Genomic DNA, 138,819 nt, shown 5'->3' on the forward strand with positions numbered 1-138,819 from the left:
GGAGATCTGATTGTTGTGTGAAAACCATCTGTAATGTGGAATGCCTGGGTACCACTGCTTGCTGATTGTCACTGTCACTGTTCGTACATAGCTGTATATATGTATATGTATATGTATATGTATATGTATATGTATATGTATATGTATATGTATTGATGTGTGTGTGTAGAGTTAGAATATCTTAGTTTGGGCATTGAGCCAGTGATATGGGATAAGGGGTGGAATGTCTTGGGGTGACTTTGTGATGTGTATCCCATATCACTGCCCTATGCCCAGAAATTAACTTTGTGCCTTTCTGTGCCTCTAAACTGAGCCTGAGAGGGGGAAGGAAAAACTGAGCAAAACTTTTTCAAAGCAGTTTGCAGCTTGTTCAAGGTCACACAGAGATAGGGACTTTCTTTTTCCCAGCTGCAGCAGGGGAGGGAGGAGGCACCCAGCTTGCTGCTTCCCTGGTCAGCTTTTGGCCAGTTCTTCAGCTTCTTTTTCTCCAAAGGGAGACTGAGAGCTGATTTTTTTTTCATTCCCTGGAATTTTGGATTTTCTCCCTTTTCTGATGGACTGCTTCAATATCAGAGCACATTGGGAGGACTTGCCACCGAGCACAGAGGGCCTGGCCCTGGCCCAAGCCCCAGCTCCGAGGAGACCAAAGGAAGGACTCTAACACTTTCTCAGGTTTTTCCTCCACACTGAAAGATTTTATTATTTAGCATTATTTTCCTTTTCCCGTGTGTTCGTTAAAGAAATAGTTTTTATCTCCTTCACTTTCCTTTGAGGAAAACTTATTTTTTCCTGAACCAGGTTCAGGGGAGGGGTGGTTGTGCCTTCTCTCAGAGGATATATTTCTAAATTTGGCCAAACTGGCACATATGCAAATGAACCAAACTTACAAAACTGTGAAGAACTCGTGACCTGTTGTCCATCTTGGGGTCCCTCTTGGCAGTAGCCTCTGGCTACCCTGGATGTACCTTTGAAGGCCTTTCAAATAAATACCTACCTTTATTCCCTTATTCTGGTCTAGCCTCCTGTTTTTAGGTGGCCTCTCAAGGCATCAGCAGGGGCTGCAATTCCACACTTGTGGAGACCAGAACCGCCCCCAGGATCCCAACACTGCCTGACAGCGCTCTGGACACCGGGATGGTCGCGCGTCCGAGTCTCGGCCACTGTGCTGCTGCTTCGTTTGCTCGTAGGCAAACACCCAGAGGCCACTGTTAAGCCCGGATGGTCTCTGGTTCTGCCCTCTCCCTGATCCCGTGCAGGGATGGAGCACTGCTGTGCTTTCAGGAAGCTGCTCTTGAAAGCTTCCAGCATTCCAAGCTCCTTTGCCCTCTGTGGAGGCTTGCCACGGAATCCCTCACAGCTGCCTCCGGAGCATACTCCTGTTGGCTGTTCTAAAATCCAGGGCCTTTGGGGTGCTCAGCAAGACCTCTGACTCCACAGTGTTGTGGAACTGGACCTTCAGGACAGGGACCTTTCCAGCCTGAGCTGCCCTCGTTCCTCTGTGTCTCTGCATAAAATATGGCATGGTGTGGATACAAAAATGCTGCTAGCAAGGATTTTCTTGCTATTTTCTAAGCCCGTGAGAGACTTTTCTCTCTCACAGAAGAGGCAGCAGAGTTATGTAAACAACCAAACACCTGCAGCCTTGAAAAGTCTTGTTTATAGTACAGTAGAAAAATATTTTGACAATGGATGCTTTAGGATTTTAGCCAATCACCCCAAGGGGTGGCTGATCCTTTGTCCAATTAGACTATGAAGAAAAAAGTTTATGAAAGAGTTTGTAAAATAATTAAATAAATCAATCTTGCTGCACAATTCCTGCCTGCTGGATCTTCTCTCCTCCTCCCTACGGCTGAGGGACATTGTGATATACCCTAGGGTTGCAGTAATAGCACGGAAGAGAGCGGCAGGAGAGGCCTGTGTGTCCCAGGGCTCAGGTTTTGCGCCGCTTCAGCACCACAGAGATGCAGATCAAGTGAAGAAGCCAAACTGTTTATTAATAGGAGGCGAAGCGAAGGGGATGAGCTGGGAGGAAAAAAGGGGATGGGCAGGGTCTGAGGGCTGGAGGGATGGAGCTGTCAAAAGGGAGGGAGGGCAGGAGCTATGGGAGCTTTCCACAGGCTCAGCTGTGACCAGCATCAGCTGTGCCTGGAGGTCCAGCTGCTCTACTCTGTCTCCAGATGGTCTCATCTTGCAGGATATCTGGAGGTCTTAAAGGGACTCTGGTTCTGAGCCAGCAGATGAACGTAGTTCTGCAGCTCTTTTGTTGAATATTTCCTGAACTACGATGTTTGTCTGGGAAGGGCTGTCATCTCTCCTCAGGGCTTGAAGGGCTGGAAGAGACAGGAACAGAGCCACGGTCAGAGCCTGGATCTGCGGGAATCCAAGCAGACCTTCCTGCCAGGGCCATCTCACCCAGCTCCTGCCATGGCCAGAAGACAGCAGGGGCCAAGGAGATCAGCCCGAAGGTGCTGGCCATGAAGCTCCCCACCGTGTCCCTGAAACCTCTCTGTGCTCTGCCCACTTCACCCCGAGTCCACACATGGAGCAAAGCCCCCACAGCCAGGGCAGGGATTGCAGCTCCCGAGCCAGGCATTGCAGCTCGCCCCCGCCAGCCCCTGCTGACAGCCCGCTGCCCTCACTCACCCTCACTGAGGACCTGGAGCTCTTCCTTCTGCCCCCTCAAGAGCACCCTGGCAGTCCCTGGGAGCACAGAGGCGGTCACGGCCCCGCAGCACAGCTCCCTCGCAGCGGCGCTGCCAGCCCCGTGGCCACTCGCTCTCCTGCCCCGGCAGGGCTCAGCCCGGGCCCGTGCCGCATCCTGACGCCCGAGGGCACGGCTGCGAGAGGGCGGCAGCGGCCCCGAGGGCAGGCGGGGCTGCACGGCCCCGGGCCCGGATCCCGCTGCCGGGGCAGCAGCCGGGGCTGGGGCCGAGCTGCGGCGGGGCGGGGAGGGGCCCCGGGCTCGTGGCTCACCCATGAACCTGGCGGCCGCCTCCCGCAGGGACTCCTGTGGGCTGCCCACGAACGGCAGGGCCTGGAGCAGGAGCTCGGCCGCTCGGCTCCTGTCCACTGCCAGCTGCAGAGAGCGCCAGGAGGGAAGGGTTGGCGCGGGCTCAGCCCTTGGCCGGGCTCTCTGCGCCCAGCCCTGGCCTCCCCTGCCCGCACGGCCCCGAGGCCCGGCCAGCAGCCGCTGGCGCCGGGCTCTGGAGGGGGCCGAGGGCCGGCTGCTGCCCGGGGAGCCGCGGTGCCGCCCCGCGCCACAGCCCAGCGGGGCCGGGGCTCCATCGGCAGCCGGCTCGGGGCCACAGGAGCCTGGAGAAGAGCCCAGGCAAGGGAGCGGCGTGTGGGGCGCAGGCTGGCGCTCCTGGTGCAGCACCGCAGCCAACCCCACACTGGGCACCAGGGGCAGGGGGCTTCTCCAGGCTCAGCTTGGGCTTCCAGGCAGTCCTTACCAGGCACTCGGCAAACTTCAACCTCTGGTCCTTCTTCAGCAGCTGCTCGAGATCTGTCCTCTTCAGGAACTTGGCTGCACAAATCAGCGTTTCGCGAGAAGCCTGGAGAGCAGCAGAGACCCAGAGATGGCACCACGGCCCAGGGCACAGGACTCGTGTCCCTGTGCCAAGGCTGGGAGGAGGCTGCAGCCCGGGAGGCGCCAGGGCTGGAGGCAGCCGAGCCCCCTCGCAGGGATGCAGCAGCATCCCACAAAACCTTACCTTTGCCACACGCCAGTTCTCATCATCCCCATAGATTAAAAGTGGGTAAAGGCTCTGGTTCACAATCGTCTTCAGGGGCTTTTTTCCCTCCTCCACTACCAACTCCATCACCTTGGAGAAGAGGTGAATGGAGAGCAGCTGCACATGGCTGTTGTCCTGGAGGAAAGGAAACCAACTTGATGCCATGATGAGTTTTTTGCCTTTTCTTTCATACCCTGTTTATATACCTTTTTATAGCTTTTTGTATTCTTAGTGTTTTTTAGCCTACATTCTTAGACTTATTTTGTTAAGCTAGGAGACTAAACATCTTAGAAACACCAGACACCAAGGTCCTCTCCAGAACACATTTTGTCAACTAAGATAGGACCATCGAGGGGGAAGGTTCCTTGGGAAGGGGGGCTCAATTGAGCCTCTCACTGGGGAATCTTTGATAGATATGCTAATTAGTAAGATCTATAATGTTATACCCAATCTATCGTGTGTGTGCATTGCGGGGCGCATTTCGGCCCATTCCACGTGGGCGTGGTGCACCTAAGGATCCTTATAATAAATACAGAGGTAAAAGCCCTTTCTCCCTTCTAAGCGTGTTTGACTCTTGATTTTAAGACCAGGAAAAGGCATCAAACTACTCCAGGCCCACCTAGGCAAAAGCCTGAAAATGCAAAAGGCACAGCATTTCTGGGCAGCACCCAGTGCCTATGGCTGGGGCACAGAGCCTTACATTTGCAAAGAGTGGCAGGAGCGCCTCAGCCAGTTTCGGGGCGGTGGTGCTGGATACCAGGATGTCTTTGTTCTCCAGCACATTCATGAACACAGAGAGGGACATCCTGACCACCTCTCCGTCTGCATCATCCAGCAGCTCCACCAGCCGTTGGGACAGGCTGCCCATCCTTCTGGCCTGTGTGGAACACAAGGCTGTGCTGTGAAGCCATGAACGGCTGCACTGCCTACACCACCCTGGCCCTGCAAGCCCACCCTGCTGCCGCAGGGCCCGGAGGCCAAAGGCCTGTCCCGAAGCACTGGGGCAGCTGAGCCGGGAGGCAGCAGAGCTGGGAGCAGCTGCCTCAGCTCCTGAAGCCCAGCCAAGCCCATGTGACTGCTTTCCCCAGCGCAGCTTCAGCCGCTGCCGCCTTCTCACCATCGCGGGATCCTTGCTGAGCACCACGAGGCCTCTGAGTGCCAGGCGACATCTCTGCCTGCACTCGCTCAGCAGGTACCTGGACATCATCTCCAGGACACTGTCACCGCATTCCCTCAAGTCCAGGCACTCGAGGACCTGAAAGGCACAGGGCAGTGACAGGGGAGCCGGCCGGCAGGAGCCCGGAACCGCCCAGGGCTGGGCCCAGGCAGCAGCGCAGGGCGTGGGCACCGTCCCAGGCAGCTGCGGCTACGAGAGGGCAGAGAGGCGGGAGGCAGCTCAGCGAGGAAGCGCTGGCCGTCAGGCTCACCTCCACAAGGAATGCCAGGAAGGGCAGATCCCAGCGTGGCTCCTCCCTGCTGAGCAGCCTGAGCAGGTGGAGTGTGATGCGGGAACACAAAGGCATCAAGACCTGGCGCATCTCTCTGGCAGAGGAAAAAACGCACCAAGACCCTGATGTGAGGGGCAAACATCTCCCAGGACTGACTCACAGAGGTCTGGTCTTTCCCCAGCATCCCTGCAGGGGATGTGGGTGCTCTGGGAGGTGGCTGCTCCTGAGCACCCTTCTCCAGCCTTTTCCAGTGCCCTTGGCCATCCCTCATTGACCAGGCCCTCTGGCCCATGGCCACAAGGACGATGTGGGGCACCTCGGGCACAGGGCACAAGTGCCGGGGGCAGTGGGGAGAAGGGGGTCTCACCTGGCCAGCAGACCCACTGCATAGTGCTGGGTGTCAGCACACAGCAGCGTGTCCCAGCCACGCTTGCGCTCCACAGCCACCACCTCATTGTCACAGCGCAGTTGACAGAGCAGAGCCTTCATGGCCTGCACTGCAAACCTGTGTGCAGAGCAAAGCCCAGGTCACACTGGGAGCACTGGTGCTGGCCACAAGGGCATGGGAAGGACAGGAGGACTGGGACCTGTTGGGGTTGGTGGGAAGGCCGTGTTCCTCCCGGCACGCTCTCCAGAAGTGATCAACTTCCTCTGGCGTCTGCTGTGTGGTGATGACAACATGGGAGAGCAGAGCCACAAAGATGCGGGAGGAGTAAAGGTTCATTGCCTCGTGGCACCGAGGCACCTGGACAATCACCCACAGCGCCAGAGTTGCCTGCAAAAGAAGCAGCCCGAGACAGCGCTCAGTGCCGAGCTGTCCATGTGGCAGGGCCCGAGGGGAGACGCAGGGGGAGTACCAGGACTGATGCCCCCCTGAGCCTGCCCCTAGCCCAGGTTTCACCCAGCGCCTGAGGCAGGGAGAGGATGGAGAGCTGCTGGAGCGGCAGCTTGGGGGTGAACAAAGGCCAGTTCCAGAAACTCACAGCCAGGGCAAGGACAGGTGTGTCGTCCCCATCAGAGGTGGACATGCTGTGCAGAGGCCAGTCCTCCATCACACAGAGCAGTGTTGGCAGCACCTTCTCCAGTGTGCTGGCTGACAAGCCTATGAGTCTCCACATCATTGTGGCAGCTCTGTGGGATCGGAGCTCTGAGTCAGGGGCGTCTCAGTCACAGTACCATGCCCTATGCAGCTGTGGGGGCCCAGGTGACAGAGCCCCAGTGCCCTGAGGGGCAGGGAGGGAGCATGGCAGCAGGCTCAGGAAACAGAGGGGCCCGAGGGTCCTGGAGCTCTCCGCCTGTCTGGCAGACCCCATAGGACAGGCGGCACAGGGCAATGGGCCCTAAGGGCTGGTGAGCCCTGAGCTCTCAAGGCAGCTGGGCCCCGTACCTGTCGCACGATGGGGCACAGCGCAGGAGGGTCAGCACCACATCAGCGGGGTGCTCTTCAGCCAGCCTCAGAAGGTTAATGGGCAGCCTGGCATCCACAGTGACATGGAACCCGAGTCTCTGGTGAATGTTCCTCACCATGGCTGGCACCTGGAGGAGGCATGGGGAAGACTCGGAGCACTGTCCAAGGGAGCAACTTCCCCAGCCGCCCCCAAGAAATGCTTCCCTTCTCGACTCACTGCTCTGGTCTCAAAAGCTGAGGGGGCCCAGAAGCCGTGGCTTGAGGGGGCACACGATCCTTGGAGTGTCCAGCCCTGGCCCCAGGCTGCTTACCTGCTGCTGAGGAGAAACAGCACTCTCTTCAAAAAAATCCAGTTCGGGAGCATGAATCCCAGTGGGAGTGGGCGTGGTGTCAGGATTTGCGATGCCCTGAGTCTCTCTGGTGTCGGTGTTTGTGATGGCCATGTCCTCAGTCCCTGCCACGTCCTCAGTCCCTGCCATGTCCTTTGTCACTGCCATATCCTCAGTCCCTCCCATGTCCTCAGTCCCTGCCATGTCCTTTGTCACTGCCATATCCTCAGTCCCTCCCATGTCCTCAGTCCCTGCCATGTCCTTTGTCACTGCCATATCCTCAGTCCCTGCCATATCCTCAGTCACTGCCATGTCCTCAGTCACTGCCATATCCTCAGTCCCTCCCATGTCCTCAGTCCCTGCCGTGTCCTTTGTCACTGCCATATCCTCAGTCCCTCCCATGTCCTCAGTCCCTGCCATGAGAGTCTTCGCCGTGTGATCATTCATGGGACTGTCAGAGTCTTCTGAGCACTCAGGTGAATCTGTGCTGACACCAGGCTCTGCCTGGAGCTCGGTCAGCCCAGAGTCAGGCTCAGCTGTGCCCTCAGTTGCTGTGGTGCTGGTCTTTCCACGCCGAATGCGGATGAACTTCCGGAACATCTGCAGGAGAACAGAGGACAGGGAAGAGAGGGATGTTCCAAGGGGTGCTCCAGGCGCGGTGCTCGGCTGAGCAGCGACAGCAGGCCCAGCCCAGGTGGGGATGGCTGCAGGTACCTGCACTGTTCTTCTCCGGAAGTGGCCGTGGGCACGGTCCTGCTCTTGTGTCCGGTCCAGGGCTGCATCTGGCAAAGAGGGAGCGCAGCCAGAGCTGAGGGGCTGCGGGAGAGGCCGGAGAACGCAGCCCAGCCCTGCGCTCCCCAGGCAGGGACAGCCCTGGGATGCCCAGGGGATGGAGCACGGCTGCTGCGGGGGGTCTGGCCTGGCCCCTCTTCCGTCCTATCCATGGGCCTGTTCTCCAGGGATGGGATGGGATGGGATGGGATGGGATGGGATGGGATGGGATGGGATGGGATGGGAGGCACCAAGCTGGCTGCTGCCATCAGCCCTGTGGCCCAGCTCTGTCACTCACCATCCTGCTGTGGCTGGAACTGCTCCAGCTCTTCGGGCTGTTGTGCTGGGGCAGCTGCAGGGCCTTTTTTCCCCCTGAACACTTTGAACAGGCCACGGAATCTGCCCGCCATGCCACAGTCTGGCCTCGAGGGCACCTTCAAGAGAGATGCCTGGGGAAAGCTCTGAGTGAACAAGTCCTGCACTTGTGCCTTGAAGGCACCAGCAGCAGAGAAGCCTCAGGAAGGCTACAGGACAGCAAGTCCTGCACTCTGGTCTCAGAGGGCTCTTGCCACAAGGACAGGAGACTCCTCGTCAAGGATTGTGGTCAGCAAAGCCAACGGTCTGGCCTTGAGGGCACCGGCCACAGGGATGGGAGATGCCTCGGAAAAGCTCCGGGGCACCAAGTCCCACGGTCTGCCCTCGAGGTCACCTGCAAAAGAGAAGCCTCGAGAAGGCCACAGGTCACCAAGTCCTGTGGTCTGGCCTCGAGGTCACCTGCAGGAATAACGCCTCGGAAAAGCTCCGGGTCAGCGAGGAACGAGTGCGCTGTGTGGGGGCTCCTCACGGCACCGCTCTGTCCCGTCCTGTCCCGTCGCGTGCTCCGAGCACTGTGGCGTGGCCGCTTCGCCGCCAGCCCCAATGTCAGCACGTGTCACAAAGGGCCCTGGGACATCCTGTCCCGTTCCATCCCACGGTGACCGTGCTGCGCCGCGTCACAAAGGGCCCTTGCACACACCCCACCTGCCCTGGGGCCGCCCCCAGCCCACCCCAAGTGGCCCAGGTTGGAAGGAATGCCTTGCCCCAAGTGTCTAAGGCAGCCCAACAGGAACTTTAGCATCGGCTCCAGCCATAAGCAAACGCTCCCCTGCTCTGCGGGCTCAGGGCAGCACCAGGAGCCCCCACGGCTGCCGCCGCAGCCGCCGCGGGAAGGGCTCGGGGTCTTCCACAGAAGCTGGCACGGCCTCCTTGGGACACGTCCCGGCCGGTGGCCATCCTAAAGCCGGGGCTGTGACACAGACAAGGAACGTGTGGGCCAGGGTGCGAATGCTGCTCTGACCCCTGGGGCCCGGGGAGCGCTGAAATCAGCAGGGGTGGCAGAGTCCCCTCCGAAGCAGACCTGCCGCCCCCGAGCCCTGGCAGCGCTGGTGCCCATCTCCTGCCCCAGAGACCTGTGCCCCCGGGGGCTTCTCTGCCAGAGGGCAGCCAAAGCCAAGGTGCATTGGGGTCTGTGCTCCTTCCTACAGGGGGCTGTTGGCAGGAGCACCTGGAGTGACTGGGGGCAGCACTTGGTATCCGACAGGAGATGTTGCTCCTTCCTGGAGTGAATTTTTTCATGGAAGGGATTAGCAGTAGCACCAGAACAGCATCAGCTGCTGAGTTTCACAGGGCAAAGAGATTCTACAGAGACACTGTGACATTTCCTTGTGCTTTTCTGTCTTTCTTGCGTTCTGGAAATGAAAGAATTGTCCCAGCCTCTGATATTCAACATTCCTGTTGCTGTGTGTCTGGCTGTGGCAGCTCACGTCCAAACACAACTGCGTCCCTGCTGAGCAGGGCAATGGACGGCCACAAACAGGGAGGTTCCCCAGGGAACATCAAGGGAGACACCTGGGGAAGTGCAGAGGATAGGGATAGCTGTGGGAGGAGAAGCTGTTCTGTGTCTCTGATGATGGTGCCAGCACCCTGAAGGAGCAGCCAAGACAGGCGCTGGAAGCACACAGGTCCCACCCTTTTCTGCTGTCACATGGACTCGGGACACACAGGTCCAGCAGTCGTGATGCAGGAACAATGGAGGGCCATGCACTGGTAGGGAATGGCCTCCAGCAAGAGCAAAGCAGGATCCTCTGGCAGCAAAGCCTGAGCTTGTGAACCGGGCCATCTCCTCTGCACACAGCAAAGTGCTTCCCTCCGCCCCCGAACGTCTGCCAGCACTCCCTGCTTTTCTTTAGTGCCAGCTGCATCTTCCTTTGTTCCAAACAAGTCCAGGATTTCATTTGGAAGCTCATGTACGTGTCTTTAAGGGGCCTGCATGCAGGAGAGGGATGGCACCTGCAGTGCAGGGCTTGTGTCCCATCAGAGTCTCTCTCTCACGATGGCACCAATGCCGCTGCCTTGGGACGCCTGACTGTGGAAGGCGAGTCTGCCCTCAAGCACGGCCACTGGTCAGTCAGGGGCACAGGCTGCAGCTGAAGCTGCCAAGCGTCGCTGTGAGGCTGGCAAGGCAAGAGGAAGCCATTGTGGCCAATTCTGCTGGAGCCTTTTGCCAAGCCACGTGCAGCTGTGCCCACAGTATGGCCCCGTTTGGCGTCCCGGCTGGTGCGGATGCCTTGTTGGGCTGGTGCCGGCACTGGGGCTCCTGCTGTTCCTGTGCACGCTCTGGTGCTGTTTCTGTGGCGTCCAGAGCTGTTTCGGCAGCAGCGACTCGGCAGCCCTGCTCGAGGAGACATCGCCGCCCTCCCCATGGTGGCAGCAGCTGTGCGGGCCCAGAGCTCTGTGCCAGGGGGGCCTCGGTCACAGCCCCGTGGCCTGGGCAGCCGCGGGGGCCCGGGCTGGCCGCCAGCCCTGCCTCTGCCCACCGCCCCTTCTTGGCAGCAGCCAGGGGCCGTGCCCCAGCAGGGCCCCCCCGCCCTCCTTGTCCCCAGCCAGCCCAGCCTCGGCACCTCAGGGTGCTCCCCACCCTCCTGCTGAGGCCCGGCCTTGAGGGCTTCTGCCGCAGGCCTGGGAGATGCTTCGGGGAAGCGCCAGAGCAGCCGGGCGGCAGGAACGAGGCGGCTGCCTGGAGGCTGCTTATGGCCTCTGACAGCCACTTCCTCGGGCCTTCCCACCACCCCAGCCCCTCAGGGGCCTCCTGTTGTTCTGCCAAGGGGCAGAGGCGATTTAAAGGACACAGACAGCACTGGAAAGAATGCTCTTATTTTACTGTGAAATTAAGGAACCTCAAATGTAAAACGATACATTCAGTAAAACTAGGGGCTTGGATTTAGCAACAAGCAAAAATAAGCAAGGTAATGCACCTAATTATTACTATCCAAGAGAAAGGAGAGTGATTTAGAAAGATGCATCACCAACTGCCTAAATACCTTACCATCATCCAGATCTGCAGTCGTTGGGGAGCCCCGTTTCGCAGCAAGGATCTGGAGAACCCTTCCCGTCAATTGGGAGAATCCTATGGGTGCATCTACCTGTATGTGAGGCCTCCAAATTTGCCCCTAACATGGCTCCAGCTTTTATAGGCCCAAATCAGGAAGTCCAAGTAACTTGATTGAGTTTTTAGTCCGGAAACACCTGGGTCTGATGGCACACTTTGCAACCAGCAGGGGCCACAGCTTGGCCAGTGCCCAGGCCTTGCCTGGGAGGGTTTCCCCTCAAACACCCTGCAAACAAACCTTTATTCATGTCAGCTGGGGAAAGTTTCCTATATTATCCATTTCTTGCAGATAACTGTACACGGTTATGGGAAAGTTTCTAAAGCAGCCCATTTGGCGTTAAATGGCTAGCAGAAGCATCTTTGTCATCTGTTTTTAGCTAAATAATACTGAGGGTGTTAGTCACAGATTGGCCAGGGTTCATCTTGTAGGTCAGCTCCGGCTGAGGCCTGCTGCTCAGGCCTCAGCACATCAGTCGCTCCTCTGACTTACAGGATGAATCACGGCTGTCAGACGGCCTCTGCAGTTGTTGCACATAGGGTTGGTTGATCTTGAGGTGTAGCTGCGAGCTGCCTTCCCTGTACTCTGTGCTGGATGAGTGGTACAATACAAGGAATGAAACAAGGAATAAACAAGAAGGTAGCAGCTGCACAAAGGGAAAGGAGAAAGGGCCCCTTTGAGCCACAGACTCCCTGGCAGCCACAAGAATATATCTGGTTCCCAACATTCCCATGTCTGGGTTGGTACATGGGCTAATTTTCTCATCTCCCGAGTTGTCTGTTTTCCTACTTTTCCATTGTCATCAATTTGTAAGCGACAGTTGGATTCATTTTCTTTCCTGCAAACTCCTCCTTCTTCTGCCGGTAGTCTAAAACCCCGCGATGCTGGAAAATCGCATTCCGCGTTTGCGTGGATTGGTCGGCCATAAGGTCAGGGGCGGCAGCCCTCTGGTTAGTTATTATCTCTGAGACAGCTTGCAGTCTTCTTATCCAATTCAGATGATAGGCAGGTTCTCTGGCCCCTGGCACCAATTGGCGAGGGCTCCATGGAGCCGGTCCATAATGTTGTAGAACTCTCTCAGGTGGCCGTTCATCATGTCCCCATCTTTGGGAGCTTCCCTTACTTAGGGAGGTGTCAAGAGACCATGTTTCTCTGACCAAATCATGATATACTTTGACTCTGAGCGCCATCCCCTGACTTTGTGTCCATGTCCCTGATGGGCCTATTGTTAAGGATGTGCAGTGCATCAGTGAGATGGGTTCTCCACCAGGACAGGTGTCCATCTCCCAGGTTTCTCCACTGCTCTTTCAATAGCCCATTCATTTGCTCAGATAATCCCACAGCTTGGGGATAATATGGTGTGTGAAAACCCCACTGAATGTTTTTCTGCTCAGCGTACTGCTGAATGAATTTGTTCTGGAAATGAGACCCATTATCTGTTTGACTCGGTAATGGCATTCCGTAATACAGAATTATTGTGCCTATAGTACAGATGGTGCTATGCTGAGTGGCCTTCTCACAAGGATGGGCAATCAAATACCCAGGATATGTGTCTATGGCAGATATATTTACACCCTCGGTCCTGGGGTAAAGGTCCAATGTAATCCATTTGCCAAGTTGGTCCGGGCAATTTTCCTCTCCCCAGCTGTCCTTTTACAATGTTTGGCACCGGGCATTTGTACATATGTTGGCACACGGGGCAGTGAGCAATTCTAGTTCTACTCATATCGAGTGACATGGCAATGCCACGCTCTTGAGCCCACCTGTAAGGGGCTTTTTGTCCAAGGTGCACACATTTTTGGTGTGCACATTTTGCCAGGCCTTCGTGACCCGCCTTTGGAGGGAACTCCGGTCTTGCTTGGAAATCTTTGCCCGGTTGCCTGCAACAGAGTTATAAAGTAGCTCTAAAGTGTCTGTGTTACTATGGGCATCAACATGAATCACAGTCACATCAGTTCTTTGTACCATTTCCCAAAGGTCACTCCACAGTTCCTTTCCCCAGACCTCTTTGGAGTAGATTTTCCAGGCTCTGCCTACCCATGTCGGTAGCCACGGAGCGAACCCATTTAGCTACCGACCAAGAAGCAGTATAGGAAAGGCATTCTCCTAGATCTTCTTGTTTTAAAGCCATATCAATTGCATAGAATTCAGCATACTGACTGCTTTTCCCTTCTCTGGTCATTTCTAAAAACTTTTCTGAATGAGGATGGTCAGCTACTGCTTTCCAAAACCTTTTCCCTCCTATATATTCAGCTGACCCATCCGTAAACCAAGCATGTTCTTTTTCCTGTGGCATTAGTTGATCTGAAGGCTTTTCCCACTTCCCTGGAGATTCCCTCTCAGCTGTGAAGTTGGCACTCACCTCTTGGTCCCTCCCGGGGGCAGCTGCTACTGGCTCATGAAGAGTGGCTATCCGCCCCATTCCCACCTTGGCCCTATCCCGAATATACCACTTCCACTTTACAGTACCACACTCCGGAGCGTGCCCAATCCAATGGGCTTTTGGGGACCTTCTGACCCACTGCACTGTAGGAATTTCCGGATGAAGAGCCACTTCATACCCTATGGTAAGTTGTTCTGTTTCCATCAGTGCCCAATAACCTGCCAATAACTGTTTCTCAAAAGGTGTGTAGTTGTTTCCTGCTTCTGGCAACTTCCTCCCCCAAAACCCCGGGGGAACCTTTTTCTTTCCCTGTTTCTGCCAGAGGCTCCCATCAGCATGTGACCCATTTACAGGTACATTTAACTCAACTTCTCCCTTTTGCATAGGCCATAGATCTAAAGGCCTTTTTGGCTAATAGCCTCTTTGGCTAATTCAAAGGCAGCCTGCTGCTCACTCCCCCATTCCAATTCCCTATTTCCCCTGGTTACTTTATGCAGAGGGGTTGAGATTTGTCTCAGATGCAGAATATGTTGTCTCCAAAAGACGAATAATCCAATAAATCTTGGTGCCTCCTTTTTATTTTGTGGCACGGCAAACTCTAACATTTTCTGCTGGGCTTTGGGGAAGATTTCCTGATGCTCACATTGCCACTGAATTCCCAAAAATTTCACTTGAATTTTGGTAGGGTTAATTTCCCAGTCTTTCTGTTTCCTATGATCCACAACTAATTCAAGGACTTGTTGCACTTCCTCCTCATTGCTGCCCTGGCCCAAGATGTCATCTCTATAATGAATGAGTTGCGTATGAGGAGTCAGTTTGATTTCATCCAAGTGCTCACCGCTGTTCGATGACAAATTGTTGGGCCGTGCACACATGCCTGGGGCAATGTGCTGAGTGCGTAGTGTCGTCCCTGCCACCTAAAGGCAAAGTGACACCCCTGGCTTGCAGTCCCTAACAATTGCTGGTTCCACCTCCTGGTTTCTTAGGTTACAACAGCCACAATGAAAACCTCACCGATGGCACAAGTGCCCAGCCCACAGGGAAAAGAAAGGACAACTTGTAAAGTTGTCCCAGCATTTGTCCTGCTTTGCTGCAGCAGTCGTGCTGCACTCACAGTGTGGGAAGCCAAGAGAAGCTGCAGTTGGGGGCACATCTTGTGACAGGAGCTGCACCTCGTTCCCCAGGAAAGGTTCTTGAAAAGAGCAGACAGGACTGTGGAGAAGATTCCCAGAAAACTGAAACAGCTTTCCAGAAGTGAAATGAAAATGGAAAGAAACAATCCAAGGTGTTTCCCTCTCTATTTCTGTGCTCCCCTTTTCCATGTTGCACTGCTTCTCCATGCCATGAATTCCAAATGGATCTCACCTCTAAGATCTGTGCCTTAGCGAGTTTTAGACACTCTGAAATACCGTGAGCTGCACACAGTTTGCCTTCCCCTGTTTTTATTGGAAAGCAATGCTGGAGACAAAAGTGCAGAGCTTGGGTGGGGCACGAATTCTACAGGCAGGGAATGTGGCCCGGCAGTGTCTGACCCTCAGCAGGGCCAAGGCACAGCAGCAGCCGAGGGGATTCCTCTGCCACCGTGCAGGAGCCAGGACTCTGGATCCGGGCTGGACACGGCAAAGTTGCCGTGTTTGCACAGACTCAGGGGCTGCCCCCGGGGCGAGCGGGGCTCGGCCGTGGGGAGCGTGGGGCGAGCGCGGAACGGACACGCGGACACTCGGACACGCGGACACGCGGACACGCGGGCACTCGGACACTCGGACACGCGGACATTCGGACATGCGGACAAACGGCCCCGGCGCTTCAGTTGCAGCGGCAGCAGCGATCACAAGCGACTCTACAGACTCTCTCCTCTTCGTGCTCTTGCTCCTCCTCTCCCTCTCCCTGTGTTCCGCACCTTCCCCCCGCCTCCCCTTCCCGGTGTCCCCCTCGTCTCTCGGTGTCCCCTTCCCGGTGTCCCCCTCCTCTCCCGGTCTCTCCCCCTCCCCCTGCCGGGCCGGGCCATGCCCCAGGCCCGCCCCCGGCCCCGGGCGGGGCCGCCCCCTCCCCGGCCCCGGGCGTCCCGCCGCGGTCTCGCCTCCGCCCGGCTCTCGCCGTCCTGGCTGTGGCGCTGCCGGGCGGGCATCGGTGCCCGGGGCTGGGGCGGCATCGCCACCCTTTGGCTCCGCCTGTGCCGAGCCCGGTCCCGGCCCCGACGCGGGCTCCGGCTCCGGCCCCGGCTCCGGCCTCGGCTCCGGGCCCGGCTCCTCCCGGGGCCCGCGGAGGACACCCGGGGCGCGGCCGCTCCCGCCGCCTCCGCTGCGGCTTCCCCGGCCCGAGCTCCGCCGCTCGGCAGCGCGGCCGCCGGCCCCGAGCCGCCGGTGTCCCGTTCGGATGGGGATGCCCGGGCCGGGGCGGTCGGGGGGCGGTCGGGGGCCGTGTCTGGCCCCGGGCCGAGCGCTGACGGCCGCGTGTCGCCCGCAGGGAAGGCGCAGGAGGCCCTGCAGGAGCGGTACCGGCTGGGTTCGCTGCTGGGCAGCGGCGGCTTCGGCAGCGTCTTCTCGGGCACGCGGCTCGCGGACGGCGCCCTGGTGAGTGGCGGGGCCGGCGGGGAGGAGGAGGAGGAGGAGGAGGAGGAGGAGGAGGAGGAGGAGGAGAAGGAGAAGGAGAAGGAGAAGGAGAAGGAGAAGGAGAAGGAGAAGGAGAAGGAGAAGGAGAAGGAGAAGGAGGATGCAGGAGGAGGATGCAGGAGGAGGGTGCAGGAGGAGGAGGAGGAGGAGGAGGAGGGCGGAGGAGGCGGCGGAGGAGGAGGAGGAGGAGGAGGAGGGTGCAGGAGGAGGGCGGAGGGCGGAGGAGGAGGAGGAGGGGGAGGAGGCCGGGGCGCGGCGGGGCGGGCGGCGAGCTCAGCCCGCTGCTGCCCCTTGCTCGCAGGTGGCCATCAAATGCGTGCCGCGGGACCGCGTCCGGCACTGGGGCGAGCTGGTGAGTGAGCGGGGCCAGCGGCAGAGGCGGGGCGTGCCGGGCGGCGAGGAGCCGGGGCCCGGCGGGGTGGGAGCCGCCGGGAGCCCCGGAGGGAGAGCGGGCGGGGGGTGAGCGGGGGGCGCAGAGCGTCCCGGGCTGGGTGAGGGGTCCCAGAGCCCTGGCACGGCCTCAGCCCCACCGACGGCACCGTGCTCCTCCCGCAGCCCGACGGCGCCCGTGCGCCCCTGGAGATCGTGCTGCTGGACAAGGTGTCCACTGGGTTCCGTGGTGTCATCCAGCTCCTGGAGTGGGTTGAGCTGCCCAGCAGCTTCTTGCTGGTGCTGGAGCGTCCGGAGCGGTGCCAGGACCTGTCGGGTTTGCTGGCGCAGCGGAGGTTCCTGCCCGAGGAGGAGGCGCGGGGGCTGTTCGGCCAGGTGCTGGAGGCCGTGCGGCACTGCACCAGCTGCGGGGTCCTGCACCGGGACATCAAGCCCGAGAACATCCTGCTCGACCTGGCCACCGGGCAGCTGAAACTGATCGACTTTGGCTGCGGCGCCTTCCTCCAGGACACAGCCTACACTCAGTTTGCAGGTGAGCCCTCCCAGGGGATGCTCCTGGGCATCTCATGGCCCAGCCTGGGTGTGGCACCGGGGCTTCCCCTCATTGCTGCCAGGATGGGATTAATTCTTGAGCCAAGTTGCTTTTGGGTGGGGCTGGGAGGGGGCAGTTCCCGGCGCTGCCGGCAGCCTTCAGCACCCACTCTGCCCTGGGCTGGGGCTGGAGCGGGGGCAGCCAGCCCAACAAAATCCCCTGTGGGGGTAGCAGAGAGGGGGGTCAGACCCCGTGCACCGGCCGGTTTGGTGTGCAGGCGAGGAAGGGCCTGGACTGCTCCGCTGCCCTGGTTTGCCTTGGCTTATTGCTGTATTTTGGGGCACTGCAGGCAGGGAGGAGAGTGGGTTTTCCCCACCACTGGGTGGGTTTTTCATTTGCATGTCATGGTTGGGCCTCCCCAGGGCTTCTGCTGCCCTTTCCCAACACCAGTGGCCTCTTTTCCAACACCAGTTTGTACACAAGTCACAGGTGCAGGCGAGAGGGCAGCGGGTCACCCCGTGTGCCACTGGTGCAGCCCCTGCATGCCCAGGGATGCTGGGGCGAGGCTCTGGGAGCAGCAGCATCCCCTGATGGACTCGGTCTGTGTTCCACAGGAACCCTGTTGTACAGCCCACCCGAGTGGATCCACCACCAACGCTACCACGGCGAGGCAGCGACGATCTGGTCCCTGGGCATCCTGCTGTACCAGCTGGTGGTGGGGAAGCACCCGTTAAAGAGGGGCCAGGAGATCATCTGGGGGCGGATCCTGTTCCCACGACGGCTCTCTCCAGGTGGATCCTCATCTCTGTGGCACGGGGGGAATAGCAGGGCTGGGAGCCAGCAGCGGGCTCAGGAGCATCCCGCTCTGGCAGCTCTGAGGAGGTGGCACATGTCCTGCTGTCCTGCTGCCCTCCAAAGCACAGAATGCATGGGCAAGTTTAGGCCCAGCTCTGGGCACAGCCAGCATGGCCTGGGCACGGGAACGGGGGGCAAAGCAGGCGGGATCCTTCTACAGCTGACTGGTGGTTTCTGGTTTCTGTGCCCAGAGTGCCAGGATATTCTTAAGAGATGCTTGTCCATGCAGCCCTTGGACAGGCCATCCTTGGAAGAGCTCTTCAGTGCCCCTTGGCTGCAGGGTGTTCGTGTGCCCTAGAGGATGGCAGAGAGCCACGGGCACAGTGTGATCCAGGGGCCTGGCAGGTAACAGCCCCACACATCTCTTGGCAATCAGTGGCAAAGCAAAGCAGACGATTTTGTCCTGCCTGTAGCTCTGAGCAGGGAGCATCAGAAGGGAACATGCAGCTCTTGGGCTGCAGCTGAGCTGGAGGCCTGCTCTGGCAAGCACTGGTGGCCACCATCCCCCCTGGTTTTGCTTGCCTGGTTCACTGATGGCTGGGGCCCTGGGCAGAACCCTGAGAGCCTGGTGTGGCCCCAGGGAAGGAGAAGGAGCCCCTGGAGAAGCTGTAGCAGGTGGGGCTGCTGCTGCTGGAGCCACCAAGGATGAGCTCAAGGCCGACAACCTCTTCCTGGAGCTGGCCAGCGGCAGCTGAAGATGATGGCCTTTGATTCTGGCACCTTCTCCAAAGACACGCTCCACGGCCAGTGTGCAGGTGAGTCCAGAGCCAGGGGGATGCTGCCAGAGCTGGGCATGGCACGGCCTGGCCGGGCACCAAAGGTTCCCCCTTTGCTGGGGCGGCTGCAGGGAATTCTTCAGTGGCTGCCAAGCTGCTTTTGGGCTCTGGGCAGCTGCTGAGGAGGTGGCTGTGCCATGGCTGGCTGCAGGCTGGGCACATGTCCTGCCCTCCTGCTCTGCTCCCAAAGGCAGCAATGCTGGGCAGCTTTGGGCCCAGCTCTGAGCACGGCCAGCACGGCCTGGGCACTGCGGGCGGCTGGGACAAGGGGACAGGAGGCTTCAGCTGACGGGCGGGTTCTGCTTTCTCTCCTTGCAGCCGGGCTCTGCCGATGCTGAGGCTGCTCCGGGCTCTGCCAGGGCTCTGCTGGGGCTCAGCCCCGGGCACGGCTGGGCCCGCTCTCCCCTCACAGGGCTCTGACAGCTTTGCATCAGACGAGCCCCTTGCGAGCACAGCGACGGAGCTTTCTGCTTTTGCAGGTGAGTGAGACTCTGGTGCAGGCCAAGAGATTGCAGTCAGGGACACACATCCCACTGGCAGGAACCCAAACTCCACAGTCCCAGCTGAACACCTGGATCTGCACAGGGTGTTCTGTCTGTCCCACTCTTCCTTCCTTTTGGGCTGGAATTGTGCCATTGCACTTTCTTCCTCCTCTGGAAGTGCCACGAGTGGGCCCAACCTGGCGAGTGGGCCGTGTTCCTGAGGCAGTGCAGCCTGGAGCTGATGGATGAAGAATTGCCCTTCTCCAGTGCCAAACCAGAGCAAAAAGCCCTAAGTGGGACTTGGTGTCTTTTAGAACCCCTGACAATTTCCAAGGGAATGTGCAGCTCATTGGCAGGGTGAGAAGGAAGGGCATCTTGTCAGTGAGTTGGGGTGGGACAGAGTTTAGATTGCCAGTCCTGCTCGGAGCTGGCAGGGCACAATCAATTTCCTATTGCTTCAACCACAATTTAAAATAACAATGTTGGAAACAAAGCCCAAAATCTTTAAAAAAGGGCTGCTGAGGTCAGTAAGATGGATCAATGCCATCAGCATATTTACAAATACCTGAGTTGTCTTTTGAAAAGATCAGTTACCTCTTAATCCAGAGTTACAAAAGACTTTTCACTCCACATTTGGGTTTTGGTTTTATGTTTCATAATATTTTCTGGGTTTTTTCTTTTGTTTTTTCTATTAATTAAACAGAAAACATGTCCTAAATGATGGAGCAGCACTGCTGAACACGGGGACACGCAGAGGGACCAGAAGCAGCTGCCTTTGTCCCCCTGCAGCTCCAAGGCCCAATCTCAGAGCAGACAGGGCTGGCAGAGACTGGCAGGCTCCCTGTTTGCTGTGCTGCCCCACTTGTGAGCGGCCCAGCTTTGCGTGAGGCACAGGGAGAACAAGGGGCAGCTCCCTGCCAGCCCCGCAGCCCAGGCACCCCTCGGGCCCCGGGGCTTGGGGCACTGTCAGCACCCGCTGCTCCAGCGCCCGCTCCTGCTGGCACTGACAGCAACACCCAAACTGTGGCTGATCCCGAGGGAGCAGCAGCAGGGCCTGGATCTGATCCCTGACTCTGGGGCAGGGCTGGACAAATGACCCCCACAGCAGCAGCAGCAGCAGCAGCAGCAAATGGAGCTGACTTTCAGCACAGCCCCTGCCGCTGTTCCCTCCCGTTGGCAGCGGTGTCACAGCAGCCTGGGGCACCTGGGAACCCTCAGTGCCAGCAGGGACTGGAGATGGCAGCCCTGGGCTCCTGGAGGGTGTGCAAGGAGCAGAGGTGGGCACTCCCTGTCCATGTGGAGCTTGCAGGTGGCAAAGGCTGCTGTGAGCAGGCAGCTCCAAGGGCAGAGAAAGGAGGGTCTCGAGCACTGGATCTGTGCCAGTGCCACAGCCCTGGGCAGCAGCCACCGAGCCCCAGGGCCACAGAGGGCACAGCAAGAGGGACAAAAGCAGTCAAGGGCAGAGACTGGGCAGGGCGAGAGCTGGGAGCAGGAACAGCTGCTTCATTGCACTCTTGGAGAAAGCTCTTGGCTGTTTCAAAGCGCTGAAAGGCGTCAAGGGCACAGAGGAGGCCACAGCAAACAATGCTCCTGTTTTCACAGCCTCCCCTCTCCGTGTGCCAGAAGGAATGGGATGAACTGTATTCTTCTCTCCGAGGCGTCTCGTTCAGCATGAGCAGCTCAGCAGCAGGAGCTGAAGGAGCTGAAGCCTTAGGCCACAAGAGCTGAGTAAGAGGAGCCTTTTTGACCAAAGTAATGCTGCTAACATGGACCTGGCTGAATGCAGCAGACAGAATCCTGGAATTACAGACTCCTTTCTGTTAGAAAAGACCTCTGAGCTCATCGAGTCCAGCCATTAACCCAGCACAGTCAAGCCCAGCACTAAACCACGTCCCTGAAGTGCCAAGGCCTGGACAAGAGGCCTGACTGAGGCCTGAACAACAGGCCCTGAGCCAAAGGGGACCTCTGGATGAACCTTCCAACCAAAGGTTATCTTTGTATCTGCTCATTACCGAAATTTGCATGATCATTAGCGCTGTGATTGATGCATCCTCTCATTAGTGAAACACGTATTGACCTTTCTGTGTTTAGGCGCCAGACAAGGCCATGAAATCTGACATCTGGCCTTGTTTGGGGCTGTATGGTCAAAGTCAGCTCCCTTGGCTCCTCCTTGAGCCCTGGCCAGGCTTAGGAGGGAGCCAAGAGGAGGATGAAAGCAGATGTTCCCGCACTGGAAGTGCTGTCAGTTTGTTTCTCCAGCACTGTCAAAGCTGGGCCCTCTCGCAGCGGGGTTGGAGCCTCAGCTGTGGCTGGAGGCAGCTGCAGGAATTCCCAGTGTCCGGGAGTGGCTCTGCAGTCCTTGGCTGGGACAGCTTCCCGCAGCTGATGGGTGGCTCTGGGTGATGGTAAAGTCTGAGGGTCCCTGGGGCTGGATCTTGGTTAATCACTGCAGGCAATCTTTGGCACTGATGATTGGGGGCATTGCTGAGCTGCTCCTGCTGTGATTCTTTGCTGCTTTGAGCTGTAGCAAATGACACAGTTCCTTCAGTTGGTGTCTGTGTCTTTGGTGCTGGCCCTGCCCACCGGTACAACAAAATTGGTGTAGTCTGGCCAGATCACAGCAAAATGTCACTTTTTAAATGTAAATGTAAGGAATCAGTCCTGTCTGAAATCCTGGATGGGAAGAGCTTCCCTGGAGTTCCCTGGCTCTGGAGTGGGCTGAGGTCAGAGCACCGTGCGAGCAGTGGGGCAGTCGGTTAAAAGGAGCTGAAGCGCTGGATGTCTTAAAATGCATCCCAAAATTGGATATGGAAAAAGGAAAAGAGCTTGTGGGTTTGGGAAGAGGAGGATGGATTTTGTTAACAGCGTATTGGAAACAGCACCAACAGAAGGAACAACTGTTGTTGGAACGCTCCCACGTGGAGCAATAGAAGAAGTTTTTAATCTTGAGCTTGAATTTCTTGTGCAAGTGAACTAGTAATAATATCCTAGTTTATATATCTATAAAATGATATTTATATTGTATAGATAATAAATAATAATGTGAAATAGTGCTGACAATACGAATTCTTTAGCCATGGCTGCTCAGGGATGTAACACTAAATACCCTCCAGAAAAGGATTGGCCAGGACCCAAAGGTCACTGGTAAATTTTGTGAGATTGCACACAATGAATAAAGGAGGGAAGGATGGAATTGGCTGTTTTTATAGGGTTTGCTGATACTGTGATCTGGAATGCTTTGTCTGTTCCTGTGAAAAAGACAGTAATGAAGACTGCTGGGTTTTTCATATCCCAGCCTATCCACAAGCTGCAGGAATTGGTTGAGCAGATGAAGGGGTTGTTAAAAGAGCAGCTGAAGAAAGGAGATGGGAACCCGTCCTGATGGAGAACCCATCTCCCAGATGTGCTCCATACCCTTAACAATGGCCCCGCTGGGGAAATGGAAACCCCTGGGTGTGCCCGGCTGCACCCAGTCTGCAAATCCACCCATGGACAGGGAGACTTGGACTTCCTGGGAAATCCTTCTGGGTGCGATGGGCCCTGACAGGGCCACCCCAGAGGCTGCAGGGCTGGGCCTTCCTGCATCAGGATTAATTGGGATAAATCAGAAGCAAGTGGGAGTCTGCAAATCCACCCATGGACAGGGAGACTTGGACTTCCTGGGAAATCCTTCTGGGTGCGATGGGCCCTGACAGGGCCACCCCAGAGGCTGCAGGGCTGGGCCTTCCTGCATCAGGATTAATTGGGATAAATCAGAAGCAAGTGGGAGTTATCAATGCAGGAATAGGAATTCAGATTCCTCCGGGACACTTTGGTTTGATAACTGCTCGCTGGAGCTTGGCCCTGCAAAGTGTTCATGTCCTGGGAGGAGGAATTGATGCAGATTATCAAGGAGAGATCAAAGTAATTCTGTTAAATGATAATGAACAAGATTGGATTATTTAACTCCATGACAGGCCAGCACAATTATTGATATTGCAGTTTTATAAACAATTGTGAAAAAAGGAGATCCACCTCAAATGACCACTGTTGGTGGAGATAAAGGGGTTGGATCCAGCAGTCCTTTTCCTAATAAGAAAAAGAGTGATGCCTCCCTTTAGGGTGCTTCAGCAACAACTGCAAGGAAGAGCTTCATGTTAAGAGAACATTTTCCACCCAAAGAGTGCCTTGGATTTCAGAAAGCCAAAGATTCTGGTTCACCCTGTGCCCCACATGCGCTGCCTCGTCCTGTGGAGTTCACATTAACGAGCTGAATCGATTATTAGAAGAAGCAGCAAATGATACTGTTAAAATATCCAACAGCACATCCTGTGAGCTCCAACAAACACGAACGGGGGCTCTGCAGACCCGCATGGCCTTGGATTATCTGCCTGCTGGCCAAGGAGGAGCCTGGGCTATTCTAGGACAGGAATGCTGCACTGTTATCAGTGATGGGTTTGAAGTCCAACAGTCAGGAATCACCTCGATGGAAAGAGCAGTGGAAGAGTGGCAGAAAGAAGCAAATTCTCCTTGCTGGGATTGGCTTTGGGGCTGCCAAACTGGAGGCTGCTGCCAAATGCATTTGTGGCAGTCACTGTCATCACTGCAGTGTGAGCACTTGGTGTGTTATGATTCCATGTCAGAGCTGTTGTGACACTTTGTGCTGGGAAATGGAGCACTGAGACTTGTCTAAAAAGAGACACAGTCTCTAGAAAAAGGGGGATTTGATAAATAACAGAGAATAGCAACTAATGAGGCTTGTTTTAAAAGGAATGTGAATTATAGCTGTGAGTGATGACCTTGAGCAGCACTTAAAGACATCACCTCTTGTTCTCCAATTTTGCCTAATACCTAAATCTAAGACCCTGTTACTGAAAGAATTGTTATGAAGGTTGTAGTTCATCTCTAGGTCAAAGGAGCAATTGAAGTTCCAAGGCCTGAACACCAGGCCCTGAGTAAGGCCTGAACAAGAGGCCCTGGGCCAAAGCTGACCTCCTGATGAACCTTCCAACCAAATGTTATCTTTGTATCCCACTCATTAACTCATTAACAAAGTACTATTAACAATATGTTCTATGTACCTGTGCATTGGTGAAACACAGATTTACCTTTCTGTATTTAGAAACCGGACAAGGCCACATCTGGCCTTGTTTGGGGCTGTATGGTCAAAGTCAGCTCCCTTGGCTCCTCCTTGAGCCCTGGCCAGGCTTAGGAGGAAGCCAAGAGGAGGATGAAAGCAGCTGTTCCCGCACTAGAAGTGCTGTCAGTTTGTTTCTCCAGCACTGTCAAAGCTGGGCCCTCTCGCAGCGGGGTTGGAGCCTCAGCTGTGGCTGGAGGCAGCTGCAGGAATTCCCAGTGTCCGGGAGTGGCTCTGCAGTCCTTGGCTGGGACAGCTTCCCGCAGCTGATGGGTGGCTCTGGGTGATGGTAAAGTCTGAGGGTCCCTGGGGCTGGATCTTGGTTAATCACTGCAGGCAATCTTTGGCACTGATGATTGGGGGCATTGCTGAGCTGCTCCTGCTGTGATTCTTTGCTAATGATTATGTGCTTTGCTGAGCTTATGCTTTTGTGACTTTTTGCAGATTTGCATTCTATAAATTGCACAATCCCTTCAGTTGGTGTCTGTGTCTTTGGTGCTGACCCTGCCCACTGGCAAAACAGGGCCCCATCCTGCCTGAGTGTTACCTGGGAAGACAAAAACCCTGACTCCAAATGTCCCCCCTTCCTCCTTGTTCCCCCACTTTATACACTGGCCATGATGTCCTGTGGTCTGGGATATGCCTGGGGTCAGTTGGGGTCACCTGTCCTGGCTGTGACCCCTGCCGAGCTCCCCCACACCCCCAGCCCCTCCCCAGCGTGGCCGGACGAGGGGCAGGAAAGGCCTTGGCTCTGTGCAAGCTCAGCAAGAACAAAACCATCTCTGTGTGAGCAACGCTGTGCTCAGCACAGAGCCAAACACAGCCCCAGAGAAAGGCCTGGCAAGGAAATTCCCTCTGCCCCAGCCCACAGCAGCACCCCATGGCCACCCACCATCACCACGGCTCCACGGGTTCCTTTCCATGGCCCCGGCCCTGGCCACGGGACCTTGGGCTGGTGGCCACGGCAGCCGACTGTGGCCCAGGGCTCCGTGCCCGTGTCCATGGCAGCAGTGCCCGGCCACGGGCCCTGAGTGCAGGTGAGCGTGCCAATCCCCATGGCAGCGGGGCCAAGCGTTGGTGTCCGTGGCACCAAAGTGAGGAACGGGTCCCTGTGGCCGCTGCCGTGGCACCTGAGGGCATCAGCGAGTGTCAGTGCAATTGTAGCTGGCACCAGCCCCGGCACCGCTCTGTCCTGAGGGCTGCCATGGCAGCCGAGGGCAGCCACAGGTCTGCGGGCAAGTGGCCACGGACCCTGAGTGCAGCAATGGCTCCTGGGGGGGTTTCCAAGGGAACTGGAACTGATGAGGGTTGCCATGGCATCCAACCCCTGGGATGTCACACAGCCACCCTGGGATGTCACACAGCCACTCTGGGATGTCACAACCACTCAGTGATGTCATAGTCTGCTATAGGATGTCAGACCTCTGCCCAGTGATATCATAGCCATATCTGTGATGTCACAGCTCACTCTGAGATGTCACATAGCAACCCTGTGATGTCATAGCCACTCTGTGATGTCACACCACCTGTGATGTCACAGTCATCTCTGTGATATCACACAGCTGCTTTGTGATGTCACAGCTGACTCTATGATGTCACACAGCCACCCTGTGGTGTCACAACCCACTCTGTGATGTCACAGTCTGTTCTGGGATGTCACTCGACCACTCTGTGATGTCACAGCCCTGTCTGTGATGTAACAACTCTGCGCTGTGATGTCACACCAGCACCCTGTGATGTCACCATTGCTCTGTGATGTCATAGTCTGCACGATGATGTCTGACCTCTGCCCTGTGATGTCATAGCCCAAGCTGTGATGTCACAGCCCTACTCTATGATGTCACAGCACCACTCTGTGAGGTCACAGAGCTCTGTGATGTCACAGTAGACTCTATGATGTCATACAGCCACCTTGTGATGTCACAACCCACTCTGTGATGTCACAGCCTCTTCTGGGATGGCCCAGGCCTCTCTGTGATGTCACACCCATACCCTGTGATGTCACAGCCCGCTCTGTGATGTCACACAGCCACCCTGTGATGTCACAACCCACTCTGGGATGTCACCGCCTGTTCTGGGATGGCCCAGCCCTCTCTGGGATGTCACACCCATACCCTGTGATGTCACAGCCCACTCTGTGATGTCACACAGCCCCTTTCTGACATCACAGCTGCTCTGTGGGTCTGTGACACAGGCACAGAGGTGGTACCAAAACTTCAGTGAAACAAAACCTCCTCAGCACCAGCGCAGCACGAAGCAGCAGCATTCTTTATTGGGCCGGATGCACGAGGGGAGAGCCCCTCCCAAAGTCATGTGTGCCGAGGTCAGGAATGTTCCTGTTTGCAGACTGGGTTTCACAGACTCATTCCCAGATTGTCCCACAATAAACACACACACGACAATCATTGCCCCAAAATCATTGCATATTTCCCCCACCCCTTTGCACATCCCTTCTTCTGCCCTGGGGGTCTCTTTGAGGGTCCCTGGTGGTCGGTGACCCCAAAGCCAGCCCTGACTGCCCGGTGAACTGGTGAAAGTTGGCACACCTGGGCTGGTTGCTGCCCACAGAATCAGCCTTGTGCGGTTCCATGGCCAGTGGCTTTTGGAGAAGAAGCATTGTATGAACCCACCAGGTGCAAACGGTTTTTCATCTGGCAAATTTCCCCCCCTTGGAGGGTTGGGAAGCTTCTCTTCCCTTCAAGCCTTCGGAAGCCTCACTCTGCTCCTTTACTCACATCCCACGAGTTCCTCAGCTGCTTTCACAACCATGTTCTTTACACAGCTGAAAGCAAGTGTCAGAAGCACAAGTATTGCTGGGATCCCAGTTAGACTTTGCAAAAGTGAGGCCAACCATCAGTCAGGGGAAATCTATGTCCTTTAAATATTTTATCCAAACAGTTACTGTCTAACCCTCCCCTTAATTCCCTGCTGGATGCAGCAACCGATTTTATCCTCTCTACCCGATCATCCAATCCAGCATCACATTTGGAATGTGCACACAACAAGTGTTGCTGTTCCAGTTCAAGAATCCACATACTCCCTGTCCATGTAACAGCAATAGGGCTAAAGCCAATCTGCTCTGTAAGGTCATTTTAGCTGTGGCTGGCAATTGTTCCTTTGTTTCAGCAAACCCCAAAGGAGCTGCATTCCCTAAAGTTTCCATTTGCAGAGCCCAGTGGTGTGTGGCTGGTCTGTTCCGAAAGGCAGATCTGTGCGGAGCAGGGATGGATTCTAAAATCCATCCCGCTGTAGTTCCCGCACTGGGATGTTTCCAAGTTCCATCCCCTTTAACCTTTCCCCACAGTCGGGTTCCCGGTGGTGACTCCTTGCACGAGGGACGGAACGTTAATACCCCCAGTGTCCACGGTGCTCCTGATTCTCCCAGGGCCAAATGTGTGCTCCAAATTCCATCACTTCCCACCCATCCTGGGGCTCCTAAGGATCTGACCGTGTCCTGCTGACACTCTGTGCCTCTCCAAGGCTCGCTGTTTGTTGGCTGAGCCCAGGTGTCACTGAGAAAGGCAGAATCATTTCTACAAACACAGCCCAGCCTCAGAGCCTGGGCCACAGCCAGGAGCCGCTGGACCTCAGGATTCCAAACAGCTCAAGTGTCTGTCCCAGGGCAATCCCACTTTTCCTTTGTCCTGGGATCCTATGGCCTTGACCTTGTTCAATCAGGATATTTTATACCCACCTGTAAGGGGTCCTGTGGGAGGCCTGGGCTCCCTTCCCAGCCCAAACACCCCTGAACTGGCTGGAAACATTCCCATTGTCCTGTCTGAGGGTGATTCCATACTTCTGGAATTTGACAGCCCCAGGGGGTATCAGTGCAATCTGTCAGCTGATCAATATTTCCTGAGGTAATTTCCAGATCCGGTTTGGAAATGTTACAATTCTCAGCACTATTGTTCTGATGTGCCCATGGTAAGGAATATTCTCCTTCCATCCCTGTCCAGGTGCCCTGGGTGCTATTTCCTTCCCACACGTGTTCCCAGATTTTTGTCAAATTGCTGACTGAAGCTCCCCACAGAACTGGATTTTCTGCAGAGGTTGGTGTTGGCAAACAAGCTGTTACAGGGGTTACATTCTGTCATCTGCCAACATCTGGCACTGACTTTGAAAACCGCATTTCCCTTCCCAGAAGTCAGGAACATCGTTTCTATTATTATTATAAATACACAATTATTGATCATCTTCATCCAGATCCAATAAATAGTATCCCCTTAGAAAATCCTATTCAATACCTAAAACAATAGGATTGATGTAAAACCCCAAACTCCACGGTGTCAGTCAGTCTTGTTTCTGCTGTGTTTAATGTGTGCTCACTGGTTTTACCCACATGTGATGAACCCCGAGTTTGATTCCTTCTACCTTGAGTGCAGGGTAGGTTACCAGGAGGACTTGAGATGGTCCCTTCCACTTTGGCTGGATTGTTCCAAAATTCCAGGTTCTGATGCACACCGCATCTCCTGGTTGGAAAGGATGTACAGGCGAGTCCAGCCCCAATGATCTGTTGAGAACCATGCACCTTTTAAGGCTTACAAGAGTTAGTCCCAGTGCTATTAAATATTCATTTCAGCAAAACTTCTGAGCCTTCCCTTGTCTTGTTGGTGCCACATGGGAAAGCTTCTGGCCATCCAGAAAAAGGATCCACCAATGCCAAAATGTGCCAGTCCCCCTTCTGCCTGGGCAGTTCTGCAAAATCAGTTGGCCAAAATCACCTGGTGATTCCCACTTAACGAGCCCTGGTGGCAGCCTTCTTCCTTCAAAACCAATCCCAACTTTCTCAACAACTGATCTATTGTTTTTTGCCATTTTTGTGCTTACTGGATGCCTTTGTAAACTGGCCACCATATTCTCCATTTCCTCATGTGTTTCCTGATGTTTGAGTTCCGTTTTACATTAATTGTGGAGCTACAATTACCTGCCCACACGGGGTTACCAATCACCTGCTGGGATTTTCCGTAGCTGCTGCTGCTGGGGCTGACTGCCTGTCCTGATCACTGGAATCTGGTTTCTGTTGCAGAACATTCCAGTTTTTGCCAGGTATTAGTGCAAGGAGAGCTTTTTCAGCACCCTCTTGAGCTGTTTGGTCAGCCAATGGATTCCCTGGATTAACTGGGGAGTCTCCAAACCCATGGGCTTTACAAGGGCATCAGGGCCACTTCTTTTGGCTTTGGCACACTCTGCAGTAGGTGACTGATTTCTTGTTGTACTCACTGGAGACCTCTGTGCCCTTTCCTTCCATGTGGCTCCCGGGGCGTGTATTATTCCAAACCCATAGTTCAAATCAGTCCATATGTTCACCCTTTGTCCTTCAGTGATTTCTAGGAAAGGTCATTCATTCTGCTTTTTGTGCTGCTGTGTTCAAAGCTAAAGCCTGGGCTTCTATGACCTGGGTCGAGGTTGCCACTGCACACCCAGCTGCCCGTTTCCCATCCGTACCACGCTGCTCCCACCAGGGTGCAGGTCCAGTGCTGGCTCCTGCATGGGATTGCTGTGGAGGTCCCAGAGTCTGCCAGAACACACTTGTTCCATGGATCCCAGGCAGTCATGGAACAAAGACTCCAACCCTCCTCTTAGAAGGGACTCGAACACTTCCCTGTTCCAACCTTGGGTACCTTGAACCAAACCCTGCAAAGCTTTTGCTGCACCTTACAGGCAGGTCAACAGTTTACACCAGGAAAGGGAAAAGGAAAGGGAAAGGGAAAGGGAAAGGGAAAGGGAAAGGGAAAGGGAAAGGGAAAGGGAAAGGGAAAGGAAAAGGAAAAGGAAAAAGGGAAATGGAAAGGGAAAGGGAAAGGAAAAAGGAGAAGGCGAAGGAGAAGGAGAAGGAGAAGGAGAAGGAGAAGGAGAAGGAGAAGGAGAAGGAAAAAGGGAAAAGGGAAAAGGAAAAGGAAAAGGAAAAGGAAAAGGAAAAGGTGCCTTTATCTTACCAGGGATCTTTCTCTGATTTCCTTTGGAGCAGGGATCAAAGTTCTCCCCAGAATCCTTCAGTGCTGCCTGCAGGTGCTGCCATCCCTCAGATCTGTTGAAATTCAAGAGGATGAGGCCACGGGGTGTCCCAATGGTGCCTTGGTTCCATGGGCCCCGCAGTGTAACCATGGTGTCCTTGGTTCTGCAGTGTCACAATGGACCCTTCATTCCATGAGGCCCCACAGTGTGGCAATGGTCCCTTGAGTCCATGAGGCCCCACAAGGTCACAATGGTCCCTTGGTTCCATGGCCCCGCACTCTCACAATGCTCTCCTTGGCTGCACAAGGTCCCGGAGTGGCACAAGGGTCTCCTTGGTGCAGAGACCAGGGCAGAAGGGTTCCACAAGGCCCCAGCGTGTCACAAGGATCTCTTTGGATCTGCAGTGGCAGAACTGACCCTGGGTTACACGAGATCCTCCTGTGTCCCAAGGGCTCCTTGGTTCCACAGGGCCTGATTCTCTGACACTTCAGAGATGGTGTTGGACAGTTTCTATTTTCCCGCAGTTTGGTGGCGAAAGGAGCACGCTGGGCAGAGCACGGAGATGCTGCTGCTGTCTGCTCAGGGGAAAGGGCCCAACAAGGCTGAGGGGCTGGGAGGCTGCTGGAAGGGCCGTGCCCCACATGGTGCAGCTTTCCTGGGAGGGAGGGAGGGAACAGCAGGAGAGACACGCAGTGCCCCACAGAGCAGCTGGGCAGGGGGACACTGGGCATGAGGAGGAGGAAATGTCCCTCCCAGGGCAGCGCTGGGGCAGGAGAAGCACCCAGAGGGAGGATGAGCTCAGGGCATGTGTGTGTGCCCAAGGCACAGAGGGTGAGGCTGGGCAGAGGTCAGGCCAGGGCTGGCAGTGGCAGGGCAGAGCTGGCGGGGCAGCGAGATGGGAGTGTGCAGCCTGCAGGGACACAGCAGCAGCGGTGGGACAGCGCAGGACAAGCTGTGCTGGACATGGCCAAGGGCCCTGGCAGGGCTGGCAGTGCCCAGGAGAAGCCAAGCCTTGGTGCCCTGGGGCACAGCAGCGTCTGTGCCACCAAGGGCTGGGAGGAGACACCTTGTCCTGAGGCCCTGGGGCCTCCTGGCACAGCCCCAGCAAGGCTGGGCACTGTCAGCCCCTTGTCCTGCCCTCAGCATCCCCCCACATCCCAGTGGCCTCAGGGATCTGCTGCAAGGAGTCCCTGGGGAGCCTTGGTCAGGAATGGCCCTGGGGGCTCCTGAATGCTCCCAGGGACTGCAGGGTTTTCAAAGGACTTTGGCTTTGGCTTTTGCCTGGGAGTCTCTGAGAGCTTTGTGCAATCCTGGCCCCCAATTCTGTGCTCTAATGAGTCCCTGGAGATTCTTTGTCAGTAAGAACACTCAGTGGGGCTCATTAATGCTTTGAGATACTCCAGGGTAATTAAAGTACCTCTTTTTGACACTGAGTCTCTGAGAGGTTTCTGCAGGCATGGTCCCCAATTATCTGCTTTACTCAGTCCCTTGAGAGCCTTGGTCATTAACAAGAGTTCATTAATGCTTCAAGGTACTTCTGGTTTTTCTAAGGTACTTTCCTTTTTCCACACTTGAGTCTCTGAGAGCTTTGTGCAGTCATGGTCTCCAGTCCTCTGCTTTAATCAGTCCCTTGAGAGCTTTGTACTGACACACATGTATTGGCAGCCACTGAAGAATTGGCTGCAGCCGCCCCAGCAAAGGGGGAACCTTTGGTGCCCGGCCAGGCCGTGCCATGCCCAGCTCTGGCAGCATCCCCCTGGCTCTGGACTCACCTGCACACTGGCCGTGGAGCGTGTCTTTGGAGAAGGTGCCAGAATCAAAGGCCATCATCTTCAGCTGCCGCTGGCCAGCTCCAGGAAGAGGTTGTCGGCCTTGAGCTCGTCCTTGGTGGCTCCAGCAGCAGCAGCCCCACCTGCTACAGCTTCTCCAGGGGCTCCTTCTCCTTCCCTGGGGCCACACCAGGCTCTCAGGGTTCTGCCCAGGGCCCCAGCCATCAGTGAACCAGACAAGCAAAACCAGGGGGGATGGTGGCCACCAGTGCTTGCCAGAGCAGGCCTCCAGCTCAGCTGCAGCCCAAGAGCTGCGTGTTCCCTTCTGATGCTCCCTGCCCAGGGCTACAGGCAGGACAAAATAGTCTGCTTTGCTTTGCCACTGATTGCCAAGAGATGTGTGGGGCTGTTACCTGCCAGGCCCCTGGATCACACTGTGCCCGTGGGTCCCTGCCATCCTCTAGGGCACATGAACACCCTGCAGCCAAGGGGCACTGAAGAGCTCTTCCAAGGATGGCCTGTCCAAGGGCTGCATGGACAAGCACCTCTTAAGAACATCCTGGCACTCTGGGCACAGAAACCAGAAACCACCAGTCAGCTGCAGAAGGATCCCGCCCGCTTTGCCCCCCGTTCCCGTGCCCAGGCCATGCTGGCTGTGCCCAGAGCTGGGCCTAAACTTGCCCATGGATTCTGTGCTTTGGAGGGCAGCAGGAGAGCAGGACATGTGCCACCTGCTCAGAGCTGCCAGAGCGGGATGCTCCTGAGCCCGCTGCTGGCTCCCAGCACTGCTATTCCCCCCGTGCCACAGAGATGAGGGATCCACACAAAAGGAACCAGACCAGGAGCCCACACTTTCATTGCCTGCCAGAAATGGGTCTCATTTTGCTCTGCATTCCTTTCCTAGCGGGGGTTATCTATTAAAAACAAGAGGAAAAAGAAAAGAACCAGAAAAAGTATGAGAAATGAAAACAAAACCCAAATGTGGAGTGAAAAGTCTTCTGCAACTTTGGATTCAGAGGGAATTGATATTTTTTAAAAGAGAACTCAGTTATTTACCTTTTATTTTTGTTTCATGCAGTACTTACATTGTTTTCACTCCTTCCTTCCTTCCTTCCTTCCTTCCTTCCTTCCTTCCTTCCTTCCTTCCTTCCTTCCTTCCTTCCTTCCTTCCTTCCTTCCTTCCTTCCTTCCTTCCTTCCTTCCTTCCTTCCTTCCTTCCGAATTCCTTCCTTCCGAATTCCTTCCTTCCGAATTCCTTCCTTCCGAATTCCTTCCTTCCGAATTCCTTCCTTCCTTCCGAATTCCTTCCTTCCTTCCGAATTCCTTCCTTCCGAATTCCTTCCTTCCTTCCTTCCTTCCGAATTCCTTCCGAATTCCTTCCTTCCTTCCGAATTCCTTCCGAATTCCTTTCTTCCTTCCTTCCTTCCTTCCTTCCTTCCTTCCTTCCTTCCTTCCTTCCTTCCTTCCTTCCTTCCTTCCTTCCTTCCTTCCTTCCTTCCGAATTCCTTCCGAATTCCTTCCGAATTCCTTCCTTCCGAATTCCTTCCTTCCTTCCGAATTCCTTCCTTCCGAATTCCTTCCTTCCGAATTCCTTCCTTCCTTCCTTCCGAATTCCTTCCTTCCGAATTCCTTCCTTCCGAATTCCTTCCTTCCGAATTCCTTCCGAATTCCTTCCGAATTCCTTTCTTCCGAATTCCTTCCTTCCTTCCGAATTCCTTCCTTCCTTCCTTCCGAATTCCTTCCTTCCGAATTCCTTCCTTCCGAATTCCTTCCTTCCTTCCTTCCCTGCTTTCTTGCTTTCATTTTTATATCTTTTTGCTTTCTCTTTCTGTTTCTTGTTGCTTGCTTTTTCTTTCTTCTGTTTTTTTTCCTTCTCTTTTTTCATTTTCTTTGTTGATTTCTGTCTTTTGCTCTTTCCTTTCTTTCTTTCGTTCTTTCATTTTTGTTTCATTTTTTTATACCTTTGCTATCTTTCTTTTCCTGTTTCTTGTTACTTGCTGTCTTCTCTTATTCTACTTTTCTTCCTTTTATCTCTTTCTTGTTTCTTTCTGTCTTGTTTTTTCTTTCATTCATGATTTTATCTTCTTGCATTCTTTTTTTCTTTCCTTCTTCACTTTTTATATTTTTTCTTTCTTTTTTTTTCCATTTTGTGTTTCTTGTTGCTTTCTTCTTTCGTTTTTTCATTTTTGTCCTTGGTTTCACGTTATTGAGTTGCTTTTTCATCTTTTATTTTTCTTCACTTTTTTCATTTTCTTGTTGATTTCTTTTAGCTTTCTTTCTTTCTTTATTCTTTTATCTTCTTTCTTCCTCTTCCTTTTTTTTTCGCTTTCTCCCTTTCTTCTTTCTTTTGTTGCTTTCTTCCTTTTTAAACCTTTTCCTTGTGCCGTTCTTTCTGTACTTTTTTCTTTCTTTTTCCTTTTTCTTGTTCGCTTCACGTTATGAATCCTTTTTTCTTTCCTTCTTCATTTTCAAATCCTTTTTCTCCCATTTTTCTGTTTTTTATTGCTTTCTATCTTCTTTCTTTTTCTCTTTTATTCTTTCTTGTGTCTCTCTGTTCTTTTTTTTTTTCCTTCCTTGTTTCTTTCTTCCCTCCTTTTTCTTTCCCTTTTCTTTTTGTGAGGAATGAGACAACTCTTTGTAGAAATTAAAACAATTTATTAAAACAGAAAAAAAATTGAAAAATTGCAAAAAAAACCTAACAAAATATAAAAATTTGGGATCCAGATGGCTCGAGAGATATGCCCCAGGAGCGCAGGGATTCAGGAACTTTAGGCTTAAGACAGCTCTGAACCTCAGGTAGAGAAAAAAATAAACTTGCAGTTTAGGCTGGTCAAAAAGAAATCTATTTCTAAAAGCCCCTAGAAAGGGGTAGGCTTCTCCAGCACTGCCTTAGCAAGCTGGAGAGGAAGGGAGAAGAGAGTGGGCGTGTCTTCTCTTACACTTTTATAGCTTTTGCTCCGCCCACAGTCCGCCCACAGTCCACCCCCCTGGTTCAAGGCGGTTGGTGTTTTCCCCTTGACAGACCACCTCTGTCCACCAATGGCTCTTCCTGGTCAGAGGGGTGATATTAGTTGAGATAAGGGTCATGTGCTTAAGGGGCTGAGCTGTTTGTTGCAACCGGGGTTTTTAAAATCTGCCTTGAAACCAAGATACAAGTAAAACATAAAAAAATACATCCAACACATCTTAAAACACTTGTAAAAGTATACAGTAAACACAGGAAGACCATAAAAACTTGATTAGTGTACCTGGACTGATGGATTGATTTTAACATTCAATTTAAAAATATTAAGCTCAAATTAATTAAGGCACTTAATATGCAAAGACCAAGCACAAATAGGGATTTCATGTATGACAAGTCCCCCCTTTTTCTCTTATGCTCACATCTTTGGTCTTTGCATTTAAGTGGAGGTGGATAACTCTTCAGGGATAGATTCAAGCTCTTTAAAACTGTCCCACACTTGCTGGGCAATTTTTCTCTCCTTTCTAGTTTTCTTATTGTTACTATTATTGATATGCATAATCTTTTGAGCGAATGGTGGACGCTGCTGTTGTCCTTGAAGATCCTGGATCAGTGGCATGCCTTGGACGACAGTGGTGATTAGACGGATGAAACAAGGGATTAAACAAGGGAGAAAAATAAGTCCTGTAAGGGAAAGTCCAACAATAATTAAAGCTTTCTTCCACCATTGTCCTTGGAAAATATTTTCCCACCATTCAGAAGTGATCAAGGGCTGCCATTTCTGCACTGGAACATGGGCTAGTTTCCTGATGTTTTGGGTAATCTTGGTGATGGCTTCGCCGTGATCATCAATATGGATGCAGCAGTCTGAGGTGTTAAACTTGCCGCATACTCCACCTTCTTCAGCTAGTAAATAGTCCAATGCCAGCCTATTTTGGTACACGGCTGCTCGAGTTTGCCCTTGCTGTGTGTTAAGTAGTTCAAGAGCAAGAGAGGTCTCATTAGTGATTACCTCAATTAGTGCTTGCAGTCTGATGATCCGGTTTAGCATGTAGATGGGAGTTCGGTACCCCCAGCTCCCATCCTGTGCCCATGTTGCAGGTCCATAAGTCTCTAGGATCCTCTCAGGTGGCCACTCTTCTTCTCCCCATCTCTGGGTCCCTCCTATTACATGTCTCTTAGTACGGAAAAGTTCATCATAAAGGGAGATTCCAAGGTGGGCTCCAGCGTTTTCAGCAAGTAGGAAGAAGTTTGGTTGAATGGCTCCAAGAGTGCAGCTCCCTTTCCAGCGAGGTGGTAAGTTGGAATAAGCTCGGTTACCACAGATCCAGTAGAGGTCTTGTGGTGCTTCCCAGAAGTGGGGTTGTATACTTGCTGCTGTAATCCAGTACTTGGAAATTTGTGGCAGGACAGAATATGGATTTCCTTGATCCCAGCACTGCCAGAGTTTTTTAACAGGATTCAAAATGCAATTTTTGTTTTTAACCTTTTCTGCAGACCAGAATACATCTGGTTCTTGAGGTATCCACCAATGTTTTTGCCCATCAGTTACCAGGTACCTTTTGCATATTGTCTCACCAACTTCTTTTAAAAATTTTCTTCCTTTCCTCCAGATGCATTCTTCTCCAATAACAGTATTGCTTAGCAGCCAGGTTTCATTGTCATGTCGGGTTGTGGGGGAGAGATTACTCAGTCGGAGTAAATCGGGGGGTCCAAGACTGACTCCCCGCCAAGGCCAACTCTCCGATTCTAAAGTTCCTCCGCACACCCAGCAATTTGTTAAATTTAGCTGTTGTCCAATCCTTTCTGCCAGGTCAATAAACAAGTTTTTCCTTGACATCAAAGGATTGTTTTCTTTTTGTTTTTCCTTTTCTTCTATGACCACCTCTTGGATCAGGTCAGTGTCATAGGTCTTTCTTTTTAACAAATCTTCTGTCTTGGTTATGTATCTAAAATTGAAACAGAGCCAATCATCTTGGGAGGGGCACTCTCCCTTCTGCTTATGTATTTGGGTGCCAATGTTTTTGCCAATCCAGTACTTGTGACCTTTTTCTGAGCAGATACTCAACCTTGTTATGTTGTAACAAGATGGATTAACATAAGTATGTGCTCGGAAAAAGTGTCGAATTTGAAATGAGCCTCCTTCTGCCTGGTACACAGTCTTGTAACATCTGTTACAGCGGCTGTCGGCTGCTTGTGTAAAGGGAGGCCAGAGGACCCAGAGACAGATGACACTCAGTAGCAGGATGTTGCTCACTTTCCCCTTTAGGCATACCCGAGAGGAGCTGTCAGCATTTGGGTTGCCTCTGCTGGTGGGGGTTGTCATCTTTGCTTCTTTCGTCCTTTCTTTAGGCATCTCACCTTCAGATGGTTCTTCAGTGACCTCAGGCTTCTGGAAACTCATGGTTATTTTAGGGTTGGCCTTGTCAAAGATTAGAGTTATCGTGCCCATAATTTTGGAGTCTGATTGGACTGTTATTGGAAGAGAATGCTGGCTTCAAATGGAGCCTTACTATACAGTTGATGTGACAATATGGTTGTGTGAAGGCAGAATCTGTAAAAGGGAATAACAAAGAACAGAATTAACAGCAAAATATTTTCAACTTAGTTTAACAACTTGTAGCTAGCACTTATTACTGAGGTATAACTGGGGAAGAACTGGGAGTACAGGATCTTATTAACTTGGAGTGAGGGATGCTGAGTGGAGCTTTCAAACAGGGTGTTTAGTTTGATGGTTTGTCTGGAGGTTTCTTCTCTTCAATTGGTGGTGCCACCGGACCCTTCACCCTCTTGACATGCGTCCAGCCCTTTTCAAATGTCCGGACAGCTGTTTCAGTGGTTAGCTGGACCTGAAATGGACCTTCCCAGGATGGGGTTAATGACTTTTCTTTCCAGGATTTTATTAACACCCAGTCACCTGGATTGATGTGATGTAAATTAAAATCAAGTGGGGGAGTTTGTGGTAGAAAACCTCTTTCCCTTAGCAACTCTAGATTTTTGGCAATTATCTGTACATATTGTTGTACATTGGTGTTTCCACACTCTTTCACATTCAACTCTTGTGGCGTAGCAAGGTAGGGTAATCCATACAACATCTCATATGGTGAACAACCCAAATCAGATCTTGGCTGTGTCCTAATTCTAAGAAGAGCAAGTGGAAGGCATTTTACCCAGGTCCATTTTGTTTCCAGCATTAATTTTGTGAGGGTGTTCTTGATTGTCTGGTTCATCCGTTCCACTCTCCCAGAGCTCTGTGGATGCCACGGGGTGTGTAATCTCCAATTTGTTCCTAATTGCTGAGCCAATTGTTGTACAATTTGGGAGGTAAAATGAGTACCTCGATCTGAATCTATGCGGTGGACTATCCCATAACGGGGGATAATTTGCTCGAGGATCACCTTACTCACTGTCTGGGCTGTTGCATTGACAGTTGGAATAGCTTCCACCCAGTGGGTAAGGTGATCAACGATTACCAACAGGTATTTCCACCTCTGGACAGGAGGCATTTCTGTAAAGTCAATTTGAATGTTTTGGAAAGGCCTGATTGCTAATTCAATTCCTCCGCCCGTGTTCTTTTTCATTACCTTTTTGTTAACTTTTTGACAGATTACACAGTCCCGGGTTATTTGGTTGGCTATTTCATAAACACCAGTGCATCCAAAGGTTCTGAGATAGTGATCCGCCAGAGCTTTTGAACCCCAATGATTGCTTTGGTGGATATTTTGTAGAATTTCTCGGGTTAAATTTTTGTTTAAAATTTGGCGTTTATCTGGTAAATACCAGCGGCCTTGAGAATCCTCATTAGCTCCAATTAAAACTAATTTCTGTTTTTCCTGATCAGTAAAAATGGGCGTGGGTAAAATGTTAGTTTGTGGAATAGTGTCAGATGTGGTGGTGTTAGTTGGAAGTTGGTTTACTTCCATCACTTTTACCTCTTCTTCCACTGCTGCTTCTTTTGCTGCCAAGTCTGCTAGGTTGTTCCCCCGAGCTTCTTTTGTGGTTCCCGATTGATGACCTGGAATATGCACCACTGAGATCACCTGAGGCAGTTGCAGTGCTTTTAGAATTTTTAGGATCAATTCCTTATGTAGGATATCTTTCCCTTTGGTGTTTAGGAACCCCCTTTCGGACCAGATTTTTCCAAAGGTGTGGACTACGCCATAAGCGTATCTGGAGTCAGTGTAAATGGTCCCGATGCTTCCTGCTAGTCGGTGGAGTGCTTTTTCTAGGGCATAGAGCTCACAGACCTGAGCTGACCAGGTTGGTGGCAATCTGCCCTTTTCTAGCACACACATTTGGTGTCCATCGACCACTGAATAGCCAGAGCATCGCTTTCCATCCACCACTCGAGATGACCCGTCAATGAAGAGGATTTCCCCTTCATTGAGGGGACAGTCCACCAGGTCCTCTCTGACTTTTGTTTGGATATCAATTATCTCAATGCAATTGTGTTCAATTTCTTTTTCTGATGGGGTCCCATAAAGAAATTGAGCTGGATTTTGGTGTGTACACACAACTAACCTCAGGTGGTCTGAGTGCATGAGAATGGCTTCATATTTGACTATTCTTGGGTCAGTTAACCACTCTGCAGCCCTGTGAGCTAAAATGGTTTTGATTGAGTGTGGTGTATGCACTGTCAAGTCTCCACCAAAAATGAGTTTTTGACTCTCCGAGACCAGAACAGCTGCTGCGGCGATGGACTGGATGCAGACGGGCCATCCTCTGGACACTGGATCCAGTAATTTGGAAAGAAAAGCCACTGGCTTCCTGACTCCTCCCCACTCCTGGGTCAAGACGCCATAGGCAATTCCCTTCTCCACATTAACAAATAGATCGAAGGGTTTTTCTAGTGAAGGAAGGCTTAAAACAGGTGCTTTTGTTAATTTCTCTTTCAGATTTTGTAATTTTTGTGTGTCTGAATTAGTCCAATTAAAAGGTTCTTCTTCTATTAGTTTTTCATATAAAAATTTGGCAGATTGTGAATACTGATCAATCCACAGTCTGCAGTATCCAAATAGGCCTAATAATTGCCGGATTTCTCGTTTTGAAGTTGGAGGTGGTAGATTTAGGATTCCTTCTACTCTTTCAGCACTGAGTTTTTTTGTGCCATGGCCAATTAGATGTCCCAAATACTTCACCTCCTGTAGCACAAATTGTAATTTAGGTTTTGACACCCTCAGCCCGTTCCTCCCTAGAAAATTCAGTAACTGAATTGTAGCAGTTCTTACCGTAGACTCCTGTTCCCCAGAGAGGAGCAGGTCGTCTACGTACTGAGTTACCTGAATCCCTTCGGGTGGAGAAAAGGAACTTAGCAAATCTTCTAGCGCTTGGCCAAAGAGTGTGGGTGACTCGGTGTACCCTTGAGGCAGGCGAGTCCAGCGCAGCTGCTGCCTCCGTCCAGTGTCTGGATCCTCCCAGGTAAATGCAAAGATGTCTCTGCAATGAGAATCTAGAGGACATGACCAGAAAGCATCTTTAAGGTCAATAACAGAGAACCAGGCATGTGCTGGGGGTACCCGACTCAGGAGTGTATAGGGGTCCTGCACCAGTGGGTACCTGGTTTGGACTCTCTTATTGACCTCACGCAGATCTTGTACAAGCCGGAATGACTTATCTGGTTTCTGGACAGCCAAAATTGGAGTGTTGTAACTGGATTTGCAGGTCTCAAGAATTCCATCTTGTAATAAGTCCATGATAACAGGCTTCAGGCCCTTTCTTTTGTCCTTGGAGAGGGGATATTGTGGTACACGTACTGGCTGGCTATTTGGGAGCAACTCAATTGTTAGAGGTGTGATGTCCATTTTTCCCCGGTTGCCAGGTTTGGCCCACACTACCGGGTCAATGTGTTGCTCATCTACTAAAGATAAAACAAACAATTTAGTGGTCATTTTTCCACCCTGCGGTACCACCCCAACCCTCAGAGGTATTTGGAAGTCACGTCCTAAAAGATTGATCCCAGCTTGAGGTAGGTATAGCACATCCCCTGTATGGGTACGTCCTTGTATGGAAAGGATTACATTTTTAATTACAGGAACAGCAAAGCTTTCACCATTAGCACCATATATATCTAATGTATCTTGAGAAATAAAACATCCTGGAGGTGTTTTAGTGACACAGGTTCTTTCAGCACCTGTGTCCACTAAAAACTCCACTTGTTGTCTCTGGGGTCCAGCTTCTAATTTTATCAAGGGCTCTTTAAGATGTTTTTGCCCCAGAGAATAAAGCCCCTGACCCCTTCAGTTGTTCAAAATTTGTCCCTCCATTTGAAGGACTCCTTGATCTCTCTGCTTTTTAAAACAGTACCACTGCCCGTGGCCTGGTTTATTACAGTATGTGCAAATTAACCTCTCAGGTCTTTGAACAATTGGGGTAGATTGTTTATTGCAAACACAAACCTGTGGCTGTTGCTGAGAGCAGATTTGGGTTTGCTGTTGTGGGATGCCCCTTTGGGAAGTTCTTTGTGTAGGAGGGTTGTGGTTTGGAGCATTAGTACTGTTATTCATTATTCGGCTTTTAGCCTTCATCCTCTCTTCATCCCTCCTAACAAAGACTTTTTGGGTTTCCTCTAGTAATTCATCTAGTTCCCTCTCTGGCCATTTTTCCAATTTTTCCAATTTTTTCCTGATGTCAGGCCAGGAGTGAAGCACAAAATGTACCTTTAGCATAGTTTTGCCTCCCTCACTGTCTAAGTCAATGACAGAATAAAGTTGAATGTTATTCCTTAACCGAGCCATCCAAGCTGTTGGGGACTCATCCTTTTCCTGTTCCCCACAAAATGCTTTTTTCATATTATTAACTCGAGGAACAGCTTCTCTAATCCCTTTTATAATTAAATTTCTGTAGTCCTTCATGTTCCTCCTGCCCTCTTCTGAATTTGGGTTCCATTCAGGGTCTGTCAGTGGTAATTTTTGTTCTCCAATTGGGCCTTGATTAGAATTATTTTCTCTGTCCCAGACTGTCACTCCTGCAGCTCTAATCAATTTTCTTTCCTCAATGGTGAATAAGGAGTGAAGGATGGATTGTATCTCTCCCCAATTATAAATATTAGGGCCGAGGAATTGATCAAATTGGTCAGCTAGACCAATGGGGTCAGCCATCAGACTTTTCATTTCTTTTTTAAATTCCCGTACCTCAGATGAAGCTAGAGGTACAACTACATAACCAATTCCTCCTTGAGCATTTCCCATGGGTACCTCCCTAAGAGGTAAAATTTTAGACTCATGGGGAGTGCTAAGGCAGGTGGGACAGTCAGGTGTTTTAAATGATTTCTTTCTAGTGCAAGATGCTGGGCCATCCTGGCTAGAAGAAATCCTTTGTTTGGTTGTCTTTTTGTGAGAGCAGGAAGGAACAGAATTTTCTTTTTCACTTTCATTCTCATTTTCTGAGTCCCTTTCGATTGGGTGGCTCGATGAAGGAAGGACCCTTTCTTGTTCAATTTGGACCCTCCTTTCTGGAGGAGTTACTGGAGGAAGGTAGTCTAGGGGGTCCCACTTTGGTTTATTTAATTTAGGTTTTTGTTTTTCTTTCTGTTTGTGTTCTTCTGCAATGGAAAAAATTTGGTTTGAATTTTTATTAAGTCCAATTGAATTAGATTTAGTTTCCTCTTCCAATTCTAATTTTTTGCTTTGGTCTTCATTTTGTTTTTGCCAATAATTTAACCAAATTTTAGCATAGTCTAATTCATCAGAATGTTTTGGAGCTTTGTAATGTACATAAGAATGCAAAGCCTCACAAAGCCATTTTTCAGAAGACCCATACTTGGGCCATCTGAGTCCATCTTTGTTAATTCTATGTTTTGGCCACTTAAAAACACAGTACCTAATCATTTGACACTGGTCTTTTTCTTTAGTTAAAAGATTTTCTTCCCACTTTAGGAGCATTTGCCCTAACGGGCTCTCTGGGAAAATTTTGTATTTCTTCATTAGGTCTTTCTTTTTGCTATTTGCTTGTCCCATTTTGTTACTGGGAAGCAAACAAGTAGCTAGTGCAGAAGAAAAAAAAATTTCCTTTTTTTTTTTTTTTTTTTTTTTTTTTTTTTTTTTTTAATTAATTAAATAAACCAAAGTATTGTATTATATAAAACAATTAAAATATTGCATAAGGAAATAATGTTACAAAATAACCTAAATTCAATACACTATCACAATTAAAAAAATGATAATAAAGTTATAAGCATAAAATACAATACAACTAATATAGAGAAAAGCAAGCAGGGTTAGTAGATATATAAGGGAATGAATGATGGCGAATCTGTGGGAAAATTAAATATGGTAGGCTGGTGAGAAACAAATATGTTGCAAGAAAATATTAATTTTAATTATAAAAAGAATAATTAGTGAATATTTAAATTGGTTAAAGTATAACTGAAATTTAGATAGTTTTATACATATATACTTAGAATTTAAGAAACAAGAGTTGTCTTTATTAGCAAAGGAGAGATAAATTTAAAATATTTATAATCGAATTAAAGGAAAAAGATTATAATGAATAACACAAACAGTAATTCAAAATATCAAAGTAGTGTCTTATGATTAAAGCAGATAAAGCAAATTACAACTACAATCCAATAACCCAAACACTCCAAACTAACAGGAAGTATAAAGGTGCTAGATAGCACTGACCAGAAGAGTGCAGCTAAAACAAGTTCACACATGCACTTAGAACAGCAAAAGGGGTGCAGTTCAAATTAAAAGGACACAAAATGGCGGCCGACCACGTGGCGGCCCGAAATTTCAAAATGGCGGCCGACCACGTGGAAACCCGAAATTTCAAAATGGCGGCCGACCACGCGGCGGCGCGAAATTTCAAAATGGCGGCCGACCACGCGGCAGCCCGAAATTTCAAAATGGCGGCCGACCACGCGGCGGCGCGAAATTTCAAAATGGCGGCCGACCACGCGGCGGAAAGAAAAAGAGAGGGGTTTAAAATGAGGTTTCTCCTCAGTTCTAGACCCGAGGAGACTGAGACACTAATAAAAATGAATTTGGGGCTGCGCACACCCCTAAAACGTGGAAACCTCCCCCCAGAAAGGCTGATCACCACACTCGATCTTCCCCTCTGTGTCTCTAAAGGGGTGATCCCTCGTGGTGCCCTTAAAAATGAACCCTTTCAAGCACACTCACACACACACTGGGGGCGGCCAACCCCCCCACACACTCTCTCACAAAAGGAATTCCACTCGGAGGTTCCCCAAAAACTAATAGCCCTTAAAAAGGGTAAGTCCCTAACTAAGTTCCCTTTAAGAAGGGTTCAAGCCTTACCACAAGTCTTTCTCCACCGGAGGTGTCCTTTCTCTGCTGCAGTAATCCTTGTGGGAGCCCAGAAAATCCAAGGAGAAAAACCAAAAAAATCGCAAAAATTCAAAAATAGTAAAATTAACCAAAATACCTGGATTTTAGGGCAAAAATAGGATCCCGGAGAGCCCCCAAAAGAGTTGTGAGGAATGAGACAACTCTTTGTAGAAATTAAAACAATTTATTAAAACAGAAAAAAAATTGAAAAATTGCAAAAAAAAACTAACAAAATATAAAAATTTGGGATCCAGATGGCTCGAGAGATATGCCCCAGGAGCGCAGGGATTCAGGAACTTTAGGCTTAAGACAGCTCTGAACCTCAGGTAGAGAAAAAAATAAACTTGCAGTTTAGGCTGGTCAAAAAGAAATCTATTTCTAAAAGCCCCTAGAAAGGGGTAGGCTTCTCCAGCACTGCCTTAGCAAGCTGGAGAGGAAGGGAGAAGAGAGTGGGCGTGTCTTCTCTTACACTTTTATAGCTTTTGCTCCGCCCACAGTCCGCCCACAGTCCGCCCACAGCCCACCCCCCTGGTTCAAGGCGGTTGGTGTTTTCCCCTTGACAGACCATCTCTGTCCACCAATGGCTCTTCCTGGTCAGAGGGATGATATTAGTTGAGATAAGGGTCATGTGCTTATGGGGCTGGGCTGTTTGTTGCAACCGGGGTTTTTAAAATCTGCCTTGAAACCAAGATACAAGTAAAACATAAAAAATACATCCAACACATCTTAAAACACTTGTAAAAGTATACAGTAAACACAGAAAGACCATAAAAACTTGATTAGTGTACCTGGACTGATGGATTGATTTTAACATTCAATTTAAAAAGATTAAGCTCAAATTAATTAAGGCACTTAATATGCAAAGACCAAGCACAAATAGGGATTTCATGTATGACACTTTTCTTGTTGGTTTCATGTTATTTAGTCTTGCTTTCTTTCTTTTTCTTTTCCTTTTTCATCACTTTCATTTTCCTGTTGATATCTGTTTTTTGATTTTCTTCCTTTCTTCTTTTCTTTCTTTCAATTTTATTATATTTTGATTGCTTGCTTTCTTCATTTTTAAATGTTTTTTCTTTTTTCTTTATTTTTTATAGTTTCTTGTTGATTTCATTTTTTTTCTTTCTTCTTTTCTACTTTTCTTTTCTTCCTCCTTTCCTTGTTGCTTTCAGTCCTTCATTCCTTCCTTCCCTTCCTTCCTTCCCTCCTTCCTTTCTTTCGTTCTTTCGTTCTTTTCTTTCTTTTCTTTCTTTCCTTCTCTCATTCTCCCTTTCTCTCTTTCTCTCTTCCATTCTTTCTTTCTTCCTTTCCTTCCTTCCGTAATTCCTTCCGTAACTCCTTCCCTCACAAGCTGCTTCTCACCCCATTGAAGGGGTGCAAAGCAGCAGGATCCCCTCCCAATTGGGTTCCCCTCACCCTCCCAAAATGTGGGGACTTCACCTCAGCCCCCCAAGTTGCGGGGGGTTTCCCCAAATTCACTGCAACCTCCCAGAAGCCACTTAGAGGCCCCAAAATTGTCAAAAAGCAGCAGGAGCCTCCCCAAAAGCAGCTCCTGCTTTCCCTCCCTGAAATGTCCCACTCCAAGTGCCCAAACCACGCCCATCCCTCCAAAACTTCATCCCACCCCCACAATGCCACCCCCATCCCATCCCATCCCATCCCATCCCATCCCATCCCATCCCATCCCATCCCATCCCATCCCATCCCATCCCATCCCATCCCATCCCATCCCATCGCACCCCATCCCATCCCATCCCATCCCATCCCATCCCATCCCATCCCATCCCATCGCACCCCATCCCATCCCATCCCATCCCATCCCATCCCATCCCATCCCATCCCACCCCACCCCATCCCATCCCATCCCACCCCACCCCACCCCACCCCATCCCATCCCATCCCATCCCATCCCATCCCATCCCATCCCATCCCATCCCATCCCATCCCATCCCATCCCACCCCACCCCATCCCATCCCATCCCACCCCACCCCACCCCACCCCATCCCATCCCATCCCATCCCATCCCATCCCATCCCATCCCATCCCATCCCATCCCATCCCATCCCATCCCATCCCATCCCATCCCACCCCTCCTGGACACCAATTCCCCTTCTGTGGCTCCTGACTCCCCACACACGGGCCTTGGGGCTGACGGATCGAGCCATTTGGGGCTGCCATCGACACATTGGGGCTGGCATTGAGTTTATTGGAGGCCCCCGCTCAATCCCTCCATCCCAAATGGGAGCTTGGAACCTCTCCTCAGCCCTTGCTGTGCCCATGGGCTCACCTCAAGTCCCAAAATGACAGCCAGGGCCCCACAGCCCATTCAGAACCTCTCAACATTGCCAGAAACAGCAGCATCCTTCCCAAAATGGGCTCCCCACATCCCTGAACAATAGGCCCCCCTTCCAAGTACCAGAGCCCCCCTCTCAGAACCCCTCCCTAAGCATTGGGGGGACCCCAAAACTGCCTCAGGAATGGGACATACCCTGAAATCCCTTCAGGAATGTGGGATACCCCAGAACCCACTCAGCAACGGGGTCCCCCCGGCCTCATCATGCGCAGCCTTCAGCTGGCTCAGCCAGAGCCCATCCCGCCCTCAGCAGCCCCAGCCCAGCCCAGCCCTCCTGGGCAGGAAGCCCCAATGGCCGAGCCGGCCTGGGACACTTGCAGGGATGCGGGGGCAGCCGCAGCTTCTGGGGCCAGCCTGTGCCAGGCCCTGAGCGCCCTGCCAGGGAACCATTGCTGCCCCACATCCCATCTCAGCCTGCCCTCGGGCAGCGGGAAGCCGTTCCCTGGGGCCCGGCCCCGCAGGCCCTTGGCAAGAGTCTCTGTCCCCCAGCAATTGCTGCTCCTCCCTGCTGCGGGGCCCGAGCTGCAAGTTGATTTTCTGCCGCTGGCCCCGGCCCAGCCCCGAGCCAGGGCCAGCACCTTGCAAGAACTGCCCCCAGCAGAGCTGTTCCCTCCTGCAGTAGTTACACCTGCACACCCACAGTGCCTGAGACTGCAAGCAATGAGCATTCCCTGGGCACATGTGCAGCCCAAGCAGCTCGAGGACAGCCTTGCAGCAGGACTGCTCTCAGCTGAGCCAAAAAGGCCCCTCTGGCAGCTGCAGGGCCATTGCAAAGGGCAAGGGCCAGAGCCTGGGCCCACGGGGGAGGAAAGGGCTCTGAATTCCCCTGCCCTGGCACAGAAACCCTGTTCCCAGGCTGCTTCCCACACAGGATTCCTCTGCAGGACTGCGGAAAGCTGAGAGGCAGCTCTGGCTTCTCCACTTTTCCTGTGCTAAAGCTGCCTGGCAGAAGAAATGGAGGGACAGCTCTGGTGGCACAATCCCTCCCGGCCCAGGGCACAGCGCTGGGAAGGTCTTTCCGTGCCGAGGCTTTGCTGCGGCCAAGGAAAGCTCCTGGCTCAGGGTCACCTTTCCTGCGGGGCCAGACCCCCCGAGTGGCCCAGCAGCAGCAGAGAATTCCAGCACAGCCCCGGCACGGGCAGGGCGGCCCTGGGCGGGCTGCGGGAGCCGGCAGCGCCTGAGCTCAGAGCAGCTGAGCCCGGGGGCTCTTGGCCAAGGCCGAGGCCCAGCGAGCATTTCTCAGGTCGCAGGGCGGCCTGGAAAGGTGCTGGGGGGGATCATTCACCCCCCAGTGCGGTCCCAGTGGCTCCCAGGATTTCCATGTCCGTGCTCCCAGCGCTGCTCCCAGCCCTGATCCGTGGGGATGGGAATGTCCCGCTCCCTTCCCGGGGCAGGCTCACACCTGAGCCAGGTGTGCAGGGCAGGACCTTGCCCTGAGCCCAAGCCCTGTCCCCCCTGCAGGATCTGCTTCCCATCGGCCTCTTCCTCCTGCGGCCCCAAGCCCAGCTCGGTGCTGAACGAAGGGCGCTGGGCCGGGGTCATCCCCCGGCGGGGGCTGCGCACCCCCTCTGCCCCCTCCCCAAATTCCCTCCCGGGGCAGCAGGGGCTGGCTCAGGAGCCCTGTGGGCAGGGAAAAGGGGGTGACACCGGGATGGGGGGGTCACACACACTCTGGGGGGACACACACGGCCCCTGGGGACCCCCCCTCACCTTCTCCTGCAGTGCCAGGAGGATGAACCCCAACATGGAACCCCTGACCACCAGCACCATCTTGGGGGTGGGGTCTGGTGGCAGTTTTGGGGTCTGGGGGAGAGATCAGATCTGCCCTAAAACCCCCTCCCAGCCCCACAGCCACTCCCGGACCCCTCAAACCACCCCACAGCTCCTGGCCAGGAACCCCCCAACCACTCCCTGCATCATAAATGACCCCAAGAACCACAAAATTCTCTCCAAGACAGACGGCCCAGCCAAGATCACTTAAACTCTCTCAGAGACCACCCTAAAAGGCCCCTCCAAGAACCACAAATGCCCTCAAGAGCCACAAAAGCCCTTCCCAGTCCCCCAAGGCACCCCTAGACCCCCTCCCAGCCCCTTGGCACTGACCAGGACAGGCTGGGGGACAGGAACATCCACAGCCCTGAGCAGCTCAGGCACTTCAGCAGCGATTTGGGCACTTTTGGGGGGGACACCCTGGATGGGCAGACCCAGGCCAGGGACTGGGACAGACAACCAGAATTCCTGGAGAATAGATGGGCTCAGGTGGACACGTTCTGCCAGCACAACTGTGAGATTGTGGCCCCAATCTGCCTGGCTTCGTGGCTTCACAACACTCAGATCCTCCTGAATATTCCCCTGAACCCCAAATTCACTCCCAAATTCTGGTAAAATGGTGCCGCTTTAGATCTCTTTGTTTAATTTCTTTATTTTTACCCCAATTTTTGCTGTTTCAGTGGGATTAACATGGAAATTACTTAGGCTGCAGAAGATCTCCAAGATTATGCAGTGTTGCTTGATACCACCAGAGAAAACAATTGGACAGAGTAGATGAAAATTTTAGGGTGTAAAGGTAAAAAATCAGCTCTTCCCAATGAATTTCCAATGTTGATCTGAGTCTCGATGGATGTTCCTGCCCCTGCGTTCACACAGGTGCCTACAGGGATCCAGGAGAACGTGGAGAGCACCAGCCAGGGCTCTTCCCAACCTGGATCACAGGGAATGTGGGTCACCAGGGCTCTGCCAAACGTGGGTCCTCTGATGGAAGATGGAGTTGGAGCAGAGGACAAAGCTCTTCCCACAGTCGGGGCACTCGCAGGGCTTCCCTTAGTGGTGCCTCCGTTGGTGTTGGGTCAAGGCTGAGCTGTCTGAGAAGCTCTTCCCCCACTGGGGACACTCGTAGGGCCTCTCCCCGGTGTGGATGCGCCGGTGGATGATGAGGGTGGAGTTGCGGTTGAAACCCTTCCTGCAGTCAGGGCAGCGGAAGGGCCTCTCATCCGTGTGAATCCGCTCGTGCCGGAGGAGAGTGGAGCTGGTCTGAAACCTCTTCCCACACTGGGGACACTCGTAGGGCCTCTCCCCGGTGTGGATGCGCTGGTGGACGATCAAGTGAGACCTCTGAGAGAAGCTCTTCCCACACTGCGGACACTCGTAGGGCCTCTCCCTGGTGTGGATGCGCTGGTGGATGATCAAGTTAGAGCTCCAGGAGAAGCTCTTCCCACACTGGGGACACTCATAGGGCCTCTCCCCGGTATGGATGCGCCGGTGCCTAACGAGGGTGGAGTTGCAGTTGAAGCCCTTCCTGCAGTCGGGGCAGCGGAAGGGCCTCTCATCCGTGTGAATCCGCTCGTGCCGGAGGAGAGTGGAGCTGATGTGAAACCTCTTCCCACACTCAGGACACTCGTAGGGCCTCTCCCCGGTGTGGACCCTCTGGTGGTCGATCAGGTGGGAGCTCCGTCTGAAGCTCTTCCCACATTCCCCACACTTGTGGGGCTTCTCCCCATTGTGAAGCTGCTCATGAACCACCAGCTCTGGCCTCTGGCTGCATCTCCGGCTGCCTTCCCGGCACAGGGTGGGTCTTTCCTCCTCGGAGCACCCTGGGCTGCGTTTGCAGCCCCTCCTCCTGCGGGATCTCCGGGGCTTTTCCTCCCTGTTGGATTCCTGCGCCGTGGAGCTGCTCAAAACGGCCTCTTCCACCAGGTCCTGCCGTGGGGATTTGTCCTCCCTGGGCTCCGTCCTCAGCTCCTTGTCTGGGGAGGAAGGACAAGGAGAGGATGGGATTTGCCTCCGTGCCACAGGGAAGGGGAAGGAGATCCCCCCAGTCCGTCCCCGGCAGGACGGCGTCGGCAGCGGGGTTGTCCTGCAGCCGGGGGCGATGCTGGGCTGGGAGATGGAGCAGGAGAGAGGGGGAAAGGGGCACTGACTTCCTCCTCACCTGCCTGGGGCTCCCAGGGCATCTTCCTCTTCCTCACAGCCTCCTCCTCCATCCAGCCAAGGGTTGGGAATGGGAAATCCTGGTTTGGGGAAAACAAGGAAGAAGCACATTGAGTTGAAGGTCCCTCTGCCCAAGTCCATCTCTAGAAGTCACTGGGCACTGTGTGTCCATAAAAATCTGCTCTGAAAAAACCTACCAGGAGTTCCCTGTCTCTGGTCTCTCCCCTTTGGTGTTCAGGGGTTCCCCCTGTCCCAGCTGCTGGGGGTCCCTCTTTTATTGGGGTCCCCCTCTCTACTTGGTCTCCACCCTCCCCAGGCTGCTGGGAGTCCAGGAATCCAAAAGCTCCCTGCTTTGGTCTTCCCACTTAGGGATGCTGGGGGTTATGGGATCCCCAGGTCCCTTCTCCCCTTATTCTCTGCTTTGGGGTGCAGGGGGTCCAAGGAGTCCCCCCTCCCCCTCTCCAGGCTGTTGAGGGTCCCGCAAATGATGGCACTCCCCCCCTCTCTGGGCTCCCCACTTTGGGGTCCTGGGGGTCACAGGGGGTCGCTCCTCCAGACTGCCGGGGCTCCCCTGGTCCCGGCACTGCCCCTCTCTGCTTGTCCCACTCTGGGGGTCCCGAGGTTCCCCCTCCGGCTCTCCCAAGGGGTCCCGCAGCCCCCTGGCTCCGGGCTGGAGGTGGCCGTGACTGACTCGGGCAGACCCAGCTCCCACCACGGGGCGTACCCCACGTCCCCCTGCCCGCTGCCAGGGCTCTGCTGGCACCGCCACCGGGACCCCCAGAAACACCTCCTGGGGACCCCCAATGTCCTCACAAGGGGCATTTTCTGCTCAGCTTTGGAGTTCTTCATTCTCCAAACATCCCCCCCAAAAAACCCAACCCAGGGAACCCCCCCGGGATATCTGGGCCGAGCTCCCCCTCCCCGGGCACCTGTGGGATGGGGGGCGATGATCCCATGGGTGGGGGGAGGGAGCGCTCAACCTCATGTGGGGAGTGACTGGGTCTGAACTGGGGGCAACTGGGTTCAACTGGAACCACACTGGAAGATAATGGGAGCAGCTGTGCCCATGCTGGGGTCATACTGGGATCCTATTGGAAGTGACTGGGATGATACTGGGAGTGTCTGAGGATGACTGCGACCATACTGGAATCAGACTGGGAGGGACTGGAAAGGTGCTGGACATGACTGGAACCATACTGGAGGTGACTGGGAGCAACAGAGACCGTGCTGAGAGCAAATGGGTTTGTATTTGGAGTAACTGGGAGTGACTGGATTCATACTGGGAGCAACTGGGCCCACACTGGGAGTGACAGGGAGTCACTCTGGGCATGACTGGAATAATACTGGGAGTATCTGGGAGTGACTGGGGTCATACTGGGAGTGACTGTAACCATGCTGGGGGTGACTGGGATCATACTGGCATTGAGAGGGAGCAGTTGGGATCACATTTGGGGACACTGGGACCATACTGGAAGTGACTGGAACCATACTGGAAGTTACTACGGGTCCTACTGGGGTCATCCTGGGAGTCACTGGGATTACAGCAGGTGTGAATGGAACCTGACTGGGGGTTACTGGGAGCTGCTGGGCCCATGTTGGGAGGAAAATGTGGCCACATTGGGAGCAACTGGGATCAACTGGAAGGTACTGGAACCATGCTGAGGGCACTGAGGCCACAACTGGGATCATACTGGGAGCAACTGGGACCACACTTTGGGAAACTGACAGAAACTGGGATCATGCTGGAAGACCCTGGAAGTAATTTGGAAAGACTGGGATCATTCTGTGGTAACTGGAACCTTACTTGGGCAACTGGGAGCAACTGGGAATGACTACAAGCATGCTGAGGGCAACTGGGATATACTGGGAGTGTCTGTAACCATACTGGGGGTGACTGGAACCACACTGGGAACAGCTGGGATCATGCTGGGGGGAAATGGGACCATGCTGGGGGCACCTGGGAGCAACTGGATCTATGCTGGGGGAAACTGGGCATGACTGGGACTATTCTAGGGGCAACTGGGATCATACTTGGAGGAACTGGGAACAACTGGAACTATGCTGGGGGCAACTGGGATCATACCGGAATCACAGTGGGTCCATTCTGCATGAGACTGGGATCACACTGAGGGTGACTGGAATCATACTGGGATTGACTGGGAGTGGCTGTGAGCAACTGGAATCATGCTGAAAGCAACTGGGAAGAAGTGGGAGTGACTGGGAGCATGCTGGGGGTGACTGGGATATACTGGGAGAGACAGGGAGTCACGGGGATCATACTGGAGGCTACTGGGCTCATGCTGGCATTGACAGGGAACAACTGGGAACACCCTGGGGGCCACTGGCATCCTACTGGGAGTGACTGGGATCATCCTGGGATTATAGTGGGTGTCAGTGGGGGTTACTGGGAGCTACCAGGCCCATGCTGAGATCCTACTGGGGATGCACTGGGAGGAACTGGGAATGATAGGATGCATGCTGGTGACAACTGGGATGTACTGGCAGTGACTGAGATAAATCTGGGGGCAACTGATCCATGCTGAGGTAACTGGGAGTGCCTGGGAATGACCATGAGAATATTCAGGGCAACTGGGCTATACTGGGAGTGTCTGAGACCATGTGGGTGCTGACTGGGACCACACTGGGTGTGACTGGGAATGTGCTGGGGAGAACTGGGAGCAATTGTGAGTGACTGGGGCCCTGCTGGGAGAGTCTGGCATCATACTGGGAGTGACTGGGACTATGCTGGGGCAACTGGGAGAACTGGGAACACACTGGACAAAAGTGGGAGGAACTGGGAGCAACTGAGACTGTGCTGGGGGCAAATTGCATCATAATGGGGAATGACTGGGAGTGACTGGGTTCATACTGGGAGCAACAGGGATTCTGCAGGGAGTGAGGGGAAATGACCAGGATCATACTGGGTCTGACTGGGCTCATACTGGGACTGATGAGGAAACTGGAACCACTCGGGGAGGGAACTGGGCTCATACTGGAGCAGCCCTTTCCCGGCCCCGGGACCCCCGAGCCCCTTTCCCGGCCCCAGGACCCCCGAGCCCCTTTCCCGGACGTGCCGCCCCTGCAGCCCCCAGACCCCCCCGCCGGGGTCCCGCCAATCCCAGGGATCCCCCCTCTCGGGGTCCCCGCTTTGGGCTTCTGGGGCTCTCCTCTCTCCGGGGTCCCGCTTAGGGAAGCCGCGGCTCTCCCGGGGGTCCCCAAAACCGGTGTCCCCCCGCCCCCCCGGCCCCGCGCCGTCCCCACGGGGCCCCGGCAGAGCTCGGAGGGCCCGGCCCGGGAAGCCCAACCCCCACCGCGGGGGGACCCGCATCCCCCCGCCCCCGCCGGGGCTCTGCCGCCACCGACACCGGGACCCCCAAAAACACCGCCCGGGACCCCCCGATATCCGCCCGAGGGGCATCTGCGGCTCGCCTTTGGAGTCCCGCAAGCTCCAAACATCGCGCCGCCCGCCCCGACAGAGAGGATGAAACAGCGAGCCCCAAATAGATTTCCTGCGAGCTCCAAATATCCCTCCCCCCTCCAAAAGCACCGCCCGGGATGTTTGGGCCGAGCTCCCCCTCCCCGGGCACCTGCGGGATGCGGGGCGGGCGATGCTCCCGGCCCGAGCGGCTGCGGATGCAGAGAGCGCTGCCCGCACGTGGAGCCTCCTCCGCCTGCTCCACCTCCTCCTTCTTCCCCCCGGCCCTCCTCTTCCTCCTCCTCTGTCCCGCCTCCTCCTCCTCCTGCCCTTCCTCCGTCGCTGCGGCCGCGGCCCGGGAGCTCTCGGGGCAGCGGGGCCGGGCCGGGCCACGATGGGAAAGGGCTGGGTCAGCCCAGGGCGAGCTGGGGCAGCGGAGGTTTGGGGCAACAACGGGAAAGGGGTGGGAGAGGGGGGATCCGGGGAGGTGGGACAGCGGGAAAGGGGTCCCAGTGGGGTCCCCCAGTTAACCCCAGCACCCCCAAACCCCGTCCCAGCCCTCCCCGTTCTCTCCCCACCCCCGGCTGAGTGGGGGGCTCAGCCCAGGACCCGTCGCCGTTCGGGGCTCCCCCGAGTGCAGCAAACGGGAGAGTGCCCCCCGGGTGAAATTTTGGGGTTCGCTCTGCCATCGGCGCTTTAAGATGCCCCGGGAAAGTCGGTGCCCACTATAACTCCCGTTAAAAGGGCAACACCACTCCCGTTGATTCCGGCAGCGGAGCCCCGGGGGGGTTTGGGGGTCCCGGCAGGGTTTGGGGGTCCCGGCAGGGTTTGGGGGTACCTGGGTGGTGCCGATGATGGCGATGGGGACCCCGTGCTGGGGCTGAACATTCGCGAGGGGCTCCTGGGGGGGTTTTGTGGGTCCCGGGTTTTTTTTGGGTCACGGTGGCTTTTGTGGGTTCCCGAGGGGGGTTTTCAGGGGTCACAAAGTGGGGGTTAGGGCGATCCCGGGAGGAATAATTTGAGGTCCCAAGGCTGTTTTGGGGTCCCTGCCGGTGATGGAGATGGGGACCCCGTGCCAGGCATAAACCTTCTCAAGGGGGTCCAGTGGGTGTTGGGAGGTCCATGGGAATTTTGGTGCCCTGAGAGGGTTTTGGGGGGTCTGTATGGGGCTTTGCATCCTGGGGAGTTTTTGGAGGGTCCCGGGGATATTTTTGGGGTCCCAGGATGTTGGGGAAGATGAAACAGGAAAGCCTTATAAATATGATTGCCTAACAAAAGATTTTGGGAATATGAAAACTGTGAGCGACATCGAAATGAAGGCCATCTTTGAGATATAGAGTCTTAGTTACTGAACAACTGGAAAACAATGGTATAGCCGGCTGAAGGTAATCCCTTCTTGATTGAACAATACCCTCTGCTTGCAGACAGGTCCAAGGGTCAGAGCAGACCCTACTAGCTCAGCAGAAGGGGTCCAAGGAGTAGTTTTTAGAAGTTAAAATGTAACACTCTATGGTAATGTAAGAACTCTTATAGGCTGTATGTAAATGCTATAGGATTTGTACCTTGTATTAGATTGGCTAGTGAGAATTAGAATATTCACTACAGAAGATGATTTATTGTATTGTAACAAGGACCTCGCTCTCTTAGTAACTCTCTTAGTAACGCTCTTAGTAACTCTTCTTAATTCAGCTCTCCTCTTAATTAATCTCTCTTGCTCTTTACTCTCTTAGCTCTTAGCCTCTTGCTCTTGATTCATCTCTCTCTCTCTTACACCTTGGGCCTGCTTGGAGCTGCAGCTGGCAGCTCTAAGCAGTGCCTCTGTACCCACGCCCTCTGCAATAAACTGCATGCTCCAAAGACCCGCTTATAGAGACGTCTCCATCCGTCCATCTCCAGCCGGGCCCGACCGAACCCACACCCTCATCACCATCATCTCGCCTTCAGTTCCGACAAACTGGCGCCCAAACGTGAGTGAAGGCCCGATTCAGCTCCTTCCACCTGTGAGAGACTTCGCCATGGACGGTAACTAAAAGACCAGTTATAGCCACCTGGAACGTGTCGTGAGCACGGCATACCGTTGCTGCGCAGCGTAAAAGCCGGAGCTCTATAACTCTGCTGAGGCAGCCCTCGAGCACGGGGAGCCGTTACTTCGTAGCAATTACCTGGAGCTCTCGGAGGGAGGAAATTGCCTGGCAGTCCTCGAGCACAGACGGCCACTGCTGCGCAGCGGTTACCTGGAGCTCTTTGAGGAAGTTTGCCGTGGTACCCCTCGAGCACAGCCACGCTGCTAAGCAGTGCAGACCGGAGCTCTACGGAGGGACCCAGCCGCGCGCCCGAGCACAGGCGGGTATTGCTCAGCACCGCCCGCGCTGGAGCTCTGAGTGGAGACACCTGCGAGGTCCCGAGCACGGAAAGCCGTTGCCAAGCGACGCCTGAAACCGGAGCTCTGAGGAGGGACCCGACAGCAGCGTCCTGAGCGCCGTGTGGAGAGCCTGGCCAGCCCCCCACGACGGACCTCTGATTAAGGACCCTGCCCCCTGCGACATCTAGGTGAGTATCATACTGGTCAATAATGGGACAAACTCACTCTGCCCATGACAGACATCTCTATAAGCAACTTAAGTATTTACTAAGCTCCGGTCCAAGTCAATTACCTAAACAGGAGCTAAAAAACCTCTTAGAATGGACTCTGATTAATTTCCCAAATGCTGACCGTTCAGCCGTCTTTACAAGAGACTTCTGGGACACAGTTGGGGTTAAGCTCTTTAATAATATCTCCCGCCGGGATTGGGCTGCCGCGGAGCTGCTCCCGGCTTGCAGAGCGCTTGTGGAGCTGTTTGCTGCGAAGGCGCCGCCCGCAGCACTCACCCCGCCGGGTCCCGCTCCTGCTGCGAGCCCGCCCCTCACCGCCGCGAGCCTGCAACCGGGCACGGCCCCCGCCCCGCCGCCGGACCTCAGGGCTCCGGTACCCGCGGTCCGGCTGTCTCGTGCCGCCCCGCCCCACCCCACCGCGGTCCCTGCACCGGTCACCCCTGCCCCACCGGACCCCACCGCCCCCCCCACCGCCCCCGTCATCCCCACCCCCACGGTCCCGTTAGTCCCTGCTGTCCCGCCTCTCGCGGCTCCGGTAGCCGCGGTCCGACTGACTCGTGCCGCCCCGCCCCCCGCCCCCGCTGTCCCGGCAGCCGTCACCCCTGTCCCACCGGACCCTACGACCCCCATCCCCACCCCCCCCATCCCGTTCCTCCCTGCTGCCCCGGCTCCCGCGGTCCCCGCCCTCGGCTCCAGCGTCATCGCGGCCCCGCCCCCCGCCGATAGCCCCGCGGGGCCAGCGGCTGCTCCCCTGCCACCTACGGGTCCTACCGATCCCCCAGCCGCGCCTGTTATGGCTGTAGCCGCCATCATAGCCGGCCCCCCGCAAAGCCAGGCGGCGACCCTTCTTCCAGCCCCCCAGGTCCCCCTCGCCGCCACCGACACGGCGCCGGTGGTGGCCAACGTCCCGTCCGCGTCCGTGGGACACGGAGCGCCCCAGCCCCGCCAGCCACCTGGTGCCGGCGCTGCAGCGCCTACACAGATGGCTGCTGCCTCTCCCGTGCCTGCCGCTGCTCCAGCCCCGTCTCCCGGCACCGCCGCGCCGGCAGCCACACCAGCCCAGCCTGCAAGCTCCCAGCGGCAGCACGCCGCGGTCCAGCCGCCGACTGGCCCACCGTTCGCCATGGCCCCACCGCAACATACTCCCGCCGCCTCCACGCCGGCCCTCCCGCCTCCCGCAGCCCCGGGATCATCTCCTGCCGACGGGACAGCCCTGCCACCCCCCGCTCTCCCCGACACACAGACAGCGGCCATCACAGTCCGCCACGTTGACCTGATGGCGCAACCCAAGTATGCTCACACTTCTCCAACCACAGCACTGCTCACGGAACTAGCTCCGCCACCGCCCCCCACGGCTTTCACCTCGCCTTCGATACAGCCACCCGCACCCCCTCGCCCGCTGCCGCGGAGCCAGGCCCCCGCGGCCCCGCCGCCTCCTCGCCCGCCACCGCGGAGATCGGCAGTGCCATCGCCGCCCCCGCCGGGGCCCTCCGGCACCGCACAGCTGTATCCCTCGGCTACCGCCGCCCAGCAACATCCCTCCGCGCAGCTCAGCCTCGCCTCACAAGCCGCAAACAGGGGGGGAACGGAGGGCAATGGTGCAGCTCCAATGGCAAGGGAGACGGAGAGCCGCTCTGCCGGAGCTGATGCTTTAAATCTAACACCAGGAAACCCTGAAAAGCAGCCAGATTTGTTTGCAATGAGCCCCAGAGTCCCGCCAGCGAGCGGCTGGGATCTTGCAACCCATAAGGAGAAAACGAGTTCTGAGAGTTTGTTAGCGCTACTTTCTGAATCAAAAAATCCTCCAAAGTGCTCAGATTATTCTCAATTAACAGATTGGCATGAAATAAGACGCCAAATCTGTAAAGATGAAAGTCTTAGTCTATTAGCTAAGCCTGTGATAGCTAGCCAACAGCCTGACAGTCCTAAAACGTGGGTTCCCATCCCCACTCACGAAATTAAAGAACTAAGAAGGGCTGTAAGAGATAGTGGTATTTGCTCACCGTATCTTAAACAATTGCTAAAAAGTACCCTAAAAAGAACACATCAAACCCTAAAACGCATTTTAGATCAACAGAAAGGGGGAGAAGCCCAGGACACACCTCAAAGGAGGTTGAACAAGGCTTTGTATGTTTACAATTTTTTGAATAGCTCTGCAGAAGAGCCTGATCCCCCCATTTATAGACATTTTTTGAACAACAAAAAAGCAAAACTGAAAGAACGTCCCCCAGTTTTGATTAAAAATCTAGATTCAGGAAAAATAGAAGGACCATACAATCTTATAATGTGGGGGAAGGGGTTTGCATGTGTTTCCACAGGTGAAGGAATCAAGTGGGTTCCAGCAAAAAGCGTGAAGCCATACCTCGCATCAAAGCCTGCTGATGCCACCACACCAGCCAGTGACCCTGCAAGTGGAAGCCAGGAAGCAAGCACCCAGACCTGAACTGCGCAGAATCACCAGAAGAAAGTGATCTGCCAAAAACAGCTCAAGAAAAGAATGGAGTTTTCTCATTTGCGCGCGTGCATGTTGCTTTTATTATTTTGTTTTAGTTTTTGTAGTGAAGCTTTACCTGTGAATCAACCAAAGACAAATGTCTGGGTTGCTTTAGCCAAATCCGCAGGCTCCGATACCATCTGTCTATCTGAGACAAGCCCTGACAAACCTTTTTCAACCTGTTTAGTTGGAATACCTCTTCCAGAAGGTTTTGATAATATTACTCTTGATAAGTATTGGCCATATGACGATCATCATGTATCTCCAACTCCCAGCCATAGACACCAAACTTATATTGATAATTCTAAAATTGATAAATCTGACCTAGCTAACCAAATTACAACAGATGACCATCTTGGCTAGACTGTTTGATGGTTGGAGCTTTGCCCCTTGGCTAAGGGAACTCTGTAAAATAGGCTTGATTATTCTAGTAGTAATAATTATAGTTTTAGTAGCAGTACCTTGTATACTTCAGTGTGTGCAAAAAATAACAAGTAGGACTGTATCTAATATCTTAGTTGTTCATCAGAACGGGGGAGATGTTGGGGAAGATGAAACAGGAAAGCCTTATAAATATGATTGCCTAACAAAAGATTTTGGGAATATGAAAACTGTGAGCGACATCGAAATGAAGGCCATCTTTGAGATATAGAGTCTTAGTTACTGAACAACTGGAAAACAATGGTATAGCCGGCTGAAGGTAATCCCCTCTTGATTGAACAATACCCTCTGCTTGCAGACAGGTCCAAGGGTCAGAGCAGACCCTACTAGCTCAGCAGAAGGGGTCCAAGGAGTAGTTTTTAGAAGTTAAAATGTAACACTCTATGGTAATGTAAGAACTCTTATAGGCTGTATGTAAATGCTATAGGATTTGTACCTTGTATTAGATTGGCTAGTGAGAATTAGAATATTCACTACAGAAGATGATTTATTGTATTGTAACAAGGACCTCGCTCTCTTAGTAACTCTCTTAGTAACGCTCTTAGTAACTCTTCTTAATTCAGCTCTCCTCTTAATTCATCTCTCTTGCTCTTTACTCTCTTAGCTCTTAGCCTCTTGCTCTTGATTCATCTCTCTCTCTCCTACACCTTGGGCCTGCTTGGAGCTGCAGCTGGCAGCTCTAAGCAGTGCCCCTGCACCCACGCCCTTTGCAATAAACTGCATGCTCCAAAGACCTGTAGAGATCTCTCGTCTCCATCCGTCCATCTCCGGCCGGGCCCGACCGAACCCACACCCTCATCACCCTCATCCCGATCACTTTCGACAATGAACCCCGAGTTTGATTCCTTCTACCTTGAGTGCAGGGTAGGTTACCAGGAGGACTTGAGATGGTCCCTTCCACTTTGGCTGGATTGTTCCAAAATTCCAGGTTCTGATGCACACCGCATCTCCTGGTTGGAAAGGATGTACAGGCGAGTCCAGCCCCAATGATCTGTTGAGAACCATGCACCTTTTAAGGCTTACAAGAGTTAGTCCCAGTGCTATTAAATATTCATTTCAGCAAAACTTCTGAGACTTCCCTTGTCTTGTTGGTGCCACATGGGAAAGCTTCTGGCCATCCAGAAAAAGGATCCACCAATGCCAAAATGTGCCAGTCCCCCTTCTGCCTGGGCAGTTCTGCAAAATCAGTTGGCCAAAATCACCTGGTGATTCCCATTTAACCAGCCCTGGAGGCAGCCTTCTTCCTTCAACACCAATCCCATCTTTCTCAACAACTGATCTATCATTTTTTGCCATTTTTGTGCTTACTAGATGCCTTTGTAAACTGGCCACCATATTCTCCATTTCCTCATGTGTTTCCTGATGTTTGAGTTCCGTTATACATTAATTGTGGAGCTACAATTACCTGCCCACACGGGGTTACCAATCACCTGCTGGGATTTTCCGTAGCTGCTGCTGCTGGGGCTGACTGCCTGTCCTGATCATTTGAATCTGGTTTTTGTTGCAGAACATTCCAGTTTTTGCCAGGTATTAGTGCAAGGAGAGCTTTTTCAGCACCCTCTTGAGCTGTTTGGTCAGCCAATGGATTCCCTGGATTACCTGGGGAGTCTCCAAACCCATGGGCTTTACAAGGGCATCAGGGCCACTTCTTTTGGCTTTGGCACACTCTGCAGTAGGTGACTGATTTCTTTTTGTACTCACTGGAGACCTCTGTGCCCTTTCCTTCCATGTGGCTCCCTGGGCGTGCATTATTCCAAACCCAGATTTCAAATCAGTCCATATGTTCACCCTTTTTCCTTCAGTGATTTCTAGGAAAGGTCATTCATTCTGCTTTTTGTGCTGCTGTGTTCAAAGCTAAAGCCTGGGCTTCTATGACCTGGGTTGAGGTTGCCACTGCACACCCAGCTGCCCGTTTCCCATCCGTACCACGCTGCTCCCACCAGGGTGCAGGTCCAGTGCTGGCTCCTGCATGGGATTGCTGTGGAGGTCCCAGAGTCTGCCAGAACACACTTGTTCCATGGATCCCAGGCAGTCATGGCACAAAGACTGCAAGCCTTCTCTTAGAAGGGACTCGAACACTTCCCTGTTCCAACCTTGGGTACCTTGATCCAAACCCTGCAAAGCTTTTGCTGCACCTTACAGGCAGGTCAACAGTTTACACCAGGAAAGGAAAAGGGAAAGGGGAAGGGAAAGGAGAAGGAGAAGGAGAAGGAGAAGGAGAAGGAGAAGGAGAAGGAGAAGGAGAAGGAGAAGGAGAAGGAGAAGGAGAAGGAGAAGGAGAAGGAGAAGGAGAAGGAGAAGGAGAAGGAGAAGGAGAAGGTGCCTTTATCTTACCAGGGGTCTTTCTCTGATTTCCTTTGGAGCAGGGATCAAAGGTTCTCCCCAGAATCCTTCAGTGCTGCCTGCAGGTGCTGCCATCCCTCAGATCTGTTGAAATTCAAGAGGATGAGGCCACGGGGTGTCCCAATGGTGCCTTGGTTCCATGGGCCCCACAGTGTAACCATGGTGTCCTTGGTTCTGCAGTGTCACAATGGACCCTTCATTCCATGAGGCCCCACAGTGTGGCAATGGTCCCTTGAGTCCATGAGGCCCCACAAGGTCACAATGGTCCCTTGGTTCCACGGCCCCGCACTCTCACAATGCTCTCCTTGGCTGCACAAGGTCCCGGAGTGGCACAAGGGTCTCCTTGGTGCAGAGACCAGGGCAGAAGGGTTCCACAAGGCCCCAGAGTGTCACAAGGATCTCTTTGGATCTGCAGTGGCAGAACTGACCCTGGGTTACACGAGATCCTCCTGTGTCCCAAGGGCTCCTTGGTTCCACAGGGCCTGATTCTCTGACACTTCAGAGATGGTGTTGGACAGTTTCTATTTTCCTGCAGTTTGGTGATGAAAGGAGCACGCTGGGAAGAGCACGGAGATGCTGCTGCTGTCTGCTCAGGGGAAAGGGTCCAACAAGGCTGAGGGGCTGGGAGGCTGCTGGAAGGGCCGTGCCCCACATGGTGCAGCTTTCCTGGGAGGGAGGGAACAGCAGGAGAGACACGCAGTGCCCCACAGAGCAGCTGGGCAGGGGGACACTGGGCATGAGGAGGAGGAAATGTCCCTCCCAGGGCAGCGCTGGGGCAGGAGAAGCACCCAGAGGGAGGATGAGCTCAGGGCATGTGTGTGTGCCCAAGGCACAGAGGGTGAGGCTGGGCACAGCTCAGGCCAGGGCTGGCAGTGGCAGGGCAGAGCTGGCGGGGCAGCGAGATGGGAGTGTGCAGCCTGCAGGGACACAGCAGCAGCGGTGGGACAGTGCAGGACAAGCTGTGCTGGACATGGCCAAGGGCCCTGGCAGGGCTGGCAGTGCCCAGGAGAAGCCAAGCCTTGGTGCCCTGGGGCACAGCAGCGTCTGTGCCACCAAGGGCTGGGAGGAGACACCTTGTCCTGAGGCCCTGGGGCCTCCTGGCACAGCCCCAGCAAGGCTGGGCACTGTCAGCCCCTTGTCCTGCCCTCAGCATCCCCCCACATCCCAGTGGCCTCAGGGATCTGCTGCAAGGAGTCCCTGGGGAGCCTTGGTCAGGAATGGCCCTGGGGGCTCCTGAATGCTCCCAGGGACTGCAGGGTTTTCAAAGGACTTTGGCTTTGGCTTTTACCTGGGAGTCTCCAAGAGCTTTGTGCAATCCTGGCCCCCAATTCTGTGCTCTAATGAGTCCCTGGAGATTCTTTGTCACTAACAAGGCTCAGTGGGGCTCATTAATGCTTTGAGATACTCCAGGGTAATTAAAGTACCTCTTTTTCACACTGACTCTCTGAGAGGTTTCTGCAGTCATGGTCCCCAATTATCTGCTTTACTCAGTCCTTTGAGAGCCTTGGTCATTAACAAGAGTTCATTAATGCTTCAAGGTACTTCTGGTTTTTCTAAGGTACTTTCCTTTTTCCACACTTGAGTCTCTGAGAGCTTTGTGCAGCCATGGTCTCCAGTCCTCTGCTTTAATCAGTCCCTTGAGAGCTTTGTACTGACACACATGTATTGGCAGCCACTGAAGAATTGGCTGCAGCCGCCCCAGCAAAGGGGGAACCTTTGGTGCCCGGCCAGGCCGTGCCATGCCCAGCTCTGGCAGCATCCCCCTGGCTCTGGACTCACCTGCACACTGGCCGTGGAGCGTGTCTTTGGAGAAGGTGCCAGAATCAAAGGCCATCATCTTCAGCTGCCGCTGGCCAGCTCCAGGAAGAGGTTGTTGTCCTTGAGCTCGTCCTTGGTGGCTCCAGCAGCAGCAGCCCCACCTGCTACAGCTTCTCCAGGGGCTCCTTCTCCTTCCCTGGGGCCACACCAGGCTCTCAGGGTTCTGCCCAGGGCCCCAGCCATCAGTGAACCAGACAAGCAAAACCAGGGGGGATGGTGGCCACCAGTGCTTGCCAGAGCAGGCCTCCAGCTCAGCTGCAGCCCAAGAGCTGCGTGTTCCCTTCTGATGCTCCCTGCCCAGAGCTACAGGCAGGACAAAATCGTCTGCTTTGCTTTGCCACTGATTGCCAAGAGATGTGTGGGGCTGTTACCTGCCAGGCCCCTGGATCACACTGTGCCCGTGGCTCTCTGCCATCCTCTAGGGCACATGAACACCCTGCAGCCAAGGGGCACTGAAGAGCTCTTCCAAGGACGGCCTGTCCAAGGGCTGCATGGACAAGCACCTCTTAAGAACACCCTGGCACTCTGGGCACAGAAACCAGAAACCACCAGGCAGCTGCAGAAGGATCCTGCCCGCTTTGCCCCCCGTTCCCGTGCCCAGGCCATGCTGGCTGTGCCCAGAGCTGGGCCTAAACTTGCCCATGGATTCTGTGCTTTGGAGGGCAGCAGGAGAGCAGGACATGTGCCACCTCCTCAGAGCTGCCAGAGCGGGATGCTCCTGAGCCCGCTGCTGGCTCCCAGCACTGCTATTCCCCCCGTGCCACAGAGATGAGGGATCCACACAAAAGGAACCAGACCAGGAGCCCACACTTTCAGTGCCTGCCAGAAATGGGTCTCATTTTGCTCTGCATTCCTTTCCTACCAGGTGTTATCTATTAAAAACAAGAGAAAAAATAAAAGAACCTGAAGAAGTATGAAACATAAAAACAAACCCCAAATGTGGAGTGAAAAGTCTTCTGCACCTTTGGATTCAGAGGGAATTGATATTTTTTAAAAGAGAACTCAGTTATTTACCCTTTTTTTATTTTCATTCACTACTTATATTGTTTTCACTCCTTCCTTCCTTCCTTCTTCCCTTCCTTCCTCCCTCCCTTCCTTCCTCCCTCCCTTCCTTCCTTCCTTCCTTCCTTCCTTCCTTCCTTCCTTCCTTCCTTCCTTCCTTCCTTCCTTCCTTCCTTCCTTCTGAATTCCTTCCTTCCGAATTCCTTCCGAATTCCTTCCGAATTCCTTCCGAATTCCTTCCGAATTCCTTCCTTCCTTCCTTCCTTCCTTCCTTCCTTCCTTCCTTCCTTCCTTCCTTCCTTCCTTCCTTCCTTCCTTCCTTCCTTCCTTCCGAATTCCTTCCTTCCGAATTCCTTCCTTCCGAATTCCTTCCTTCTGAATTCCTTCCTTCCGAATTCCTTCCTTCCTTCCGAATTCCTTCCTTCCTTCCTTCCGAATTCCTTCCGAATTCCTTCCGAATTCCTTCCTTCCCTGACAAGCTGCTTCTCACCCCATTGAAGGGGTGCAAAGCAGCAGGATTCCTTCCCAGTTGGGCTCCCCTCACCCTCCCAAAATGTGGGGACTTCACCTCAGCCCCCCAAATTGCGGGGGTTTACGGCACTGTCCCCAAATTCAGTGCAACCTCCCAGAAGCCACTTAGAGGCCCCAAAATTGTCAAAAAGCAGCAGGAGCCTCCCCAAAAGCAGCTCCTAGATTTCCTCCTGGGATTGCCCCACTCCAAGTTCCCAAACCACCGCAGCCCTCCCAAACTTCATCCCACCGCAATGATGCCATCCCATCCCATCCCATCCCATCCCATCCCATCCCATCCCATCCCATCCCATCCCATCCCACCCCTCCTGGACACCAATTCCCCTTCTGTGGCTCCTGACTCCCCACAGCCGGGCCTTGGGGCTGACGGATTGAGCCATTTGGGGCTGCCATCGACACACTGGGGCTGGGATTGAGATTATTGGAGGCACCCGCTCAATCCCTCCATCCCAAATGGGAGCTTGGAACCTCTCCTCAGCCCTTGCTGTGCCCATGGGCTCACCTCAAGTCCCAAAATGACAGCCAGGGCCCCACAGCCCATTCAGAACCTCTCAACATTGCCAGAAACAGCAGCATCCTTCCCAAAATGGGCTCCCCACATCCCTGAACAATAGGCCCCCCTTCCAAGTACCAGAGCCCCCCTCTCAGAACCCCTCCGAAGCATTGGGGGGACCCTAAAATTGCCTCAGGAACGGGACATACCCTGAAATCCCTTCAGGAATGTGGGATACCCCAGAACCCACTCAGCAACGGGGTCCCCCCGGCCTCATCATGCGCAGCCTTCAGCTGGCTCAGCCAGAGCCCATCCCGCCCTCAGCAGCCCCAGCCCAGCCCAGCCCTCCTGGGCAGGAAGCCCCAATGGCCGAGCCGGCCTGGGACACTTGCAGGGATGCGGGGGCAGCCGCAGCTTCTGGGGCCAGCCTGTGCCAGGCCCTGAGCGCCCTGCCAGGGAACCATTGCTGCCCCACATCCCATCTCAGCCTGCCCTCGGGCAGCGGGAAGCCGTTCCCTGGGGCCCGGCCCCGCAGGCCCTTGGCAAGAGTCTCTGTCCCCCAGCAATTGCTGCTCCTCCCTGCTGCGGGGCCCGAGCTGCAAGTTGATTTTCTGCCGCTGGCCCCGGCCCAGCCCCGAGCCAGGGCCAGCACCTTGCAAGAACTGCCCCCAGCAGAGCTGTTCCCTCCTGCAGTAGTTACACCTGCACACCCACAGTGCCTGAGACTGCAAGCAATGAGCATTCCCTGGGCACATGTGCAGCCCAAGCAGCTCGAGGACAGCCTTGCAGCAGGACTGCTCTCAGCTGAGCCAAAAAGGCCCCTCTGGCAGCTGCAGGGCCATTGCAAAGGGCAAGGGCCAGAGCCTGGGCCCACGGGGGAGGAAAGGGCTCTGAATTCCCCTGCCCTGGCACAGAAACCCTGTTCCCAGGCTGCTTCCCACACAGGATTCCTCTGCAGGACTGCGGAAAGCTGAGAGGCAGCTCTGGCTTCTCCACTTTTCCTGTGCTAAAGCTGCCTGGCAGAAGAAATGGAGGGACAGCTCTGGTGGCACAATCCCTCCCGGCCCAGGGCACAGCGCTGGGAAGGTCTTTCCGTGCCGAGGCTTTGCTGCGGCCAAGGAAAGCTCCTGGCTCAGGGTCACCTTTCCTGCGGGGCCAGACCCCCCGAGTGGCCCAGCAGCAGCAGAGAATTCCAGCACAGCCCCGGCACGGGCAGGGCGGCCCTGGGCGGGCTGCGGGAGCCGGCAGCGCCTGAGCTCAGAGCAGCCGAGCCCGGGGGCTCTTGGCCAAGGCCGAGGCCCAGCGAGCATTTCTCAGGTCGCAGGGCGGCCTGGAAAGGTGCTGGGGGGGATCATTCACCCCCCAGTGCGGTCCCAGTGGCTCCCAGGATTTCCATGTCCGTGCTCCCAGCGCTGCTCCCAGCCCTGATCCGTGGGGATGGGAATGTCCCGCTCCCTTCCCGGGGCAGGCTCACACCTGAGCCAGGTGTGCAGGGCAGGACCTTGCCCTGAGCCCAAGCCCTGTCCCCCCTGCAGGATCTGCTTCCCATCGGCCTCTTCCTCCTGCGGCCCCAAGCCCAGCTCGGTGCTGAACGAAGGGCGCTGGGCCGGGGTCATCCCCCGGCGGGGGCTGCGCACCCCCTCTGCCCCCTCCCCAAATTCCCTCCCGGGGCAGCAGGGGCTGGCTCAGGAGCCCTGGGGCTCCTAGGGCTCCGTGCTTTCCTTCCAAAGGAAAAGAACTGTCCTTCTCCAGGTGCCCATTGCCAAAACTGAGATTCTACCCCCCAAATTCTGTCTATCCAAGGATTGCTCCCAGACAAAAGCTGCCATGAGAGACAGATCTGGCTGCCCTCGCCCATGGTGGCCACTTCTCATCTTCTTCCAAAACTCTTGGACTTTGTGCTTTTCTTTCATGTGGAATAAACCCATCCTTCTCGACAAGGTGCCCATGGCCAAAATTGGGATTCCACCTCCCAAATTCCCAATATCCAAGGGTTGCTCCCGAACAAACCTGCCAGGACACACAGATCTGCCTGGCCTTGGCCTCTGGTGTCTGTGTCTCATCTGCCCCTGAAACTCTGGGGCTCGGTGCTTCCCTTCCTCTGGAGACCACTGTGACCCTGTGTGGCCTCGTGGAACCCAGGGGCCGTTGTGACCCTGCAGGGCTGGTGGCACCAAGGGCACCATTGTGACCCTGTGGCGTTCCATGGAGCCAAGGGGCCATAAAGAATTGAGAGGCCTTTGTGACAGTGCAACTAGGGAGGTCCAGCGTGGACACCAGGAGAAAGGAATTTCCATCCCAGGCAGGGCTGGGGTGCAACACGTCCCCCAGAAGGAGTCTGGAGCAGCCCAAGGCTTTGTGTGGCCAGGCAGAGGCAGGCAGGACGCAGAGCTGCCAGCAAAGGAAGGGGCCAGCCAGGTGGGGCAGCCGGGGGGATGAGGACAGCCTGCAGGGACAGAGGCGCAGGGCAGGGACAGCGTGGCACAGCCTGGGCTGCAGAGGGCAGAGGGATGGGCAGCAGCTGCAAGGCCCTGACAGAGCCAACTTGTGCAGCCCTTTGGCCACGGCTGCTGGCCCTGGCCCTGAGGCCAGGAGGGGACAAGTGACCCCTGCAGCCCTGGGGCCTCAGTGCCCCCTTGTCCCTGCCCAGCAGCCTGGCAGGGGCTGCCCCATGGTGCTGCCCTGGGCACTGCCCATCCCCACATCCCAGTGCCCCGGCAAGAGCCCTGAGCACTGAGGGAGGGACAGGATCTGCCTTGCCAGGGGCTGGGGCTCAGGCCTTGGCCCTTTGCACTCATGGAACACAGCCAGCTTTGCTCAGCACCAGAGACACCTTTCCCTTGCTTGTCCCCACCTGCCATCGCTGCCTCCAGAGTTCTGCTCTCACTGGAACCTGGGCACACTTTCACGTGAGTCGTGTCCTGATGGGACCCATTAAAAGTTAAAGAAACTTTGGACTTTGAATCTTTGAGTTCTTGAGAAGTTTTTTGAAGACACTCTGAGGGACTGAGTCTGATGTGAACAACACCAAAGCCCCAAGAGGGTCATTAAAGTCCTTGTGCTGCTGCTGTGCTGCTGAGCTGGGCCGGGCTCCTGGCACAGAGGGAACTCTCAAGCTCCTGGCAACCAAGGAGAGCTTCAAAGAGGCAGCTCTGCTGAGGAGCAGCTCCTCTGCCAGCCCAGCAGGGCTGAGGGCACTGCCTGCAGGTACCTGGGAGGAGTGAGCAGAGAGCTGGCTAAAGCAGCTGGAAGGACAGCTCTGAACTCATTCCTGGAGAAACCTTCACAGCGTGGGACACAGTGAGTCTCTGGCTGCAGGGATCCTCTAGAGCTGGCCCATGACACGGCTGCCATGGCTGTGAGGATGGCTCTGCTGCCGTTCCTGCCTTGGGGGAGGATGAGCTGCAGAGCGGGGCTGCCCTGGGCACCGTCAGAGGGACAGGGCAGGACGGCTCCTGCTGCCAGGGCCGGCTGCAGGCTCTGAAGGTGGGCAGCAGCCAGGGGTGCCCAGGGCTGTCCTGCAGAGCAGTTCCTGCAGCCCTGAGGGCTCTTTGCCAGGCCAGGGCATCTGCCACCTGCCAGGGGCAGCTCTCAGCCTGCCTGGGAGCTCCCCATGGGCGGTGGGGAGGAGCTGTGGCTGCAAGGAGTGACTCCTGCAGGGCAGGTCCTGCTGCTGTGGAGAGGCTGCTGTGGGGCCAGGGCTGCTCAGAGCTCCAGCTCATGCCCAGGTCATTTCTGAGGGGGCTTTTCATGAGCACATTCAGGGCAGGAGATTCCTGCTTGAGTTTCTGCTTTCCTCAATCTGTGCTCCCACTTTTCTCCGGCTCAGCTTGGTGGGAATGGAAACTCAGCTGTGCAGATGGAGCAGGGGCTGAGGCTCTTAAACCATCACACTGAGGATTCCTGGGAGCCTCAGCAAGTGCCTGCACCTCGCCAGCCCCCAGCTCCAGCCAGCATCACCTTTCCATGGTGCCCAGGCCCGGGGGAGCTGTTCTTTAATCGCCGCAGCCCCGAGCGGCTGCCGGGCAGGGCTGGCCCAGGGGCTGGGCTGGGCTCCGGCAGCAGCGGCAGGGACGGAGCCCGGGCCGCAGGAGCAGCTCCCGGCTGGGCCAGCTCCAGCAGCAGAGCCGTGGGCAGGGAGGGAGGGAGGCAGCGCTGAGGGCAGCCCTGCTGAGGGGAGCTGTGGCAGCTGCCGGCGCTGCCCTGCAGTGCAGACACCGCCCTGAGCAGCGCAGCTCCGGTGTCCCCTCGCAGCCAGCACAGCCCTCAGCCCGGGGGCTCGGGGCCCTCAGCCCGGGGGCTCGGGGCCCTCGGTGCCCTCCTGGGCCGGCAGAGCAGCAGCAGAGATGAAGGGCATCTCTGCGGCCACGGGCCCGTTCCTGCTGCCCGGGGCCTGAGGGCGACTGTCCTGCCCTGGTGCTGCCCGGGAGGGGCTGGGCAGCGCTGGGCAGGGAAAGGCTTTTCCTCAGGGCCCGGCTCTCTCTCCTTGCCCTGCTCAGCTGCTCCTGGCGCTGCTGAGGGGCTCTCTGGGAATGGCACTTCCAGCTGCAGGCTCAGGCCCAGCCCTGGGGCTCCTCCTGTGCAGGCTGAGCACAGCAATGGGGTGTCCCAGCTCCCTCTGTCCCGGGAGCTCTGGGCAGGCCGGGCTGGGAGGCTGGCAATGAGCCGGCTCTCCTCCAGCAGTGCCATGGACAGGAGCCTGGCTGTGCCCTCGGGATGCCATCCCAGCTGTCAGCTGCCTTCCAGGGGACACCGGGGCCGCGAGTGTCCTTGGCCAGCAGTGGGGCTGAGACTCTGAGAAAGGCTGAGCCACTTTGCTCTGCTGTGGGTCCCTCTGCTCTCAGCTGAGCCAGGCTGATTTTCAGGGGAACACAGTGACTGCCCTCCATCTCAGCAAGGGCAGCTGGGGAGAGATGGAGTGACAGAGCAGCTCCCCTCACCCTTCCCTGAGTTACAGCCAATGCTCTTGCCTTGCACAGCTCTCTCTGCTCTCCCTGGGCACAGCAGGAAACCCTCTCAAAGTGCCTTTGGCCATCACCGTTCCTTAGCCCTGGCACAGGAGATGCTGCCCAGCTCCTCTGCCTCAGGAGCAGTTTGGGCTGATGGAGTTCAGCCCCAGGACCAGCCCCTGTCCCCATTCCCATGTCCCCACTGCAGCAGAGCAGAGCGGACTCCTCGCTGTCCATGGGCACAGCCCCTGCTCGTCACAGCAACGGGGCCAGATCCCAGCAGAGCTCCAGGCACGGGGCTGAGGGAAGGGCTCTGAGAAAAGGAAAAGTGGGGGGCAGGGCTGGGAGAAAGGGCTTGGGCATTGCCCAGGAAAGTCTCCCCTGACTCCTCACTGTCTCATCCTTCAACAGCACTCCATGGCCAGAGGCTCCAAATGTCCAACAGCAGCTCCATCAGCCACTTCCTCCTGCTGGCATTGGCAGACACGCGGCAGCTGCAGCTCCTGCACTTCTGCCTCTTCCTGGGCATCTCCCTGGCTGCCCTCCTGGCCAACGGCCTCATCATCAGTGCCATAGCCTGCGGCCAGCACCTGCACAGCCCCATGTTCTTCTTCCTGCTCAACCTGGCCCTCAGCGACCTGGGCTCCATCTGCACCACTGTCCCCAAGGCCATGCACAATTCCCTCTGGGGCACCAGCCACATCTCCTACTCAGCATGTGCTGCTCAGGTGTTTTTCTTTCTGTTCTTCATCTCAGCAGAGTATTCCCTCCTCACCATCATGTGCTACGACCGCTACGTGTCCATCTGCAAACCCCTGCACTACGGGACCCTTCTGGGCAGCAGAGCTTGTGCCCACATGGCAGCAGCTGCCTGGGCCAGTGGCCTTCTCAATGGTCTGCTGCACACAGCCAATACATTTTCCCTGCCCCTGTGCCAGGGCAATGCCCTGGGCCAGTTCTTCTGTGAAGTGCCCCAGATCCTCAAGCTCTCCTGCTCATACTACAAGCTCAGGGAACTTGGGCTCATCGCTGTCAGTGCCTGTTTGGTATTTGGCTGTTTTGTGTTCATTGTTTTCTCCTATGTGCAGATCTTCAGGGCCGTGCTGAGGATCCCCTCTGAGCAGGGCCGGCACAAAGCCTTTTCCACGTGCCTCCCTCACCTGGCCGTGGTCTCCCTGTTTGTCAGCACTGGCATATTTTCCAACCTGAAGCCCCCCTCTCTCTCCTCGCCATCCCTGGATGTTGCAGTGTCAGTTCTGTACTCGGTGGTGCCTCCAGCACTGAACCCCCTCATCTACAGCCTGAAGAACCAGGAGCTCAAGGAGACCCTGAGAAAACTCTCTGGACTTCTTTGACTGCTGGAGAGTCCCTAAGGAATATGAAAAACTCAGATGCCCCTTAGATCATATGTCTTATTTTTCCTTTGTTCATTATACAGCAAATAGTATTTCACCTTAATATTTTTGTTATCACTCTCCCAGTGTTATCTGACCCCAGACACATCCTGTACATGTGGATCCAGGCTCCCTGTACAAACAAACACACTAAAGAGTCCAGCAGAAATTATTTGTCTCTGTTCCCATCCTTCACATCTCCTCTGGAGCTGGAGCTGCAGCCCCAGCACCTGGGAGGGCTCAGGGGCTCACAAGCTCAGCTGCCACACAGAGAACTTGTGGGCCTTGGGGTGCCCCTGTTGGCCTCAGTGCCCAGAGCCTTTCTGCTCCTTCTCCCTGGGGCTGCTGCTTCCCTGCAGCCCTGGCCACGGAGAGCAGCAGAAGCGGCCGTGTCCAGAGCAGCAGTGCCAGCTCAGGGCCCTGTGGGGAGCAGGGGCTGGGCAGCAGCACAAGGCAGCCCGGCCGGCCGGGACACCTCAGCTGGGGAAAGGGATGTCCAGGAGAAGGGCAAGGGAACGTTTCTGTGCCTGCAGGGTGCAATCCAGAGGAAGCTGCTGCTGCAGGCACCGGCTCTGGCCAGGCCCCTCTGTCCCCTGCCCAGGGCTGCTGTGCTGTGCTGGCCTGGGCAGAGGGGCTGGCACTGAGGGGCAGAGGCAGCCTGTGCTGGGCATCTCCTGGAGCCGGGGCTGGGAGTTCTGCGCCGTCACTGGGCTCCATTTCCCCTGCCATGGGGAGCTCCAGCCCTGGGGCTGCTGTGGAGGCTGACCTCCCTCTCTGCCCCTCGGCAGCTGCTGGGCCCTTCAGAGGGGCTGAGCAGTGGGGGGAGTGTCCCCAGTGCTGGCATACCCCAGGGCTGGCACTGCCATGGGGCTCACCCAGAACGGGCTGGGCTGGGCTGGGAGGAGGGCAGGGGAGGTGGGCAGAGCTGGGCAGAGGCTGGGCTGGACTGGGAAGTGCCCAGGAGATAAAACCCACCCATATCAGCTGAGCTGTGTGACTCTGCAGGGCCAGGACTCGTTCCAGTGGGTGTGTGGTGCTGTGCCAGTCCCCTGGCAGGGATCTCAGACAGGCAGGTGCAGCACTGAGGGCGCCGGTCTGGGCCCTTGGTGGCATGGACAGTCCGAGAAGGTGCCCCAGGGCTTTGATCACCCCCCCAGCCTCTTTCATCGGCCACTTTCAGATCTGGCCACTCGCCCCAGTTTTTTGGTCTCTGTTCTGTGGTCATCTCCTTCTTCCTGCTGAGTTCAGTGCTGGTGCAGGGGCAGCGTCAGCCCTGCCCCGGGCTCCCTCCTCACCCAGACCTTGGCAGAGCCCAGGGCAGGGCTCTCTGTGAACCCTGGCACGGGATGTGGGTGGTGGGACTGGACATTGAGGTCTGGCATGGACGCTCTGGTGGGGAACATTTGCCCACCCAAAACACACCCCGTGCTGTGCCGTGTCTGGTGAGGGGCGTGTGGGGCCTGTGCTGGGCAGGGGGGCTGTGCTGCCTCAGGCACAAATCACAGGCATGAGCCACAACACAGCGACCAGGAGGTGGAAGCGAGGACAGGCTGTGGAGGAGGCATTCAGAAATCTGACCCGAGCCTGTGTTCCTGTGTTTAGGAAAGCCAAAGTCCGGCTGGAGCTGATGGAGGCTTCAGGCAATATCCAGAGCAAAATTAATTCAGTCGCTGTGTTTGCAGTAAATGGCTGCAAAAGGAACATGTCAACCTGCTGCTGAATGGGGGTGGGGAGGAGAATCTAAATCATGGAATGGCTTGGGCTGGAACCTCGATCATCAGGTTCCAATCTCCTGCCATGGGCAGGGACACCTTCCACTGGCCCAGATTGCTCTGTCCAACCTGGCCTTGAACACCTCCAGAGGTGGGGAGTCTGCAGCCTCTCTGGGTAGCCTGTGCCAGGAGCTCACCACCCTCACGGGGAAGAATTTCTTCCCAATATCCCATCTAAACCCACCCTCCTTCCCCTCATGGACATTCCCCTTGTCCTGTCACTCCAGACCTTGTCCAAAGCCCCTCTCCAGCTCTCTCAGAGCCCCTTTAGGCACTGGAAGGGACTCTCATGTCTCCTTGGAGCCTTCTCTCCCCCAGGCTGAGCAGCTCCAGCTCTCCCAGCCTGGCTCCAGAACAGAGGTGTTCCAGCCCTGCAAGTGTCCCGTGTGACACTGCGGGACTTCGTGTAACCAAGGGTCCATTGTCACACTGTGGGACGTAAGAGACCATTGTGACACTGGGGTGCCCCATGGAATCAAGGAGATCACTGTGACACTGTGGGGCCCCAACCAAGGAGATCATTGTAGCACTGTGGGGCCTCATGGGATCAAGGAGATCACTGTGACACTGTGGGGCCTCATGGAATCAAGGAGACCACTGTGACACTGTGGGGCACCATGGAATCAAGGAGATTACTGTGGCACTGTGGGGCCTCATGGAATCAAGGAGATTACTGTGGCACTGTGGGGCACCATGGAATCAAGGGGCCATTGCGACACTCCCGAACCAACAAGACCCCTGTAACACTGCAAAACCTTATGGAAAAATGGGTCCATTGTGACACTGTGGAACCAAGGAGACCACTGTTACACTGAAGGGCCTCATAAAACCATGGAGATCATTAGGGCCTTGTGAAACCAAGGAGACCATTGTGGAACTGCAGGGCCTCAAGGAATAAGGGAGACCATTCTGATTCTTCAGAGCCTTGAGGAACCAAGTAACCTTTGGGATACTGCAGAACCAAGGGGACCATTGTGACACTGTGGGGCCCCGCAGAACCAAGGGGCCATTGTGACACTGCAGGGCCTCATGGAATCATGGAGACCATTGTGACACTGCTGGGCCTGATGCAACCAAGAGGCCATTTTGAAGCTGTGGGGCTCCATGGAACCAAGGAGACCATTCTGACACTGACAGGCTTCACAGAACCAAGGGGCTGTTGTGTCAGTGTGGAGCTCCATGGAACCAAGGAGACCATTCTGACACTGACAGGCTTCACAGAACCAAGGAGCTCTTGTGTCAGTGTGGGGCTCCAAGGAACCAAGAGGCCACGATGACACTGCAGCCCATTGTGAAACAATGGAATCCACTGTCATGCTGCAGGGCCCCATGGAACCTTAGAATCAATAGTGACACTTGGGGGCCTTGTGCAACACAGGGGCCATTGTGACATTGCAGGGCTTCGTGTAACCAAGGGTGTCATGGCACTGTTGGGCCCCATGGAACCAAGACCACTGTGACAATACGGGGCCTCGTGGAACCAGGGGGCCATTGTGTCACTTTGGGGCCCCATCAAACCAAGGCAACCATTGTGACACTGCAAGGCCTCATGGAAGCAGGGAGATCACTGTGAGGCTGTTAACAAAAGTCAGTAAAAACAAAAGAACCTCCTTAACACCAATGTAGCACTAAGAATAAGAAGCAGCATTCTTTATTTGGCTGGATGGACGAGGGGATAGCTCCTCCTAAAGCCATGCATGCTGAGGACAGGACAGTTCTTGTTTATATCCTGTGTTTTACAGACATATTCAGTGATTGTCCCAGAATAAACATGCAGATGATAATCATTTCCCCAAAATCATTAACATATTTTCCCTCCCCTTTACACATGTGTTCTTCTGTTTTGGGGGTCTCTTTGGGGGTCCCTGGTGTTTGGTGACCCCAAAGTCACGCCTGACTGCCTGGTGAACTGGTAAAAGTTCACAAATGAGGCCGGTCGCTTTCCAGTTCTCCTTCTTACACTGTGGGCAGTGTGCAGTTCCATGGGCCAGTGGGTTTGGAAGAACAAGCATTGTGTCAGATCAACAGGTGTGGAAAATTGATCATCTGATAACATCCCCACCTTTGTGAAGATTATCTTCTCTGACTCGCCTTGCATTAGCAATCATGGGTTTTATGTAGCTCAAAGGAAAGTATCACAATTACAAGTATTACTATGATCACAATTATATTTTGCAAAAGTGAGGCTAACCAGCCAGTCAGAGAAAATTCAAATCCATTAAGTATTTTTTCCAACTTGTTACTTTATAATCCTGCTCTTAATTCCCTGCTGGATGCAGCAGCCGATTTTATCCTCTCTACCCGATCATCCAATCCAGCATCACATTTGGAATGTGCACACAACAAGTGTTGCTGTTCCAGTTCAAGAATCCACATACTCCCTGTTCATGTAGCAGCAATGGGGCTAAAGCCAATCTGCTCTGTAAGGTCATTTTAGCTGTGGCTGGCAATTGTTCCTTTATTTCAGCAAACCCCAAAGGAGCTGCATTCACTAAAGTTTCCATCTGCAGAGCCCAATGGTGTGTGGCTGGTCTGTTCCTAAAGGCAGATCTTTGCGGAGCAGAGATGGATTCTAAAATCCATCCCACTGTAGTTCCCGCACTGGGATGTTTCCAAGTTTCATCCTGTCACAGTCTGGTTTAAACCCAGAAAAGCAAAGAAAGCTAAGTCTCTGTCCATAAACTGGAAAGAACTTAGAAGGTTCAAAATATTCCCAGAAACGAGATTAAAACCAAATGAGATTAAATGTTGATGCCAAAAAACTGATGTATTTTAGTTAACAGTAGAGAGGCAAAGAGAAAGAAAGAGAAAAGTAGAGAAAAGTTAAAAAGCCAAGGTTATTTTAAAAAATAGCATAGGATCGGTCACCACCACGCTGTGCTACCTTTAGTGCTGCCAAGAGGGGCTGGGGGGAGCGAAGCAGGTTTTGCTCTTTTTTCCTGTCGTTTGAAGCCTCTTATCCGCCTTCTCTGGCCTCGGGAGCAGTTTGGCTGGAATGCGGCCGCCCGTCCTCCGAGTGTCAGGCGCGGTGCCCGGTCCTGCAGCCGAGCCTTGGCCCACTCCCGGTGCTCCCAGCACGGGACGCAGCAGCAGGGCAGGGGCTCCACAACTCACTCGTGGCTCCGGCCCAGGGGTGCAGGATCAGGGGGGTTCTCCTCAGGCGGGCAGCGTCGGCTCCAGGAGGCCTCAGAGTGTCTCGCAGCAGGCGATGGTGGTGGGGGGGAAAGGCAAAGGTCAGGGACTCTGCCCCTCGCTTTCCCCTCCACACCCTGCACCAGTTTCACCTTCCTTTTTATGGGCCTCAAGGCGAGCTACCCACGGTCCGTACCGCCCGTTTTATGATAAGCAGACCAAATGACCAGGCATTTTTGAAGCTTTTCAGGTTTTGAGCAGTCATAACGACAAAGCACTTTTTGGAGTCTTTCTCTTATTATTAGGCTCTTACAGTGACACTGCAGGGCCCATGGAACCAAGGGAACATGAAGCAGCTCTGGCTGCCTTGGGCTCCTGGGGCCGCCTGGCAGCTCCGGCTGACCTTGGCATGTCCAGGGCCGATTCTCATCTGCCCCTGGAGCGCTGGGTCTCCGTGCTTTCCTTCCTGTGGAACAGAACTGTCCTTCTCCTCCAGGGCCCCGTGGTCCAAAGTGGAATTCTGCCTTCAAAATTCCGTCTGTCAAAGGATTGCTCTGTGACGAAAGGTGCCAGGACAGAAGGGTCTGGCTGGCCTTGGCCTCTGGAGGTCACCTCTCATCTGCCTTCCAGACACTGGGGCTCCGTGATTTCTTCCCATGTAAAAGAAACGTCCTTCTCCTCCAGAAACAAATGGCCAAAAGTGGGATTCTATCTCCCATATTCTGTCTATCCAAGGATTGCTCCTAGGCAGGAGCTGCCAGGACAGACAGGCCTGGCTGGCCTCGGCCTCCTGGGGGCCACTTCTCATCAACCTTCAAAACACTGGGGCTCCACTGTGGGAATTAACAGCAGGTCAGCAAGCCTGTCTGATTCCGACATCGATCTTAGCACAACCCGTTTGTACCCATGAGAAACTTAGCGTGAACAGAAGCAAGAAACCTAAACAACAGAAAGAGAAAACAGCAACAAGGCTGCACCTGGTGTTTTTCTGAATGCTCAGAATGCCTATGCTATAGGTAACCAATAACAGTATGTTGCAGTTAAATAATAGCCAACGACTCTGTTGTAGAAGTTAAGCAACCAATGGATAAGTAACATGAATGATAAACATACAAAAGTGTATAAATGACACTGACTTTTTAGAATAAACAGCCTTTTGCCTGGGGTTGTTGGTGGGGTTTGTGTGTGTCGTGCCCATCCCAACAGCAACACTCCGCCCTTTCCCTACAGTGGAAAAGAACCGTCATTCCCGTGCAGGTGCCCAGGGCCAAAACTGGGATTCCACCTCCAAATTTCTGTATATCCAAGGGTTGTTCCCAGATGAAACCTTCCAGGACAGACAGCTCTGCCTGGCTTGGCCTCCCAGGGACCACCTCTCATCTTCCCAAGGAATTAAACATCTTTTATGTCTGGGCATCCATGCCGATATTGAGAATCCACCTCCAAAGTTCCAGATATCCAAGGATTGCTCCCAGACCAAAGCTGCCATGAGAGACAGGTCTGGCTGCCCTTGCCCATGGTGACCACCTCTCATCTTCTTCCAAAACTCTTGGACTTTGTGCTTTTCCTTCATGTGGAATAAACCCATCCTTCTCAACAAGGTGCCCATGGCCAAAACTGGGATTCCACCTTCCAAATTCCAGATATCCAAGGGCTGCTCCCAGACAAAAGCTGCCATTACCATCAAGTCTGGCTGGCTTGGCCTCCTGAGGGCCAGATCTCACCCACCGTCCAAACATTGGGGCTCTGTGCTTTCCTACCTATGGAAAAGACTAGTCCTGCTTGTCCAGGCACAAATGGCCAAAACTGGGATTCCACCTCCCAGATTCCCAATATCCAAGGGCTGCTCCCAGACAAACCTGGCAGGACGGACAGACAGATGTGGCTGGCCTTGGCCTCTGGTGGCTGTGTCTCATCTGCCCCTGAAACCCTGGGGCTCGGTGCTGCCCTTCCTCTGGAGTCCACTGTGACCCTGCGTGGCCTCGTGGAACCCAGGGGCCGTTGTGACCCTGCAGGGCTGGTGGCACCAAGGGCACCATTGTGACCCTGTGGCGTTCCATGGAGCCAAGGGGCCACTGTGGCACTGCTGGCCCCAAAGAACCGAGGGGCCTTTGTGACAGGGCAACTGGGGAGGCCCAGAGTGGACACCAGGAGAAAGGAATTTCCATCCCAGGCAGGGCTGGGGTGCAACACGTCCCCCAGAAGGAGTCTGGAGCAGCCCAAGGCTTTGTGTGGCCAGGCAGAGGCAGGCAGGACACAGAGCTGCCGGCAAAGGAAGGGGCCAGCCAGGTGGGGCAGCCGGGGGGATGAGGACAGCCTGCAGGGACAGAGGCGCAGGGCAGGGACAGCGTGGCACAGCCTGGGCTGCAGAGGGCAGAGGGATGGGCAGCAGCTGCAAGGCCCTGACAGAGCCAACTTGTGCAGCCCTTTGGCCACGGCTGCTGGCCCTGGCCCTGAGGCCAGGAGGGGACAAGTGACCCCTGCAGCCCTGGGGCCTCAGTGCCTCCTTGTCCCTGCCCAGCAGCCTGGCAGGGGCTGCCCCATGGTGCTGCCCTGGGCACTGCCCATCCCCACATCCCAGTGCCCCGGCAAGAGCCCTGAGCACTGAGGGAGGGACAGGATCTGCCTTGCCATGGGCTGGGGCTCAGGCCTTGGCCCTTTGCACTCATGGAACACAGCCAGCTTTGCTCAGCACCAGAGACACCTTTCCCTTGCTTGTCCTCACCTGCCATCGCTGCCTCCAGAGTTCTGCTCTCACTGGAACCTGGGCACACTTTCACGTGAGTCGTGTCCTGATGGGACCCATTAAAAGTTAAAGAAACTTTGGACTTTGAATCTTTGAATTCTCGAGAAGTTTTTTGAAGACACTCTGAGGGACTGAGTCTGATGTGAACAACACCAAAGCCCCAAGAGGGTCATTAAAGTCCTTGTGCTGCTGCTGTGCTGCTGAGCTGGGCCGGGCTCCTGGCACAGAGGGAACTCTCAAGCTCCTGGCAACCAAGGAGAGCTTCAAAGAGGCAGCTCTGCTGAGGAGCAGCTCCTCTGCCAGCCCAGCAGGGCTGAGGGCACTGCCTGCAGGTACCTGCGAGGAGTGAGCAGAGAGCTGGCTAAAGCAGCTGGAAGGACAGCTCTGAACTCATTCCTGGAGAAACCTTCACAGCATGGGACACAGTGAGTCTCTGGCTGCAGGGATCCTCTAGAGCTGGCCCATGACACGGCTGCCATGGCTGTGAGGATGGCTCTGCTGCCGTTCCTGCCTTGGGGGAGGATGTGCTGCAGAGCGGGGCTGCCCTGGGCACCGTCAGAGGGACAGGGCAGGACGGCTCCTGCTGCCAGGGCCGGCTGCAGGCTCTGAAGGTGGGCAGCAGCCAGGGGTGCCCAGGGCTGTCCTGCAGAGCAGTTCCTGCAGCCCTGAGGGCTCTTTGCCAGGCCAGGGCATCTGCCACCTGCCAGGGGCAGCTCTCAGCCTGCCTGGGAGCTCCCCATGGGTGGTGGGGAGGAGCTGTGGCTGCAAGGAGTGACTCCTGCAGGGCAGGTCCTGCTGCTGTGGAGAGGCTGCTGTGGGGCCAGGGCTGCTCAGAGCTCCAGCTCATGCCCAGGTCATTTCTGAGGGGATTTTCATGAGCACATTCAGGGCAGGAGTTTCCTGCTTGAGTTTCTGCTTTCCTCAATCTGTGCTCCCACTTTTCTCTGGCTCACCTTGGTGGGAATGGAAACTCAGCTGTGCAGGCAGAGCAGGGGCTGAGGCTCTTAAACCATCACACTGAGGATTCCTGGGAGCCTCAGCAAGTGCCTGCACCTCGCCAGCCCCCAGCTCCAGCCAGCATCACCTTTCCATGGTGCCCAGGCCCGGGGGAGCTGTTCTTTAATCGCCGCAGCCCCGAGCGGCTGCCGGGCAGGGCTGGCCCAGGGGCTGGGCTGGGCTCCGGCAGCAGCGGCAGGGACGGAGCCCGGGCCGCAGGAGCAGCTCCCGGCTGGGCCAGCTCCAGCAGCAGAGCCGTGGGCAGGGAGGGAGGGAGGCAGCGCTGAGGGCAGCCCTGCTGAGGGGAGCTGTGGCAGCTGCCGGCGCTGCCCTGCAGTGCAGACACCGCCCTGAGCAGCGCAGCTCCGGTGTCCCCTCGCAGCCAGCACAGCCCTCAGCCCGGGGGCTCGGGGCCCTCAGCCCGGGGGCTCGGGGCCCTCAGCCCGGGGGCTCGGGGCCCTCAGCCCGGGGGCTCGGGGCCCTCAGCCCGGGGGCTCGGGGCCCTCGGTGCCCTCCTGGGCCGGCAGAGCAGCAGCAGAGATGAAGGGCATCTCTGCGGCCACGGGCCCGTTCCTGCTGCCCGGGGCCTGAGGGCGACTGTCCTGCCCTGGTGCTGCCCGGGAGGGGCTGGGCAGCGCTGGGCAGGGAAAGGCTTTTCCTCAGGGCCCGGCTCTCTCTCCTTGCCCTGCTCAGCTGCTCCTGGCGCTGCTGAGGGGCTCTCTGGGAATGGCACTTCCAGCTGCAGGCTCAGGCCCAGCCCTGGGGCTCCTCCTGTGCAGGCTGAGCACAGCAATGGGGTGTCCCAGCTCCCTCTGCCCCGGGAGCTCTGGGCAGGCCGGGCTGGGAGGCTGGCAATGAGCCGGCTCTCCTCCAGCAGTGCCATGGACAGGAGCCTGGCTGTGCCCTCGGGATGCCATCCCAGCTGTCAGCTGCCTTCCAGGGGACACTGGGGCCGCGAGTGTCCTTGGCCAGCAGTGGGGCTGAGACTCTGAGAAAGGCTGAGCCACTTTGCTCTGCTGTGGGTCCCTCTGCTCTCAGCTGTGCCAGGCTGATTTTCAGGGGAACACAGTGACTGCCCTCCATCTCAGCAAGGGCAGCTGGGGACAGATGGAGTGACAGAGCAGCTCCCCTCACCCTTCCCTGAGTTACAGCCAATGCTCTTGCCTTGCACAGCTCTCTCTGCTCTCCCTGGGCACAGCAGGAAACCCTCTCAAAGTGCCTTTGGCCGTCACCGTTCCTTAGCCCTGGCACGGGAGATGCTGCCCAGCTCCTCTGCCTCAGGAGCAGTTTGGGCTGATGGAGTTCAGCCCCAGGACCAGCCCCTGTCCCCATTCCCATGTCCCTGCTGCAGCAGAGCAGAGCTGACTCCTCGCTGTCCATGGGCACAGCCCCTGCTCGTCACAGCAATGGGGCCTGATCCCAGCAGAGCTCCAGGCACGGGGCTGAGGGAAGGGCTCTGAGAAAAGGAAAACTGGGAGGCAGGGCCGCGAGAAAGGGCTTGGACATTGCTCAGCAAAGTCTCCCCTGACTCCTCACTGTCTCATCCTTCAACAGCACTCCATGGCCAGAGGCTCCAAATGTCCAACAGCAGCTCCATCAGCCACTTCCTCCTGCTGGCATTGGCAGACACGCGGCAGCTGCAGCTCCTGCACTTCTGCCTCTTCCTGGGCATCTCCCTGGCTGCCCTCCTGGGCAACGGCCTCATCATCAGCGCCGGAGCCTGCGGCCAGCACCTGCACAGCCCCATGTTCTTCTTCCTGCTCAACCTGGCCCTCAGCGACCTGGGCTCCATCTGCACCACTGTCCCCAAGGCCATGCACAATTCCCTCTGGGGCACCAGCCACATCTCCTACTCAGCATGTGCTGCTCAGGTGTTTTTCTTTCTGTTCTTCCTCTCAGCAGAGTATTTCCTCCTCACCATCATGTGCTATGACCGCTACGTGTCCATCTGCAAAGCCCTGCACTACGGGACCCTCCTGGGCAGCAGAGCTTGTGCCCACATGGCAGCAGCTGCCTGGGCCAGTGCCTTTCTCTACACTCTCATGCACACGGCCAATACATTTTCCCTGTCCCTGTGCCAGGGCAATGCCCTGGGCCAGTTCTTCTGTGAAATCCCACACATCCTCAAGCTCTCCTGCTCCAAATCCTACCTCAGGCAACTTGGGCTCATCGCTGTCAGTGCCTGTTTGCTCTTTGGCTGTTTTGTGTTCATTGTTTTCTCCTATGTGCAGATCTTCAGGGCCGTGCTGAGGATCCCCTCTGAGCAGGGCCGGCACAAAGCCTTTTCCACGTGCCTCCCTCACCTGGCTGTGGTCTCTCTGTTCCTCAGCACTGTTATGTTTTCCTACCTGAAGCCCCCCTCCATCTCATCCCCATCCCTGGATGTTGCAGTGTCAGTTCTGTACTCGGTGGTGCCTCCAGCCCTGAACCCCCTCATCTACAGCCTGAGGAACCAGGAGCTCAGAAACTCTCTGAAGAAAGTGATTGCTGGTTTGCAGAAACCCTAAACTGACTCTTTTCTGCTCCAGAGTCTCCAGAATGTAACCCATTACAACCTCAGCCTTTTTTCTCTTCTTTTCTTTTTTTTTTATGGGTGCGGTTTTTTATTATTTTTGCCCTATTGTAATATTTTCCACAAATGACTATCCTTACTCATAGCAATTTTCATCAATATTTACCTTTCTCCTGTAACCCAAAGTCTTTCAAAAGGCTTGTTTTCTGTGCATTAAATACAATAAAGTACCCTGCCCTGATCTGTTTTTCCAAGATGCTTCTTCAGACCCCTGACTGCCAGCACAAGGACTTCTGTGCAGAGGTGGAGGGGAAAGAACCCTTGTAGAGCAGCGCAGTCAGGCGTAAGTTCTTCTGCAGGGGCAAGCAGCCCAGGTGTGGAGCATCTCCCTGTGCAGGCTCCAAGGGCTCTGCAGGCAGGGGCGGCACTGCCCTCCAGCACACGGCACTTCTGCCTTTCCCATAGCACAGGGCACAGCTGGGCAGTGGAATGCGGCCAGAGGCACAAACACCTCCAGGGGTCACCCCTCTGAGCTGCCTTCACGGGTTCCATGAGCACTGAGCAGAGAAACAAGTGCTCGGTCACAGGTGCCCAAGCAGGAGACGGGGACGCGCAGAAGTTAAAGAAGGTAAAGTGAAAAGACAAATGTGGATAAAAGGGGACTGGGACAATCAGACAACATCAAGGGAGTCTTCCCTATTGGGGAATGTCCTCTACCTTCAGAAAAATCTCTTCCTCCTCTCTCTCATGACCCACCCCCGTTTCCTGCACCTGTGGCACGTAGAGTGTTTCCTGCTGGTGACCAGCCCTGCTCTCTGCAACACTCCTGGGCTGGAAGGGCTGTCTCCAGCAAACACTGCACCATGGCTCGGGGCCGTTCTGTCACCTACAGGCAGCAGTTCCTTCTTGTTCTGACACTTCTGACACTTTTGGTAGCCCCAACACACTGCAGCAGTTCTTCTGTGCTCAGTCCTCAGTGCTGCAGCTCCCCTGCACTGACACCATGACACTCCTGCTCTCTGCTTTCCCAGCCTGATTTTTAGATCCAGTCTTCCCCTCCCGTGTTCACAGGTGCATCCTGTGTGTGCTTCAGAGCTCCATCCTGGGGCAGCTCCTGCCCAGCCTGGGCAGGCACAAGGTCTCTCCCCTGCTCCTCTCACCTCACCAGTGCCACTGTTTCCTGCAGCATCCTCAGCCTTGCCCAGCACAGCCTCCTGAGACACTTTGACCCAGCCCTTTCCTCCATCATCCTCGTGCACCTGCTCAACCCTCTTGGCCTCAGCCTGATGGGCAGAAATGTCCAGGGCAGGGAGGCTCCAGGGAAATGCTCAGGACAGCCATGGGCTGCACAGAGAGACACTGGAGTGGTGGGTCTGTGGGGAGAAATCTGAGCTGCCTGCCTTTGGAATCACCCCCAGGACCTGGACAGGGCTGTGCTGTGTTCTGGGCACTGACCTGGAACTGAGGGACGTGGAAAAGGCCTTTGGTGTCAGGGACGTTGGGAAGGCTGGGCAGTGTCACTGTGGGACCTCTCTCAAAGCCCTTGGAAAGGCCGGAGCCATCGCAGAGGGTCCTGGGCACTCGGGAAGGGCAGACACGGAACCAGTCTGCAAACAGGGCAGGGAGGGGACTGGGAGAGCCCCAGACTGGTCAGGCTCAGCAGGGAAGGGGATGTGGCAAATCCTCCCGCAGCCATTCCAGGCACTGGCAGGACAAGGCAGGGATTGCAGACCCCTGGGGGAGGGAAAAGAAGGGGATGTTGTCTGCCCAGACTTCAGCAGGGCCTGTGATGGGGTCTGCTGGGCTCTCCTCAGAGCCAGGTTGGTGAGAGCTGGGCTGAAGCAGTGGAACATGGGGTGGGTGGGAATTTGGCTGGACAATGAGGGTCAAGTGTCACCCGTGGTACAGAATCCTCTTGGCAGCCACTCCCTGGTGCCATCCCTCAGTGGCCTGCCCTTGGCTGCTGTGGAACATTCATATATTCCCTCTATACCACGGACAAAATGCACTTCCAAGTCCTTTGTGGGCGATGCCAAACTGATGCCAGCTGAAAACAGAGACTAGACAAGAATAAGGGAATAAAGGTAAGTATTTATTTGAAGGGCCTTCAAGGTACACCTTGGGCAGTCAAAAAGGCAACACCCAGGATAGACCCCGAGTCACAAGTTCTTCACACTTCTATAAGTTTGGTTCATCTGCATATCAGGGTTGATTCTCCAATTAAAACTTCAGCTAATGATGTAATTTCCCCAAGTTTACCCCCCTTCTTAAGATGTTAGTTTACACATTTTGGGCCTAGGACAATCTGGGTGTCCTTGGAGAGCAAGCTTGGGGAGGCTTGTTATGTCTAACCAGCATGAGAGAACAGCAGCTGACAGGCCACAAGAAACTTCTGAGTTACACACTAGGCAGTGCAGGATTTGAAAAATATAAAAGTTAAAATCTAAGACATCAAAATTGCTGGGAGCCCTTGAGCAGCCTCATCTGGTTAACGCTGCCTGCTAGAGAAAAGCTGAGCAAAAGGACACTGGTGGGTTAAATGTGTCCGGCCATCAGGGGCCCAGCAAGCCTCCCTCTCTCTGTGATGGACCAGACTGAAGGGGAAGGAAACACCCAAGTTTTGTAGATGCTCGTGGCTGAATGAAATGAAAGCACTCAGAGAGTCCAGAAAAGCCTAGGGAGTTTTATTAATTCATTCCACATCTGGCATAGAAATTGGTCTGTCAGTGCCTGAGCTATGTAAGGCCATGGCAGTGGGTTTTGTACAAAGGCACAAGAGGGAAGGTGAAAGGGAAGAGAGACAGAGACACAGAGAGACAGAGACAGAGACACAGAGAGACAGAGAGGTGAACCAAAGAGGGGCAGAGAGAAAGAAAACAGAGAGAGAAGAAGAGATCCCCAGTCCTGGTTCCAGCACTGCTCAGCCAATGGGATGTCCAGGGGGCTGGGCACCCGTGTGCCTGGGCTCTGTGGGAGGACCTTTTCACTGATCAGTTTTCCCTGCCCTGGAGATAAGTGTCTCACTTTCTGTGTAAATCAGTTATCACGTGCAGTTCCTTCTGCTAAACCTCTCTGGAAATGGCTCGGAGGCTTCGGGGTCTTTGGTGGTCTCAATCCCCCCCAGTCCATGCCCACTTCTCCACCTCAATCCTGCTCTTGTGCCGTGCTGTGCTTATGCCCAGGAGGCAGAGCAAGGATATTTGTCCTGGAAAAGTGCTGCCTTTATCTGCATGGCCCCTTCTCCAGCCACAGCCTGTTCTCCCTCACAGCGTGGTATTGCCAGGAATCCTTGGCTGTGCTTCCCAACACTCCTTGGTTGGTCCCGCAGCCATCCTGTGTTCGGTGTTTGGGACACACAAACCAGTCCTGATCTTCTGGGCTTCTGCACCTCCTCAGCAAGGGCCTCAAAAGGTAAAGGCCACATGTGGAAGCAAAGAAATAACAAATGAGATCAATTCTCTACTTCCCATCAGCAGACAATGTGCAGCCACCTCCTGGCAGGAAAGGACCGAGCACATGTACTCCGTGCTTTGTAGGACAAATGTCTTCACAAAAAACACCCCCAGCCCTCCCCGCCACCCCCCTCCCCTTCCTTTCCCCCAGTTCAATGCTGACCATGACGTCCCATGGAATGGGAGATCCCTTGGGTCAGTCCAGCCCAGCTGTCCCCTCCCTGTGCCCTCGGGAACACTTGCCCACCCCCAGCCCATGGTTTTGGGGGGCTGCAGGGACGCCTCATGCGGGGCCAGCCCTGCTCAGGGACAGCCAAAGCCTTGGGCTGGGACCAACCCCGCTGCAGCCACGAGTGCCAAGCACAGCAGCCCAGGGGCTGCTCTGGGCAAAGGCAACTCCAGCCCAGCCACAGCCCGGCCAAGGGGGCTCAGGGGGCTCTTCCCACCTCTGTCATTCCACGATTCCATGAATCTTCTCCCTGCAGAGCTCAGTGTCGACACAAGTGACAGAGAGGCAGAAGCAGAGCTATAAAATGCACCAGTACAAACACAGCAGCTCCTGTGAGGAATGAACCCTCTCAGGGCAGCGCTGGGGCAGGAGAAGCACCCAGAGGGAGGATGAGCTCAGGGCATGTGTGTGTGTCCAAGGCACAGAGGGTGAGGCTGGGCAGAGGTCAGGGCAGGGCTGGCAGTGGCAGGGCAGAGCCAGGGACAGCGAGATTGTCCATTGGGACACAGCGCAGCCTCATGGAACTCAGCAGGCCACTGTGCCAACATGGAATCTCATGGATCCAAGGCTCTACTTTGACAAGGCGGCGCCTCAGAGGACGCAGGTGCCACTGGGCCATCGCCAGCTCCTGTGGAATCCAGTGTCCATTGGGACACAGCGCAGCCTCAGGGCAACCTGGGGACCAGTGTGGGGCAATGGAATCTCATGGAACCAAGGGTCACTTGGGACAGAGAGGGGCCCCATGGAACACAAGGGCCACTGTCGTGGTTTGACACTGCTTATAATACCAGGTAGCCACGAATATTGTAATGAAGGGCTCATGAATTGAGATAAGGATTAGGAGAAAAACATTCTAAGTTCAAAACAGGCTCAAACTTAAGGGTATAAAGTAAATTTATTATTAACAGAGTAGGATAATGAGGAAGAAAATAAGCCTTTCAAACACCTTTTTTCCCCTCCATCCCCTCCCTCTTTCCCTCCAACAGCACAGGGAGACAGGGCCTGGGAGTGTTCAAGCCAGTTCATCACTCGAGATCTTTCTTCAGGTCCCTCAGGGAGGGGAGTCTCTTTCTTCCGCTGTGCCGTGGGCTCCTTCCCACGGGAGACAGTTCTCTGTGCACTTCTCCAGCGTCTTTCTAATTTCACGAGTATCAGTCCCGCCCAGCCTGCTGTAACCTGAGTCCCTCCCACGGGCAAAACAGCCTTCCCAAAACTGCAGGTGTGGTCATTAGTCCATGGGGTGTAGTCTTTTAAGGATCAGCTGCTTCAGTTTGGAAGCAAGGGCCCTCTTTCTCTCTCTGGAAGCAGGAGCCCTCTCTCCCTGTTCAGGTCTCCCCCTGGATTACAGCTTTTGTAGCACCCAGCCGCTCCGCTGTGAGCACCTTTTCCCACGGGCTGGGAGTGGATCTCTGCATCCCTCCGTGGACTTCATGGATCCCAGGGAGACAGTTTGTTTTATCCCAGTCCTCACCATGGCTTGCAGAGAAAATCCCGACTCCGAGGCTGGGAGCATCTCCTGCCCCTCTTTCTTTCCACTGACCTTGGTGCTGCCAAGTTGTCTTGCTCTACATGTCCTCACTTCCTCCTCTTTCTACGACTAGGAGGAAAGAACTGCTGCTCGTAAGTACCATTGCCACCAAATTCCCCCAGTTGCAGGATTTCTGCAGGGTTTCGCAGCACGGAGAAGTTGATTTGGTCTCGGTGCTGCCCCGGGCAATCGTTTGCCGTGTTTGCCCTGCCGGCCCCGTGGCCCCGCTGCCCCTGCGCGGGCGGTCGCAGCCGCCGTTCAGCGCCTCTCTTCATGCGGGCGCTGAGAAGGAGAAGCCGCCGCCGCCGCCCCGGCCTTTCTGCTCGCAGCGCGGCTGGCTAACAGCGGCCAGGCAGGCCAAGCTCGATTTCCTTCTCACATTCGCCATCCCAGAGGCGCTGCCAACCTCTCCAGCTGGCCAGTGCCATGTCCATCTTCAGAGCCAGCAGGGATCGGCTCTGCCGGACAGAGCAGAAGCTTCCAGCAGCTTCTCACAGAAGCCACCTCCGTGGCCTTCCCCCGCTACCAAAAACTGGGCTGAGCCCAAATCAGCACAGGGTCATTCCACCGCTGGTGGTTGAGGGCACCGCTCCCAAAAGCGCACAAGAGTGAGGCTGCCGTGGGGTGAGGGTGCAGGGGGAACTGGAGTGCCTGGGAGCCCAGAGCTGGCTGCTGGGGGCTTGGAGGGTGCAGAGCTGGGTGACAGGACCGGGCAGGGACCAGGGCTGGCCGATGGGAGCTGGGCTGGGATCCAGGGCTGGTGGGAGCTGGGGATCCAGGGCTGGATGATGGGAGCTGGGGGGATCCAGGGCTGGATGATGGGAGCTGGGCTGGGATCCAGGGCTGGTGGAAGCTGGGGGGATCCAGGGCTGGATGATGGGAGCTGGGGGGATCCAGAGCTGGATGATGGGAGCTGGGGGGATCCAGGGCTGGATGCTGGGAGCTGGGGGGATCCAGAGCTGGATGATGGGAGCTGGGCTGGGATCCAGGGCTGGTGGAAGCTGGGGGTCCAGGCTGGGGAGTCGAGGGCTGGTGTTTCCAGAGCTGGGTGAGGGGGCTGGGCAGGTCCAGGGCTCGATGCTGGGAGCGGGGGGGATCCAGGGCTGGATGATGGGAGCTGGGGGGATCCAGGGCTGGATGATGGGAGCTGGGCAGGTCCAGGGCTGGATGATGGGAGCTGGGGGGATCCAGGGCTGGATGATGGGAGCTGGGGGGATCCAGGGCTGGATGCTGGGAGCTGGGGGGATCCAGGGCTGATGCTGGTTCCAAGGTGCTCAATGGATGCTGATTCTGGTTGCAGATTCTACTTCACTCTGCATCAGGAAGACTCTCGAGCTGATAGTTTCTTCTGTCACTTCCCTACCTACAAGTCCATGGCCCTGCCTACCAGCAGATTCACAGGGTCTGTTTGCAAAGACACATTCATCACATTCCTTTCAATCTTTCCCTGAAATCGCTGTCTTGTTACACTGAATTCAACAAATCTTTGCTTTTGGTGGATGCCTTTTTCTTGGAATGGACAAGAGACCTTCATGTGTACAAGCCGTGTGCCTTCCTGCTTGCTCTGCTCTGAGGGCAAAAGTCGCTTTCTCTGTTCAGCTGTGCTGCTCCTTTCCACCGTGGTGGCTCAAACAATGGACACTGGCACTTCAAACCAGTGTAAGGAGTTGGAAAATGTGAGTGAAAATAGATTATCCAGAACCACCCTTGATCTGTCCTCGCTCACTCACTGGGCTTGAGGAGATCCTTGGTAAGTGCTGCCCGGGAAGCCTGTGAAAACAGGAGTCAATCTGATTTTACCACCCGTGTGCTGTAATGCAGCCTCCAAAAGGAGCGATGCTTTTCTGCACCTGTGCACACACGTGTCTAAAGCACGTGAATCCTCCATGAGTTCCACATTCATTCTGAGGCTTTGCACCCAACGGTTGATTTTTTCCCGATATTGCTCATTTTAGCTTCAATGGTTGTAAATCAAAGCAGATCAGAGGAAATGAGAAATACAAAATTTTTTAAAAATCCAAAAACACCCACTGACAACACTGCAGAAGATTTTTTCATAGTATAGTTTTTTATTAAATCTTCTGTCAGTCTATATGTTCCTCCTAATTCCTTTATGCCTTTTGAACCACAGCTATTTATCATTATTCCTTTTTAGTATTTATTATGCCTTTTGAACACCATGTACAACTGACTGATGCAATCACAAGTAGTTTTCTGTCCAAAGAGATTAAAAATCACATTTCTTCATCCCAAAGAGACTAAAGCCGGTGTGTTTGGCGTCCCATCTCCCACAGCCGGTCCGGTATCTCCGCAGGGGATTTCTGCCCTGGGGCAGCCCCGTGGCCATGGTGACACCCTGAAACACAGATTTAAAAGAAACAGAAAGATTTTAGTTATAGGCTAGCTGTGTTGAAATGAGTTAGAATAAGAAAGAATTTGAGCTGGACTAGAGTTAATTAAAATAGTTAAGAGAGCTAGATTTGAAATAGTTTTTAAGATGTTAGTAATTGATTACAGAATAATTGATGCTCTGTCATTTGTATGTTTGTTTAGCTGTGCTTAGAACGAGGAACAGAAATATTGATCAGTTGGTGTAGGGAACAAGGACAATTCCCAATTTCCTCCCTCTGTGGGAACCTATTCAAAAGTCAGGCAAGAGGAAATTGGGAGGTCACTAAAGCAATTAAGACTGTTAAAGTTCAGAAAGGCAAAAAAGGTGCAAGTGAGGGAGATGAGCTTACTTCATCTGTCTGGGACCACCGACCCAATTCGAGAGCAGCCACTCAATTCAGAGCACGCACTGCGCATGCTTAATGCCATTAAAGCTCATTTCCATACGAAGCGGAGAATGGGAGGGGTCACTGTTAGAAATATGTATTTGTAGTTTGGATATTCATCACTTTTGTGGCTAAATGAACTCTGTAACCGTTCATACCTGGGCACTGCACATTAGGAAGCTGTTCCACGCCGCTGTCCGGCGCCAATAAAACATTCACTTTCTAACTCTCACCTGTTAGAGAGCTTTTGTCTGTCTCAGCTGGATATCGATATGAGATCGATATTCACATCTTGGTAAATCAAGCCCCGAGCACGGACACTGGGGCCGGTGTGCGAAGGCGTTTGGGGCTGCACGGACGATTTTTAGCAGCAATGTTTGTGTTTATTCTCTCTGTCTTTATTCTCTCTGTCTTTATTCTCTCTGTCTTTACTCTCACTCTATTCTCTTTCTTCTTATCGTCTCTCTCTTTTCCCCCCTCTTTATTCCCTCTCTCTTCACTCTCTCTATTCTCTCTCTGAAGAAAATGAATACAAAAGCTAATTTTTTAGCAATCTAATATTGAACATTTATTAGTCGAACAAAGGCAAATCACAGCGCTGGGGCGCTTGGCAATATTGCCAGAGGCGCCCTCCATTCATTTTACTGTGGACTTAAGGACTCTCTTAAACTGTTCCATATTCATTAAGCCCAGAAAGTCATTTACACTTCACTCAACTTTCCCCCTCTCCGGTCTCTGCCCCTTCCCCCAGCACGCCGCCGCACAAGAGACACAAAGTCCGAACAGAACAAGCTCTGCTGTTGTTTTCTTTTTTTTTTTTTCCAGTTATTTTATGCTATTTTATTTTATAATCTATTTTACTTTTCGTTTGTCTTCTTTTTTTTCTTTTTGCCTTTTTATTTTTTCTTCCATTTCATCGGCTTTTTCGCTATTTTCGCCTACCGCAGCCTTTGTTCCCCTGCTGGAGGTTTGTGGTGAGGCGCTGTCCCAGCGGCTCTCCCCGGAAACCAACGAAATCAATTGAAATAATGATGAATTGTTGAACTCTTCCCGCTGCTGTTTCCAGAAGGCCCCGGGAGGAGCCGGGGGCGGGAGGGGGGTCCCGGTGCCGGGGGCAGTCCCCGCTCGCCGGGCGGATCCCGGTGGCGCAGCTTGGGAGCCGCGGAAGTGCCCGAGGGAGCGCGGGGGCGGGGGAAGAGGGGGTGCGAGGGGGTATCGGTGCGGGATAAGGGGGCTCGGGGGGGTCTCAGCGCCGGGGATGGAGGTGCCGGGCGGTCCCCGTGCACGGGAGTGGGGGTTCAGACCTGGATATGGGGGTGCAAGGAGGTCCCGCTGCCGGGAATGGGGGGGGTCAGGTGGTCCCTCTGCCGGGAACGGGGGGGACGGCGGAGTCCCCGACCCGGAGATAGAGTTTCAGGGGGGTCCCGGGGCCCAGAAACGGTGGCTCAGGGGGTTTTCCTGGGACGGGAAATGTGGGTTCAGGGAAGTCCCCTTCCCGGGAATGGGGCTTCAGGGACGTCCTTGCGCTAGCTAAGGGGAACAGGGGGTCCCGGTGCTGGGCAGGGGGATGCAGGGGGTCACAGTGTCCGGGAATGGTGGTTCAGGGGGTTTCGGGGAGGCCCCGGGGCCAGACAAGGGGGAACAGCGGGGTCCCGGTGCTGGGGAAGGGGATGCAGGGGGGTCACAGTGTCCGGGAATGGCGGTGCAGGGTGCTCTAGTACCCGGAAATGGGAGCTCAGGGGGTTCCCGTGCCCGGGAGTTGCGGTTCGGGGGTTCCCGTGCCGGGGGTCCCACTCGCCCCTCGCCCCCCCAGGAGCGCCCCCGGCCCCAGCGCTGGAGCCATCGCGCTGCTCCGCTGGGCCCCGCCCCCAGCCCGGCCCCGCCCCCAGAGCCGCCTCCGGCCCCGCCATTGGCGCCGCTCTTTCCTGCCCGCCAATGGCAGCTCGGGCTGCTCGTGACGTCACCGGGCGCCGGGCAGATCCCGGCGGCGCAGGGCGGGAGACGGAGAAGCCAAAGGGACCGAGGGAGCGCGGGGGGAGGGGACGGGGCAATTCCAGGGAATTCCCCTGGATCCCCTCCTGCCATCCCCCGGACCCTCCTCGGCCGCGCCCTGCGGGACCCCCGGGCCGGGCTGGGCTGAGCTCCCGGGCCCCGCGGCCAAACTCTGCCTGGAACCCGCTGGGTTCGGCCCGAAGCGGGGCAAGCAGCGGGACCCGCGGATCCATTTTGTCCTGCGGCTGCGGGGCCCCAGCCCCGGCGGAGCAGGACTGGGCGCTGTGACCCCGATCCCTGACTCCCCATCTCCTTCTCTCTCTCTCCCTCCTCTGCCTTTCCTTTGGGTGATCATAAATCCCGGAGCGGCTGCAGAGCCCCGTGCCCAGCTCGGGTTTGGCAGGAAAGGGAGGCCTGGGGCTGAGGTGTCCCGGGATGGCCGGGAATGGGGTCCGGGGGTCCCCGGGGTCAGGAAAACAGGGGGTGCAGGGGCTGGGATAGGAGGATACCCGGGGCAGGGGGTGTTGGTGCAGGATGAGGGGTGCAGGGGGGTCCCAGTGCCCAGCAATGGGGATTCAAGGGGGTCTCAAGGTAAAGGAAAAGGGGGGCTCCCTAAAGCCCCCTCCCGCAGGGGCACGAACTGGGTCAGGAGCTCTAGGAGAGTGAAAAGGGGGCGACCACGGTATAGGAGCAATTCTGGGAGGGGCTCAAGCGCTCCTGGCGGGACACGACCCCCGGGGATCCCCCCTCACCTCCTCCCGCAGGTGGAGGCCGAGCCCCAGCCCAGGAGGACGAAGCCCAACACGAAGCCCCCGGCCCCCGTCAGCATCTTGGGGGGCGTCCGGCGGCAGCTCCGGGACGGGAGGGGCAGGATCCGGGAAACGGCGGCGGCTGCCGGGAAGGGACCGGGACGGACTGGGACAGGCTGGGATGGACTGGGACAGACTGGGACACCGGCATACACCAGGACCAGAACCAGGACCGGAACCCACTGGGACCAGAACTGGGTAACAGAGGTCACACTGCGAGCAACAGGGACCACTCTGAGGGCGACTGGGAGAAACTGGGAGCGTGCTGAGTGCAGCTGGCAGCAGCTGGGAGTGGCTGGGAGCGTGCGGGAACAAACTGGGCGAACAGGGAACACCCGGGGGACGCGGAACAGCCGAGGGACACGGGATGTCCACGGACCGTGGAAGGTCCAAGGAACGCTGAGCGTCGCTGCCGCGGCTGGAAAAGCTTGAATGGAGTTTTTATCCCGTGACGTTCCCGGGAGCAGCGGCAGCTCCGCGCCCCCAGCCCGGGGGTGGGAGCAGGGGAGCCGCGGGCAGCACCTTCGGGGCACAGCCGGGGGCTGGGGGGCTCCTCCCCGCAGTTCATTTCCTCTCCCCTCCATTCACATTTTCTCCCCAGAATTGAAGTGTTTCTCGCCCCGATTAAACTGTTCTCCCCAATTAAGCCCTGAGGCCCCTCCCCGCGCCCGGCTCTTCCTGGCAGGACCGGCCAGGACCTTCTGGAAACAGCAGCGGGAAGACTTCAAAAATCATTATTTCGATTGATTTCGTTGGTTTCAGGGGAGAACCAGTAGGACAACATCGCACCGAAAACCTCCGGGAGGGGAACAAAGGCTGTGTGGGGGAAATAGAGAAAAAACCCGAAGTTGTGGTAGAAAAAAATTGGAAAAAAAGAGAAGAAAGAAACTAAGAATAAAAGAAAAAATAAGAAAAAAAAAAGGAGTATTATAGATTATAAAGTAAAATACCATAAAATATTTATGAAAGAAGAAAATAACGGCAGAGCTCATTCCGTTGCGACTTCGGGTCTCTTCTCCGAGCTCCGAGCTGGGTCTGAGCCAGGAGCCGGTGGGCTGGGAGAGACATCGCTGCTGAGGGGCTGAATATTTCCGAAACTAAAGTATCAAGGGACAGCTTGAGGTTCCAGCAGTCCCCGCGCACACGTTCGATTCCCTCATTTCAAGCTGAAAGCTCAGCTCCACTTGTGACTCTGCTTTGTAGCGATGGATGGAAACATTCCCCGCAATTCCCGTCCAAAGAGCCCGGCAAGGTTCGCGTCGGGAGAGCTCCCTCGGGGCAGCCCCGGCTCCTGCCCTGCTTGAGTCCCTCTCGAGCCCGCTGTGGTTTCCAGCTGCTTCGCTCCGGCTGCCCCAAATGCCCGTGAATTGCACGGAACTGGAACAGATCCGAGTCCTCGTGGCTCGGGCTAAGGGCAGGGAGAGGTCACTCAGGGATCGCCATCGCGGCCACAAGAGCCCCGACGTGGGGAATGAACTGGATTTGGGACGGAGCGGATCAGAACAGGAGAGTGAGGAGGAAAATAAACCCTGGAACAGAACCTTCCCCCGGCCTCTTTCTCCTTGCCGGAGTTTTTATGCCCGGCTCCTCCCTGCTGTGCCCAGCGGGGCAGGGAGAAGGGATGGGAGTCGCGCTCAGTTCGTGCCGCTGCTTCCCCCTCGGGGACGGGAATCCTTCCCTGCCCCGGCGCGGGGTCCCTGCCATGGGGTCAGTCCCTGTCCTGGCCAGCGGGGGGTCCCTCCCATGGGGTCAGTCCGTGCCCTGGCCAGCGGGGGGTCCCTCCCATGGGGTCAGTCCGTGCCCTGGCCAGCGGGGGTCCCTCCCATGGGGTCAGTCCCTGCCCTGGCCAGCGGGGGGTCCCTGCCATGGGGTCAGTCCCTGCCCTGGCCAGCGGGGGGTCCCTCCCATGGGGTCAGTCCGTGCCCTGGCCAGCGGGGGGTCCCTCCCATGGGGTCAGTCCGTGCCCTGGCCAGCGGGGGTCCCTCCCATGGGGTCAGTCCCTGCCCTGGCCAGCGGGGGGTCCCTCCCATGGGGTCAGTCCCTGCCCTGGCCAGCGGGGGGTCCCTCCCCACCCGTGCGGTCACTCCCCGGCCCGGCCCTGAGGCGCGGGGCAGTCGCGGGGCAGCCGCGCTCCGGCCCCGTCAGCGGCAGCTCCGCTTCGTGCCGGGCAGGAGCGGCAGAAGGAGCCGGGCGGCGGCGGGGGCTGAATCCCGGCAGCAGCGAGGAGGAAGAAGAGGAAGAAGAGGAAGAAGAGGAAGAAGAGGAAGAAGAGGAAGAAGAGGAAGAAGAGGAAGAAGAGGAAGAAGAGGAAGGGGCCGGGGCCGCCTGCGGTGTCCGATCCCCGGCAGCAGCGGGGAGGCCTCGGGCAGCGGCGGCGGGCGGGGCCCTTTGGAGCCGCCCCGAGGGCTCGGTTCCGCCCCGGGCCCCTGAAGGAGCCGCTCGGCGGGACGGGCGGGCTGGAAACGAGAGAAAACCGCGAGGAAAGAAGGAAATCCGATCAAAGAGCCGCACCGAGGGGCGTCTCTGCCGGCCCGTGGCACCCAGAAACCCCGGAAAATCGCTCCCATGCACTAAAGAACCTTTCCGTGCGCAGCCAGGGGCGCAGAGGGGGGATCCTTATGAAGTCCCCTCCCCTCAGTCCCTCCTGGCACGGCCGGGCATTAGCGCAGCTCCCGGGGCTGTGTCCCGGCACCGGCTGCTGCCCCAGGGCACGGGGCTGCCGCGCTCGGGCATTAAACGCGACAGATTTGGGGAGCAGGGACAGCCACAGAAAGCCTCGGGGAGCCCTCGGGAGCCTGGAGCTGCCCGAGGGCCACAAAGGATGCCCTGGACACAGCGATGGCCCCAGCAGCGGCTCTGCCCCCCAGCACGGGGCTGTGTCCCAGACCCCCCGCTCCAGCCCGAGGTTTGGGGGCGGCAGCGGAGCTGCTGGACGGAGGACGGCTGGAGGAGCAGGAGCGGGAGGAAGAGGAGGGATAAAGGGGAAGGGCGGGAGGAAGAGGCGGGCCAGAGGGGGCAGGAAGAGGAGTCTCCATGTGCATCCATCGCTCTCTGTGTCCGCAGCTCTCGGCCTCGGGAACACCGCTCCCCCCATCCCGCAGGTGACCGGGGAGGGGCAGCTCGCCCCAAATATCTTGGGCGGTGCCTGGGGTTGTTTTGGGAGAGGGGATTTTTGGAGCTTGGAGGATTCCAGCACCGAGCCCCAAATATCTTTGTTGGTTCCTGGGGAAGGGGGGTTTGGTGGGGCGGGGGAGGGGAGGCGGATGTTTGGATCTTGCAGGGCTCCGAATGTGAGTCGCAAATGCCCCTTGGGGGATATTGGGGAGCCCCCGGCACGCGGGGTTTTGGGGGTCCCGGTGGCGGCTGCCGGGAGACATGGGATGGGGCGGGATGGGGCCCGGGAAGGGTAGGATGTGGATTGGGGTGTGGGATGAAGTGTGGCGGAGGGGGATGGGCGGGATGGGGCCTGGGATGAGGCAGGCGAAGGTTGGGGATGATGAGGCCGGGGGGACCCCAGTCCTGAGGGGCCTGCGGGGTATCCGCCAGCTCCGAGGGAGTTTTGGGGCACCCCTAATCCTGAGGGGGCGGTGCTGGCAGCGGGGGACACGTGGCTCCGGCACCTCTGGCCCCAGCTGAGCCCCCCCCGCCCCCAGCGCCCCCCGGAGCGGAATTTGGGGAGGGGGAGGTGGGGGCGGCCAGGCCGGGCCCCCCCGCGCTGTCCCGGCGGGGGCCGAGTGCGGGCGGGAGCCCCGCGGGGCCCGGCCCTGCCCGGGCACGGCTGATGCCGCCCGCCCGCGCTCCGCACTGGTCCGGACTGGTGCTCCCAGTGCCGTGCGGGGCGGGGCCGCTCTGGGGACCCCCCAGGGCACAGCGCGGCTGCTTTGGGGCTGTCGGCAGCGCCCGGCGCTGGGCATGGGGCGTGTGGGGGCAGCTGGGGCCGCACTGGTGGCACTGGTGGTGCTGGGAGCCCCCCCGGGCGCGGGGTGAGCGGTGAGAAGGGGGGCGGGTCTGGGACCCCAAATTGAGCGAAATGGGGAATGGAACCCCCAAAGGGAGCAGGAGGGGCCTGGAACCCCCAAAACCAAGGCCGGGGGAGGGGAGGTGGGGATTGGGGATGGGGAAGGTGCAGAAGGAGGAGGGGAAGAGGGGGCTGGGACCCCCAAGCAAAGCGGGGTGGGGATGGGACACCCAAATTGAGCTGGAATGGGGCTGTGGATTGGGGGAACGCTGAGAAAGGGGAGGAGAGGGGAGGGTGTTCTGGTTTGGCCAAATTTAGAAATATATCCTCTGAGAGAAGGCACAACCACCCCTCCCCCTCCAGGTTCGGGGAAAAAATAAATTTTCCTCGAAGGAAAGTGAAGGAGATAAAACTATTTATTTACCAAACACACAGGAAAGAAAAATAATGCTAAATAATAAAATCTGTCGCTGTGGAGGAAAAGAACCTAGGAAAGTTTTAGAGTCCTCCCTTTGGTCTCCTCGGAGCTGGGGCTTGGCCCAGGGCCAGGCCCTCTGTGCCCGGTGGAAAGTCCTCCCGATGTGCTCTGATGTTAAAGCAATCAAGCAGTCCAGTAGAAAAGGGGATTGTCCAGGGGAGGAAAAATTCAGCTCTCAGTTTCTCTCCGGAGAACAAGCAGCTGAACAACTGGCCAAAAAAGAAACTGTTCTGGGCGCAGCTGGCCGGGTGCTTCTCCCCTCCCCTGCCACAGCTGGGAAAACAATTGCTATCTGTGTGTGACCTTGAACAAGCTGCAAACTGCCCTGAAAAAGTTTTGCTCAGTTTTTTCCTTCCCCCTCTCAGGCTCAGTTTAGAGGCATAGAAAGGCACAGGAATTAATTTCTGGGCATAGGCAGCGATATGGGATACACATCATAAGGTCGCCCCAAGACAGAGGGAAAGGTGGGGTTGGGACAGCAGAAGAGCGGTTCCATGGGGGTGCAGCCCTGTCCCCCAGCACCTGAGCCCTGGAGCGATTCCCTGGGGCTCTGGGGAAGGGAGGGATCCGCACTGGGGGGGTCCCCAACCCCCCTGTCCATCCCTGGGGCTGATCGGGGGCTCCCCCCACACAGCAGCCGGTGCTGCGGCAGCCGTGGGGCAGAGGGGGTGGGAAAGGGGGGGCAGGGTGGGAGTGGAGGAGGAGTGGGAGGAAGAGTAGGGAGAGAGGAGGAGGAGGAGCTGGAGAACCACGAGGTTCCACCGCCCGCCCACTGTGTCCGCAGCACCCCCAGCTCCGGTAGCATCTTCCCCCCATCCTGCAGGTGAGCGGGGAGGGGGAGCTCACCCCAAATCTATCGGGGGATCACCAGGAGGGGTTTTTTTGGAGGGGTGTTTGGAGCTTGCAGATTCTGGAATCGAGCCCCAGATGTCCTTGCATGTCCCTGGGAGGGATTTTTGGGCCAGAGGGGATATGTGGATCTTGCAGGACTCCAAAGCTGAGCCATAATTGCCCCTTGGGGGTCTTGGGGGGTCCATGTGAGGATCGCCTGGTCCTGGCGGGGTTGGACATTGGGTTTGGGGATCCCCAGGAGAGCTGGGGGCTGGAACACGGGACCCCTGGAGTGGGGAGAGCAGAGAGGGACGATACCAGAGCTGGGGGACCCCCAAGAGCCTGGAAAGGTGGGGGGGCCTGGAGATGAGACAGGGCTGGGACCCCTCAGCCCTGAAAGGGGCGGTGAGGAGAGGGGGGAGCCCCAAGTGCCTGGAGTGGAGGGAGGCTGAAGAGGGGACCCTGGGACCTCTGGGAGCTGAAGCAAAATCAGGAAAAAAGGGACCTTTGGGACCCCCAAAGCCCCCCAGCATCCCTAAGCAGGACCCCGGAGAGGGGGATCCCCAGGACCCCCGGGACCCCCAGCAGCCCTGACAAGGGGGACCCCCAGAACCCTGAAGTGAGGAGACTGGAAAGGGGGAACTCCTGGAGGCCGTTTTGGAGTCATTCTTGATTTTTTGTTGGTTTTATGGACACCAGGTACCCGGTGAGTTCCAGAGCTGGACTTGGGCAGGAGGAAGCCCCAACCCAACACACTCATCCCTTGTTTTCCCCAAACCAGGATTTCCCATTCCCAACCCTTGGCCAGATGCAGGAGGAGGCTGTGAGGAAGAGGAAGATGCCCTGGGAGCCCCAGGCAGGTGAGGAGGAAGTCAGTGCCCCTTTCCCCCTCTCTCCTGCTCCATCTCCCAGCCCAGCATCGCCCCCGGCTGCAGGACAACCCCGCTGCCGACGCCGTCCTGCCGGGGACGGACTGGGGGGATCTCCTTCCCCTTCCCTGTGGCACGGAGGCAAATCCCATCCTCTCCTTGTCCTTCCTCCCCCAGACAAGGAGCTGAGGACGGAGCCCAGGGAGGACAAATCCCCACGGCAGAACCTGGTGGAAGAGGCCGTTTTGAGCAGCTCCACGGAGCAGGAATCCAACGGGGAGGAAAAGCCCCGGAGATCCCGCAGGAGGAGGGGCTGCAAACGCAGCCCAGGGTGCCCTGAGGAGGAAAGACCCACCCTGTGCCGGGAAGGCGGCCGGAGATGCAGCCAGAGGTCAGAGCTGGTGGTTCATGAGCAGCTTCACGATGGGGAGAAGCCCCACAAGTGTGGGGAATGTGGGAGGAGCTTCAGGCGGAGCTCCTACCTGATCAATCACCAGAGGATCCACACTGGGGAGAAGCCCTACGAGTGTGGGGAATGTGGGAAGAGCTTCAGCCAGAGCTCCAACCTGATCAACCACCAGAGGATCCACACCGGGGAGAGGCCCTATGAGTGTGGGGAATGTGGGAAGAGCTTCAGGTACAGCTCTGACCTGAACCGCCACCAGCGCATCCACACTGGGGAGAGGCCCTACGAGTGTCCTGAGTGTGGGAAGAGGTTTCAGACCAGCTCCACTCTCCTCCTGCATGAGCGGATTCACACGGATGAGAGGCCCTTCCGCTGCCCCGAATGCAGGAAGGGCTTCAAGCAAAACTCAGCCCTCGTCATGCACCGGCGCATCCACACCGGGGAGAGGCCCTACGAGTGTTCCGAGTGTGGGAAGAGCTTCTCAGAGAGGTCCTCCTTGATCGTCCACTGGCGCATCCACACCGGGGAGAGGCCCTACGAGTGTCTTGAGTGTGGGAAGAGCTTCTCCAGGAGCTCTCACTTGACCCGACACCAACGGAGGCACCGCTAAGGGAAGCCCTGCGAGTGCCCCGACTGCAGGAAGAGCTTTGTCCTCTGCTCCAACTCCATCTCCCATCAGAGGAGCCACGTTTGGCAGAGCCCTGGTGACCCACATTCCCTGTGATCTGTGTTGGGAAGAGCCCTGGCTGGTGCTCTCCACGTTCTCCTGGATCCCTGTAGGCACCTGGATGAACGCAGGGGCAGGAACATCCATCGGGACTCAGATCAACGTTGGAAATTCATTGGGAAGAGCTGATTTTTTACCTTTACACTCTAAAATTTTCATCTGCTCTGTCCAATTGTTTTTTCTGGTGGTATCAAGCAACCCTGGATGATCTTGGAGACCTTCTGCAGCCTAAGTAATTTCTGTGTTAATCCCACTGAAACAACCAAAATTGAGGTAGAAATAAAGAAATTAAACAAAGAGATCTAAAGCGGCACCATATTACCAGAATTTGGGGTTGAATTTGGGGTTCAGAGGAATATTTGGGAGGATCTGAGTGTTGTGGGGCTGTGAAGCCAGGCAGATTGGGGCCACAATCTTGTGTTGTCAGAACGTGTCCACCTGAGCCCACCTATTCTACAGGAATTCTGGTTGTCTGTCCCAGTCCCTGCTCTGGGTCTCTCCCTTTGGGGTGTGACCTCCAAAGTGCCCAAATCGCTGCTGAAGTGCCTGAGCTGCTCTGGGCTGTGGATGTTCCTGTCCCCCAGCCTGTCCTGGTCGGTGCCATGTGGGGTGGGAGGGGGTCTGGGGGCTCCTTGGGGGACTGGGAGGGGCTTTTGTGGCTCTTGAGGGCATTTGTAGTGCTTGGAGGGGCCTTTTAGGGTGGTCTCAGAGAGTTTTGGTGATCTTGGCTGGGCTGTGTGGCTTGGAGAGAATTTTGTGGTTCTTGGGGTCATTTATGATGCAGGGAGTGGTTGGGGGGTTCCTGGCCAGGAGCTGTGGGGTGGTTTGAGGGGTCCGGGAGTGGCTGTGGGGCTGGGAGGGGGTTTTAGGGCCTCTCCCCCAGACTCCAAAGCTGCCACCAGACCCCACCCCCAAGATGGTGCTGGGGGTCGGGGGCTCCATGTTGGGGTTCACCCTCCTGGCACGGCAGGAGAAGGTGAGGGGGGGTCCCCAGGGGCCGTGTGTGTCCCCCCAGAGCGTGTGTGACCCCCCCATCCCGGTGTCACCCCCTTTTCCCTGCCCACAGGGCTCCTGAGCCAGCCCCTGCTGCCCCGGGAGGGAATTTGGGGAGGGGGCAGAGGGGGTGCGCAGCCCCCGCCGGGGGATGACCCCGGCCCAGCGCCCTTCGTTCAGCACCGAGCTGGGCTTGGGGCCGCAGGAGGAAGAGGCCGATGGGAAGCAGATCCTGCAGGGGGGACGGGGCTTGGGCTCAGGGCAAGGTCCTGCCCTGCACACCTGGCTCAGGTGTGAGCCTGCCCCGGGTAGGGAGCGGGACATTCCCATCCCCACGGATCAGGGCTGGGAGCAGCGCTGGGACCACAGACATGGAAATCCTGGGAGCCACTGGGACCGCACTGGGGGGTGAATGATCCCCCCCAGCACCTTTCCAGGCCGCCCTGCGACCTGAGAAATGCTCGCTGGGCCTCGGCCTTGGCCAAGAGCCCCCGGGCTCAGCTGCTCTGAGCTCAGGCGCTGCCGGCTCCCGCAGCCCGCCCAGGGCCGCCCTGCCCGTGCCGGGGCTGTGCTGGAATTCTCTGCTGCTGCTGGGCCACTCGGGGGGTCTGGCCCCACAGGAAAGGTGACCCTGAGCCAGGAGCTTTCCTTGGCCGCAGCAAAGCCTCGGCACGGAAAGACCTTCCCAGCGCTGTGCGGAGGTTCCTGCCCGAGGAGGAGGCGCGGGGGCTGTTCGGCCAGGTGCTGGAGGCCGTGCGGCACTGCACCAGCTGCGGGGTCCTGCACCGGGACATCAAGCCCGAGAACATCCTGCTCGACCTGGCCACCGGGCAGCTGAAACTGATCGACTTTGGCTGCGGCGCCTTCCTCCAGGACACAGCCTACACTCAGTTTGCAGGTGAGCCCTCCCAGGGGATGCTCCTGGGCATCTCATGGCCCAGCCTGGGTGTGGCACCGGGGCTTCCCCTCATTGTTGCCAGGATGGGATTAATTCTTGAGCCAAGTTGCTTTTGGGTGGGGCTGGGAGGGGGCAGTTCCCGGCGCTGCCGGCAGCCTTCAGCACCCACTCTGCCCTGGGCTGGGGCTGGAGCGGGGGCAGCCAGCCCAACAAAATCCCCCGTGGGGGTAGCAGAGAGGGGGGTCAGACCCCGTGCACCGGCCGGTTTGGTGTGCAGGCGAGGAAGGGCCTGGACTGCTCCGCTGCCCTGGTTTGCCTTGGCTTATTGCTGTATTTTGGGGCACTGCAGGCAGGGAGGAGAGTGGGTTTTCCCCACCACTGGGTGGGTTTTTCATTTGCATGTCATGGTTGGGCCTCCCCAGGGCTTCCGCTGCCCTTTCCCAACACCAGTGGCCTCTTTTCCAACACCAGGTTGTACACAAGTCACAGGTGCAGGCGAGAGGGCAGCGGGTCACCCCGTGTGCCACTGGTGCAGCCCCTGCGTGCCCAGGGATGCTGGGGCGAGGCTCTGGGAGCAGCAGCATCCCCCGATGGACTCGGTCTGTGTTCCACAGGAACCCTGTTGTACAGCCCACCCGAGTGGATCCACCACCAACGCTACCACGGCGAGGCAGCGACGATCTGGTCCCTGGGCATCCTGCTGTACCAGCTGGTGGTGGGGAAGCACCCGTTCAAGAGGGGCCAGGAGATCATCTGGGGGCGGATCCTGTTCCCACGACGGCTCTCTCCAGGTGGATCCCTCATCTCTGTGGCACGGGGGGAATAGCAGTGCTGGGAGCCAGCAGCGGGCTCAGGAGCATCCCGCTCTGGCAGCTCTGAGCAGGTGGCACATGTCCTGCTCTCCTGCTGCCCTCCAAAGCACAGAATGCATGGGCAAGTTTAGGCCCAGCTCTGGGCACAGCCAGCATGGCCTGGGCACGGGAACGGGGGGCAAAGCGGGCGGGATCCTTCTACAGCTGACTGGTGGTTTCTGCTTTCTGTGCCCAGAGTGCCAGGATATTCTTAAGAGGTGCTTGTCCATGCAGCCCTTGGACAGGCCGTCCTTGGAAGAGCTCTTCAGTGCCCCTTGGCTGCAGGGTGTTCATGTGCCCTAGAGGATGGCAGAGAGCCACGGGCACAGTGTGATCCAGGGGCCTGGCAGGTAACAGCCCCACACATCTCTTGGCAATCAGTGGCAAAGCAAAGCAGACTATTTTGTCCTGCCTGTAGCCCTGGGCAGGGAGCATCAGAAGGGAACACGCAGCTCTTGGGCTGCAGCTGAGCTGGAGGCCTGCTCTGGCAAGCACTGGTGGCCACCATCCCCCCTGGTTTTGCTGGTCTGGTTGACTGATGGCTGGGGCCCTGGGCAGAACCCTGAGAGCCTGGTGTGGCCCCAGGGAAAGAGAAGGAGCCCCTGGAGAAGCTGTAGCAGGTGGGGCTGCTGCTGCTGGAGCCACCAAGGACGAGCTCAAGGCCGACAACCTCTTCCTGGAGCTGGCCAGCGGCAGCTGAAGATGATGGCCTTTGATTCTGGCACCTTCTCCAAAGACACGCTCCACGGCCAGTGTGCAGGTGAGTCCAGAGCCAGGGGGATGCTGCCAGAGATGGGCATGGCACGGCCTGGCCGGGCACCAAAGGTTCCCCCTTTGCTGGGGCGGCTGCAGGGAATTCTTCAGTGGCTGCCAAGCTGCTTTTGGGCTCTGGGCAGCTGCTGAGGAGGTGGCTGTGCCATGGCTGGCTGCAGGCTGGGCACATGTCCTGCCCTCCTGCTCTGCTCCCAAAGGCAGCAATGCTGGGCAGCTTTGGGCCCAGCTCTGAGCACGGCCAGCACGGCCTGGGCACTGCGGGCGGCTGGGACAAGGGGACAGGAGGCTTCAGCTGACGGGCGGGTTCTGCTTTCTCTCCTTGCAGCCGGGCTCTGCCGATGCTGAGGCTGCTCCGGGCTCTGCCAGGGCTCTGCTGGGGCTCAGCCCCGGGCACGGCTGGGCCCGCTCTCCCCTCACAAGGCTCTGACAGCTTTGCATCAGACGAGCCCCTTGCGAGCACAGCGACGGAGCTTTCTGCTTTTGCAGGTGAGTGAGACTCTGGTGCAGGCCAAGAGATTGCAGTCAGGGACACACATCCCACTGGCAAGAACCCAAACTCCACAGTCCCAGCTGAATGCCTGGATCTGCACAGGGTGTTCTGTCTGTCCCACTCTTCCTTCCTTTTGGGCTGGAATTGTGCCATTGCACTTTCTTCCTCCTCTGGAAGTGCCACGAGTGGGCCCAACCTGGTGAGTGGGCCGTGTTCCTGAGGCAGTGCAGGCTGGAGCTGATGGATGAAGAATTGCCCTTCTCCAGTGCCAAACCAGAGCAAAAAGCCCTAAGTGGGACTTGGTGTCTTTTATGTCATACATGAAATCCCTATTTGTGCTTGGTCTTTGCATATTAAGTGCTTTAATTAATTTGAGCTTAATATTTTTAAATTGAATGTTAAATCAATCCATCAGTCCAGGTACACTAATCAAGTTTTTATGGTCTTCCTGTGTTTACTGTATACCTTTACAAGTGTTTTAAGATGTGTTGGATGTATTTTTTTTATGTTTTACTTGTATCTTGGTTTCAAGGCAGATTTTAAAAACCCCAGTTGCAACAAACAGCCCAGCCCCCATAAGCACATGACCCTTATCTCAACTAATATCACCCCTCTGACCAGGAGGAGCCATTGGTGGACGGAGATGGTCTGTCAGAGGGAGAGCACCAATCACCTTGAACCAAAGGGGTGGGCTGTGGGTGGACTGTGGGCGGTGCAAAAGCTATAAAAGGGAGCCAAAAGACACGCCCATTCTCAGTCTTCCTTCTTCTCCAGCTTGCTAAGGCAGTGCTGGAGAAACCTACCCCTTTCTAGGGGCTTTTAGAAATAGATTTCTTTTTGACCAGCCTAGATTGCAAGTTTTTTTTCTTTCCTCTACCTGAGGTTCAGAGCTGCCTTAAGCCTAAGTTCCTGAATCCCTGCGCTCCTGGGGCATACCTCTTGAGCCACTTGGATCCCAAATTTTTATATTTTGTTAGTTTTTTTTTTTTTGCAATTTTTCAATTTTTCTGTTTTAATAAATTGTTTTAATTTCTACAAAGAGTTGTCTCATTCCTCACATTTTAGAACCCCTGACCATTTCCAAGGGAATGTGCAGCTCATTGGCAGGGTGAGAAGGAAAGGCATCTTCTCAGTGAGTTGGGGTGGGACAGAGTTTAGATTGCCAGTCCTGCTCGGAGCTGGCAGGGCACAATCAATTTCCTATTGCTTCAACCACAATTTAAAATAACAATGTTGGAAACAAAGCCCAAAATCTTGAAAAAAGGACTGCTGAGGTCAGTAAGATGGATCAATGCCATCAGCATATTTACAAATACCTGAGTTGTCTTTTGAAAAGATCAGTTACCTCTTAATCCAGAGTTACAAAAGATTTTTCACTCCACATTTGGGTTTTGGTTTTATGTTTCATAATATTTTCTGGGTTTTTTCTTTTGTTTTTTCTATTAATTAAACAGAAACCATGTCCTAAATGATGGAGCAGCACTGCTGAACACGGGGACACGCAGAGGGACCAGAAGCAGCTGCCTTTGTCCCCCTGCAGCTCCAAGGCCCAATCTCAGAGCAGACAGGGCTGGCAGAGACTGGCAGGCTCCCTGTTTGCTGTGCTGCCCCACTTGTGAGCGGCCCAGCTTTGCGTGAGGCACAGGGAGAACAAGGGGCAGCTCCCTGCCAGCCCCGCAGCCCAGGCACCCCTCGGGCCCCGGGGCTTGGGGCACTGTCAGCACCCGCTGCTCCAGCGCCCGCTCCTGCTGGCACTGACAGCAACACCCAAACTGTGGCTGATCCCGAGGGAGCAGCAGCAGGGCCTGGATCTGATCCCTGACTCTGGGGCAGGGCTGGACAAATGACCCCCACAGCAGCAGCAGCAGCAGCAAATGGAGCTGACTTTCAGCACAGCCCCTGCCGCTGTTCCCTCCCGTTGGCAGCGGTGCCACAGCAGCCTGGGGCACCTGGGAGCCCTCAGTGCCAGCAGGGACTGGAGATGGCAGCCCTGGGCTCCTGCAGGGTGTGCAAGGAGCAGAGGTGGGCACTCCCTGTCCATGTGGAGCTTGCAGGTGGCAAAGGCTGCTGTGAGCAGGCAGCTCCAAGGGCAGAGAAAGGAGGGTCTCGAGCACTGGATCTGTGCCAGTGCCACAGCCCTGGGCAGCAGCCACCGAGCCCCGGGGCCACAGAGGGCACAGCAAGAGGGACAAAAGCAGTCAAGGGCAGAGACTGGGCAGGGCGAGAGCTGGGAGCAGGAACAGCTGCTTCATTGCACTCTTGGAGAAAGCTCTTGGTTGTTTCAAAGCGCTGAAAGGCGTCAAGGGCACAGAGGAGGCCACAGCAAACAATGCTCCTGTTTTCACAGCCTCCCCTCTCCGTGTGCCAGAAGGAATTGGATGAACTGTATTCTTCTCTCCGAGTCGTCTCGTTCAGCATGAGCAGCTCAGCAGCAGGAGCTGAAGGAGCTGAAGCCTTAGGCCACAAGAGCTGAGCAAGAGGAGCCTTTTTGACCAAAGTAATGCTGCTAACATGGACCTGGCTGAATGCAGCAGACAGAATCCTGGAATTACAGACTCCTTTCTGTTAGAAAAGACCTCTGAGCTCATCAAGTCCAACCATTAAGCCAGCACAGTCAAGCCCAGCACTGAACCACGTCCCTGAAGTGCCAAGGCCTGGACAAGAGGCCTGACTGAGGCCTGAACAACAGGCCCTGAGCCAAAGGGGACCTCTGGATGAACCTTCCAACCAAAGGTTATCTTTGTATCTGCTCATTACCGAAATTTGCATGATCATTAGCGCTGTGATTGATGTATCCTCTCATTAGTGAAACATGGATTGACCTTTCTGTGTTTAGACGCCAGACAAGGCCATGAAATCCGACATCTGGCCTTGTTTGGGGCTGTATGGTCAAAGTCAGCTCCCTTGGCTCCTCCTTGAGCCCTGGCCAGGCTTAGGAGGAAGCCAAGAGGAGGATGAAAGCAGATGTTCCCGCACTGGAAGTGCTGTCAGTTTGTTTCTCCAGCACTGTCAAAGCTGGGCCCTCTCGCAGCGGGGTTGGAGCCTCAGCTGTGGCTGGAGGCAGCTGCAGGAATTCCCAGTGTCCGGGAGTGGCTCTGCAGTCCTTGGCTGGGACAGCTTCCCGCAGCTGATGGGTGGCTCTGGGTGATGGTAAAGTCTGAGGGTCCCTGGGGCTGGATCTTGGTTAATCACTGCAGGCAATCTTTGGCACTGATGATTGGGGGCATTGCTGAGCTGCTCCTGCTGTGATTCTTTGCTGCTTTGAGCTGTAGCAAATGACACAGTTCCTTCAGTTGGTGTCTGTGTCTTTGGTGCTGGCCCTGCCCACCGGTACAACAAAATTGGTGTAGTCTGGCCGGATCACAGCAAAATGTCACTTTTTAAATGTAAATGTAAGGAATCAGTCCTGTCTGAAATCCTGGATGGGAAGAGCTTCCCTGGAGTTCCCTGGCTCTGGAGTGGGCTGAGGTCGGAGCACCGTGCGAGCAGTGGGGCAGTCGGTTAAAAGGAGCTGAAGCGCTGGATGTCTTAAAATGCATCCCAAAATTGGATATGGAAAAAGGAAAAGAGCTTGTGGGTTTGGGGAGAGGAGGATGGATTTTGTTAACAGCGTATTGGAAACAGCACCAACAGAAGGAACAATTGTTGTTGGAACGCTCCCACACGGAGCAATAGAAGAAGTTTTTAATCTTGAGCTTGAATTTCTTTGTGCAAGTGAACTAGTAATAATATCCTAGTTTATATATATATATAATGATATTTATATTGTATAGATAATAAATAATAATGTGAAATAATGCTGACAATACAAATTCTTTAGCCATGGCTGCTCAGGGATGTAACACTAAATACCCTCCAGAAAAGGATTGGCCAGGACCCAAAGGTCACTGGTAAACTTTGTGAGATTGCACACAATGAATAAAGGAGGAAGGGATGGAATTGGCTGTTTTTATAGGGTTTGCTGATGCTGTGATCTGGAATGCTTTGTCTGTTCCTGTGAAAAAGACAGTGATGAAGACTGCTGGGTTTTTCATATCCCAGCCTATCCACAAGCTGCAGGATTGGTTGAGCAAATGAAGGGATTGTTAAAAGAGCAGCTGAAAAAAGGAGATGGGAACCCGTCCTGATGGAGAACCCATCTCCCAGATGTGCTCCATAGCCTTAACAACGGCCCCGCTGGGGAAATGGAAACCCCTTGGTGTGCCCGGCTGCACCCAGTCTGCAAATCCACCCATGGACAGGGAGACTTGGACTTCCTGGGAAATCCTTCTGGGTGCGATGGGCCCAGACAGGGCCACCCCAGAGGCTGCAGGGCTGGGCCTTCCTGCATTAGGATTAATTGGGATAAATCAGAAGCAAGTGAGAGTTATCAATGCAGGAATAGGAATTCAGATTCCTCCGGGACACTTTGGTTTGATAACTGCTCGCTGGAGCTTGGCCCTGCAAAGTGTTCGTGTCATGGGAGGAGGAATTGATGCAGATTATCAAGGAGAAATCAAAGTAATTCTGTTAAACGATAATGAACAAGATTGGATTATTTAACTCCATGACAGGCCAGCACAATTATTGATATTGCAGTTTTATAAACAATTGTGAAAAAAGGAGATCCACCTCAAATGACCACTGTTGGTGGAGATAAAGGGGTTGGATCCAGCAGTCCTAATAATGGAGCCAGAGTGTGGGTCCAGAGGCCCAAAGGCCCTCCCGAGGCAGCTGAAGGAACAGCTCCGGGGAAAGACAGCACTGTTTGACTCCTGGAACCTGGGCAGAACGATGGGAATGTGTCCCTGCAGCCAAGTGTTCTGTGTGAGAACAAGGAGATGTTACAGGATATTGTTTTACAGATCCTGCCAGACCCAATCTCCCTGTTTGCCCCAATGGCCCCTCTGGAAAATGCTCTGATCCACGGGGCTCCATGTGAAGGCTGATGTGACACTGAGTGACTTCCACACGGATTCCAGCCAGGAGCCTGGGTGCCCCTCAGGGACTGGGACCCGGCACCTCTCCAGCCAAAGGGGAAAGGACCCACCAAGCCTTGTTACCCCTGACACCGCAGTAAAGCTGAACAGCAAAGGACCTTGGGGGCATTATTCTGGAATTAAAAAGGTGCCAGCTCCATGGACAATGGAATTATTGTTCCTAACCCCAATGAGACTGAGGAAAAAGAGTGATGCCTCCCTTTAGGGTGCTTCAGCAACAACTGCAAGGAAGAGCTTCATGTTAAGAGAACATTTTCCACCCAAAGAGTGCCTTGGATGTCAGAAAGCCAAAGATTCTGGTTCACCCTGTGCCCCACATGCGCTGCCTCGTCCTGTGGAGTTCACATTAACGAGCTGAATCGATTATTAGAAGAAGCAGCAAATGATACTGTTAAAATATCCAACAGCACATCCTGTGAGCTCCAACAAACACGAACGGGGGCTCTGCAGACCCGCATGGCCTTGGATTATCTGCCTGCTGGCCAAGGAGGAGCCTGGGCTATTCTAGGACAGGAATGCTGCACTGTTATCAGTGATGGGTTTGAAGTCCAACAGTCAGGAATCACCTCGATGGAAAGAGCAGTGGAAGAGTGGCAGAAAGAAGCAAATTCTCCTTGCTGGGATTGGCTTTGGGGCTGCCAAACTGGAGGCTGCTGCCAAATGCATTTGTGGCAGTCACTGTCATCACTGCAGTGTGAGCACTTGGTGTGTTATGATTCCATGTCAGAGCTGTTGTGACACTTTGTGCTGGGAAATGGAGCACTGAGACTTGTCTAAAAAGAGACACAGTCTCTAGAAAAAGGGGGATTTGATAAATAACAGAGAATAGCAAGTAATGAGGCTTGTTTTAAAAGGAATGTGAATTATAGCTGTGAGTGATGACCTTGAGCAGCACTTAAAGACATCACCTCTTGTTCTCCAATTTTGCCTAACACCTAAATCTAAGACTCTGTTATTGAAAGAATTGTTATGAAGGTTGTAGTTCATCTCTAGGTCAAAGGAGCAATTGAAGTTCCAAGGCCTGAACACCAGGCCCTGAGTGAGGCCTGAACAAGAGGCCCTGGGCCAAAGCTGACCTCCTGATGAACCTTCCAACCAAATGGTATCTTTGTATCCCACTCATTAACTCATTAACAAAGTACTATTAACAATATGTTCTATGTACCTGTGCATTGGTGAAACACAGATTTACCTTTCTGTATTTAGAAACCGGACAAGGCCACATCTGGCCTTGTTTGGGGCTGTATGGTCAAAGTCAGCTCCCTTGGCTCCTCCTTGAGCCCTGGCCAGGCTTAGGAGGAAGCCAAGAGCAGGATGAAAGCAGATGTTCCCGCACTGGAAGTGCTGTCAGTTTGTTTCTCCAGCACTGTCAAAGCTGGGCCCTCTCGCAGCGGGGTTGGAGCCTCAGCTGTGGCTGGAGGCAGCTGCAGGAATTCCCAGTGTCCGGGAGTGGCTCTGCAGTCCTTGGCTGGGACAGCTTCCCGCAGCTGATGGGTGGCTCTGGGTGATGGTAAAGTCTGAGGGTCCCTGGGGCTGGATCTTGGTTAATCACTGCAGGCAATCTTTGGCACTGATGATTGGGGGCATTACTGAGCTGCTCCTGCTGTGATTCTTTGCTAATGATTATGTGCTTTGCTGAGCTTATGCTTTTGTGACTTTTTGCAGATTTGCATTCTATAAATTGCACAATTCCTTCAGTTGGTGTCTGTGTCTTTGGTGCTGACCCTGCCCACTGGCAAAACAGGGCCCCATCCTGCCTGAGTGTTACCTGGGAAGACAAAAACCCTGACTCCAAATGTCCCCCCTTCCTCCTTGTTCCCCCCACTTTATACACTGGCCATGATGTCCTGTGGTCTGGGATATGCCTGGGGTCAGTTGGGGTCACCTGTCCTGGCTGTGACCCCTGCCAAGCTCCCCCGCACCCCCAGCCCCTCCCCAGCGTGGCCGGACGAGGGGCAGGAAAGGCCTTGGCTCTGTGCAAGCTCAGCAAGAACAAAACCATCTCCGTGTGAGCAACGCTGTGCTCAGCACAGAGCCAAACACAGCCCCAGAGAAAGGCCTGGCAAGGAAATTCCCTCTGCCCCAGCCCACAGCAGCACCCCATGGCCACCCACCATCACCACGGCTCCACGGGTTCCTTTCCATGGCCCCGGCCCTGGCCACGGGACCTTGGGCTGGTGGCCACGGCAGCCGACTGCAGCCCAGGGCTCCGTGCCCGTGTCCATGGCAGCAGTGGCCGGCCACGGGCCCTGAGTGCAGGTGAGCGTGCCAATCCCCCTGGCAGCGGGGCCAAGCGTTGGTGTCCGTGGCACCAAAGTGAGGAACGGGTCCCTGTGGCCGCTGCCGTGGCACCTGAGGGCATCAGCGAGTGTCAGTGCAATTGTAGCTGGCACCAGCCCCGGCACCGCTCTGTCCTGAGGGCTGCCATGGCAGCCGAGGGCAGCCACAGGTCTGCGGGCAAGTGGCCACGGACCCTGAGTGCAGCAATGGCTCCTGGGGGGGTTTCCAAGGGAACTGGAACTGATGAGGGTTGCCATGGCATCCAACCCCTGGGATGTCACACAGCCACCCTGGGATGTCACACAGCCACCCTGGGATGTCACAACCACTCAGTGATGTCATAGCCTGCTCTATGATGTCAGACCTCTGCCCAGTGATATCATAGCCATATCTGTGATGTCACAGCTCACTCTGTGATGTCACATAGCAACCCTGTGATGTCATAGCTGCTCTGTGACATCACACCACCCATCTGTGTTGTCACAGTCCTCTCTGTGATACCACACAGCTGCTCTGTGATGTCACAGCTGACTCCATGATGTCACACAGCCACCCTGTGATATCACAACCCACTCTGTGATGTCACACAAGTGCCCAGTGATGTCACAGCTCTATCTGTGATGTCACAACACTGCTCTGTGCTGTCACACCAGCACCCTGTGATGTCACAGCCTGCTCTGTGATGTCACCATTGCTCTGTGATGTCATAGTCGGCTTGATGATGTCTGACCTCTGCCCTGTAAGGTCAGAGCCAAAGCTGTGATGTCACAGCACCACGGAGTGATGTCACAGAACTGCTCCATGATGTCACAGAAGACTCTGTGATGTCACACAGCCACCCTGTGATGTCACAACCCACTCTGTGATGTCACAGCCTCTTCTGGGATGGCCCAGCCCTCTCTGTGATGTCACACCAATACCCTGTGATCTCACAGCCCACTCTGTGATGTCACACAGCCCCTTTCTGACATCACAGCTGCTCTGTGGCTCTGTGGCACAGGCACAGAGCTGTTACCAAAACTTCAGTGAAACAAAACCTCCTCAGCACCAGCGCAGCACGAAGCAGCAGCATTCTTTATTGGGCCGGATGCACGAGGGGAGAGCCCCTCCCAAAGTCGTGTGTGCCGAGTTCAGGAATGTTCCTGTTTGCAGACTGGGTTTCACAGACACATTCCCAGATTGTCCCACCACAAACACACACACGAGAATCATTTCCCCAAAATCATTGCATATTTCCCCCACCCCTTTGCACATCCCTTCTTCTGCCCTGGGGGTCTCTTTGGGGGTCCCTGGTGCTCGGTGACCCCAAAGCCAGCCCTGACTGCCCGGTGAACTGGTGAAAGTTGGCACACCTGGGCTGGTTGCTGCCCACAGAATCAGCCTTGTGCGGTTCCATGGCCAGTGGCTTTTGGAGAAGAAGCATTGTATGAACCCACCAGGTGCAAACGGTTTTTCATCTGGCAAATTTCCCCCCTTGGAGGGTTGTGAAGCTTCTCTTCCCTTCAAGCCTTCGGAAGCCTCACTCTGCTCCTTTACTCACATCCCACGAGTTCCTCAGCTGCTTTCACAACCATGTTCTTTACACAGCTCAAAGCAAGTGTCAGAAGCACAAGTATTGCTGTGATCCCAGTTAGACTTTGCAAAAGTGAGGCCAACCATCAGTCAGGGGAAATCCAAGTCCTTTAAATATTTTATCCAAACAGTTACTGTCTAACCCTCCCCTTAATTCCCTGCTGGATGCAGCAGCTGATTTTATCCTCTCTACCCGATCATCCAATCCAGCATTACATTTGGAATGTGCACACAACAAGTGTTGCTGTTCCAGTTCAAGAATCCACACACTCCCTGTCCATGTAGCAGCAATAGGGCTAAAGCCAATCTGCTCTGTAAGGTCATTTTAGCTGTGGCTGGCAATTGTTCCTTTATTTCAGCAAACCCCAAAGGAGCTGCATTCCCTAAAGTTTCCATCTGCAGAGCCCAATGGTGTGTGGCTGGTCTGTTCCTAAAGGCAGATCTTTGCGGAGCAGAGATGGATTCTAAAATCCATCCCGCTGTAGTTCCCGCACTGGGATGTTTCCAAGTTCCATCCCCTTTAACCTTTCCCCACAGTCGGGTTCCCGGTGGTGACTCCTTGCACGAGGGACGGAACGTTAATACCCCCAGTGTCCATGGTGCTCCTGATTCTCCCAGGGGCAAACGTCTGCTCCAAATTCCATCACTTCCCACCCATCCTGGGGCTCCTAAGGGTCTGACCGTGTCCTGCTGACACTCTGTGCCTCTCCAAGGCTCGTTGTTTGTCGGCTGAGCCCCGGTGCCACTGAGAAAGGCAGAATCATTTCTACAAACACAGCCCAGCCTCAGAGCCTGGGCCAGAGCCAGGAGCCGCTGGACCTCAGGATTCCAAACAGCTCAAGTGTCTGTCCCAGGGCAATCCCACTTTTCCTTTGTCCTGGGATCCTTTGGCCTTGACCTTGTTCAATCAGGATATTTTATACCCACCTGTCCACCTGTAAGGGGTCCTGTGGGAGGCCTGGGCTCCCTTCCCAGCCCAGACACCCCTGAACTGCCTGGAAACATTCCCACTGTCCTGTCTGAGGGCGATTCCATACTTCTGGAATTTGACAGCTCCAGGGGGTATCAGTGCAATCTGTCAGCTGATCAATAATTCCTGAGGTAATTTCCTGACCCGGTTTGGAAATGTCACAATTCTCAGCACTATTGTTCTGATGTGTCCATGGTAAGGAATATTCTCCTTCCATCCCTGTCCAGGTGCCCTGGGTGCTATTTCCTTCCCACACGTGTTCCCAGATTTTTGTCAAATTGCTGACTGCAGCTCCCCACGGAACTGGATTTTCTGCAGAGGTTGGTGTTGGCAAACAAGCTGTTACAGGGGTTACATTCTGTCATCTGCCAACATCTGGCACTGACTTTGAAAACCGCATTTCCCTTCCCAGAAGTCAGGAACATCGTTTCTATTATTATTATAAATACACAATTATTGATCATCTTCATCCAGATCCAATCAATAGTATCCCCTTAGAAAATCCTATTCAATACCTAAAACAATAGGATTGATGTAAAACCCCAAACTCCACGGTGTCAGACAGTCTTGTTTCTGCTGTGTTTAATGTGTGCTCTCTGGTTTTACCCGCATGTGATGAACCCCGAGTTTGATTCCTTCTACCTTGAGTGCAGGGTAGGTTACCAGGAGGACTTGAGATGGTCCCTTCCACTTTGGCTGGATTGCTCCAAAATTCCAGGTTCTGATGCACACCGCATCTCCTGGTTGGAAAGGATGTACAGGCGAGTCCAGCCCCAATGATCTGTTGAGAACCATGCACCTTTTAAGGCTTACAAGAGTTAGTCCCAGTGCTATTAAATATTCATTTCAGCAAAACTTCTGAGCCTTCCCTTGTCTTGTTGGTGCCACATGGGAAAGCTTCTGGCCATCCAGAAAAAGGATCCACCAATGCCAAAATGTGCCAGTCCCCCTTCTGCCTGGGCAGTTCTGCAAAATCAGTTGGCCAAAATCACCTGGTGATTCCCATTTAACCAGCCCTGGAGGCAGCCTTCTTCCTTCAAACCAACCACATCTTTCTCAACAACTGATCTATTATTTTTTGCCATTTTTGTGCTTACTGGATGCCTTTGTAAACTGGCCACCATATTCTCCATTTCCTCATGTGTTTCCTGATGTTTGAGTTCCGTTGATTTCTGTCTTTTGATTTTCTTCCTTTCATTTTTATTATCTTTTTGCTTGCTTGCTTTCCTTCTTCATTCTTTATGCTTTTTTCTTTCAATTCTTTTTTTTTTCTTGTTGCTTTCTTCTTCCTCCTTTTTTTCCATTTTTCTCCATGGTTTCACATGATTGAGTCTTTCTTTCTTTCTCACTCTCTTTCATTTGCCTTTTTCTTTTTGACTTCAAACTCTTGAATCCTTTTTTCTTTCTTTCTTCATTTTTAAATCTTATTTCTCCCTTTTTTCTATTTTTTGTTGATTTCTTTATTATTTTTCTTTTATTTTTTCTTATGTCTTTTTTTCTTTCTTTTTATCTTTCTTCTTATTTCTTTCTTCCTTCTTTTTTTTTCTTTTTCTTTTATTTTTTGTTGGTTTCATGCTATTTAGTCTTGCATTCTTTCTTCTGATTTTTCATCGCTTTCATTTTCTTGCTGATATCTGTGTTTTGATTTTCTTCCTTTCCTCTTTCTTTCTTTCATTTTTATTTTCTTTTTGATTGCTTTCTTAATTTTTAAATGTTTTTTCTTTTTTTTTCTTTTGTATTCTTGTTTGTTGCTTTCTTTCTTTTTTTTTTTCTTCTATTCTACGTTTCTTTCCTTCCTCCTTTCCTTGTTGCTTTCGGTCTTCTTTCTTTTTCTTTCTTTCTTTCTTTCTTTCTTTCTTTCTTTCTTTCTTTCTTTCTTTCTTTCTTTCTTTCTTTCTTTCTTTCTTTCTTTCTTTCTTTCTTTCTTTCTTTCTTTCTTTCTTTCTTTTCTTTCTTTCTTTTCTTTCTTTTCTTTCTTTTCTTTCTTTTCTTTCTTTTCTTTTTCCTTCCTTCCTTCCTTCCTTGGCCCCACAGCCCATTCAGAACCTCTCAACATTGCCAGAAACAGCAGCATCCTTCCCAAAATGGGCTCCCCGGCTCCCTGACAATAGGTCCCCCTTCCAAGTACCAGAGCCCCCCTCTCAGAACCCCTCCGAAGCACTGGGGGGACCCCAAAACTGCCTCAGGAACGGGACATACCCTGACATCCCTTCAGGAATGTGGGATACCCCAGAACCCACTCAGCAACGGGGTCCCCCCGGCCTCATCATGCGCAGCCTTCAGCTGGCTCAGCCAGAGCCCATCCCGCCCTCAGCAGCCCCAGCCCAGCCCAGCCCTCCTGGGCAGGAAGCCCCAATGGACGAGCCGGCCTGGGACACTTGCAGGGATGCGGGGGCAGCCGCAGCTTCTGGGGCCAGCCTGTGCCAGGCCCTGAGCGCCCTGCCAGGGAACCATTGCTGCCCCACATCCCATCTCAGCCTGCCCTCGGGCAGCGGGAAGCCGTTCCCTGGGGCCCGGCCCCGCAGGCCCTTGGCAAGAGTCTCTCTCCCCCAGCAATTGCTGCTCCTCCCTGCTGCGGGGCCCGAGCTGCAAGTTGATTTTCTGCCGCTGGCCCCGGCCCAGCCCCGAGCCAGGGCCAGCACCTTGCAAGAACTGCCCCCAGCAGAGCTGTTCCCTCCTGCAGTAGTTACACCTGCACACCCACAGCGCCTGAGACTGCAAGCAATGAGCATTCCCTGGGCACATGTGCAGCCCAAGCAGCTCGAGGACAGCCTTGCAGCAGGACTGCTCTCAGCTGAGCCAAAAAGGCCCCTCTGGCAGCTGCAGGGCCATTGCAAAGGGCAAGGGCCAGAGCCTGGGCTCACAGGGGAGGAAAGGGCTCTGAATTCCCCTGCCCTGGCACAGAAACCCTGTTCCCAGGCTGCTTCCCACACAGGATTCCTCTGCAGGACTGCGGAAAGCTGGGAGGCAGCTCTGGCTTCTCCACTTTTCCTGTGCTAAAGCTGCCTGGCAGAAGAAATGGAGGGACAGCTCTGGTGGCACAATCCCTCCCGGCCCAGGGCACAGCGCTGGGAAGGTCTTTCCGTGCCGAGGCTTTGCTGCGGCCAAGGAAAGCTCCTGGCTCAGGGTCACCTTTCCTGCGGGGCCAGACCCCCCGAGTGGCCCAGCAGCAGCAGAGAATTCCAGCACAGCCCCGGCATGGGCAGGGCGGCCCTGGGCGGGCTGCGGGAGCCGGCAGCGCCTGAGCTCAGAGCAGCTGAGCCCGGGGGCTCTTGGCCAAGGCCGAGGCCCAGCGAGCATTTCTCAGGTCGCAGGGCGGCCTGGAAAGGTGCTGGGGGGGATCATTCACCCCCCAGTGCGGTCCCAGTGGCTCCCAGGATTTCCATGTCCGTGCTCCCAGCGCTGCTCCCAGCCCTGATCCGTGGGGATGGGAATGTCCCGCTCCCTTCCCGGGGCAGGCTCACACCTGAGCCAGGTGTGCAGGGCAGGACCTTGCCCTGAGCCCAAGCCCTGTCCCCCCTGCAGGATCTGCTTCCCATCGGCCTCTTCCTCCTGCGGCCCCAAGCCCAGCTCGGTGCTGAACGAAGGGCGCTGGGCCGGGGTCATCCCCCGGCGGGGGCTGCGCACCCCCTCTGCCCCCTCCCCAAATTCCCTCCCGGGGCAGCAGGGGCGGGCTCAGGAGCCCTGTGGGCAGGGAAAAGGGGGTGACACCGGGATGGGGGGGGCCACACACGCTCTGGGGGGACACACACGGCCCCTGGGGACCCCCCCTCACCTTCTCCTGGAGTGTCAGGAAGATGAACTCCAACATGGAATCCCCGACCACCAGCAGCATCTTGGGGTGTGGGGTCTATTGGCAGCTTTGGAGTCTGGGGGAGAGGCCCTAAAACCCCCTCCCAGCCCCACAGCCACTCCCGGACCCCTCAAACCACCCCACAGCTCCTGGCCAGGAACCCCCCAACCACTCCCTGCATCATAAATGACCCCAAGAACCACAAAATTCTCTCCAAGCCACACGGCCCAGCCAAGATCACCAAAACTCTTTGAGACCACCCTAAAAGGCCCCTCCAAGAACCACAAATGCCCTCAAGAGCCACAAAAGCCCCTCCCAGTCCCCCAAGGAGCCCCCAGACCCCCTCCCACCCCCCATGGCACCGACCAGGACAGGCTGGGGGACAGGAACATCCACAGCCCAGAGCAGCTCAGGCACTTCAGCAGCGATTTGGGCACTTTGGAGGTCACACTCCAAAAGGAGAGACCCAGAGCAGGGACTGGAACAGACAACCAGAATTCCTGTAGAACAGATGGGCTCAGGTGGACACGTTCTGACAACACAAGTACAAGATTGTGGCCCCAGTCTGCCTGGCTTCACAGCCCCACAACACTCAGATCCTCCCAAATATTCCCCTGAACCCCAAATTCAACCCCAAATTCCAGTAAAATGGTGCCGCTTTAGATCTCTTTGTTTAATTTCTTTATTTCTACCCCAATTTTGGTTGTTTCAGTGAGATTAACACAGAAATTACTTAGGCTGCAGAAGATCTCCAAGGTCATCCAGGGTTGCTTGATACCACCAGAAAAAACAATTAGACAGAGCAGATGAAAATTTTGGGGTGTAAAGTTAAAAAATCACCTCTTCCCAATGAATTTCCAGTGACAATCTGAGTCCCGATGGATGTTCCGGCCCCTGCGTTCACCCAGGTGCCTACAGGGATCCAGGAGAACGTGGAGAGCACCAGCCAGAGGTCTTCCCAACACGGATCACAGGGAATGTGGGCCACCAGGGCTCTGCCAAACGTGGCTCCTCTGATGGGAGATGGAGTTGGAGCAGAGGACAAAGCTCTTCCCGGGGCACCCGCAGGGCTTCCCTTAGCGGTGCCTCCATTGGTGTCTGGTCAAGTTAGAGCTGTCTGAGAAGCTCTTCCCACACTGGGGACACTCGTAGGGCCTCTCCCCGGTGTGGATGCACTGGTGGATGATGAAGGAGGAGCTCTTTGAGAAGCTCTTCCCACACTGGGGACACTCGTAGGGCCTCTCCCCAGTGTGGATGCGCCGGTGGGTGATGAGGGTGGAGTTGTACCTGAAGCCCTTCCTGCAGTCGGGGCAGCGGAAGGGCCTCTCATCCGTGTGAATCCGCTGGTGCCGGAGGAGAGTGGAGCTGCTCTGAAACCTCTTCCCACACTGGGGACACTCGTAGGGCCTCTCCCCAGTGTGGATGCACTGGTGGATGATGAAGGAGGAGCTCTTTGAGAAGCTCTTCCCACACTGGGGACACTCGTAGGGCCTCTCCCTGGTGTGGATGCGCCGGTGGGTGATGAGGTGGGAGTTTTGTTTGAAGCCCTTCCTGCAGTCGGGGCAGCGGAAGGGCCTCTCATCCGTGTGAATCCGCTCGTGCAGGAGGAGATTGGAGCTGGTCTGAAACCTCTTCTCACACTCAGGACACTCGTAGGGCCTCTCCCCGGTGTGGATGAGCCGGTGGCGGATCAGGTTGGAGCTGTACCTGAAGCTGTTCCCACATTCCCCACACTCATAGGGCCTCTCCCCGGTGTGGATCCTCTGGTGGCGGATCAGATGGGAGCTCCGTCTGAAGCTCCTCCCACATTCCCCACACTTGTGGGGCTTCTCCCCATCGTGAAGCTGCTCATGAACCACCAGCTCTGACCTCTGGCTGCATCTCCGGCCGTTTTCCCGGCACAGGGTGGGTCTTTCCTCCTCAGAGCACCCTGGGCTGCGTTTGCAGCCCCTCCTCCTGCGGGATCTCCGGGGCTTTTCCTCCCCGTTGGATTCCTGTGCCATGGAGCTGCTCAAAACGGCCTCTTCCACCAGGTTCTGCCGCGGGGATTTGTCCTCCCTGGGCTCCGTGCTCAGCTCCTTGTCTGGGGGAGGAAGGACAAGGAGAGGATGGGATTTGCCTCCGTGCCACAGGGAAGGGGAAGGAGATCCCCCCAGTCCGTCCCCGGCAGGACGGCGTCGGCAGCGGGGTTGTCCTGCAGCCGGGGGCGATGCTGGGCTGGGAGATGGAGCAGGAGAGAGGGGGAAAGGGGCACTGACTTCCTCCTCACCTGCCTGGGGCTCCCGGGGCATCTTCCTCTTCCTCACAGCCTCCTCCTCCATCTGGCCAAGGGCTGGGAATGGGAAATCCTCATTCTGGGAGAAACAAGAGATGAGTGTGTTGGGTTGGGGCTTCCTCCTGCCCAAGTCCACCTCTAGAAGTCACCGGTGTCCACAAAAACTAACAAAAAATTGGCAGTGAGTCCTAAAAACGGCTCCAGGAGTTCCCCCTTTCCAGTCTCCTCACTTTGGGGTTCTGGGGGTCCCCCTTGTCAGGGCTGCTGGGGGTCCCATGGGTCCTGGGGATCCCCCTCTCTGGGGTCCTGCTTAGGGATGCTGGGGGGTTTTGGGGGTCCCACAGTAGAATTTTCCTGATTCTGCTTCAGCTCCCAGAGGTCCCAGGGTCCCCTCTTCAGCCTCATTCCACTCCAGGCACTTGGGGCTCCCCCCTCTCCTCACCCCCCCTTTCAGGGCTGAGGGGTCCCAGCCCCTCCTCATCTCCAGGCCCCCCCACCCCTCCAGGCTCTTGGGGGTCCCCTAGCTCTGGTATCGTCCCTCTCTGCTCTCCCCACTCCAGGGGTCCCGTGTTCCAGCCCCCAGCTCTCCTGGGGATCCCCAAAGCCAATGTCCAACCCCGCCAGGACCGGGCAATCCTCACATGGACCTCCCAAGACCCCCAAGGGGCAATTATGGCTCAGCTTTGGAGTCCTGCAAGATCCACATATCCCCTCTGGCCCAAAAATCCCTCCCAGGGACATGCAAGGACATCTGGGGCTCGATTCCAGAATCTGCAAGCTCCAAACACCCCTCATATAAAACCTCTCCTGGTGACCCCCCGATAGATTTGGGGTGAGCTCCCCCTCCCCGCTCACCTGCAGGATGGGGGGGAAGATGCTACCGGGGCTGGGGGTGCTGCGGACACAGTGGGCGGGCGGTGGAACCTCGTGGTTCTCCAGCTCCTCCTCCTCCTCTCTCCCTACTCTTCCTCCCACTCCTCCTCCACTCCCACCCTGCCCCCCCTTTCCCACCCCCTCTGCCCCACGGCTGCCGCAGCACCGGCTGCTGTGTGGGGGGAGCCCCCGATCAGCCCAGGGATGGACAGGGGGGTTGGGGACCCCCCAGTGCGGATCCCTCCCTTCCCCAGAGCCCCAGGGAATCGCTCCAGGGCTCAGGTGCTGGGGGACAGGGCTGCACCCCCATGGAACCGCTCTTCTGCTGTCCCAACCCCACCTTTCCCTCTGTCTTGGGGCGACCTTATGATGTGTATCCCATATCGCTGCCTATGCCCAGAAATTAATTCCTGTGCCTTTCTATGCCTCTAAACTGAGCCTGAGAGGGGGAAGGAAAAAACTGAGCAAAGTTTTTTCAAAGCAGTTTGCAGCTTGTTCAAGGTCACACACAGATAGCAATTGGTTTCCCAGCTGTGGCAGGGGAGGGGAGAAGCACCCGGCCGGCTGCGCCCAGAACAGTTTCTTTTTTGGCCAGTTGTTCAGCTGCTTTTTCTCCCGAGAGAAACTGAGAGCTGAATTTTTCCTCCCCTGGAAAATCCCCTTTTCTACTGGACTGCTTGATTGCTTTAACATCAGACCACATCGGGAGGACTTTCCACCGGGCACAGAGGGCCTGGGCCTGGGCCAAGCCCCAGCTCCGAGGAGACCAAAGGGAGGACTCTAACACTTTCCCAGGTTTTTTCCTCCACAGCGACAGATTTTATAATTTAGCATTACTTTCCTTTCCCGTGTGTTTGGTAAATAAATAGTTTTATCTCCTCCACTTTCCTTCGAGGAAAATTTATTTTTTCCCGAACCTGGTGGGGGAGGGGTGGTTGTGCCTTCTCTCAGAGGATATATTTCTAAATTTGGCCAAACCAGAACACCCTCCCCTCTCCTCCCCTTTCTCAGCATTCCCCCAATCCACAGCCCCATCCACAGCTCAATTTGGGTGTCCCATCCCCCTCCTGCTTTCTTTGGGGGTCCCAGCCCCCTCTTCCCTCCTCCTTCTGCACCTTCCCCATCCCCAATCCCCACCTCCCCTCCCCCGGCCTTGGTTTTGGGGGTTCCAGGCCCCTCCTGCTCCCTTTGGGGGTTCCATTCCCCATTTCGCTCCATTTGGGGTCCCAGACCCGCCCCCCTTCTCACCGCTCACCCCGCGCCCGGGGGGGCTCCCAGCACCACCAGTGCCACCAGTGCGGCCCCAGCTGCCCCCACACGCCCCATGCCCAGCGCCGGGCGCTGCCGACAGCCCCAAAGCAGCCGCGCTGTGCCCTGGGGGGTCCCCAGAGCGGCCCCGCCCCGCACGGCACTGGGAGCACCAGTCCGGACCAGTGCGGAGCGCGGGCGGGCGGCATCAGCCGTGCCCGGGCAGGGCCGGGCCCCGCGGGGCTCCCGCCCGCACTCGGCCCCCGCCGGGACAGCGCGGGGGGGCCCGGCCTGGCCGCCCCCACCTCCCCCTCCCCAAATTCCGCTCCGGGGGGCGCTGGGGGCGGGGGGGGCTCAGCTGGGGCCAGAGGTGCCGGAGCCACGTGTCCCCCGCTGCCAGCACCGCCCCCTCAGGATTAGGGGTGCCCCAAAACTCCCTCGGAGCTGGCGGATACCCCGCAGGCCCCTGAGGACTGGGGTCCCCCCGGCCTCATCATCCCCAACCTTCGCCTGCCTCATCCCAGGCCCCATCCCGCCCATCCCCCTCCGCCACACTTCATCCCACACCCCAATCCACATCCCACCCTTCCCGGGCCCCATCCCGCCCCATCCCATGTCTCCCGGCAGCCGCCACCGGGACCCCCAAAACCCCGCGTGCCGGGGGCTCCCCAATATCCCCCAAGGGGCATTTGCGACTCACATTCGGAGCCCTGCAAGATCCAAACATCCGCCTCCCCTCCCCCGCCCCACCAAACCCCCCTTCCCCAGGAACCAACAAAGATATTTGGGGCTCGGTGCTGGAATCCTCCAAGCTCCAAAATCCCCTCTCCCAAAACAACCCCAGGAACCGCCCAAGATATTTGGGGCGAGCTGCCCCTCCCCGGTCACCTGCGGGATGGGGGGAGCGGTGTTCCCGAGGCCGAGAGCTGCGGACACAGAGAGCGATGGATGCACATGGAGGCTCCTCTTCCGGCCCCCTCTGGCCCGCCTCTTCCTCCCGCCCCTCCCCCTTTATCCCTCCTCTTCCTCCCGCTCCTGCTCCTCCAGCCGTCCTCCGTCCAGCAGCTCCGCTGCCGCCCCCAAACCTCGGGCTGGAGCGGGGGGTCTGGGACACAGCCCCGTGCTGGGGGGCAGAGCCGCTGCTGGGGCCATCGCTGTGTCCAGGGCATCCTTTGTGGCCCTCGTGCAGCTCCAGGCTCCCGAGGGCTCCCCGAGGCTTTCTGTGGCTGTCCCTGCTCCCCAAATCTGTCGCGTTTAATGCCCGAGCGCGGCAGCCCCGTGCCCTGGGGCAGCAGCCGGTGCCGGGACACAGCCCCGGGAGCTGCGCTAATGCCCGGCCGTGCCAGGAGGGACTGAGGGGAGGGGACTTCATAAGGATCCCCCCTCTGCGCCCCTGGCTGCGCACGGAAAGGTTCTTTAGTGCACGGGAGCGATTTTCCGGGGTTTCTGGGTGCCACGGGCCGGCGGAGACGCCCCTCGGTGCGGCTCTTTGATCGGATTTTCTTCTTTCCTCGGGGTTTTCTCTCGTTCCCAGCTCGCCCGTCCCGCCGAGCGGCTCCTTCAGGGGCCCGGGGCGGCACCGAGCCCTCGGGGCGGCTCCAAAGGGCCCCGCCCGCCGCCGCTGCCCGAGGCCTCCCCGCTGCTGCCGGGGATCGGACACCGCAGGCGGCCCCGGCCCCATCCTCTTCTTCCTCTTCTTCCTCTTCTTCCTCTTCTTCCTCTTCTTCCTCTCCTTCCTCTTCTTCCTCTTCTTCCTCTTCTTCCTCCTCGCTGCTGCTGGGATTCAGCCCCCGCTGCCGCCCGGCTCCTTCTGTCCATGATGACAATGCGGATCAAAGGAGACCATGGTGACACTGCGGAACCGCATGGAACCAAGGAGCCATTGTGACACAGTGGGGCCTCATGGAATCAAGGAGACCATTGTGACCCAGGTGTTGCATGTGAAGGCAAGGAGCCATTGTGACTCTTTGGGCTTCTTCCCTTGAGCTCTGCAGCTGGCTGTCCCAGCCCAGCGCACCATGTGCCACCTGCTCTCCTCAGGGCTCTGCCTGCACACAGCCCCAGGAGAAGTTTTCCTGTTTGCAAGGAAAGAATGGAAAAGCCTGAGCAGGTTTCCTAAACAACAAACCCCGCTCAGGAGCCACATGCTCAGTACAGGCTGCCTGGAACGATGGCCCCTTTCTACAAGGGTCAGTGTGAGCAGGAATGATCCATCTCTGGGAGCAGAATTCTCGGAGTCTTTCCACTGAATTCTCTGTGCCTGTGTCTTGGGGTGACTTTAGGATGTGTATCCCCTATGGCTGCTCTATGCCCAGAAGTTAACTTGGTGCATTTCTGTGCCTTTCAACTGAGCCTGAGAGGGGGGAGAGGAAAAAAAACTGGACAAACTTCTCAGAGCGTTTGTTCAAGGACACACATACACACTCCTCTGCATCCTGCTTGCAGCAAGGGCGGAGGAAGCAACCTTCTTGCTTTTGAGCCAGTTTTCAGCTCCTTTTCTCTGCAGGGAGATGGAGAGTTGAACTTTGTTCTCCTGGGACTTTGGGGGTTTTTTCCCCTTCTTCTCTTCTTGACTGTTTCAACATCAGACCACACCGGGAGAATTTTCGCCCGAGGTGGGGGCCCTGAATGTGGGCCCATGAGCCAGCTCCAAGGAGGAGGAGGGAGACTACACCTCCAGAAGTGTTGGGGTTCCTCCCCCCTGCCATGAGGTCATGGGAGAGGGGACCCTGCGGTAGAGGCATGTCCTGGGCACGGGGTCTCCCTGCTCCCTGCTCACATGTGCCCTAATCCTGTTCAGCACTGGTTATTTTGTGTTGCCCTGTGCCAGGAGGGCCCTGCTTGTCCTGGGATTGCTCAGTTCTTTGGCAGTGCCCCACCCATGTGGCTGGAGAAGAAAGATCTCAGAAACTTCTCTCAAGAATCGCTCCCTATTTCTTTCCACGGGCCTCGCTGTCTAGGGATGTTTCAGGAGACCCCACTGAAACACGGAAGGACTCTCCAATTATCCCAGCTTTCTCTCCACAGCGAGAGGTTTGAATATTTAGCATTGTTATCCTTTTGCTGTGTGTTTGTTAAATAAAGAGTTTCTATCTCTTTCACTTTCTTCCGAGGAAAAGTCTTTTTTCCCGAACCTGGTGGGGGAGGGCTGGGTGTAACCTGCCTTCTACCAGAGGATATTTTCCTCCAGATTTGTCCAGACCGGCACAGCCTGTCCTTTCCCTGGGTCTCTGTTGCAGATGGAAGCTGCTGGTGCCATTCTCAGCTTGAAGCCCTCTTTTGATGCAAGCAGATGTTGCCAGCTGTGTTCAGCAGCTGTGGCTCAATGTTTCTGCAAAGCTTTTGTGTTCCTCATGGAACCAAGGAGCCTTGGTGACACTGCAGGGTCTGATGGCATCAGGGAGACAATTGTGACAGTACAGAACCTCCTAGAAACAAGGCTCCATTGTGACACCGAGGGGAATCATGGAATCAAGGAGCCCATTGTGACACGGCCAGGCCGCATGGAACCAATGGTCCATTGTTACACTGCGGATTCAAGAAGACCATGGTGACACCACGGAGCATCATGGAACCATACGTCCATTGTGACACAGCGGGGCCTCATGGAAACAAGGGCACCATTGTGGCAAAGCAGGGCCTAATGGAAGCATGGAGAGCATTGGGACATTGTGGGGAATCATGGAAGCATGGAGAGCATTGTGACACTAAGGAAACTCCTGGAACCAAGATGACCACTGGCTTATACATCATGGAACCTCATGGAAGCAAGCCTCCATGATGACTTTGGAGGGCCTCATGGAGCACAGGATCCATTGTGACACAGCAGGACCTGGTGCAACCAAGGAGCCTTTGTGATACTCCAGATGCGCATGGAAGCCAGGGTGCACTGAGACACAGCGGGGCCTTGTTGGAACCAAAGACACCTCTGCAAAAAGCAGGCGAGCTCATAGAAGCAAGGAGTCCATTGTTACAACATAAAACCTGTGGAACCAAGGGACCATTGTGACACTGCGGGGCCTCATGGAACCAATTGTCCATGATGACAATGCGGATCAAAGGAGACCATGGTGACACTGCGGAACCGCATGGAACCAAGGAGCCATTGTGACACAGTGGGGCCTCATGGAATCAAGGAGACCATTGTGACCCAGGTGTTGCATGTGAAGGCAAGGAGCCATTGTGCCACTTTGGGCTTCTTCCCTTGAGCTCTGCAGCTGGCTGTCCCAGCCCAGCGCACCATGTGCCACCTGCTCTCCTCAGGGCTCTGCCTGCACACAGGCCCAGGAGAAGTTTTCCTGTTTGGAAGGAAAGAATGGAAAAGCCTGAGCAGGTTTCCTAAACAACAAACCCCGCTCAGGAGCCACATGCTCAGTACAGGCTGCCTGGAATGATGGCCCCTTTCTACAAGGGTCAGTGTGAGCAGGAATGATCTCTGGGAGCAGAATTCTCGGAGTCTTTCCACTGAATTCTCTGTGCCTGTGTCTTGGGGTGACTTTAGGATGTGTATCCCCTATGGCTGCTCTATGCCCAGAAGTTAACTTGGTGCATTTCTGTGCCTTTCAACTGAGCCTGAGATGGGGGAGAGGAAAAAAAAACCGGACAAACTTCTCAGAGCGTTTGTTCAAGGACACACATACACACTCCTCTGCATCCTGCTTGCAGCAAGGGTGGAGGAAGCAACCTTCTTGCTTTTGAGCCAGTTTTCAGCTCCTTTTCTCTGCAGGGAGATGGAGAGTTGAACTTTGTTTTCCTGGGACTTTGGGGGTTTCTTTCGCTTCTTCTCTTCTTGGCTGTTTCAACATCAGACCACACCGGGAGAATTTTCGCCCGAGGTGGGGGCCCTGAATGTGGGCCCATGAGCCAGCTCCAAGGAGGAGGAGGGAGACTACACCTCCAGAAGTGTTGGGGTTCCTCCCCCCTGCCATGAGGTCATGGGAGAGGGGACCCTGGGGTAGAGGCATGGCCTGGGCACGGGGTCTCCCTGCTCCCTGCTCACATGTGCCCTAATCCTGTTCAGCACTGGTTATTTTGTGTTGCCCTGTGCCAGGAGGGCCCTGCTTGTCCCGGGATTGCTCAGTTCTTTGGCAGTGCCCCGCCCATGTGGCTGGAGAAGAAAGAGCTCTGAAACTTCTCTCAAGAATTGCTCCCTATTTCTTTCCACGGGCCTGGCTGTCTAGGGATGTTTCAGGAGACCCCACTGAAACACGGAAGGACTCTCCAATTATCCCAGCTTTCTCTCCACAGCGAGAGGTTTGAATATTTAGCATTGTTATCCTTTTGCTGTGTGTTTGTTAAATAAAGAGTTTCTATCTCTTTCACTTTCTTCCGAGGAAAATGCTTTTTTCCCGAACCTGGTGTGGGAGGACTGGGTGTAACCTGCCTTCTACCAGAGGATATTTTCCTCCACATTTGTCCAGACCGGCACAGCCTGTCCTTTCCCTGGGTCTCTGTTGCAGATGGAAGCTGCTGGTGCCATTCTCAGCTTGAAGCCCTCTTTTGATGCAAGCAGATGTTGCCAGCTGTGTTCAGCAGCTGTTGCTCAATGTTGATGCAAAGCTTTTGTGTTCCTCATGGAACCAAGGAGCCTTTGTGACACTGCAGGGGCTGATGGCATCAAGGAGACAATTGTGACAGTACAGAACCGCCTAGAAACATGGCTCCATTGTGACACCGTGGGGAATCATGGAATCAAGGAGCCCATTGTGACACGGCCAGGCCGCATGGAACCAATGGTCCATTGTTACACTGCGGATTCAAGAAGACCATGGTGACACCACGGAGCATCATGGAACCATAGGTCCATTGTGACACAGCGGGGCCTCATGGAAACAAGGGCACCATTGTGGCAAAGCAGGGCCTAATGGAAGCATGGAGAGCATTGGGACATTGTGGGGAATCATGGAAGCATGGAGAGCATTGTGACACTAAGGAAACTTTTGAAACCAAGATGACCACTGGCACATCATGGAACCTCATGGAAGCAAGCCTCCATGATGACTTTGGAGGGCCTCATGGAGCACAGGATCCATTGTGACACAGCAGCACCTGGTGGAACCAAGGAGCCTTTGTGATACTCCAGATGCGCATGGAAGCCAGGGTGCACTGAGACACAGCGGGGCCTTGTTGGAACCAAAGACACCTCTGCAAAAAGCAGGCGAGCTCATAGAAGCAAGGAGTCCATTGTTACAACATAAAACCTGTGGAACCAAGGGACCATTGTGACACTGCGGGGCCTCATGGAACCAATTGTCCATGATGACAATGCGGATCAAAGGAGACCATGGTGACACTGCGGAACCGCATGGAACCAAGGAGCCATTGTGACACAGTGGGGCCTCATGGAATCAAGGAGACCATTGTGACCCAGGTGTTGCATGTGAAGGCAAGGAGCCATTGTGACACTTTGGGCTTCTTCCCTTGAGCTCTGCAGCTGGCTGTCCCAGCCCAGCGCACCATGTGCCACCTGCTCTCCTCAGGGCTCTGCCTGCACACAGGCCCAGGAGAAGTTTTCCTGTTTGCAAGGAAAGAATGGAAAAGCCTGAGCAGGTTTCCTAAACAACAAACCCCGCTCAGGAGCCACATGCTCAGTACAGGCTGCCTGGAATGATGTCCCCTTTCTACAAGGGTCAGTGTGAGCAGGAATGATCTCTGGGAGCAGAATTCTCGGAGTCTTTCCACTGAATTCTCTGTGCCTGTGTCTTGGGGTGACTTTAGGATGTGTATCCCCTATGGCTGCTCTATGCCCAGAAGTTAACTTGGTGCATTTCTGTGCCTTTCAACTGAGCCTGAGATGGGGGAGAGGAAAAAAAAACCGGACAAACTTCTCAGAGCGTTTGTTCAAGGACACACATACACACTCCTCTGCATCCTGCTTGCAGCAAGGGTGGAGGAAGCAACCTTCTTGCTTTTGAGCCAGTTTTCAGCTCCTTTTCTCTGCAGGGAGATGGAGAGTTGAACTTTGTTTTCCTGGGACTTTGGGGGTTTCTTTCGCTTCTTCTCTTCTTGGCTGTTTCAACATCAGACCACACCGGGAGAATTTTCGCCCGAGGTGGGGGCCCTGAATGTGGGCCCATGAGCCAGCTCCAAGGAGGAGGAGGGAGACTACACCTCCAGAAGTGTTGGGGTTCCTCCCCCCTGCCATGAGGTCATGGGAGAGGGGACCCTGGGGTAGAGGCATGGCCTGGGCACGGGGTCTCCCTGCTCCCTGCTCACATGTGCCCTAATCCTGTTCAGCACTGGTTATTTTGTGTTGCCCTGTGCCAGGAGGGCCCTGCTTGTCCCGGGATTGCTCAGTTCTTTGGCAGTGCCCCGCCCATGTGGCTGGAGAAGAAAGAGCTCTGAAACTTCTCTCAAGAATTGCTCCCTATTTCTTTCCACGGGCCTGGCTGTCTAGGGATGTTTCAGGAGACCCCACTGAAACACGGAAGGACTCTCCAATTATCCCAGCTTTCTCTCCACAGCGAGAGGTTTGAATATTTAGCATTGTTATCCTTTTGCTGTGTGTTTGTTAAATAAAGAGTTTCTATCTCTTTCACTTTCTTCCGAGGAAAATGCTTTTTTCCCGAACCTGGTGTGGGAGGGCTGGGTGTAACCTGCCTTCTACCAGAGGATATTTTCCTCCACATTTGTCCAGACCGGCACAGCCTGTCCTTTCCCTGGGTCTCTGTTGCAGATGGAAGCTGCTGGTGCCATTCTCAGCTTGAAGCCCTCTTTTGATGCAAGCAGATGTTGCCAGCTGTGTTCAGCAGCTGTTGCTCAATGTTGATGCAAAGCTTTTGTGTTCCTCATGGAACCAAGGAGCCTTTGTGACACTGCAGGGGCTGATGGCATCAAGGAGACAATTGTGACAGTACAGAACCTCCTAGAAACATGGCTCCATTGTGACACCGTGGGGAATCATGGAATCAAGGAGCCCATTGTGACACGGCCAGGCCGCATGGAACCAATGGTCCATTGTTACACTGCGGATTCAAGAAGACCATGGTGACACCACGGAGCATCATGGAACCATAGGTCCATTGTGACACAGCGGGGCCTCATGGAAACAAGGGCACCATTGTGGCAAAGCAGGGCCTAATGGAAGCATGGAGAGCATTGGGACATTGTGGGGAATCATGGAAGCATGGAGAGCATTGTGACACTAAGGAAACTTTTGAAACCAAGATGACCACTGGCACATCATGGAACCTCATGGAAGCAAGCCTCCATGATGACTTTGGAGGGCCTCATGGAGCACAGGATCCATTGTGACACAGCAGCACCTGGTGGAACCAAGGAGCCTTTGTGATACTCCAGATGCGCATGGAAGCCAGGGTGCACTGAGACACAGCGGGGCCTTGTTGGAACCAAAGACACCTCTGCAAAAAGCAGGCGAGCTCATAGAAGCAAGGAGTCCATTGTTACAACATAAAACCTGTGGAACCAAGGGACCATTGTGACACTGCGGGGCCTCATGGAACCAATTGTCCATGATGACAATGCGGATCAAAGGAGACCATGGTGACACTGCGGAACCGCATGGAACCAAGGAGCCATTGTGACACAGTGGGGCCTCATGGAATCAAGGAGACCATTGTGACCCAGGTGTTGCATGTGAAGGCAAGGAGCCATTGTGCCACTTTGGGCTTCTTCCCTTGAGCTCTGCAGCTGGCTGTCCCAGCCCAGCGCACCATGTGCCACCTGCTCTCCTCAGGGCTCTGCCTGCACACAGGCCCAGGAGAAGTTTTCCTGTTTGCAAGGAAAGAATGGAAAAGCCTGAGCAGGTTTCCTAAACAACAAACCCCGCTCAGGAGCCACATGCTCAGTACAGGCTGCCTGGAATGATGTCCCCTTTCTACAAGGGTCAGTGTGAGCAGGAATGATCTCTGGGAGCAGAATTCTCAGAGTCTTTCCACTGAATTCTCTGTGCCTGTGTCTTGGGGTGACTTTAGGATGTGTATCCCCTATGGCTGCTCTATGCCCAGAAGTTAACTTGGTGCATTTCTGTGCCTTTCAACTGAGCCTGAGAGGGGGGAGAGGAAAAAAAACCGGACAAACTTCTCAGAGCGTTTGTTCAAGGACACACATACACACTCCTCTGCATCCTGCTTGCAGCAAGGGCGGAGGAAGCAACCTTCTTGCTTTTGAGCCAGTTTTCAGCTCCTTTTCTCTGCAGGGAGATGGAGAGTTGAACTTTGTTCTCCTGGGACTTTGGGGTTTTTTTTCCCTTCTTCTCTTCTTGGCTGTTTCAACATCAGACCACACCGGGAGAATTTTCTCCCGAGGTGGGGGCCCTGAATGTGGGCCCAGGACCCAGCTCCAAGGAGGAGGAGGGAGACTACACCTCCAGAAGTGTTGGGGTTCCTCCCCCCTGCCATGAGGTCATGGGAGAGGGGATCCTGGGGTAGAGGCATGGCCTGGGCACGGGGTCTCCCTGCTCCCTGCTCACATGTGCCCTAATCCTGTTCAGCACTGGTTTTTTTGTGTTGCCCTGTGCCAGGAGGGCCCTGCTTGTCCCGGGATTGCTCAGTTCTTTGGCAGTGCCCCGCCCATGTGGCTGGAGAAGAAAGAGCTCTGAAACTTCTCTCAAGAATCGCTCCCTATTTCTTTCCACGGGCCTCGCTGTCTAGGGATGTTTCAGGAGACCCCACTGAAACACGGAAGGACTCTCCAATTATCCCAGCTTTCTCTCCACAGCGAGAGGTTTGAATATTTAGCATTGTTATCCTTTTGCTGTGTGTTTGTTAAATAAACAGTTTCTATCTCTTTCACTTTCTTCCGAGGAAAATTCTTTTTTCGCGAACCTGGTGTGGGAGGGCTGGGTGTAACCTGCCTTCTACCAGAGGATATTTTCCTCCACATTTGTCCAGACCGGCACAGCCTGTCCTTTCCCTGGGTGTCTGTTGCAGATGGAAGCTGCTGGTGCCATTCTCAGCTTGAAGCCCTCTTTTGATGCAAGCAGATGTTGCCAGGTGTGTTCAGCAGCTGTTGCTCAATGTTGATGCAAAGCTTTTGTGTTCCTCATGGAACCAAGGAGCCTTTGTGACACTGCAGGGGCGGATGGCATCAAGGAGACAATTGTGACAGTACAGAACCTCCTAGAAACAAGGCTCCATGGTGACACCGAGGGGAATCATGGAATCAAGGAGCCCATTGTGACACGGCCAGGCCGCATGGAACCAATGGTCCATTGTTACACTGCGGAATCAAGAAGACCATGGTGACACCACGGAGCATCATGGAACCATAGGTCCATTGTGACACAGCGGGGCCTCATGGAAACAAGGGCACCATTGTGGCAAAGCAGGGCCTAATGGAAGCATGGAGAGCATTGGGACATTGTGGGGAATCATGGAAGCATGGAGAGCATTGTGACACTAAGGAAACTCCTGGAACCAAGATGACCACTGGCTCATACATCATGGAACCTCATGGAAGCAAGCCTCCAGGATGACTTTGGAGGGCCTCATGGAGCACAGGATCCATTGTGACACAGCAGGACGTGGTGCAACCAAGGAGCCTTTGTGATACTCCAGATGCGCATGGAAGCCAGGGTGCACTGAGACACAGCGGGGCCTTGTTGGAACCAAAGACACCTCTGCAAAAAGCAGGCTAGCTCGTTGTCTTGGTTTTGAAGGACAGGTGCCTGCTAAGGAAGGCAGAAGCCTCCCTTGAAGTGGCAGATATAACCCCTTCCCCTCTGAGTTATTATAATTTTGAAATCAAGGGCCTTTAGGCAATGATGTGGGAAATAGGAATAACAGTTCTTTACTATTATATATATAACCAGTCCAACAAACAACAACAACTCTGGCAGTAACAGCAAACACAAACCCAGTCCCAGCCCTCTCGGCTGTCAGGCCCTTTCCCCTCGGGTGCAGTTCCGCTCGCAGCCGGCAGGGGCGCTGGCGGCTCCCGGTGAGCAGGGCAGGTGCGATGGTTCCCCCGTGGCTGCAGGGGGCGCTCCGGAGCGAGCTCGGGGAGCACGCGGCACCAGTGCCCTGGGATCCCGGGAAGGGATGGAACAAAAGCTTCACAAACCCCTGGGCAGCTGATCCCGGTGTCCGGCCGGACCCTCGGGAACAGCAGGCTGGAATGGCAGGGATGAGCACAAATCCTGGGGGGCAGACGCGATGTATCCAAGCGGGGAACCCCCCCGGAGGTCCAGGCAGGCAGGGCGGGCACGGCTACAACGAAGCGAAGGCTCGAAGCAGCAGCGGGGCAGGGCAGCCACAGCCCGGCCTCCAGTGGGATAGGGAAGGTGGGCCGGGGGTCCTGGGATCTTTGTCCGCGGAAAGAAAAAACGGCCGAAAAGAACCAGCAGCTTCTCCCTCCGAGAATGCCGAGAGCAACTGACCCCACAGCCAGGTCCATGTCCGTGCTCCCAGCGCTGCTCCCAGCCCTGATCCGTGGGGATGGGAATGTCCCGCTCCCTTCCCGGGGCAGGCTCACACCTGAGCCAGGTGTGCAGGGCAGGACCTTGCCCTGAGCCCAAGCCCTGTCCCCCCTGCAGGATCTGCTTCCCATCGGCCTCTTCCTCCTGCGGCCCCAAGCCCAGCTCGGTGCTGAACGAAGGGCGCTGGGCCGGGGTCATCCCCCGGCGGGGGCTGCGCACCCCCTCTGCCCCCTCCCCAAATTCCCTCCCGGGGCAGCAGGGGCTGGCTCAGGAGCCCTGTGGGCAGGGAAAAGGGGGTGACACTGGGATGGGGGGGGTCACACACGCTCTGGGGGGACACACACGGCCCCTGGGGACCCCCCCTCACCTTCTCCTGCAGTGTCAGGAAGATGAACTCCAACATGGAGCCCCTGACCCCCGGCAGCATCTTGGGGGATGGGGTCTGGTGGCAGCTTTGGGGGTCTTGGGGGAGGCCACACCTGCCCTAAAACCCCCACCCAGCCCCAGAGTCAATCTTGGACCTCTCAAAGCCCCCCAAATCTCCTTGCCAGGACTCCCCCAACCACACCCTGCATCATAAATGATCCCAAAAACCACCAAAACCCCTTCCCATCTCCCCCAACACCCTCCCAAATTCTCTCCAAGACACACAGCCCTGCCAGCACCCCAAAACTCCCTTGAAGACTGCACAAAAAGCCCCCCAAACCCCCTCCCAGCACCTCAAATGGCCCCAAGAGGCTCAAAAGCCCAGCCCAGTCCCCTCAGACCCCCTCCCAGCTCCCATGGCACTGACCAGGACAGGTTGGTGGACAGGAACATCCACAGCCCAGAGCAGCTCAGGCACTTCAGCAGCGATTTGGGCACTTTGGGGGGGACACCCTGGATGGGCAGACCCAGGGAAGGGACTGGGACAGACAACCGGAATTCCTGGAGAACAGATGGGCTCAGGTGCACACGTTCTGCCCCCACAACTGTGAGATTGTGGCCTCAATCTGCCTGGCTTCACAGCCCCACAACACTCAGATCCTCCCAAATATTCCCCTGAACCCCAAATTCACCCCCAAATTGCAGGAAAATGGTGCATCTTTAGATGTCTTTAAATTTTTATTTTTACCCCAATTTTTGCTGTTTCAATGGGATTAACACAGAAATTACTTAGGCTGCAAAAGACCTCCAAGATCATCCGGGGTGGCTTGATACCACCAGAAGAAACAATTGGACAGAGCAGATGAAAATTTTTAGGGCGTAAAGTTAAAAAATCAGCTCTTCCCAATGAATTTCCAATGTTGATCTGAGTCCTGATGGATGTTCCTGCCCCTGCGTTCACACAGGTGCCTACAGGGATCCAGGAGAACGTGGAGAGCACCAGCCAGGTGCCTTCCCAACACAGATCACAGGGAATGTGGGCCACCAGGGCCCTGCCAAACGTGGGTCCTCTGTTGGGGGATGGAGCTGGAGCAGAGGACAAAGCTCTTCCCGCAGTCGGGGCACTCACAGGGCTTCCCTTAGCAGTGCCTCCGTTGGTGTTGGGTCAAGTGAGAGCTCCTGGAGAAGCTCTTCCCACACTGGGGACACTCGTAGGGCCTCTCCCCAGTGTGGATGCGCCGGTGCCTGATGAGGTCAGAGTTTTGCTTGAATCCCTTCCTGCATTCGGGGCAGCGGAAGGGCCTCTCATCCGTGTGAATCCGCTCGTGCAGGAGGAGATTGGAGCTGCTCTGAAACCTCTTTCCACACTGGGGACACTCGTAGGGCCTCTCCCCAGTGTGGATGCGCTGGTGGCGGATCAGGTTGGAGGTCCAGCTGAAGCTCTTCCCACATTCCCCACACTCGTAGGGCTTCTCCCCAGTGTGGATCCTCTGGTGGTCGATCAGGTAGGAGCTCCACCTGAAGCCCTTCCCACATTCCCCACACATGTGGGGCTTCTCCCCATTGTGAAGCGGCTCATGAACCACCAGCTCTGACCTCTGGCTGGATCTCCGGCTGCCTTCCCGGCACAGGGTGGGTCTTTCCTCCTCAGAGCACCCTGGGCTGCGTTTGCAGCCCCTCCTCCTGCGGGATCTCCGGGGCTTTTCCTCCCCGTTGGATTCCTGAGCTGTGGAGCCGCTCAAAACGGCCTCTTCCACCAGGTTCTGCCCTGGGGATTTGTCCTCCCTGGGCTCCGTCCTCAGCTCCTTGTCTGGGGAGGAAGGACAAGGAGAGGATGGGATTTGCCTCCGTGCCACAGGGAAGGGGAAGGAGATCCCCCCAGTCCGTCCCCGGCAGGACGGCGTCGGCAGCGGGGTTGTCCTGCAGCCGGGGGCGATGCTGGGCTGGGAGATGGAGCAGGAGAGAGGGGGAAAGGGGCACTGACTTCCTCCTCACCTGCCTGGGGCTCCCGGGGCATCTTCCTCTTCCTCACAGCCTCCTCCTCCATCTGGCCACGGGTTGGGAATGGCAAATCCTGATTTGGGGAGAAACAAGGGATGAGCACGTTGAGTGTAAGATCCCTCTGCCAAAGTCCACCTCTAGAAGTCACTGGGCACTGTGTGTCCATAAAAATCTGCTCTCAAAAAGCCTCTCAGGAGTTCCCCCTCTCTGGTCTCTCCCCTTTGGTGTTTGGGGGTTCCCCCCTGTCCCAGCTGCTGGGGGTCCCTCTTTTATTGGGGTCCCCCTCTCTACTTGGTCTCCACCCTCCCCAGGCTGCTGGGACTCCAGGAATCCAAAAGCTCCCCGCTTTGGTCTCCTCACTTAGGGATGCTGGGGGTTATGGGATCCCCAGGTCCCTTCTCCCCTTATTCTCTGCTTCGGGGTGCAGGGGGTCCAAGGAGTCCCCCCTCCCCCTCTCCAGGCTGTTGAGGGTCCCGCAAATGGCGGCGCTCCCCCCTCTCTGGGCTCCCCACTTTGGGGTCCTGGGGGTCACAGGGGGTCGCTCCTCCAGACTGCCGGGGCTCCCCTGGTCCCGGCACTGCCCCTCTCTGTTCGTCCCACTCTGGGGGTCCCGAGGTTCCCCCTCCGGCTCTCCCAAGGGGTCCCGCAGCCCCCTGGCTCCGGGCTGGAGGTGGCCGTGCCTGACCTGGGCAGACCCAGCCCCCACCACGGGGCGTACCCCACATCCCCCTGCCCGCTGCCAGGGCTCTGCTGGCACTGCCACCGGGACCCCCAGAAACACCTCCTGGGGACCCCCAATGTCCTCACAAGGGGCATTTTCTGCTCAGCTTTGGAGTTCTTCACTCTCCAAACATCCCCCCCAAAAAACCCAACCCAGGGAACCCCCCTGGGATATCTGGGCCGAGCTCCCCCTCCCCAGGCACCTGTGGGATGGGGGGCGATGATCCCACGGGTGGAGGGCTGTGAATTCAGGGAGCGCTCAACCTCATGTGGGGAGTGACTGGGTCTGAACTGGGGGCAACTGGGTTCAACTGGAACCACACTGGAAGACAATGGGAGCAGCTGTGCCCATGCTGGGGTCATACTGGGATCCTAATGGAACTGACTGGGATGATACTGGGAGTATCTGAGAGTGACTGCGACCATACTGGAATCAGACTGGGAGGGACTGGAAAGGTGCTGGACATGACTGGAACCATACTGGAGGTGACTGGGAGCAACAGAGACCATGCTGGGAGCAAATGGGATCGTATCTGGAGTAACTGGGAGTGACTGGATTCATACTGGGAGCAACTGGGCCCACACTGGGAGTGACAGGGAGTCACTCTGGGCATGACTGGAATAATACTGGGAGTATCTGGGAGTGACTGGGGGCATACTGGGGGTGACTGTAACCATGGTGGGGGTGACTGGGTGCAACTGGGATCATACTGGGAGTGACTGGAAGCAACTGGGATCATACTGGCATTGAGAGGGAGCAGTTGGGATCACATTTGGGGACACTGGGACCATACTGGAAGTGACTGGAACCATACTGGAAGTGACTACGGGCCCTACTGGGATCATCCTGGGAGCCACTGGGATTACAGCAGGTGTGAATGGAACCTGATTGGGGGTTACTGGGAGCTGCTGGGCCCATGTTGGGAGGAAAATGTGGCCACATTGGGAGCAACTGGGATCAACTGGAAGGTACTGGAACCATGCTGAGGGCACTGAGACCACAACTGGCATCATACTGGAAGCAACTGGGACCACACTTTGGGAAACTGACAGAAACTGGGATCATGCTGGAGGACCCTGGAAGTAACTGGGAAAGACTGGGATCATTCTGCAGTAACTGGAACTTTACTGGAGACTGGGAGTGCCTGGGAATGACTA

At 55.4% G+C, this 138,819-nt stretch overlaps 6 protein-coding genes across 6 annotated transcripts; 4 read left to right on the forward strand and 2 right to left on the reverse strand.

Moving 5' to 3' along the window:
- Nucleotides 1–1,986: 1,986 nt before the first annotated feature.
- Nucleotides 1,987–8,100, reverse strand: LOC138101729 (maestro heat-like repeat-containing protein family member 7). The gene is made up of 16 exons (XM_068999511.1): nt 7,989–8,100; nt 7,634–7,701; nt 7,244–7,519; nt 6,902–7,108; nt 6,570–6,718; nt 6,166–6,313; nt 5,770–5,957; nt 5,550–5,687; nt 5,162–5,276; nt 4,852–4,989; nt 4,435–4,611; nt 3,714–3,869; nt 3,453–3,554; nt 2,974–3,076; nt 2,644–2,700; nt 1,987–2,330 (listed from the first exon to the last, which is right to left on the reverse strand). The coding sequence occupies exons 1-16, from the start codon at nt 8,098–8,100 to the stop codon at nt 2,209–2,211; spliced, it is 2,256 nt and encodes a 751-aa protein (XP_068855612.1). The 3' UTR covers nt 1,987–2,208.
- A 7,774-nt stretch (nt 8,101–15,874) lies between these two features.
- Nucleotides 15,875–18,185, forward strand: LOC138101749 (serine/threonine-protein kinase pim-1-like). Its single transcript, XM_068999533.1, is given in 6 exon segments — nt 15,875–15,892; nt 15,895–16,071; nt 16,412–16,462; nt 16,666–17,032; nt 17,647–17,823; nt 18,079–18,185. Coding segments are annotated over 6 exon segments (897 nt in total).
- Nucleotides 18,186–49,408: 31,223 nt separating this feature from the next.
- LOC138101777 (zinc finger protein 3-like) lies at nt 49,409–88,629 on the reverse strand. Its single transcript, XM_068999563.1, has 4 exons — nt 88,455–88,629; nt 84,601–84,752; nt 84,311–84,428; nt 49,409–50,331 (listed from the first exon to the last, which is right to left on the reverse strand). The coding sequence occupies exons 1-4, from the start codon at nt 88,627–88,629 to the stop codon at nt 49,409–49,411; spliced, it is 1,368 nt and encodes a 455-aa protein (XP_068855664.1).
- Nucleotides 71,028–71,948, forward strand: LOC138101745 (olfactory receptor 14J1-like). Its single transcript, XM_068999528.1, has one exon. It carries the CDS (start codon nt 71,028–71,030, stop codon nt 71,946–71,948), a length of 921 nt encoding a protein of 306 aa, XP_068855629.1.
- On the forward strand, nt 79,986–83,212 carry LOC138101740 (olfactory receptor 14J1-like). The gene is made up of 2 exons (XM_068999523.1): nt 79,986–80,062; nt 82,188–83,212. The coding sequence occupies exons 1-2, from the start codon at nt 80,053–80,055 to the stop codon at nt 83,138–83,140; spliced, it is 963 nt and encodes a 320-aa protein (XP_068855624.1). The 5' UTR covers nt 79,986–80,052; the 3' UTR covers nt 83,141–83,212.
- Nucleotides 88,630–93,690: 5,061 nt separating the features above from the next.
- Nucleotides 93,691–101,424, forward strand: LOC138101771 (zinc finger protein 3-like). The gene is made up of 3 exons (XM_068999556.1): nt 93,691–93,714; nt 93,888–93,990; nt 100,246–101,424. Exons 1-3 carry the CDS (start codon nt 93,691–93,693, stop codon nt 101,082–101,084), a joined length of 966 nt encoding a protein of 321 aa, XP_068855657.1. The 3' UTR covers nt 101,085–101,424.
- The last annotated feature ends 37,395 nt before the right edge of the window (nt 101,425–138,819 follow it).

The sequence above is a fragment of the Aphelocoma coerulescens genome, unplaced genomic scaffold (genome assembly GCF_041296385.1).
Source record: "Aphelocoma coerulescens isolate FSJ_1873_10779 unplaced genomic scaffold, UR_Acoe_1.0 HiC_scaffold_46, whole genome shotgun sequence".
NCBI classification, from domain to species: Eukaryota; Metazoa; Chordata; class Aves; order Passeriformes; family Corvidae; genus Aphelocoma; species Aphelocoma coerulescens.

Bases quoted from the DNA above. Each gene is read 5' to 3' on its own strand.
- LOC138101729 (XM_068999511.1), bottom strand. From the start codon at position 8,100: ATGGCGGGCAGATTCCGTGGCCTGTTCAAAGTGTTCAGGGGGAAAAAA. The intron at 6,314-6,569 runs GTACGGGGCCCA...CCGATCCCACAG, and splicing joins TGTGCCCCATCGTGCGACAG to AGCTGCCACAATGATGTGGA. The intron at 4,612-4,851 runs GTGAGAAGGCGG...TGTTCCACACAG, and splicing joins TCAGCAAGGATCCCGCGATG to GCCAGAAGGATGGGCAGCCT.
- LOC138101745 (XM_068999528.1), top strand. From the start codon at position 71,028: ATGTCCAACAGCAGCTCCATCAGCCACTTCCTCCTGCTGGCATTGGCA.
- LOC138101777 (XM_068999563.1), bottom strand. From the start codon at position 88,629: ATGAAGAGAGGCGCTGAACGGCGGCTGCGACCGCCCGCGCAGGGGCAG. The intron at 84,429-84,600 runs GTCAGTGCCCAG...TCTGCCCATCAG, and splicing joins TCCACGTCCCTCAGTTCCAG to GCTGAGGCCAAGAGGGTTGA. The intron at 50,332-84,310 runs GTGAGGTGAGAG...CTTCCTCCCCAG, and splicing joins TGCAGGAAACAGTGGCACTG to ACAAGGAGCTGAGGACGGAG.
- LOC138101771 (XM_068999556.1), top strand. From the start codon at position 93,691: ATGGGGATTCAAGGGGGTCTCAAG. The intron at 93,715-93,887 runs GTAAAGGAAAAG...CTCCTCCCGCAG, and splicing joins GGATTCAAGGGGGTCTCAAG to GTGGAGGCCGAGCCCCAGCC. The intron at 93,991-100,245 runs GCAGGATCCGGG...TTCCTCCCCCAG, and splicing joins GCAGCTCCGGGACGGGAGGG to ACAAGGAGCTGAGGACGGAG.